We start from the raw sequence: 144,179 nt of genomic DNA on the forward strand, positions 1-144,179 counted from the left end.
TGTCACTTGAGTCAATCAGATTTCTCCAAGTGACAACCTAACAGATAGCAAAGTTCTGAATTAACAGTGCCTTTGAAAATGTATATATATTTTTAAGTTAATAATATTTTTTCCTCTTCTCTTTTCCTCCAAAATCGCATCTTAGACTAAGACCCCTGGAAACAGATTCGGAGGCACAGTTTATGCCTATAAGAGATCTGGGAGATCTGCGTATAAGGAAGTGAGGAAAGCACATTAGGAAGAGGGAGAAGCTGACCCGCAATGTGGTTGCAACCAGGATATCAGCTGATCTCATATGGAACTAGAGTGAGAGTTGTCTCCAACCAAAGCTACATGGCCAGGGCTTTGTATGCCTGCTTCGGCCAGTTTTTAGCTGAGAATCACTTTCTAGGTGGGAGAGAAACACGGGGTGGAGCTGTTCTCAGCAACTCAGTGAAATTCCTATAAAAGATACACCTGTGAACCATCAGAAATCAGTATTTCTAACAACAGAAGAGTGAGTGCCTTTGACTGGGAAGAGTATCCACTACAGCGCATTCCTTGGGCCACTGACAACCACTTGCTTCTATTAGTAATTTTGCCCCATTTGGGGTAGCTTCTTTAAGATCTGTTGTTACAGTTGATCTTGAAGCCATAACTGATACTTAGTCATCCCCCTTCTCTATCTGTGCCTAAGTCCCTTTCCTTCAGCTAACACCTCCCTTAGTCCGGGCAGAATTTTTGGTGGGGTGACCCTAATCTTTGAGTAGTCTGAGCCCCTAGTTACCATGTCCCTCTCAGATGATGGCTATTCTAGCAATGAGATTCTTAACCCTGGTAGCCTAAGAATGTGGATATTCCCTGACATCCTGTTATTGTAAAATGGTTACAAATTTCACTGGTTGTAAACTTGGATGCATACTGGTAAAGGGGCCCCGCTGGTTGCTATAACATATCTAATACTAGAAAGAAACTAGGAAAATTATAAAAATAAGGCCCTGGAATTATGTGGATACTCCTGAACTGTGTTAATTTGTTGAAGAGAGATAATGAAGGCTATCTATGATTAATCAACAATTCAAGAAAAAAAAATGAGAAGTACTTAAAAAAAAAAAAAATGTCAGCACCATCCTTACCCAACTTTATCAACTGACTCCAGGCATAGAAACATCCTTTGGTCCTCAATCTTTTTAGAAGACACTATCCCTCTGGAACTTAGTTTCTTCAGATTTTAATGCATCCAAAGCTCTCCAATGACTTTATTTTTTTTCTTTATTTTACTTTATTTTTTTAATTTTATTTTAATTCCATTAATTAATATATAGTGTATTATTAGTTTCAGAGGTAGAGTTTAGTGATTCATCAGTTGCATATAATACCCAGTGCTCATTACATCATATGCCCTCCTTAATGCCCATCACCGTTACCCCATCCTCCCATTCCCCTCCCCTCCAGCAACCCTCAGTTTGTTTCCTAGAGTTAAGAGTTTCTTTTGGTTTAAAGAAAAACATGATTTTTTTTGTCTATCCAGGATTTCTTGTTATTACCACAATTTGGTCATTTTAAAAATATTTCTACACTTACTCTGAAATTCTTTTCCCTTCGAGAGATGAAACTTCATTCCCCTTCATTTGAATGTTGGCTGGTTTCAGGACGCACTTTTGAATAAAATATGGCAAAAGTGTTAGCACGTACCCAAAGACTGCAGCTTCTAGCTTGGGGAAGATATTCTCTCTAGCTCATTCTCTTGATCAGATCAGTTGCTTTGTGAGAATTGGTTTCCATGGTTTAAGAATGTTCAGGGACTCTGTGTAGAGGCCCACATATTCAGAAACTGCAGACTCAATAGCTGCACTAATGCACTTTCTTGGAAATGAACCTTCTACACTGAAGCCTTAGATGAGTGCAGGCCCAAGGGACTTGTCTACAAGATCATGAGATACCTGGGTCAGAACTACTGAGCTAAACCACTCTTAGATTCCTGAGCCACACAAAGTGTGTGGGATAATAATGTTTTAAGCTGCTAAGATTGGGAGTAACCTGTCATACAGCAAAAGATAACTAATGCAACAGAACCGAAAACCATTCAAAGCCTTCTACATCCTAGAAGGTTAGAGTACATCCTAACTCACTCTAAGCCATTCATTAGAGAATTTCACACACCTACGTGGATCGTTCTCAAATTTATATCACTAGTCCAGAAATCTCAGACAAGCTTTCATACGTTGTAATGTTTTCCGTTCGTCCTATCTTCCCACTTCATTGTCTTCCTCTCTATAACCTTATTTATGTCAGAGGGGTTGGTGGTAGCTTAATGTCCTGAATGTATCTCTATCATTGCATTTAGCACTTTGTATAATTTCTAATATTTCTTTCCAAACTACTAGACAGTGAGATGCCTGAAGGTAGGAAGAGTGTTCATCTTTGCATCCCCTTGGGCCTAGCACATATGGGTCCTCAACACATTGCTATTAGTTAATGAATGGATAATTAATTAATAGGCATGATAGACCCAGTCACAAACTGTCTAAGGCAACTGTGAATTGCAAAATGTGGCTTAACAGTAATTATAGTCACCAAGCATGGAAAAATATGATAAACATTAATTGCATTTTTCATTTAGACTGGTGTTGATTGAGCTTCATCTAGAATCCTTCATCAGTATTTATGAAACATCTCCCATAGGAAAAGGATCTTCAATGAAATAACTAAATCTAATATATGCCATCTAATAAAGAAAAGATGAAGGGAGGATTAAGATCATGTCTGAAATGCCAGATGAGTATCTGTATCTGATTTACTGATTAACTTAGGCCAGAACTAATTTTCATCATCATGGTATTTGCTGAGACTCTAGACACAGGAGGTCTGTGGATGCCCCGTAACTAGTGCACTAATGCTTCTCAAGTTCATGAACCATGTCCCTTCAACCTTGACACTAGTTTGAATAGAGCAAGGCCACAATATATTTTCAGTTTCTAATCCCTTGTTATCAATTGTTCAAGTACTTTGGCATTAAAAGGAGGGGGAATGCCACTCCTTTATCCCCTGCTGGTTATACCTCTCCTAAAGTCATAATCCTTGTGACAAAAATCGATTGAAGAGGGCATTGCTCTGATGAGGCTCTTTAACCTCAATCCTTTTACATACTGTTTGTAATCTGCACAGCCATACAATTATTCAGCTTCCCTTTCTTTTTATGGCATCTCTTTTCACACTTGCAAAGCTCCCCAAACTTATAATTCAGCTTCACTGGCATAAAGACAAAAAACCCTCCCAACTGTGCTTTAAAATCATGCCACTGTTGGCCTTAATCTCCTTCTAAAGCCCTCAAATATAAATTAGGTCTGTATTCATTGTGTCCCAAAGAGCTTTCTTTTCTGAAACCAGCTCTCGCTGCCGCGGAGTCTCCCCAGCAGTTCACAATGGCCATCTGGTTGGTTTGCATTCCCAGATGGGCTCAGTCAGCACAGATTCCAGGGTCTAGGAAAAAGGATAGGAAAGAGACATTTGGTAGATGACTAAATTTAAAATTTACAGTATTGAGACAGTCTGCATTTCCTTTTCTCTCAGCTTCACCAACACCTGCAAAAGTTATTTGTGCCTAATAGGAGCTGCCATCTTGGTTAACAAACTTTATAACAGTTTATGATTTCCTGATAAAAGAACACTTTGAGACATCAAGAAATTATATTAAATGTGACAGTTTCCTTGACTTAAAAAAAAAAATCTGTTACAAAAATATAAACAGATGCTTGAATTATTGTGAAATAGTAAGTTTGAACAATGTGCTCTGTCCTACAATAGAAAAGTGGACGAATTAAAAGATATGTTGTGCATTCTATTAAATAATAGTAGAAAATGCTTATCTAGGGGTTAAAACATGCCAGGCAAATGTCCTGAGTAATTTACATATGTGAGCTCATTTAATCTTCATAATAATCATGTGAAGTATTCACTATTGTTTAAAAACAGAGAAGCATAAAGAAGGGAAATAATTTGTGCAAAGTGACACAGATATTGACAGAACTAGGATTTAAACTGATGGTCTAGCTGCAAAGTCCATGGTCCACTCTTGACTATCATCAATCTCCTCCACATTTTATCCTATATTCTTGATCAGACTACCTAGGTAGGTCCACATTCCAACACTTGACCTCTGTAAAGTTATTTCCCCTCCAGCTAATTGTCACAACTGGCAAGCAGTGCAAGTACTTCTGATGTACAAACAGGGGCAAACCCGCCATTTGGTGATCTTCACTATCCGCCATGTTAGAGGAACCCAGAACTTTGTTGCTGATATTAACTGCTCTTAGGCTGAGGGATCAAGGTGGTTGGTCCGTTCGGCCCATGCAGCCCTGAGGTTAAGCAAATAATTACTCACTGTCCCACAGTAACATAATCCAGTTTCTGCTGCACTGGGTTCCTGGTTGCACCAAAAGCTTTCTCAAACTTTCAACACCACAGACCACAAATCTGTATCTAAGAACATATGTGTTTTAAATCAATTCAGAGTCAATAATTTCGTGTCCATCCCATTTAGTACACCATTTGGAGACTTGATAAAGTATGCAAGTTAACTATGTTTTCATCAAAATACAAAAACACAGTTTAATTTCCGATATTAAATCCTCTGCCCTCATTAAGTCAGATCAGGAAAACAATGCATGATACGTTCAGGGCTATCATTTAATGCCTTCTACACATCAGGCGATCAAGAATTTAACCAAGAAACCCTATTTTTACCTCTATCAGATAAAGGTGCAAAATGGTGGGCTTTCTAAGGAGGCTATAACTCATAAGAAAAAAAGTCAAAATATGTGACTGGGCTACACTTGCAGGGGTGACCAGCAACAGGGAGAATCATGCTTCAAAAGAGGCTGTGCCATGACCATGACCATGGTAATTAAATTAGAAGGTGGAACTTTACAAGGAAGTGAAGTCTGGGAATTTGGAGATGGTTTGAGCTACTAAATATAGTTATGCAGAGTTTAAGTCTAATTTGCCTGGATTTCATAGAAGAAGGAAGCAACAAGAAACATCTGGGTTACAATGGGAAACAAGTTAGGCTCTCTTTCCTACCATGATGCTAAAATCTTCCCAGGAACATCGCAGGCCTTTTAATCTCCCTAAAGTTTCCATGGTTCTCTTGCAAACAAGCACTATAAACAAAGGATAGAAATTTCCACAGTATTTTTGGGCTCCCTAAACATTAACAAGAGAAGTTACAAGATATAAAATTCTTGATCTTTTAAGGAATACCCATAAATCTTTTAATGTAAATCTGTATTTGATATCCAGCCAGAATTAAACCACACTAATAATCTCAAAGAAATATGCATTTTAGCATTTATATTATTGTTTATCCTACATATCAGTATGAATGTAAATATTAATTTTCAACCACTCAAATTACTATATAAAACCTAAACAAGTAACAATAAAATGTTTTAAATGAGAATTTGGGAAGAAATTTGATTTAAAAAAGAAAAGAAAGAAATTTAAAGGTTGTACTGCCTATGGAATATCCTCTTTTTATGTTGGCAACCTTTATGTTGGCACTTTAGCAACAGCCTCCTAAGTGGACTCTTTCCCTCTCTGCATTCATGTTGAGCCCAGAAATGTGAATTATGATACATCACTGTTCCAAGCCATCAGTAGTCTCTCATTGACTACAATATTAAATAGAAACACAACATTTTATTATGGATCACATGATAATAAAATGGTCATAATTGGAATTTTGCCAAGCCAGAGTTTCCATGCTGGCTGTTTTAACTTGCATAAGTGTTCTTTTTTTCTTTTCCATTAAGATAAACAATAAATAATAGTAACTTGGCAGTGAAATGACATTAATGATAATTTTCCCCAAGGAGAGTAAATGCATAGGTAATAAGAACTGATACTCACTGTTATAAAACTTGGCCAGGACTATTTTACAAAATTTTCTTGGCAGTATAAAGAGATCCCAAGTTGGAAAGCAATAAGAATTCTTGATTTTGAAATATTGACCAGATATTGAGGTTACAATTTTTTGCAATGACTATATTCAGGAGTTTTGTCTAACACTTTTTTTTTTTTTCAGTTTAAAATGTTTCATACATAGTCCTTATAATCTTGGAAATAGAAGAAAAATTATAATATAGAACCAAAAATAGGAGTGAATTAGAAGGAAGGAGAGATAAAATGGGTAAAAAAGTAGAAAATCATGGCATCAAGATGAAAAAATGGGTAAAATGGCATGTCTGAGGATCGTGGCTGTTTTAAAAATCTCAGCAAAAGTACATTTTTAATTGAAATTTAGAGAAAATTGTAGATTGATTTGCTATTGTAAAAAATAATGTGTAGCCTTTACCCAGTTTCCTCCAAAGGTAACATTTTGAATCACATTATTGATATTGATTATAATCTACCAATCTTAGTCAGACTTTCTCAATTTTACTTATTCATTCATGTGTGTGTGTATTTGGTTCTATATATTATTTCACATATGTAGATTAATGTATCTACCACCAACAGTCAAGAAACTGAACAATTCCATCATCAAGGTGTTCTTCCTGATTTACTATTAGAATCGTACCTACCTACTCCCCACTATTCTTATTCCCTGGCAACCACTGAGCCCTCCATTTCTGAACTTTGTCATTTCAAAAATGTTATATAATCGGAATTACAAAGTATGTAACATTTCAGGGTCGCTTTTTTCACTCAGCATAGTTCTCTGGAGAGTCATCCAAGTTGTTGCATATATGTATCAATACTCTATTCCTTTTTATTGCTGAGTATTCTATTTCTTCTAAGTTGTCTAATTTTTTAGCATACAGTTGTTCATAGTATCCCCTTGTTAATTTATTAAAGGCTACAGGATCTGTAGTGATATCTCATATTTCATTCCTTAGTTGGATGATTTTTTGCTTTCTGACTTTTTATTTTTATTAATGTTATTGATTCTTTAAAAAGAACAATCTTTTTGTTTCATTAACTTTATTATTTTACTATTTTCAATTTCATTGATCTATGCTCTTTATTATTTTCTTCCTTCTGCTTGCTTTGGACTTATTTTAGTTTTCTTTTTCTGATTTCTTGAGGTAAGAACTTAGGTTATTGATCTGAAAACTTTCCTCATTTATAATACAAATGCTACTACAGAAGTTTTTCTTTTAGCACTGCTTTAGCTACATCCTATGTATTTTGATAAATTATGTTTTTGTTTTCATTAAGTTCTATATATTTCTTACATTTTCTTTTTTTAAAACATTTTAAGGATTTTATTTATTTATTTGAGAGAGAGAGAGAGAGAGCATGAGAGGGGAGAGAGGCAGAGGGAGAGAGAGAGAAGCAGACTTCCCACTAAGCAAGAGTCCCACGGTGGGCTCGATTCAGGACTGGATCCCAGGGCCTCGAGATCGTGACCTGAGCTGAAATCATGAGTCAGCTGCTTAACTGACTAAGCCACCCAGGAGCCCCTTTTTTACGTTTTCTTATACTTATGGATTATTTAAAAGTGCTGTTAATTTTTATGTGTTTAGAGAATTTCCTGTTTTTATCCTGTTACTGATCTAGTTAGATTACATTCTGCTCAAAGAGCATTTCTACATTATTTCATTTTTTAAAAATGTGTTGAAGCTTTTTTTGTGGCGCACATTATTTTAGTGAATGTTCCATGAGTGATTGGGAAAAATATATATATGTATATATAAAATATATAATACATATAATAAAAATATATATTTATATATAATATAAAATATATAATATATATGCATTAGATCCTGTTGGTTGACTGTTCCCATCTTCATCTTTTCTTGATTTTTTTGTCTAGTATTTATATCAGTAGCTGAGAAGGGGACTTTAACACCCCCAATGATAACTGTAAATTTGGATATTTCTCCTTTCAGTTTTATCAATTTTGTTTTATGTATTTTGAGGCCCTGTTATTTTGTGCATACACATTTGGGATTATTATGTCTTCCTGATGGACTAATGTTTTTACCATTATATATTGTCCCTTTTTTGATAATAATTTCCTTGCTCTGAGATCTACTTTAATATTAACATAACCAATCCTATTTTTTTATTTTATTAATGTTGGCATAGTGTATCTTTTTCCACCATTTTATTCTCAACTGACTTTTGTCACTGAATTTGAAGTGAGTTTTATGTAAACAGCATATAGTTGGGTCATTCTTTCTTTTAATTCATTCATGTTGGTCTCTGTTTTTTGATTGGTGTATTTAGACCATTTACATTTTAGGTAGTTATTGATATGTGACTTAATTTGACACAAATGTGGCTTAAAACAGTCTGCTGATAGTAACATTTTACCACTTTGAGTGAAATGTGGAAACCTCATTTCCTTTTAGGTAGATCTTCAGTCTCTCCATCTTTAAACATCATTGTTTAGAGTAACAGATGGGATTATAATTTTGTTTTACTCATCAAACATGATTTATAAAATTTATGAAATAAAGGATGTCCATTGTATGTATCCATAATTTTACACTTTCTTTTGTTTTTTCTTCTTTATTAATGCTCCAAGATTCTTTTATTATTTCTTTCTGTTTGAAATTTTAAGAGTAGGTCTGATACAGACAAATCCCCTTAGTTTCCCTTCATCTTTGATTATCTTTATTTCTTCTAGTTCCTGAAGAAATGTTTCACTGGATATAAAATTCACGACTTAAAAACGATCCAACTCCTATTGGCCTCCATGTTTTCAGATGAAAAATTCATTGTTGTATAAATTGGATTTTTTCCAATAAGTAAGTGTTCTTTTTCTTTGACTGTTTTCAAGAATTTTTCTTTTGTTTTTGTTTTCAAAAATAAATAATTTTGGGAAAGGAGGTGTGTCTTATTTAAGGTTTGCTCAGTTTTTTGAATCTGTAGATTTGTATCTATCCAAAATGTGGGATTTTTTTAGACATTATTTCTTCAAATATTCTTTCAGCTTCATTCCCTTTCTTCTCTTCTGGGAATCCAATGATACAAATATTGGATCTTTTGTTATAGTCTCACAGATCCACATCTCTGTTTAACCTTTTTTCAGTGTATTCTATTTCTGTTTCTCAGATTGGGTATATTATATTTATTTTTCTTCAAGATCACTGATTTATATCCTCTGTCCCTTTGATCTACTGTTGAACCTATCCAGCAAGGGTTTTTAAAATTATTATAATTATTATATTTTTCAATCTTATATTTTCCATTTGGTTCTCTTTTACAATTTCTATTTCTTTGTTGAAATTTTTTATTTTTTCATTTGTTTCAAAAGAATGTGTAATTTATCAATAAAGCATTTTTATAAATGCTGCTTTAGAATCTTTGCCATATAATTTGAGCATCTGATTCATCTCAGTTTTGTCATCAGTTAACATCTTTCCTAATTCAAGTTGTGATTTTCTTGTTTCTTAGTATGATAGGTGATTTTCAGTTATATCATGGAAACTTAATCTCTTATGTTAGGTGATTCTAGGTCTTACTTAAGTATTTTATTTTAGGAGACTATCACCCTGTTTAGGTTTACCACACAGTTCTTGACCTACTCTTACATGCTTTGGTTCCAATGTCAGTTTAATTTTCAGAGTTTTTGTGGTGTATTTTGGTCTGCTTGATTTTTCAGACACTACTGAGACTCCCACTTATCTCTTTCTGGTGCTCTTGGCGGTGGTGGAAGGAGTTTTCTTGGGACCCAAAATGGATGAAAAATATAGTGGGGTTCCCTCTTACTTGTGTTCCTGGTGGCCTTGGTATGTCTGGACAGGGAAAGGCATCTCATGCCCATGGAGTCAAAGAGGCTTCTGAGGTCAGGCTACTTGCTGTGAGTGAGTCCTTCTTGCCTGTTCTGCCCACCTGCCCCGTGTCTGTGCATGGAGAAGAGTCTCATGCTCTTGAAGACAAAGAAGATCTATCACCAGCTACTTGTTTTGACTAGGTCTTTCCTGTCCATTCTGCCCACATGCTTTAGTACCTCTGTGTGAAAGATGTCCAGGGGAATAAAGTGGCTACCTAGGCTAGACCATTTGCTGTATCTGTGTTTTTATTGCCAATTCTTCCCACTGCCTCAGTATCTCTTGTTGGAGAAAGGAGTCTCAGGACCACTTATTGGTGGGGGAGCTCTCCATCAATCACCTTTGCAGGTGGTGTTCAGCTCACCTGATGCTGTCAGAGGGACTCCCTTTAGATATGGAAGAATAATGAGTCTATCTGGGTGGCTTTGGTTGCCAAGTTGGAGTCAGAAAACACTAGGTCTGAGTGACCTTCTCTGTTGGGAAGGCAAATGCATTGCCACTATGTGTTTCTTCTGGTCTTGAAGTTTCAAACCAGTTTGTCTTTTTCTTGCCACATTTTAGAATTCTTCTTGAGTTGTCCCCTGAACCATGTCCAAGACTAATAGTTGGACTTAGTGGGGAGAAATAGGTCCAATGTCATCTTGTCTGGACTATAAGTGCAACAGTACATTTAAAAAACAATTTTCCATATTATCTGTAATATTTTGCCTTTTTCTCACTTCCAATTTGCCCCCCACACACAAAATAAATCAACGAACATAATCTGCAATCTTTATGACTATTGATATATTTTTCATTAATTTTTAACATAACATTGATTCTTGTGTAGATATGAAAAATATAGAAATTCCACATAGAAATATAAAATTCTGGCCTATATAAAATAGGTGAAATTATTCACACACATATAGAAATCATTTATCTATGGAAATACTATTTTTAAAAGCTTAATATAGCAAATTACAATCTTAAAATGTGTATTAATCATACCTCTAAATGTATTACATATCATTTAAATGACATTGTATGATTTTAAAATCTTGGAGGACACAGATACTATATTCATTATTGAATGGCAAAAAAACATGAAAGTCTAATATCTTTAAAGGGGAGTCTATCTTTAAACAGAATTTAAGGAAAGGATTAATTGCTAACCTTTAAATTGGTGGGAAAAGATTTTTAGAATTATTCATTTTTAATTCCTTTAGACACTCTTACATTGAGTGACTTTATGCAAGACTGAGTCCTAAGCAAAATTAGATATATGACTTTCTGAGGCAGTCATATTCAAACAATTCTAGCCTTAAAATAGGATTTATCAAATAATACTACTTAAAATTTTTAACATGTCATTTTGTGTCTGTGGGCTATAGAATATACATTTTTCACACTGATTTTTTTATAAAAGACTGTTATTTTTCTGAGGGCTCACAATCAACACTCCATCGCTTAAACAGTCCATGTATCCAGTGAATCAGATATGTTACCTGATATATTTTCAAATTTAAGTCTTCTTTGACATTTTAATATTTTAATTAGGAATTTTGTTTCTTTAGATAAGAAAGCTGTCGTTGTGAAATTGTGCATTTCAGCTCATTTGAAAGTAGCATTGTATCCGAGCTTTGGGAATAATGACTAAGGACAACAATGTTGAAAAATACATTGAGATAGGACAAAGTGTCATTTAGAAAAATTTAAGTAAAATGAAAGCAAAAGAGAGTGGTAGATTTAAAATACATCCACAAATTCTTTGATATGCTTCTCTTCAAGCGGTAGAGTTTAATTCCTTTCCCTTTGAGTGTGGGCTGGATTGGTGACTTGCTTTTATCAAAAAGACTATGAAAAAGTGATGGTGCATGATTTTCAAGATTAGATAATTAAAGAATTTGCAATTTCTCTTTACTCTCATTTGAATTAGTGGCCCTGGTGAAAGCTAGATGCCATGTCATGAGGACACTCAAGGAATTTTACGTAAAGGTCCAGGTGGCAGAACTGAAACCTCCTACAAAAAAACCCATCAAGGTTTTGAGACCTTCTGCTAAAAGTCATGTAACTGAGCCATTCTGGAAGTGAATCCTACAGCCCTGGTTAAATTTTCAGATGATAGTAGCCCCAGCCAAAAACTTGACTTGACTCTGACCCAGAACCATGAAGCTTAGCCATCTTCAAGTCTTTGACCCCTAGAAACTATGAGAGAATAAATGCTTATTGTTTTCAGTTCCTAAGTTTCAAAATAATTTGTAAAATAGGAATAGGTAACTATTAGAAATAGCTTCCCTTGGGGCACCTGGGTGGTTCAGTCGTTTAAGCACCTAACTGCGGCTCAGGTCATGATCTCAGGGTCCTGGGATCGAGCCCCACGTCAGGCTCCCTGCTTAGCGGGGAGTCTGCTTCTCCCTCTCCCTCTGCCCCTCCCCCTGCTCATGTGCTCTCTCTCTCACTCTTGCTCTCTTTAAGTAAATAAATACAATATTAAAAAAGAAAAAAAAGAAATAGCTACCTTTACAGACCTTGACAAAAGGATCATATCCTTCAATGTCCAGAAATAAACATGGCCTGACATGTGCTAATCTTTGAAAACATTCTGGGGAAACACATAACTGTTTCCTTCTAACAAACCCATTTCTTCTTACCAATTTCACCTAACCAATATTCTTACGGTAACCCTTTACTCTATTGGATTTCTCTCCCATTGAAATTGGCATATTAGAATAAAAGATCTGGTACATTTTTGTTTAGGCAGACTTAAGTCAACTTCTCGTATTCCATTTTATGGTTTTCAATGAAGAGATTCTGCAGCAGCATTGTCTGTTCCTCAGAAATCAGACCATTAGATTTTTATTCAAAATAAGTACTTTTTTATTCCCATACCTCTGAATATTCTCGTTCTGATCTTAACATGAAATTGCATGTACCTGCAGTCTTCTTACATAAATTATTTTAGTATCACATTAAAATGGAGAATGATGTGTATTTAAAATTCTGTTTGAATGTATCAGCTCATTCACCTTTTAATACAAATTCTTCAGTGAAAATTAATGTGAAATTATCTGCAGCAAGGAAACCCGCTGAGGTCACTGGTAAGCAAAACTGTAAGGCAAATAATGACTTCCTAACTTAGACAGTCTTAGGAGTGTCATAATTCTGTCAATGGTCAAATTATCTTCTCTGAAATCCCACTGTTATGTGCAAGGAACTCCCAAACAGAATGCCCAAAGAGTAATATTAACAACCCTGGTCAAATCCAGTTTCTATATTTTTTCCATCTAACCCTTCATATGTCTTTGCATTCTTACAAAGTGGCAAAATTGTTGTACTGTCTTAGACAGATAGTTCTCCTTGAAGGGGAAATAAACTCTATGTCTCTATTCTAAACTGGACACATATTTCTCCCACTAATTATTTCATTGCTGTGTTTTGGCTTGGCCAACTACTGTGTATTTCATGATGGCTTTTTCTAGAATAAATTGTTTAAACTCCAAAGTTAGAAGATATTTTTCTTTAAAAAGAACTGAAAACTGCTCTTCACTAAAATGGCATGGGAAAGGATAAGTCATTCCAAATATCCAAGTTATTGGTAGAACACTTTGACAGTTGCATATAATGGCTATGTTTAACTAACTTTCCAAATTTTATAATATTCTAAGTGTGATCCAAATGAAAAAATGAAATGAATGTGCAAATCACATTACATGTCTTTAAGAACAATACAGCAACTCAAAGACTGCATTAAGATAAGAATTAATAATTCAGAGTATTTCATCAGAAAAAGTCTGCAAGTTGATTTGAATATTACTTTAACGTTAAATTGGAGTAAGGTACAACCAGAATGCCATGTATAAAGACTCAATGACAGTTATGAACTGCTAAAATGAAGTATTGTGGCATTTTAAAATTAAGATTAACAATTTGCCATCACACCAATCACTCTTGACACTTAAGGCTGAACTGCTTCTCTTATATTACCAAATTATGACAATACCAGCTCCTGTGTTATACTGAGAGGGACATTTCAAAAGGTTGACAACTGATCCTCAGGAATCTGAAAGGAAATATCAAGTAGGTGTTACTTATCCACATGTGAGGCTTCCAGGAAGACCGGGGAAATTTGTAAGGCTCAATATTGCTGGAAATTCACTTAATGCATTCTGTCCTTCTCCCTAGTGTCTACAGAGGAATGATTTAGGGATACCGGCTGCCATGTCTTGATTTAGAACTAAGATCTTAATCACAATAAAACCCCTGCCTTGGCAGACCTTTCCTGTTATCTTCATAAAGACCTCGGCAATAACAGCTACTTGCCTCCTCACAATTCTCACAGAACCACCTTATGGTTTTTCTGGGCATCCATTCTCTTTTTGGAATTTGCACTTAGACCAATTGGAGATAAGATCTGGTGCTTTGGGGAGCAGGTGCTAACAGATCCAACAAAAAGCGGAGCTGTGGAGGGCTGGAGAGCAGTGCAGGTTGAAGCAATCAATTTTATTGCAGGACACTTTTCCTCCTGCTACTAACAGCTGCTCGGAGGATAGTGGGGAAGCTACCCTGCTGAGAGATTTAAGTCAGAGGATGGAAAATCCACCTCATTTCCAGGCTGAAAGGTCCCACATTAAAAGACCATAAAGCTAAAGTCATTTAAATAGTAGCTCCAGGGGCATATTAACTTTGCCTTCTTATAAAATGTCTGTTAATATAGATCTCAAAGACAAGTTCCTGGTCACTTGAACATTCAACACAACATAGCAGCCTTTTTAACTTCGTTTCCCGCCTCAGACATTTGTGTTTGCACGCACATGCGCGCACACACAAACACATACACGCGCGCGCGTTGATTAAATGAGGGAAAAGAGCACGCCATCACTTTCTGTGCATGTGGAAGCCACCGTCTCCAAAAAGCTAAGACTGGCCATTTGAAACCTCGGCAAAGCATTTCAAGTAGTGAGAGGGATATGTCATCATTTATGTGGGGGAAAAAAATAATTTATTGCCACACATCGTGCTACAAGCTTCATGAGGTTTTGAAATTTCTGGATTGTGGATTTGGAATCTTTCTGTCGTGGAGGAATGCCTTAGAGGAACGGATTTGGAATATAAATTGGCCTTCGAGAAGTCCAGTGAGTTAGACGGCTGGATGCATGTCAACTTGTTAAGTGCGCCACCGTCTTGGTGGAGAGACACCCGAACAGCGGGACGGCCTGCTCCTGCTGCTGTCAGCCGGATGTTCCCTTGGGAGAGGCAGCTTATGGGTGCCACACTAGAACCGTAAACTACTTGGGGAAAGTGGAGAGAGTGGGATTTAGAAATGTCTGGCAGCTCAAGGATCTGGTTTGAATGCCAAGTAGCAGCTGAGACAACTGTGTAATAGCTTCACATTCCCAAAGGAGAAAAAAGAAAGACAGCTAGGTTCTTGTCGACTGTTTTGAGAATAGATAATGCCAACGCTTCTCAACAAGATCATTATTTTTGCGTTTTAGAAGTAATGTATAAGTATGTTTCACACCCAGGGCAAATTAAAACACTGAATTTATAATCAGGGTGCCTGTCTAAATGGAATTATATAAATCTGGCTGTGCAATGTGCTAGCTATTAATTTTATATCCTAAAGAGAGCATGATGAATAAAATATTTGGATTACTATAGTCAATTATTGTAATATTTTGTGCAGTGTAGACATTGGTATAGGCAAATTTTATGCAAGATTTTTAAAGTATTCCCACAATATAAAAATACCAGCATCATTTTATTTTAAGTAATCATTGTTTTCGGTAAATTATTTAGGTCAGCAACATTAGATATTTAAGTAGAAAACTGGAAGACCAATAATATAATTCATCAGGTGCTTGAAATATAGCATTAAATGATCATTATAAGCAATAAGATGCTGCAACATAACATTTACTGATATCTCAAAATTAAGAAAAGTGAAAGTTGGCAATTTTGTAAAAATCAACTACTGATAGAAATGTAAATGATGTCTGGAGTGGAATTTTTCTAAATTTTTTTTAAATTTTTTAAGTTGTTTTGTTGTGACATAACTGATTTGTCTAGGTAGGATTTGAACAGTTTGCCTAGATGAGATCTTAGTAATCTCATTTTGAAGAAAATCAAGATATTTATTTTAATACATACTCTACTTTCCAGCTTTGAAACTGTAATCAGAACTTGCAGCAGATGTTCCTTCAGTTCTAAGAACATGAATCAGCTTTTGCCAAAACCAGAGCATCCTATTTAGGGAAACTCCTCTTGGAAAAAAAAAAAATCTGATGTGATGTCTTGGGTGCAAACGAGAGTCAAAAGAACTTGCCAGAGCCTGGGCCTGGGGGGTTGTGCCCTGAAGGTGAGTCAGCATTCATTCTTCCACTCTGGCCATATGCTCTTGTCCTGATTTCCTTTTGTACCTGCCCATCTCTGATTCCTATAGCTCATCAGGAAAGCAGCAGCTGTTCGATCGTCTTCCTGAAGATGTTTAAACCTTAAGCCTGAAACTTCACAGAAAAGGAAATACTAATTTGTAAACATCATCACCCTTCCATCCGTTTATGAATGAATTATGGGGAATACCAAAAGTGATTTGTAAATACGCCAGCATACAGAAGTGTTCCCTATTTCATACCTTTTGCTCTATCTTAAGGGAGAACAGGGTCCAGATGCTTATGTAATTCCCACCTTAACCCCACACATTTTGAAAATTACCAAGGGTGAGGGTAGAAAGGAAAAATACTTGGGTAAGTATGATGCTTACCATATGTACCAGATTTCAAGTATCTTTCATCAAGAATTAAAATATTCCAGATATTTCTACATTTTTTGCCTCAAAAGTGCCTATTCCATTCTGACACTTACACCTGGAAAGCCATGTTTATGCTATTCTGTCTCTCCATTACTTTGGAAAATAGAGCCCTGACAGAGTTGGGAAAAAACCTGTGACTCTGAGACATACTGTGGAGTCTCTTCTTATCAAATTAGCACAGTTAGACACAAATGTATTATTTTGGACACAGTACTTAGTATTACTAATTTTATTTTATTTAGCTCAATGATAAAGGTCATATGGACAATGATGCCTGATCATTGTCAGTCTACATCCCTCAAGCATACAGACTCACTGAAGTTTAAAGATCCATGTTTTTCACAAGGGAAAATTGCAAACCAACCAGCAAACAGGACATTTTTCCATAAATGAAGGTCATCTTAAATGATCTTATGTACAATGACAAAGAAATATTCAGTAAAAGACCACATTTGTGACATAACTTCAAGGTTCCTAAAACTCACGTAATCCCCCAAAGTATGTATCCTGCCGTACAAACAACTTCCATTATTTTTGCTTCTATTATTAAATATATGCATTTTCAGAGGGTCCTTGTGTAAGGGAAATACACTATCCAGAATGTGTAGCAGTTTATCATCTTGGCCCTCATGATCTCATTGGTACAACTAGATTTTTTTTTTAGATTTCCACCAGAGATTAGGAACTATAACAGGATAAGTTTTTGAGAGGAGTGTGTGCAGTTTGGTAAAGTCCTAAATGCAATGCACATTGTAAAATGAGATATGTAGGAGTGCCTGGGTGGCTCAGTTGGTTAAGCGACTGCCTTCGGCTCAGGTCATGATCCTGAAGTCCCGTGATGGAGTCCCGCATTGGGCTCCCTGCTCAGCAGGGAGTCTGCTTCTCCCTCTGACCCTCCCCCGCATGCTCTCTCTCTCTCTCAAATAAATAAATAAATAATCTTTAAAAAAAGAAAAATAAAATAAAATGAGATATGTAATTGAGGTAGTAGAGGGAGATCCCTTGGGCAGCCAGAAGCATGAGCTCATGAGGACACTGGATTTCTATTAGAGGTTATTCAGGAAAAGGACAAAGCTCTACATCAGTATTTTCAGCTGCATTGTGTCCCCTCCAAAGTCATATGTTGAAGCCCTAACCCGCAGTACCTCAGAATGTGACTGTATTTGGAGATAGGGCCTTTGAAGATGTAATTAAGATAAAATGAGATCATATGGGTGGGCCCTAATTTAATATGACTGATGTCCTTATGAAAAGAGGAGGTTAAGACACAGACAGACCAGAGGAATACACCATCTACAAACCAAGGAGAAAGACTTCAGAAGAAGCAGCCCTGCAGACATTGATCTCAGGTTTCTACCCTCCAGAATTGTGAGAGAAAAAAAATGTCTGTTGTGCAAGCCACCCAGTCTTTGTGTTAGCAACCCTGGCAAACTAATAGGGTCTTTTATTATTTATTTTTTTCAGCATGTGGGCCAGAATGGGAAGCCACCCTTAGGCCTAATAGCATATTACACATAGTTTAAAATTTCAAACATAATTTAATGCAATTCAACAAGATCAAAGAAGTAGCATTCAAAAAACACAATAGGATTGAAGTCAAGAAAAAGAAGGAAATGACAAAATAGGAAGAAAGACTCCAAAAGACCAAGTCAGAAAAATTGTGAATGGGATGGCTTAAGCCAGGAAAAATGAGACAAGGGGAAAAACATATTAAGAAACAGATAGTATGTAGTATGTGGTCCCTAGTGGTGATATTGAATTGGCATTGCCAATAGCATGGAGAGTATAAAATGAAGTAAGACATGATGTTTTGATGTCCTGAGTAATGAACTCTTGGGCAAGGTATCCAAATTATAACTACAAATATTATATTTTAGTTTAAAAATACTATTATTAAGCAAAATTAAAAAAGAAAAGCTTGGAGTTTTGGTTGAAAGGCCATTTGGAATCAATGAATGAACTGAATTATATAATATGTTTTTAAAACATACAACTACATTATGTACTTATCCTTAACCGTTTATCAAACTAGGCTGACAAGAGAGCAAGTGAAAAAACAATTCAAATATAAAAGCATAGTCTATAGCATCCTTTATTATACTATATGCTAAATTCCATGCCAGTAAGCGATTTACTGAAAATGGGCCTTTTTTTCCTATTTTTTCTGTTATTACTTGCACTATTTATGTTCATCATAACTAAAGAAAGAACTAACAAGTTGTGGTAGTTAAGCCTACCTGAGGAATTAACCATTCCATAAGACATGACAGTAGACATGAACACCAGTGTGGAAGGCATAATAAAGAGTATGGGGGTAAATAGTGTTTGGGGGTTAATTTAAAATGAAACAGGGTTTAAAAGGTAACAAAATGTAGCTAAAGTAGTTTTCTAATAAATCCATTGCTTAGGTATTACTGAGCACAAAATATATAAAAGTAGTCAGACAACCCTGGGGGCACCGGGATGGCTCAATCGGTTCATCGTCAGACTCTTGATTTTGGTTCAGGTCATGATCTCAGGGTTGTGAGATCAGTCCCACATTGGGCTCCATGCTGAGCGTGGAGTCTGCTTAATATTCTCTCTCCCTCTCCCTCTACCCCACAACAGCGCCCCCCAACTCCGCTCACACATGTGCATGTTCTTTTTCTCTCTAAAACAAAAAAAAAGAAAGAAAGAAAAACAAATGGTAGAACTAGTGCTGAATGTTTTAAATAAACATTATTCCAGACCATCAATATGTCTTAGGAAGATGCTATAGTGGAACCAAAAACTTAATCAGAGAAAGTGATTATGATACTGATGTTCTCCAGGAAAATAAAGGTGATGCAAATAATGTAGCTGTAATAGTATGATTATGAATTTGAATGAATATCTTGAGATTGCTAATACACTCTATTTCTTTATATTAGGATCTCATTGTTTAGAAGCTTATTATATGCCTGGCAGTATATTACATGTCTCCCAAAGATGGTCTTCAACCCTCAGACCAACACCATAATGCAGATACTATTATCCTCTTCGCTACAAACTGGAGGACAGAGAAAAGATTGTCAATATTGAAAACATTATATATATTTTCTTCTTCCTGCAAACCATTGTTGATTTACCAGCTCCACCTTACAGAGAGCTGCAGGTCTAACTCTCTTTGGAAAATATTTCAGAGTTTTAAAGGTTGTCTCACTTTCCATAAGTAAGAAAATATAATTTTAAATCCCTCTGTTTTGTTCACTATGTAACTCTATAAAGCATAAGCCACTATTGTTTGTGCCTGTAAATTTCATTCGGAGCCTAACTTCTAAGTAATAATAAGCACAGCTCAACAAAGGCCTAGCACAAAAGTCATTCTTGGCGTATATGAATGATCCGTTATGGAAATACTGAAGCATCTCTTAAAATTATGTTCTTGCCAGTAAGAATTATGTTTCTTACTCTCAAGCTTGATTTTTTTTTTAAATTGAGATTATTGAGGAAATAAATGTCTTCATTCTTTTTAAAAAGTACTTTATAGCTTAAAGAAGTTACCTATATAATAAATCTTTAAAAAAAAGTTACCTAAATAGCACACTAGATTACATTCTTAGAAATATTCCTTGAGCATTTTAATAATATATTTTGAAATCTCTCATCCAAATGTTACCTTTACAATATTCCTGCCAAGGGGGATTTCTTGGCTATGCTTGATTCTTTTATATTTATCTGATAACTTATTTGGGCTAACACACCCTTTATTAAAATTCCACAATGGACTGAAAAAAGAGAATTTCTCAAAGTGCCTCACCGAACTAGAGAATGTCTGAAAACAGAGAATCAATAGCCATAAAATCTAATGCATAATGAAAAAAATGATTTTCTACTAAGTCACCATTGCCAAATTCACCTGCAGCATTCTACAATTTTGTTTTTATCTGTAGAATGCTTCTCAGTGTCTTCTTAGGAAAATTTATGTTACTGTTATTTTCACAGTTTAAATGTGTTTTCCTGCACCCTTCCTAATGCAATCTAGAATTAATCAAATGCATGATGAAAAGAATGAGGGAAATAATAGTAAGATGGCTTCATTTCATCTCCATGATTTCAGCTTACCAGGGGTGACCGAACAGAGAAATGATGACTTCCAATGACAGGTCACATGAAAGTGTTAAGATAACAAGAACCTCATTTGCTTGAAGCTGCCAAAAGTCGGTAAGCTGGCCAAAATGTTAAATAATAACTGCATGATGAATGTGTCCCACTTTGGGCCTAACCATAAGATGCTGTTAAATATTTAAATGGAGAACATGCATATAAGTAGATATATATGTCAAATTTAAAGATTCATACCCAAAATATTTTGATTAAGTGTTAAAAGGTTTTATTCATTAGGATGTTGTAATATAATTTCATAAAATTTTACTACATTTTGGTCTACTCATGTCTTTGGAAACAACCCAATTGAAATTCTGTGAAAAATCTATTTACAAATGATCAAATAAAAGAGACTTACTAATCTCAACAATTTATTATTCCACAATGTTAATATATCATACAAAAACTACAATAAGAAAAAATTCTCAACTTTTAGATTGAAAAAGAAAGACAGAAGTTAAATATTTCCTTTTCCATCAAAGTGCTATGAACTTGAAAGGATTTGCAAAGTGGAAACAGGTGTAGTCAACGGTTGGGAGTATTTTTAAAATTGTTTGACACATCATAATAGTGTGATCCAAAACTGAAACTTGACAGTACTATAAGCATTGGAAGATCATAAATCACTTTAGACAGCACACGACAGTCTTAGTTTTTGCACACTGAAAGTATTTTGTGATACTTTGTATTTTTAATATAAGAAAACATTAATATTTTTAACACAAGAGAGCTCTTTATTAACTTTATTAATATGAAAAATTTGGTATTATTTTGCCTCCTAATGTATAATAATATTACAATTACTTAAACACACAATAATTGTGATATTGTGTATTAGGAAACATAATAATACCAAGTCTAAAGAATAAGATGAAAATTTCACTTTCTTCCCATATCCTCAATACATTATATATAATTCCATAGTGTTTGTAAAGCAGTTAAATATTTTTTCTGCTTTGGCATATTTTAATAAAGGCTGCACATTTATGAATGATGACTTCAAGTGGACTTCATACATACGTATGCATTTTATAATTGATTTAATTGATGCATAATTAAAATTACAAAAAAAATTAGAAGACTTAAAACAAAAACTTTCATACTAATTTTGGTTTTGTAAGAATTTACAATTTCATGTAAATGATAATAATTTCATATTTTACAATAGCATTTTTTCAATGTTCCCAATTTTTTTCATAGAAACAATTTCAAAACAACTTTATCACCATAATCTCATAGTAACACTGTGAGTCTAAAGTAATCCAGGTCAGAAAAATGGCACACAGGATGCTGGCTCCCTCTCCTGCCCCCTGCATCACTCTCAGAGTGATGTTCCCACTCCAACTACAAAGTGTCAAAAGTTAAGTCATGCGGATTTCTTAAGATTGCCTCATAGTGACTCAAAAGCAACTTGTTATTGCCTTTCAGTATGTTAAGAAGCAAGAATAGAGTAAACCTATTTTATATCAAAAATGGATATTTTAACATGAGCCCAAAATGTTTAATTATTAAATTTAATTAAGCAATTTGCTTCAGGTTAGCCCAAAGGGTGTCTTTGAAAACTTGACTGTTGACATACACATATCCAATTCTCAAAGAAATAATAAACAATTTAACATTAAAAAAAAATACTTTTGTCAATGCTCATCTGTTCAAGTTTTTACCCCCTCTGGTCCCAAGAGATTTCTGCTGTTTTTCCACTTAATTCCTTCATCTCTTTTTAATTCCTACTTCTACTAGAAATTTTTAACATTGAACTATGCTTTTTTAACGCTTAATGATACTAACAATCTATGCTAGGACTTGATTTTTTTTTTCCTGTTCTCCAAGGAGTCCCTTTCTGTTGTGAAGTTTTCAAAATCTGAATACATTTCATGGATTGAAAACATCCAAACAGTCTCTAGCAGGAAAATATATACCCCACAGTCCTTTAAAAATGCGGACAATAACAGCTGGGATTTATAATAACAAATGAAGGGAAAGATGAAGGAAATATACAAATCATAAGCTCCAAGAAACACATAAATCTTTATGACGTTTTATCATAACTCAGACAGAACGTTATCCTTTCAAAACCTGCCAGATCACGCCAGACATTATACCCGGTTTAAAACTCAGGTGCTTTGAAGTTATCTTTGAAGATCTCTCGGTTTTGGAGTTTTGGTCACTCCTCAGATCACAGCAATGTCTGCATTAGTTCTATGCAGTCCTATTGTTTCCCTATGTCAACCATTGTGTCTTCGTCCCTTTAATACAAAAATACATGGTTCTGTTATCTATAATAGATAATATGAAAGTGTTATTTCCTGCATGAAAATGTTAAATTTATAAAAGATAATAGAGTAAACTGAACTTGGTAGATTGCAAAGAGAAAACTTTTTTTCCCCCAAACTACTGTCCCCTTCAAATTCACTCTGTCTACTTAATTTTTCTTGCCTGCAGATGAAATTTGGGCCAGAATGTATACCTTTTCTCATTCAAAAATTATTTCAAATGTCTAAGTGCCTAACACAGTTATAGATGCTTAGACACACCGGTGACCAACACCAAAGTTTCCTAAAGAGCTTATATTCTAGTTGAAGAAAGGCATCAAAAGTAATTCTATGGAAAAAATTAAAATAATCAAGCATGGTAAAGGGAGTTGAAAGATCCGGTTTGGGGAAGTGAGGAGCAGTAGGGGAGATGTGGGAGGAGGTCAGAATTTAGTATTAATTGTGGTGATCAGGTAGGGCTCATTGAAATGGTGAGATTTAGACAAGGTGACAAGTTTAGCCAAACTGATATCTGGTAGAAGAACATTCCAGAAGAGATAGAGCAAAAACCTTAAACTAAGAATATATCCAGTATGCTCACATAACATCAAGGAAACCAATGTGCTGAAGCTGACTAAGCATGTGTGCAAATGGTAGAAGTCAGAGAGGTGGGGTGGGTGACAGAACATGAGAGACCATATTGGCCATTTTCTGGGCTTCGGCTTTTAACCTGAGTGAAATGGAGATATGACAGAGTTTGACTTATATTTTACAGGGAAAACTCAGTATACAGGCAAGAGATGAGGATAATTCAGACCAGGGAGGTAACAGTGGAGGATATCTTCTGAAGACAGAGCTACCACCATGTCTTAACAGATTTGATACAGAATGTGAGAGAAAGAAAGGAGGTAATTATTGCTCCAGGGGAGCTGGTACATGAGGAAGAATGGAAGTGAAGCAGATGTCCAGAGGACAGATTATTTGGAATATTAAAAGTTTTATACACGCTACATTTGTGATGTCTATTAGACAGTCTAGTAGAGATGTTGAGTAGGCAATTGGACATATGAGTTTGTAGCTTAGGAGCACAATTTGGGCAAGAGGTATAAAAAATTGGGGAGTCATCAGCATATGTTTTTAAAGTTACAAGGCTAGATGAGATCACCATAAATCTTTAGCTAAAAAAGAGAAGTCTACAAGCTAAGCTCTAGGCCAATGTGAATGGGTCAGTTAAAAGAGAATGAATTGACAAAGGCAACAGAACAACCAGTAAGCTGGGAAGAAAACCAATCAAGTGCAGTGATTTGGAAATAAAATTTTAAAAGGTAGTGTAGAGGAAGAGAGGGATCAACTATACCAGTGCTGCCAATAGGTTGTTATCGTGTTAGAATTCAGATATATAGCCAGAATTACATTTTTGTTCTGAAAACCAGTGATCAAATTACCAACCAGCATCACTTTTAAATAAAAGGTCTATCAAAAATTACAGAGTTGCTTTTAACATCTCTCTGCTGTCTGTTGAAACTCTTGATTTTAGTAAAGATGTTATTATTCCATACATGAGATGTATCTGAATTGGATTTCAGCACCAAAATTTCCATGATAGTGGTGGTTACTGAACCTGAATCTACAATTTTTGGCATCCTCCAATTGCTTTTTGCTCTTGAATAGAAGGAATTTTGGAGTAAAAAAAATCCTTAGCTCATTCTTCTTTCTCTGAAACTTTATAGACTGTTTCAACATATGTTCAATACCATATTTATGGCTCTGCCTGACTCAGAAAACTGATTGTATTTAATCCTCTTATTATTACCTTTGGGAATAATACAGAAGTGCATACTTTGAAATTTTTTCCTTAATATTGAAGCTTAAAAGACCATAACAAAACTATAACACAATAAAGGATGTCTGCCAAATGCCAATCAATCATTTTCCAAAGGGGTCTTTTGGGGAAATTACAGATAAAATCTTTCGTAAGTGCTTTCTACACATTAATGCTGGAGTTTCTCAAGAAAAATCTAAAGGCATTCTTAGACTTTTTGGAGCATAAATTCACACTTGGTATCACTTTTCACTGACTCTCTCAAACCTGAAGCATCCTAAACCCAGGGTGCCCAGACAATATCTTGCCTTATTAGTAAAGATTACATAACTAGATTTTACAATAGTGCCTCTAAGTTTTATTTTAAAAGATTTCTCAATTAAACCTAATCATTTAAAAATCCTTTTAAAAAAAGCAAAAGTTTTTCAAACCATGACTTTTATTATAAAATCATTTTAATTTTTAGCAAAATATGATTTCTTTATAAAAGGAATGGATTTAATACAAAAAAGTAGCATTTCCATTTTAATAAGAAATACCAATATAAATTATTACATATATGATACTATCCAGGATGCCCAGAACACACAACTCAATCAATTTTCAAACAATCTTCTGATTTTAGATACAATTATGTTCATTTTATGAATAAGCAATTATGTTGCCCAAGTCAAATCTAATAGGTTTAAGTGAATACTGCCCCTTAGAAAGCCCCTGTGATACTTGTTGTTCTAGGATATGAGTGTCAATCCTGGACCTGATATCTATGGTTTCTATCATCTTTACAGATTCACTTAGCCACTCAAGAATCTTAATTCCTTCACCTGTTAAATAATAACATTATTCCATGTAAATTGTCTTTATTTTTAAGTGCATTATAGTTGAAAAAAATGTATAATGTAAAATGTAAAACTATATTGTAAAAAAAAAAAAAAATCCAAACACCTCTAAAGTCTACTCTGGCAGACATTGCTAGTTATATTAGTCAGGATTCTCCAAAGTAACAGAACCAATAGGATGTATATATAGATAGATTTATTTTAAGGAATTGGCTCATGTAATTGTAAAACTTGGCAGGTCCAAAATCTGCAGGGCAGTTTGGCAGCCTGCAGATCCAGGGAAGAGTTAATGTTGTTGTCTAGAATCCAAAGGCATTCCAGAAGTAGAATTTCTTCTTCTTCTGAGAACTTCAGTTTTTACTCTTAAGATCTTCAACTGATTGGAAGAGACTCACCCATATTATGGGAGGTAACTGTCTTTACTCAAGTCTACTGTTTTAAATGTTAATCATATCTAAAAAAAATACCCTCACAGACATCTAGAATGGTGTTTGACCAAACAACCAGGCATTATAGCTTAGCCAAGTTGACACATAAAATTAACCATTAGAGTCTACCCTTTGTCATTTAGGCACCCATATGCATCTCTTTAAATATACTTATTCTCAAAATAAAGACAATAAGAAGGCCATATTTCCACCTTCCATTCTCCCGTGTACATCTGAAAATACACAAATACTTTCCCAGAAGAGTATGTGAAGTCCTTAGGTGATGTTCACTCTTCTCCTTGATGACCTATAATTTAATTATTATGATGTAAACTTAATACATGCTATGTTTTATGAAAAGAGGATAAGAAAGGGAAGAAAACAAAGATATTGCCACACACACATATTCTTAACAAAATAAGGAGGTAATACCCATAACAATTATTGTCCTTGTCTCTGTAACTGGTCACATGGCCATAGCTGGCATTTATAACTACCTTCTTCAGTAATCTATTTCTTTTGCAATCAGCAGGTGCCTCAGTTGGTCATGGATCTTTACCAGGTAGAATTACCCAAATTTCCATTCCTGAGGGTCTGGTCCACTATTAGTCCTGCCTGAACTGATTTGTAGTTTTCCATTGACTCTAATCACAAGGCATGGTAGTACTAAGAGATGCCCTAAGGAATCTCCTGTATTCCAGAGATACTCCTCCTTATCCCCATAGTAGAGTAGTAGTCCAATTTCCTCTTTGATAATCAGAATCAATCATACAGCCATTATAGTAAATATCTCCTTTACTTGTTGATTCAAAGGCATCAGAAGCTCAAAGTGGTTAGGTAACAGTTCTAACTTGAGTTTAGTGAAACATTTCTGTGTCTCTTGGTGGAGGCATTTCTCCCTTTGGAATTAAGACTTCTTAACCAGTAGGATATAAAGATATGTGGACAAGGAGCAAAAGTTTTACTATCAGATCATTAGAGGTAATAATGAGTGGTGCTACTCCCATTTCTACCCCTTAATTTCTGGATCCATGAATCCTGCTTGTGGAAGAAACAGCACCACATGTTGAACACTGATTTAGGTATGTGCAAATGCCCGAGAGCCTTGCCACAGCCCTGTGAGGTGTTGCCACCTAGCTAGAACGGCAACTGAATCTTCACAAGACTATTCCACCACTCTATCAAGCCAGCTGCTTCACACAGGCAGATCTTGGTAAGACCAGTAAATTCCAGGAGAATGGGCCCATTTGCTGTGAAGTGAGTTCCTTGATCAGAATCGACACCATGTGGACTACCATGAGAGTAAATAAGGCATTCTCTGGGTCCACAAACTGTAGTTTTGGCAAAAGCATTGCGTTTAGGGAAGACAAATCTGTATCTAGAGTGTCTATTCCAGTAAGAACAAAATGCTGACCTTCCATGATGGAAGTGCTCCAATGTAATCAACCTGCCCCCAGGTAGCTGGCTGATTATTCCAGAGAATGTCTCCATAACAGAAATTCAATGTTGGTCTCTGCTGCTGGCACTCTGGATTCTCAACAGTGGCTGTAGCCAAGTTGGCCCTCATGAGTAGAAGTTCATATTACTGAGCCATACATAACCTGCCACCATGGCCACTTTGTTCATGAGCTCATTGGTCACTGACAAGTGTGGCTAGGAAAAGAAGCGAACTGGTATCCACAGAATGGGTCATCCTATCCACTTGATTATTGAACTCTCCTTCTACTGACGTCATTCTTTGGTAAGCATTCACATGGGACACAAATACTTTCACATTTTTCACCCATTCTGAGAAGCCTATCCACATACCTCTTCCCTAATCTCTTTCTTATTAATTTTCCAATCATTTTCCTTCCAAGTCCCTAACTATCTAGTCAAACAATTGGCAACTGGCCATGAATTGGTATATAATTGCACATTTAGCTATTTCTCCTTCCACAAAAATGAATAACCAGATACAGTATTGAAGTTCTGCCCACTGAGAAGATCTCCCTTTACCACTTCAGGGATGTCCCAGGGAAGGGCTATAGTGCTGTGGCTATCCACTTCCAGATGGTGTCTGCCCATCATACAGACCCATCTCTAAACCAGGCCCAAATTTTCTCTTTCTCTGTCAATTTATCATAAAGAACTTCCTATGAAGTCATAGCTGCAGGTTGTGAGAAATAAGGCAATGTAACAGGAAGGAGTGGGGACTGTGGGCATTTGGGCCATTTCTTAATTGAACGTACTTGATCCTCCAGACCTGTTTGCACCCAATTTCATATGCACTACTTGCATTTGATGGTGATGTGCACACCCAACTTCATGGCTTGGTGGGTCAGACAGCATCCAGTTCATGATGATAACTTAGTGTCTCATTGTTAGCATTCAGTCTCTACTAAGGCCTAATAGCAAACCAAAACCTGTTTCTCAAAAGGAGAATAATTATCCACAGAAGATGACAAGGTTTTCCTCTAAAATCTGAAGGTTTTAAGCTGTTATTCATCTATAGGGGCCTGCAAAGGCTCCAAATGAAATCCTATTAACTGACCCAAAAGCACCATTGGATCCATGGCCCAAGTGACAGAACAGCTAGCATGGCAGACTGAACCTGTCACAGAGCCTTCTCTTGCTCTGGACCCCAATCAAAAGAGCAGTTTTTTGGTCACTTGGTAAATGGGCTCGAATAACATACCCAAATGAGAAAAATATGTTGCCTCCAAAATCCAAAGAGACCCATTACATTTTATGTATATTTTTGGGTTGTTGGAGAGGCCAGATGAAGCAATTTATCCTTCACTTTAAAATGGATATCTTGACATGGCACACACCACCTGATCCCTAGATATTTCACTGATGTAGAAGGCCCCAGAAGTTTTGTCAGATTTATTTCTCACCCTCTGATATGCAATGTCTTACCAATAAGTCTAGGGCATTTGTTGCTTTTTGCTCATGGCACTCCATGGCATGATGTCATAAACATAACTACTGGTGGGATATCTTGTGGAAGGGAAAGGTGATCAAGCTTCCTGCAAACTAAATTATGACATAGAGCTAGAGAGCTGATATATCCCTAAGGTAGGATAGTGAATGTGTATTGTTGCCTCTGCCAGCTGAAATCAAACCATTCTGCTGGTCTTTACAAACATGGATGAAGAAACATAATTTGCCAGGTCAATACACATAGGTACTAGGGAATGTGTTAATTTGCTCAAGCAATGAAACTATGCCTGGTACAGCAGCTGCAACTGGAGTTACCAGCTGGTTATGCTTACAACAATCCACTGTCATTCTTTAAAATTCATGTTTTCTGCACAGCCAAATAAGCAAGCTGAATGGGAATGTAGTGGAATCACCAGCCGCCCTGCGTCTTTCAAGTCATTGATGGCAGCTGCAATCTCGGCAATCCCTCCAGAAATTAGGTATTGTTTTTGATTTCCTATTTTCCTAGAGGGGCAGTTTTCCTATGTAAAGGCTTCCACTTTGCCTTTCTCACCTTAATAGCCCTCATTCCATAGATCAAGAAACCAATGTAGGGATTTTGCCCATTGTTAAGTATGTCTATTCTAATTATGTATTCCAGAACTGGAGAAATAATCACAGGATTAGCTAAGGGACCCATTGGACCCACTGAAATGGATCTGAGCTAAAACAAAACAAAACAAACAAACAATAACAACAACAACAACAAAAAATGAACTCCTAAAGCTTCTACTCCACCTGGTAGGTCACAGTGGCATTTTGGGTCTCCAAATGGGTCTCACCCCAGTTCAGAGCCAGTGTTTAGGAATCCCTGAAAAGTCTGATTATTTCTTTTTCCCCAATGTCCAGTCACCCAGTAAAAGGGTGTAGATCCCTTTGGGAAAGACTAGGAGAAAGAGTAATGGTATAAATTTTGGGTGGTGTAGCTGAGTCCTTACTCAAGAGGACTCAGCTTCCTTTTCATTCATGGGGTTCTGGGTCTATAAACTGGCTTGAGTCTTAGAATTGTTTGAGGGACCATGACTCTCTTGTTTTTATTATTCAAGCTTTTATGATTCAAGACTTTTATTTACTAGGCCTATAACTCTTTTGTGTATACAAACCAAGGAAGAATTTAGTAGATTTCACATCTATTTCACTTCTAGGAACACCATGATGCCATAAATCTTTACCAGTCAGACTATTCTGATTACTGGTTTGACTTTGTTGTCCATTATGATAACCACACCCACCTTGCCTTTGGTGATCAAGGGTTGCCTCTTGGCTCTTGCCACCCCAAGATCCAACAAGCCCCATTGCATTTAGGTTTCCCAATTCATATAATTTCTGACCTACAGAGAATAGTGACCACAGAGCTCTTCAAAGATGCTTGTCACATCACAAATTTATTTCTCACAGTAGTGATGACAGGTGTGTTCTCTAGATGCACCTAGGGTGGGTGAGCAGGTCTTACATGATAACACCATTCGTACATTCTCATCTCTCTAAACCTTTTGATTACTTCCTCTACTATATACCAAGGTACTTCTGGTATTTCAACTTATTTAATATAGGTCACCTTTTCATCCATATTTCAGCCAAACAACCAAACAAACTGTTAGAGCCTTATCTAACCCTCTGAGCTGCAATGTTAAATCCGGAATCTCTGCTTATTGATATATATCAATAAATTAAGCCTGATCCAACTTTATGTTCCTTCTACCATTATTCAAAGCCCTTAATAGCCATTCTCACATGTACTTCCTGGATTTCTGTCTGTATAAATTGGAAACGTCGGATGGTTTTTGAGATCACCTCCTCATGGTCCCACTTTGTACCTCAACTTTCAGTGCCTGCTGGGAAGTGAGTTTAGTCTAGAAGAAAAGGAGTGGGTCCTGAGGAGAATCTGCAGTGTTTTGCAGGGAAACTGCTTCACAGGAGGCCATTATGGGTTCTTCAGGCATATCAGCATTAATCTCCTCAGGTGGGGGTAGGACAGCTGAATCTATGGACAAAAAATACTAGAAGTATTAGAGGTTCACTGTCCCCAGTCTCATCAGGATCTTCCTATATGGCCCCATTCTAGCCTTCAGAATTCTATTCCTTCTCAATCAATGCCCTCACTTTACCAGTAGATATTCTGTGAGGTTTGGAATCAGTTTGTGTTGTAATTCAGCCAGTAGCAGGATGAGACTCTGGGTCTGGCTTTCAGCAATCTCTGTGGCTACAGGATATAAAGGTTTCTGTCAGGGCAGACATAGAATCTTTCAGGTTACTTACTGGTACTCAGACTGGGAATTCAAATCCTTGAACTCATCATTTTCTTTCCTCACTTTTTCCAGCACAATTAGGAACAAACAGCCAATTTCATTATACTTGTTAGTTTGACAAAAATGTTGTAAGGTATCAGGTACACGGTCAGCCTAAAACTTGCCTTCTATAAGCCTTTGATTGGGAGTATCCAAGATGATATTTTGCATATCTTTATTGCCACATCATACCATGAATTATCATTTACTACTGGAAATATAGTCATTAGTGCTTTTATAACTAATCAGATTAGAGACTCAATTCCAGAAAAGTCAGAATCAATTCGGAAAACTATCCTTAAGATTTGGTTCTTCTAAATCACTCTCAGTGGTTTTTCAGAATTCTCAGAATTTTTCAGAGAAATGCAATCAATAAGCTGTATAGATAGATAAAGAAAGAGAGATTTATTTTAAGAAGTTGGCTCACATGATTGTGGGGACTGGGAAGTCTAAAATCTGCAGGGCAGGCCAGCAACTAAAAACCCAGGTAAGAGTTGATGTTGCTAGCAGTCTTGAGTTTGGAAAATTTGTTCCTCTCAGGAGAACTCAGTCTTTTCTCTTAAGGCCTTCAGGTGATTGAATGAGGCCCACTCACACTGTGGAAGATAATCTGCTTTACTCAAAACCTACTGATTTAAATGTTACCCACATCTAAAATATACCTTCATAACAACATCAACACTTGTGTTTGACCAAACGACTGGGCACCATAACCTAGCCAAGTTGAAACATAAAATTCACCCTCATACTACCCAATGTCTATTTTTCTTTCTTTTTTTGTAACCAACAGAAACTAGATTTTGTTTAGAACAGCTATAAACAATTACATCTCTCAACCTGTCTTTCACTTCTGACCAGTGAAATTTCAGCAGAAATCTTTAAGTATGGATTCCAGAAAAACTCTTTAAAAATGTGAGACCAAGGGGTGACTGGGTGGCTCAGCTGGTTAAGCATCTGCCTTCGGCTCAGATCGTGATCCCAGGGTCCTGGGATCGAGGTCCACATCGGGCTCTCTGCTCAGCAGGGAATCTGCTTCTCCCTCTCCCTCTTCCTGCAACTCCACCTGCTTGTGCTCTCTCACTCTCTCTCATAAATAAATAAATAAACAAATAAAAAATAAATATATAAAGTGAGACTAAGTTGGCACATCATTTTGTCATTTCCCTTGCCCTTCTTCTTGCCAAGACTACAGAATATGTGAGGGCTGGGAGACAGTGGGGGAGAAGAAGTCATCTTCTGAAATATAAGATGACAATGTTGACAAGAATGCCTCACACAAAACATGGCAGAGCAGAAAAATAGAAGTTTGGATCCTTGACGTCAGAGTGGAACCACTTTCCTTAGACTGTTAACTTCTGGGCTTCTTTCATGTGAAAAAAATTAAATCCCTATTTGATGAGTCTCTGAAATAAGATCTCCTAATGTATTACCAATCTATGCTAGACACTTAACTATTTCATTTACAGCCTTAATAGTTTAACTTTTAATATTGGGCAGGTAAGTTTTTTTCTTTGAAAAAATGCATAATTACCTTATAGTCAGGGTTTTCTTTAATATCAAGAAATATATTGTAGCTTAGATGCAGATGATGTTAATATTTTCCTCAAATGTTTGTTATGAGGATTAGTTATAATAATATAAACTTGCTTTTGTAAAAGAAATATCATTTAAACAGTTATTAACAATTTTAAACATATATAAAGAAAACAGATTAATTGATATCTGTTTCATGTTCCCCACTATATGACTGAACCAGGACTAGGGCTCAGATATTCTGATACTCAACTAGTTTCTTAAGAATTATAGTCCATCGGAATCTTGTATTTCTTAGGTAGATGATAACCAGATAGATCACAAAAACAAGAGAGAAGAAGAAAGAAAGAAGGAAAGAGAGAGACAAAGATATTGAAGAAATTTTTAATATATACTTTACTCAAACAAAAATTTAGGAAAGAGATAGAAAAGATTCTCCCTAAGCTAAAAATTTTCTTAAAAAATTATTTTCAAAGCAAGAAGTAAGATAATCTTTGAAACCCTAGAGGTTTTTGTTTTAGCAAAAGCAATATGACTCCTATAACTTGGAATATAGATCTGAAGCTCTAGCTCTGGGAGACATTTGTTGCCAACAGTGTCCAAGAAGTATCACTTTGTGTGAGGTATTAAACTAAATGTCATGAAAAGGTTAGTTCTTAGAATATTAGAAGAATGAGGATTCTAGACTATGAGAAGATATTTCATCTGGTTGCTTTATTCCCAGGAATCTGAGATTCTACAATATTAGAAAAATGTCATAGGCTCTACATCCCCTGGCACTTTTCTCATAAATACAAGAGACTTTAACTCCCATGTAAAGCCATAGCTCTCTTAAACATGACAATTAGGTAACAAGGTCATACCTGACATACAGCAGTCATCTTTGAGCAAAAGGGAATAGAAAAAATTCCCTGGAAGAAAGATGAGAAGTCAGAACAAACTTTTGCATCCACGAGAAGGTCGTACTAAATCCAAGTTAAATTAACAATAACATTTCTCTTCATAAGTTGAGCAAATGTACGAAATAAAGTACCAATCCCTCTTCTGCACTCTAAGGACCGGCCAGGGCTTCTAGAATTCAAATGAAGAGGTATAGAGACAGAGCAGCTAGTGTGAGCCTTTTAAAATAAAAGATCATGCCGTATGTCTGCTCAAACCTTTGCTATGATTTCTTATTCTACTCAGAGTAAAATCAAAAACGTATACAATTTTAACAGGGTATTTACTCCCCATCTCTATTATCACACTGACAACACTTCTGGGATCAGCTAATTACTGCTATGAAACAAACCATCCTGGGATCGAGCCCCGCATCGAGCTCCCTGCTCGGCAGGAAGCCTGCTTCTCCCTCTCCCACTCCCCCTGCTTGTGTTCCCTCTCTCGCTGTGTCTCTCTTTGTCAAATAAATAAATAAAATCTTTTAAAAATTAAAAAAATAAAAAAATAAAAAATAAATTGCCTTTAGACACCACTTGATTAGTTCTCATGAACCTGCTGGTCAGCTGTGCGGTGTCAAATGTCAGCTGTGGGTTCCCCAGGGCTGTCTGGTCCAGGATGATCCCAGGCAGATGCCAGATGCCTCTGCACCACTCCTCGGGGCTTTTCACCCTCCCTAGGCTGTCCCAGCCTTCTTCTGTCATGGTGGCAGGGTTCCAAGAGAAAGGAAAAGCCTTTTACTAGCTCCCTTGAATCCAATTTGCTGCCATCCCATTGCTAAAAGCAAGTCACGTGGCCAAACCCAGAGTCAGTCTTGAGAAGGAGTCAGTCTGGAGAATCACTATCAAAGTGTACGGGGAAAGGAAGGCATCAAATATTGGGGCCATCGGTGAAAACCATTCACACTTTTTTTACATTTTTTGCTACCCTTCCTTTTGCTCAGACCATCCCAACCATACCGGCTTTCACACGGTTCTGTGAACACAACAGACCCCTTCCTGCATGAGGATCTTAACTTAGCTGTTTCTTCTTCCAGAACTGCTCTTCACCGGATATTAGCTTGGCTAACTCCCTCACTTCTTTCAAGTCTCTGTTCTAACTGCTCCTCAATGAGCCCTATCTGCCCACTCTATTTAATAAAGCAATCCACCGGGGCGCCTGGGTGGCTCAGTCGTTAAGCGTCTGCCTTCGGCTCAGGTCATGATCCCAGGGTCCTGGGATCGAGCCCCGCATCGGGCTCCCTGCTCAGAGGGAAGCCTGCTTCTCCCTCTCCCACTCCCCCTGCTTGTGTTCCCTCTCTGGCTGTGTCTCTCTCTGTCAAATAAATAAACAAAATCTTTTTAAAAAAATAAATAAATAAAGCAATCCACCACAAACGCCCCCTTACTTGTTCTTTTTCCTTCTCCATAACATGGAAGAATTTCTAATATAATGTTATGCATGTATATTTTTTGTTTCTTATATGTCATGGGGTTTTTTGGCTTCTTGTCTATCATTCTTTTCAGTGAAATGTAAGCTGTGATCTTCGCCTATTTTGTTTAATGATGCATCTTAAGACACTTGTTAAGTGAATTTAATTTAAAATACTTGTTAAATGAATTAGATAATCAGATTTCTGCTTCTGTCACTTAAATATAAGAAATATGAGCTTTGTGTACATCACGAAGTGCACAACAATCAGGAAATGAATACAACATAATAAATAATAAATATATAATAAATATAAAGGTTCTGTTCAGAAACTTCAAAATCTCTCGAAACAGGTAGCCTCAGTATGGGAGCAAGTCACAGGAGGTGCAAGCCCAGGAGGTGAAAACCAAAAAAAAAGATCATTTCATCCAACTTCCTTATTCTACTAATGAGGACAATTAGGCTCAAGGGCGTTAAGTGTATTGAAGAATGTTTAAAAGTCAGCTGGTGGTAAAACTAGGATTAGAACCAAATTTTCTCATTACAAACACTCTATCCTTTCTACTTTCTCAAATTAACAAAATCACTGCTCAAACAAAATTTATAATGATCAAATAAAAGTGTGATAAAAGAAATTTCCAACGTTTTGGGGCACTTAAAAATGTAGGGCTTTGCAAATTAAGCTTGCAGCTCCTAATTTCACCAAATGGAAATCCAATAGTCTGATATATACTTGTTTCTCAAAAAAAAGCATAGATGACTGCGGTTTAGCTTGTCTGAATGTAAAACTGTAATAGAAAAGAGAGATGTCTTCCTGAATCTAAATTTACAATCTTATTGAACTAAATTATTGGCTTCTGCCGGTCTGTGGGAATTTCATTTGCAGAATTGAAATGAGCATAGTAACAGCTACTACTGAGAAAGGGAAAGATTGTTTCAGCTAGTAATGTGAAGGAAGTAGAAGTCACTATAAGGGAATATCTTTTTAGTCTATTTGCTATTGAATAGTTTCAAAGAACCTTTTTTTTTTTTTTTTTCTATTTAAACAACCAGGGAGTTAATTTACCTAGGAGAAAAGCATCTAGTAATTATGGTTTTGCTTCTACACACTGAATTTTACCAGTGTGAGAATCTGGGTCAGTGTTTTATATCACTGGCTTCTAAGACAAAGTAATGTGATACTCCCTCCTTGCTGCAACTGAAAACCAGGAAGTTAATAATTTTGTAGCAAAGTTTATCATTTCCTTTCCCAGACATTTGGCTCTTTTGGTCTTGTGATTCTTCCCCCATTTCAATGTTATAGCTAATTGAGATGCATTTCTGAGGAAGACTGAACGAATCTTCCCTGGTGAAAATATTATATATTTATAGCTATTAATGTCCTTATATTTAATTCCCACTTCACTGACAATAAATCAGTTATTAGGTTTCCTATACAAATTGGCAACACGAAGTTCATAAAACTAATCATTTAAAGGTCAATGTTTATATAGTTAAAGAAAAATAGAATCGAGGCAACCAGTTTAATTCTCTGCTTTGCACCAATTAAGAAAATGTTCTTCTACTCAGCAACCACTATAAGTCTATTCTGTAAAATAAAATTAGAATTTCAGCACCATCTGCAAATTCTCTCACATTGAAAGTTAATTACATTATCGTTAAACTGATTTGTTAAAGCTCAAAATGTTGTGTTATAGTAAGAAGACATGAAGAATCTTTCAGACTCTGGTATCAGACTGTTCTCATTTTCAAACAAAACTTTGCCTCATGTATTCAATATAATTTGGTTAACTAACTGAAGTGGTAGTTTTCTTTATTCCCATTATTGTACAAAAATGTTAAATTGTCTCCTTGAGAGTAAAGAAATACTTTATGTATTATGTAGAAAAGAGGGCAGATGCAATGACTCACCAAATCTCCGAAAATCTGAACATGGTTTTATTCTCAGCCCTATGGCAAGTTTCTACTTGACACCAAGCATCTCACTGGACAATCAATAAGGTCCTAGAAAGAGGGTAGATGCAAAAAAAAAATTGCAGAAGATTGCAGTGACTTCTCCAGAAAGAAAAATATCTCTAACATCTTTGGATCATTCCCAAATTATGCATATAACAATGCTAGAATTTCTTAAAACTTTGAAAACTTGATGGTCCCTCCCTGCCCAACCCCAATCATATTTTCTCCTGGGACCAGCAATGAAAAGATTTATGTTTAATATTAAAAATCTTCCCAAATTTGCATACCAGCTTTCTAAATTATTTAACTTCTTAGTTCTTAAAGAAAGAGAGAAATCCCTTTTTCCACTTAATAAATTATTATAAAAAGTAAATACAATAATAACATATGTCAGCATAACCAAATCAACTTTCAGTTTAACCTCTAAAATTTAAAAGAAGCTTTATCAGCATGAGAAAATATTGTAGGTTCTGATTATGTGTTTTCTGTATCTCCCTATTTCTATGGTTTGGATTTGAAAATGGTAAGATGGTCCATTGCAGACTAGAAACATAGAACATATTTCCATTCCAAAAGGACAGTAACCAAAAGTATATCTTTAAAAAATAGAAGTCTACCTGGGTCATCTGCTCAAACTTGCCTTGTAGCATTTCATACAAAATTCAATTTATTCTCTAAATTCAGTAACAGCCTCACAAAAGAATAAACTATAAAAATAGGCAATACCCCTGCCCTATAGGATCTCAATATGTCTTGCTGCCAAATAAGAGAAAGTACTTACAGAGAGAGCAGAAATGCATAACCAAAGTGGGAAATAAACTTTAAAGTATGAATTTCTCCACAAATGAGTAGCAAGAACCAGAGGGAGAAAGAAAATCAACTCAATTGTTTCAGTGAGGAACTACCAAACTGAGAAGCAGTAATTTTCAGAACAATAAGCCCAACAATGTCATAAAGAAGGTGATCTGATACTTGGGATCTTTAGGACTATAAGGAGATGAGCAAATATTTAAGGATGTCCACACTGATTTTTTTTATTTTAATTTTTTTAAAAAGGAAGTTTTATGGTCTGCAACATAGAAAATAACAATCACCAAGTTATATTTTCCATTTTGGGGGGCTTGATGGTGCTCTCAGTAATGGTAAACTAAGACTGTCTGCTTGGAATTAATGATTAGAAAATCTCATCTTACAGTTTCGTTGTTAACTTTAGATAACAATTGCAATAGCTAACATTTATTAAATGTTTATAATGGAGTAAGTGGGTGCTATTCTAAGTACTTTGATTTTTTTAGCTTATGTAAAACCTCACAACATAAATTATCTTACCTGTTTTATAGATGAGATAATAAAGGCACAGAGAATTTACATGATTTACCCCAAATTACATAGCTAGTAATATTAGAACTAATATCTGAATCCACTTCAGCTGACCCCCAGGCCCCCCTACTTACACAGAGATCACTATGTCTTAGAAAGCCTAATGAAGTCAAAGGAACTTGGACAGTAGCAACAGAAGCCTAAAACAGATTTTATAACTTTATAGTCAGTTCCATTTTTTGGTGGGGGATCTTGCATATTACTTTTTCCTCTATTATATTTTAAGCTCAGAAAACAATTCTATCTTGCAAAGATAGGACAAATATTCATTTTAACCAACACTATAAATGACACTACAAAATAAGCCAACATCTTTCTTTGTGCTGATCATTTTCCTTGTCTGTACTTTGAGGGGTCCAAGTACACAGTTACCTTGAAGACGACTGCAATCGTTCGGCCATGGACTTGGGAAAGACTTGCAGACTAGAAACATAGAACATATGTTCTAGTTAAGAGCTCTACCCACCTTCACATTCCCCATCTCTTTGCAGGGTACACATCAGTTAGATAAGATGTCTTAGAAGTACAAGTCACTTGGCTGAATAGATTGCCTATTTCCCTGTCATACCACCCTAATGCCATGACCTCTCAACATAGAAGTAGGACAAGAAAATTGCACTCTGCGAAGCACTGAAGCTAGCCTAACTGGATGCCCAATACCTGCCTAAATTTAGAAGATGGGCAGCCTCTGAAGCCCAGCTTATATCTCTCTGTCACCATGTGTTGCTAACAAATCACTCAGTCCCAACAACAGGTAAAAAGCTGAACACAGTGAAGAATCAAGAACTCTTCTTGGATCCATAAAGGAGCTGAGGACACAGAGAAAACCCCTGTTCCCCAGATTGGAGAGACAAACAAAGGTACATGGGGAGTCACAGCTTACTGGAGCTGAGTGAAACTGCCTGGGGAACCAGTGCTGGAGGAGGAAAACTTGAACTGTAATTGACAAATTGCTAGAGGCTTAGTGCAGACAAGTCTAAGAGTTAAAAAATCCATGGAGACCCAGTCATGTGGTGTCCCCATGCTTTTGTGAGTCTTACCTCCAGGAGCACAACCAGGTTCTCACAGTAAATATCAGAGAAAAATCCCCTCTTCCTTCTGGCAATGGTTGGGGGGAAAAGAACTGTTTTGAAATACACCAGAGCATTTGTTTCTTAACAAGTCCTGCCTTCGGGGGGAAACCAGTTAACCAGAGTCTCACAGGCTGGGGTTTTATCAGAACCTAACTGACCTGCGGTGGGAGAAATACCCAACTCCAGCCCACCCTACCCATCTTGTCCCACCAAGAGAGGGGGAGGAAAAAAAAACCAAAATCTAATTTGTAAACTTCACAGTCCAGAGGCATAGCCTCTGGGAAAAAAAAAAAAAAAAACAATTTGTAAACTTCACAGTCCAGAGGCATAGCCTCACTAAAAGTCATGATCTTTCCCTCATTTTGTGATACTTTTTCAATCCTGATAAATATGATAAATCTATTACAAAGCTACCGTGGAAAAGAGGAAAAGATCTTTTGTATTAGTGTGTGAGTGTGTGCATTGTGTTTATGTCTCTGGGTGGGGGAGTTGTGAAGTGAGGGAAAAACATTAGAATAAAGCTATTTAGAAGAACATGTATTTAGCTAAGAAGGAAATGAAAAGTGATACTAAATCTAACACTCAAGTAGATAAAGCTTTGACCATCTTCACAGGAAATAAATGAATAGTGCTAATAGCTGGATTCAATTTATAAGGTACTAAACGGATATTATGGGAGGAAGGGAGATAATTAATCTTCAGCTAGAACAATGAAAGATCAGCTGCAGTGTTATCTCAGTGCCACATTCCAAGACATTGGAGGTGGTTTGCCTTCCAATGTATTAATCAAAGACTATCCAGAATTAGGATGTTTAATTATTTGCAAGGATTCTTTGTATTTTTATCTCTGCATAAAGCCACTGATTACTGTACATAAAAAGTTTTCCCCTTAACAGCAATATTAATAACCCCTGAGTATAGAAATAAAGATATTTGACTTCAAAATTTAACAAAGCTATAGTTTTTGTGATTATTTGATAGAGTAGAAATTTGATTTCAGATTTAATAAAGCTTTAGTTTCTGGTGATTCTTTGAGTATTTGGTCTATATATGTATATTTTTTAAAGATTTTATTTATTTGGCAGAGAGAGAGACAGCGAGAGAGGGAACACAAGCAGGGGGAGTGGGAGAGGGAGAAGCAGGCTTCCTGCGGAGCAGGGAGCCTGACGTGGGGCTCGAACCCAGGACCCTGGGACCATGACCTGAGCCGAAGGCAGACGCTTAACGACTGAGCCACCCAGGCGCCCCAGGTCTATATTTTTTAAACCTTAGAACTGATAACAGTGTTATTCTACTTTCAGATGATTCAAATAAAAAAATTAAAGTCATAAAAAAATTAAAGTCATGATTGTTAAACACAGGAAAAACTGTCCAAATATTAATTCTGTTTTTGCAGATTACTTCAAAAATGCGTAACATTGGTAATGAGGAAAGTTTTGTGCAATCTATGCCTCATTACAAATGCATAAAATAAAATGGGAGAGTAGAAAGTCACAGCACCAATTCAAGCACATTCTTTACCTTACAGTATTTAACAAGTTTATTCTTAAAAGTTTTGTGAATAAGCCTCTATCATTATCAAAGTGATATAATCATCAAAATGACATTGTTTGGCTACTTTTCCAATAAACAAGTTTTGAAACAGGGATGTCATTTTTTTTCTGCTCTTCTTACACATAAACCTTCCCCTCTAGTTTGAAAAGACTGTCTCCCACTGTTTGCTATTACCTTGACTCTGCCCCCTAGTACATTTTGCAAGTATATCACATTTGCCTTTCAAATGTCTCTAACTCCAATCCTTTCTTATATTTATTTTACAATAGTCAAAAGGTTCTCAGCATATGCAGATTGATGGTGCCATAACTCCATGTATAAACCTTCAAGGTTTTCTTACCCTAGAGATGCAGCCCAACCTTCTTAGTATAGAAGTTACAGCTCACCCTTAGTTTGGACCTACTTACCTATGCAGTGATATCTCCTATCCCATTCTTTCATCTCCATTTCAGCCAAACTACCAAATGTTTCTTGAGATACTCTGTAGATGTTTGCCAGTACTATACTTTTTTCTTCATAGAATTCCTTTCCCCACCCAACAGCATTACCCATGGAAAACTCACACTATCCCTTCAAGACACACGTTCTTTACCGGATTCCTACTACTCACAGTCAGTCCCTTAACTGAAGTACCACCACTTGCATTATAGTTACTTTATGTGCCTTCTCTCTAACTTTTGTATGTCTAAAAGTAACAAGTGGCATATAGGACATTGTAGGTGCTCAATAAACATATGCTGCCTTAATCAATGGACTCTCCCCTATTAGTAGATCAGCATGCCCCAACTTGTAAGCTGAGTTACTGGTGACCCTTCACTTTTGTACTAACATGCCCACCTCTAGCAGGCTTGGTTTTGCCATTCTCCCCATGACAGATTCTATTCTAATCCATATGTTTATTAGAATAAAAGTAAGTAGAGTAATATTTTGGTAGGAATATAAAAAGAAAAAAAATCGTTACTTTTAAGAACTGGTTGGTAGAAAACAATTCTCCATAAATCTAGCATTTCTGCATATCTTACAAAAACAAAGGCTTTTTCTGCCCTTTGGTTCCAAACAACCTTTACAAGTATGTTTACATGGAAAACAGCCTTGGACAATAGTGTCTCCCTCCAAAGAAGAATGCAGGTTTGTTAAATGTCCAGTATAAAAAAAAAGATAATACCTTTCTCTAAGGCAATGATTGTTCAGAATTGCTTGTAGCTCATTATAAAAGATTCAGGTTCCCTAAGCTCAGCGTTTCTCAGCTGTAACATATTAAAATCAGCCAAGAAAAGAAGTGCATAGGGCAGAGCCCAGGAAATTTCCAAAATATGGAGCTTCCAGTTGTCCTATCCCAAGGAGTCTTAATGTTTGTTACTTCCTCAAACTTGCTTTGTGATAATGTGCATGGTATATTATAAACCAGGGAAGTTTACTTGATGCTTGTTGTTCAGACTTTTTATTGAGGCTTGATCACATAAACCTGATTGACCACCAACATGGCTGACCACAGTCTCCAGCCCCTCAGGTGATTGACTGAGACCTCATGACCCAAAGACCCCACCTTAAATCATACTACATCTCAAAACCTGCCAGTAAACAAAGATATTTTTAGCAGGCAGAACATTACAAGGGCTCGGATATTACCTCTCAGGGACCAAAGATAAAGGCTCTACCTCTCTTTTCAGACCATAATCAATCAGACAATAGTATGCTTTTTATTTCAAAAACCATAGAAAAATTTGTTGAGGGTCAAAATATTCAATGGTCCATGTAGATGGACTTTCCACACTCCCTGACATCTGCAAATATCTGGTATCACTTAGTTTTAGAATTATCTTCTCAAAAATAATGAAGAACATTTCCTATCTTTAGCTTTCATACTCTTTCCTTGTCTACAGCTTAATAAGGTAGTTTGGTCACTGAGTATGGTCATCTCAGAAAGAAATAATCCTCCCTCAGCCACTTCCTGGGTGACAATGATGAACAAGGTGTGGGGGTAGCATACAGACATCTTTTGAAAATGTGAGATTCTGCTCTAACTATTCTTGACCATAATGCTATTTTCTTTTTCCTAAGGGCAATCCTTGGCTAGCTTGGTTGTCACACCTTGACTGCTAAGCCAAAACGGGACATAGGAGATTCAAACCAAATTCAGGTCCAGCCACCTGGATCTCTTCTTGCTTGATATGGTCTTATATCATAAGGATAATGACCATTTGGCTGTCCACTGCTTATTGAATCCTCCTACAGTAGCCCATACAGGACAAAGTATAGGACATAGTAGGTATCTGTAAGTCTTATAGAAATGGCCTTGCTGCTCTTGCAAATGATCCTTTGTCTGAAAGGGTTTGGTGTGAGTAGGAGATGACTGGAAAAGGGGTGAGGTTCTAGCTATTGAAATGGAAACACTGATTTTATGAACATGAAGGAAGCACCAATCCTGGTGCCTGGGGAGAGAACATCTTAGATATCAAAAAGAATAAGGAAAGGAGGAAAATTAATCATAATTTTCTTTCAGAACCTTCTGTGGAAACTTTCACATGAAAGAAAATATCTCAGTATGACTCTTCAAAACTTTATTTTATTTACTTGACTTTATTTACTTAAAGTCAACTGAATCTTAGGTCACCTATCCATCCCCTTCCAGATGAGTCTGTCCATGTCTCTTAACTTTCTCAAGATGTCTACCTGAAAGAGCACCGGATGGCCCTTACTCCCAAAATACATCTGGATGTCTTCCCCACCCCAATTTTTAATCATTTAGTTGGGCAGAGGAAAGCCAACCAGCTGGTACTGTGGAAAAACTGGTAGTCCTTCTTAAAAAAAAAAAAAGAATAGACTCAATTATTTAAACCGAATTTTGAACTCTCAAGGCAATAATCCAGCCAGGTGGACTACACTGGAAGCACTTTCAACTTGTGCCCCCTCACTGATGCAGGTTCTATTTGGTCACCATCAATTATAAGCAACACTTTCTTTCCAAGGGCATCTTCAGAATTACATTTTCAGGTGGAAGCTAGGCACTAACATGTCTTTCTCCCAAAAAACATGTTGGCTTGCACCTTAGTAAGGGTGATAAGAGACCTTCCGTGTTTAAGGAAATACCCCCTCTGCCCTAGAAGGCATCCAGCTCGGTCAGAACTCACTGACTAGGGTTGATATGAATGAGACAACTGCCCTATATTTCTTTCTTGCAAGACAATGTAGAGGCTGGGCAATCTTGAAAACAGTTTTGTGCGCCTGGCTTAATTCCTTAAGCCAGGTGGAAAGGTCAATATGGAAACTTAAAGGAGAAACCATCTGGCTTTCTACAAGACACCCTAATGGTTCATGGAGGTATGGCACGATTGAGGTAAATAGTGCATGTCAGCCCCATCCTTCTGCTTGGAATCTTGCTGGGAATGCCTTAATTAAATGCTATTTGAGACAAACTAAGTAGATTTGGTCCCAGCCCCTATCAGTTAGATGAACTAGAATGTTGCAATCTTAGAAATGAATACCATAGCAAAGATGATTCAGACACAAAAAGATACAATTATTTGGAGACCATTCCCCATGGATATCTCACATTTCTGCACATTTTTGTGAGCAAGGACACTACGACTAAGTACACTTTTTTCTGGACTGTTTTTAAGGATGTCTGTATAGCAGATAGAAATAGTGCGTTTCCCTCCAAGAGAGAGTAAACAAACCCGCTTGTCTCCTACAAGGCAAAGGTCAAACAGGTCTGCTTGCAGCTCCTTATAAAATATTGGGGTTTCTTAAACTTGGGGTTTCTTGGCTGTGATGGAAATCTACTACATACACAGCATTCACTTGAGCCCTTCTGCATCTCCCTACACATGAAACTCATAATGCTTGCTGCAATGGGGGAACAAGCCCTTTGTCTCTGACACAGAAGTCTCATGTTCTCCACCAGAATTCAAAAAAATGGCAGCAGACTAACTCATTAGCTCTCTAGTAAGGTATAATTTCTGACCCTTTAAAATTCTTGATAGTGGTCAGAACTTTCAAAATAAACTTATGTACCTAGCATGAGAGATGGGGGTGGGAGGGAGTCCAGAATGAGGAAAAAAACTGCATATAATTTCCATAGTTGTTCTTTGTTAATTTGTGCATTTTTTTTTCCCCTCATGGACAAATTTCCCCCTCTCAGTTAAGCAGAGACATATACAAAAACATAGTTCTCACTACCTAACCTCAAACTGAAATATATATATATATTTCTTTACTTAATTTGCAAATTAATATAAATAGGCTTGCCTTCATTTCATACATACAATTTGGGAAATCCATATTTTTGAATCAAAATATCAAGATACTAAAGAAGAGAGGAGCAATTGTTAAGGAAAATACTTTTCGGAAGTTATTAAAGTGGGATTGTAACTCTTAGTCTATTGCTTTGCCAACTGTACAAAATATGTGTCTATAATGAACAATTCATACAATTCCAGAAATACTAGCAAAGGAAATACTGCAAGCAGCATCCAGTCCCATGGCAGTTACACTGAACCTCTGGAGTGCTGTAGATTTTTGCATTATGTACAAACATGTGATCGTTTCAATTGGTCCATCTATATATATGCCTGCTCTGAGTTATGAATATGCCAGTATATGAGTACTTAAAAGCTGTTATGTTTTAAGATCATCTACGAAATTATTTTTAAAATTTTTGTGATCTGGATCTTTTCTACAATTATTACCAGTTGAAAACGTACTTCATCCTTTCTGGAATGGAAACGGGAATATATACTCTGGGACATTTGAGTATGAAGGCCCAAAGGGACATAGGCCTTGGGAACAGCTGGGTTTTGGGGCCTGATTTCTTGTAAATATTAAATCTAATTTTTCCCAATTACAGCCGGCACATATGGATGTAATACTAGTACAGCATCTCATTCAAGAATATCAGTATAGTTAAGGTATTTGGGTTCATTTAAAGTTTATGGTCAGAACAACCTAAGGCCAAGGGTTCAAACTTCCAGTGTCTGCTAATTGGCAAAAATCCAAGTGAGATAATTCAGTTGGTTGCTATTTTTGTCTCAAATGAGTTTTATAACTGATTCTTATTGTTACATACTAGGGTCAGAAATACTCCACAAATAATGTTTAAAGAATATTTTCGAACACAGAAATAAGCTACCCTTGTATACATTCTTATGAAAATGCTGCATGTTATTTTAATTAAATTGTGATGTTGTAAAATTATTTCACTTCTTATACACCTGCTAAAGGAATATTATAATATTTAAAATCAGACTTTTTAAGTCTCACGTCAGTCATAAATTTCTAAGGGATTATTTTGTCAGAACCTTATAATTGAAGGTTCTTATTAAATAGGGACTTTTTTCCATATGATTTATGAATTTTAAAGTATAAATTTTATACATCACTAGTGTTATTTTTTGCAATAGATTCTGTGAGGTAAAAGCTCCACTTCACTTGATTAATGGATATCTGTTTATGAAGTCAGTAGTTCAATAGCGCCATTGTTTTTAACCAGATGATAGGTAAGTCTATTGGGTGGTTTGAAAAAAAGGATGGAAGGATAAGAGGGAGGGAGGAAGGGAAGGAAGGAAGAAAGAGAGGAGAGAGAAAGAAAGTGAGTTTAAGGAAATAAAAAAATGCTATAAGCAGTCATCCACCAAGTAGGGCATATATTTTAATATTTACCCTTTTAGTTGACTAAATGATAACTTGTATTAACTGTGAACATAACCTGCCTTCTAGCAGAAAGCAATTACTTCAACAAAAATGTTTGTTTAATTATGTCCGCATTTCTGAATAGCACAGAAGTTCAAGTGTGTAGGTAATAAAGGGAAAAGGCTTTCCCAAACAAGAACATGGGGAAGGCTTGAATATGTTCCAGTGAACTATGTCCGTGGAACCTGGGCACTTGATTCAAATTCCCTGCTAATATTAAAAACTAAGTTATAGTAGTTATGATCCTGATTTGGACATTCAGACATGCAAGAAAGAAAATAATCTGCTCCCTCCTTGAAAGAAAACATTTCTTCTTCTCTTTTATGTCAGAGTAATTCTGTACCCCTTTTATGGCTCTTATCACACCCTGCCTTCATTTTAGTTATTTACGATATCTCCCCTCTCTCTGTACACTCCTCGGGCACCTGATTCACCCTTATATTGTTATAGTGCTTAGCGTAGCCTTTGCACAGAAATGTTTGGGATATGAAGGAATAGAAAAAAGAATGACTCCTTTATACAGTTGACCCTGTGTGGGTGGAGCCAAGATTGTTGTAGCCTCAGCAACAACTCAGCGTAGTTCAGAACTTATTCTTCCCTTACATCTGGGCATAATTCTGATTGTCCTCATCAGTCACAACAGTTGACTAAGAGCTTCAGGGTAATAGCTAAGAGAATGGGCCCCAGAGCCAGACTGCTCTGAACCCAAACCCTGCTTTGCCCCATTCCTATCTGTGTAATGTTTTGCAAGTTACCATAGTTCTCCAGGCCTCAGCCAAACTCCACTATAGGATCGTTGTGAGATTTAAATGAGTTAATCCACATAAGGTACTTAAACATCGTCTGAAACATGGAACACATTGCCATGTGTTAGCCATCATCATCAGTATTAATTTAGAATTGCAATACTAAGCACAGACCTATCGGGCACAGAGTTGAGAACTACCCTCAGGCTTTCTCTCTATTCACCAAAGGAGATACATTTTCCTCAGAATATAGGAAAGACTCAATTTCTTTTCCTTAATTTGAACTTGACTGGGGTATAATTGACAAAATTGTAAGATATTTAAGGTGGGCATTGTGGCAATCTGATCAACATTATGAAAGGGTTCTACTCTCTCCTCAAATTCCAGGTATACAGTGTTGTCACCCTTAGTCACCATGTTTTACTTTCCATCCTCAAAACTCAATTTCATGTGCCCTAAAAGCACCCTGAGGTTTTATTTTACTTTTCTCAAGCAAAATTTGTTACCTAAATTTCCTAAAGCTGACCAGTCAGATATCAGCTCCAAAATATCCCTCTGACAACCATATTTCTTCTGCCTGGGCCTTTCAGACATGCAAGAAAGAAAATAATTTGCCCCCTCCTTGAAAGAAAGCATTTCTTCTTCTCTTTTATGTCAGAGTAATTCTGTACCCCTTTTATGGCTCTTTATAACTTCTTGATTAGTTAGGATATAACTTCTTGATTAGTAACCACTATCTCTATTTAATGAGAAAAGTACATTTCTTACAACTTTCCGTAACATATCTCACTCTGTGAAGTCAATCAGAGCTGGTTTCAGGTTTGAAAATAGCATTCATCATTCTTCTCCCAGCATGAATTGAAGCATATACTTTCCTTCGAGATGCAAACTTGAAAAGACTGTGATTCACTGCATTTGATTAAGTAAATCTTCTTCATAAATACATTCCTGGCAATGGAAATATAATGGATATTTATCCTTTATCTTGTGTTTTGATCTTTAATGGATCATAATAGTAATAATAATAATAATTAATAATAATAATAAATCCATTTTCTGATGGCCATGATAGGCATGTTACACTTGGCAGCTTGACCAGATTTTCATTCTTGACACACACTGTCAGAGAAGCCAGAAAAAAGCTCAGTTTTAAGAAAGTGAGAGACTGATCTATGATGTATTCAAGAAATAAATAGCTCTACTACATTAATAGAATTCTAATATACCTCACCCAGGCTTACATGGAACTTGTAATGACAGTATATTTAAGAGAAATTAACTCAAGATATGTAAATTGATTGAGTGTTGAACCGTGCCACAGTTATTAGAACTAATTTGCCCCATCTGAATCTTACATTGACTTTTATACTGTTTTAATAAGAATCCATTATGAGGCTCATTTTAGGGAAAGGGATTCTATTAAGCAAAAGTAACCACATATGCATCCAAGCAAATGCCAAGTAGAACAAGTAATAGATTTTAAATGGAAGTTAAAATTCATAAATGTAATGAGTGATAATAATAAATCATAATTTGTATAATTCTTTTTATTAACAAAGCCCCTTCAAATATCCTATCTCATTCAGTCTTCATAAAATTCTTTGGTAAAGAAAGATATTTATCTGTAGTTTAGGTCTGACACCCTATGGATTTCTATTGCTGTTTGACAATAATATCTTATGAGTTGGGATTTTATCAAGGCAATATTCAAGAATAAACCAATGGAATTGAATTAGTCATGTTTAAATGTTCTAGGAAAGTCAGTGGAGCTAAAGAACATTACATTACCTTATTTCTTATCCTCCCAAAAAACATGACTAATTTGCATGAGAGACCAGGTGGTCAATTTGCATAGATAAGACCCTAGAAAATGTGTGCTACATTATGAAGTTTGGGGGCCGGGGGAAGGGAAGGCTGGCAGAATAATGCAGGGCGTGCTTTTTTTTTTTTTTATCTTCGGTTTGTTAACTCAGGCAAAGTCTGACTGGATTAGCAGGGACCAAAAATCTCTTTGTTCATTTTCTAAAACCTTGGCCATTTTTCAAACTAAAAATATCATGTTTATATTTTAGGCACACTTAATAAAGTAAATAATAATAGAATAAAATAATAAAAAAATAATAGAAAGTTGAATTGAGAAATGTAGCATGGCTAAAGATAGTTTCAACTCATCTAAATTTCATTTTCTTGATAGAGCATTACTTACTTTATCCTTCTATTTAAAACATATTATTATATTAAAATGTATTAGTTATAGAAACAATACTGATTATACGCATTTTATTCAACTTTTGGTTACTAGTAATAAATCTGAAAATACTTCAAGCTTCTTAAAATAAAGCTAATACAGTTGTTTCCCCCTTCTTAAAGCTGACATTAGGAAATGGAATGTTAACTCTTCTATTTTTGGGTAGCAGAGGGTGGTTTGTGCACTCTTCTCGTATCAAATTTGCTAGCTACAGGGGAAAGAACAAGTGCCATCATTTGTTGGTTTTACTCTGATAAGGGAGAGAATAGTACCTCCACTACTACAAAACACCTCCCTTTCCCACTTAAAATGACACTTGGTAAGAATGGGAAGCACTAGTGGAGATCAAAGTTATCTCAGTAATTAACCTTTAAGAAAGAGAAATCCCTGGTTATCCATGAAAGGAGTGGAGAGGAAGGATGATATCTAAATCCCTCTAAATATAGAATAAAATAAATTTTCATTTATCCCCCTGATAACACAAGAGATGGGTGCAGGTTCCCTGGAGGGAAAGAAAAACAGCCACATCAACTTAAAATGGAAAAAAGCTTCAGATGTGAATCTTCCAGAAAAAAATTCCCAGTCACAGAGCAGGGTCAATGAGTGGCTATTCAAGGAATGTCTAATGTTCAACTCTCAAGTTGTTTCCTTTTTAGATTTGTAAGTAACCACCATCATTCCTAACTATCTACTTAAAATCTTACACATAGGAAAAAAAAAAAAAAAGACTTGTGTTAGTTGTGCACTGAAGAATGGAGACATACAGAAAGAATAAAGAGACAATTCAACCTAATCAAGCAAAAGACAGGAGCAAGAATAAGAGTGTTTCTTCTTTTTTACAAGGGAAATCCTTGGAAATCCTGTGAACATATTGGAATTCCCAGAATTTCCTGGGATTGAAGTTCAAGTTTTATTTATTTATTTTTGTTTCCAATATATATTAGAAGAGAGAGAAAGTCGGATGGCTGGAAAATAGTTCACTACATATGTAACTTTTATTCATGTAAACACTATTTATGCCAGGTTCATTTAATGTGCTGTGGTATTTAATAAACTGGTAACATAAGATCTTTCCTATTGCTAATTTATTTCCTTATTTGTGTATCCTGAAGAGGGGGCAGCCCGTTGTCCTAGAAAGAGTAGACAATGGCTGGCCCATCAGCAGACAGCAAACAGCTTGGTTATAACCCTGTCATGGAATTTCCTGGAGATCAGGGACTTTGTCATCTATGATGCTATATCCGCAGTACCTTGTAAATATTTGATGAATGAAAATTTGTACTTCTGTCTGGCTCATTATTTAACATTTTTCACACAAAATGTGTTAGTGTTAGTAGTTAGTGTTAGTAGTGCCTTTAAAAATGAAAGTATAACACCCAAAAAACAAGTAACCCAGTTAAGACATGGGCAGAAGACATGAATAGACACTTTTCCAAAGAAGACATCCAGATGGGTAGCAGACATATGAAAAGATGTTCAACGTCACTCATCATCAGGAAAATACAAACCAAAACCATGATGAGGTACTGTCTCACACCTGTCAGGATGGCTAAAATTAACAACACAAGAAAAACAAAAGGTGTTGGCAAGAATGCAAAGTAAGGGGAACCCTCTTGCACTGTCAGTGGGAATGCAAGCTGGTGGAGCCACTGTGGAGAAGAGTATGGCATTTCCTCAAAATGTTAAAAATAGAACTACCTGGGGCGCCTGGGTGGCTCAGTCATTAAGCGTCTGCCTTTGGCTCAGGTCATGGTCCCAGGGTCCTAGGATCGAGCCCCGCATTGGGCTCCCTGCTCCGCGGGAAGCCTGCTTCTCCCTCTCCCACTCTCCTGCTTGTGTTCCCTCTCTCACTGTCTCTCTCTGTCTCTCTCTCTGTCAAATAAATAAATAAATAAAATCTTTTAAAAAAAAAAATAGAACTACCTTACGACCCAGTAATTGCTCTACTAGGCATTTACCCAAAGGATACAGAAATACAGATTTGAAGGGGTACATGTACCCTCCTGTTTATAGTAGCATTATCAACAATGGCCAAACTATGGAGAGAGTCCAAATGTCCATCAACTGATGAATGGATAAAGAAGATGTGGTATAAATACACACACACACACACACACACACACAATGGAATATTACTCAGCCATCAAAAAGAATCTTGGCATTTTGCTATTTGCAATGATGGGCATGGAGCTAGAGTGTATTATGCTAAGTGAAATAAGTCAGTCAGAGAAAGACAAATACCATGTGATCTCACTCATATGTGGAATTTAAGAAAGAAAACAGATGAACATATGAAAGGGGGAAAAGAAAAAAGGAGAGAGGGAAACAAGCCATAAGAGACTCTTAACAATAGAAAACAAACTGAGAGTTAATGGAGGGATGTGGGTGGGGGGTGAGCTAGATGGTTGATGGATATTAAGGAGGACACTTGTTGTGATGAGCACTGGGCATTTTATGTAAGTGATGAATCACTAAATTCTACTCCAGAAACCAATATTACACTGTTACGTTAACTATCTAAAATTGAAATTTAAAAAAATGAAGGTATACATAAAGACTGATTTACTCAAAGATTTAAAACTAATAAATCCTGAAAACCTAACTGAAAATGGGACTCTTTACATAAGAGTTTGAAGTAGTTTCAGTTCTGATAGGCAGTTATAGAGAACAGCAATTTTGACTTTTCTTTTTAATTACTTGTATCTATAACTGTAAAGCTTTGTTGTTGTTTTTTCCCTATGAATCATTCTCCAGATAATGTCATTTTGAGCACTAATTGCATCTGATGAAAGTAGAATTGGTACTGCTTGGGAGTTTAAGAATAATTTTGATGGAATCGTTATTTCACTGTGAATATAATATCATTATTTTTCCTATATACACATACAATTATTCTTCCAATGCCACAGATTTGAACATTTGATTGAAAGATAAATTCTTTTTTTAAAAAATGTTAAGAATAAATTTCTTTCCTGTCCATGCAAATAAAGAGTCCCAATATATACATCAATCTGTGTAGTGATTTCTATTCACTCATGCCTACTTGCCTCTCTGCATTTTAAGGAAAAGTATTTTAAGCTTCTTGCTGATGCTACTTCTTCTGTTATAATCTGAAAAAAACAAAATCACATGATTTATGGGTTTTAGCCTAAGGGATACATATTTTAGCCCTAGAGTCCAACTCATTAACAAATTTGACTTTTCTAGACACCTTTACCTGATCGAATGCTACTATTGCATTCTGTCCCTGCGAAGAACATCTCTGATGTTACCCAGCTACTGTTTTACCATGCTCTCTAGTTTCACTTTTCTGTCTCATGCCATTCTCTCTCTCTCTCTCTCTCCGGTTACTTTGCTTTGACAGGTTGGCATTGCATTCTTTATTCATCATGTTTCTATAATTAGAATTCTGATAATAGGAGGAGAAAATAGCATGGGCAGAGGTATAGTTTTTGAATCTCTCCAATCTCCTAATAACAGCAGAACAATGGTGTGAGAAGAAGCTGCTGAGAATGGAATAAATCTGCAGAGGCAATAGAAACAAAGACAAGGAACACTGAAATTCAAGTTGGGGAGGGGAATAAAGTCAGGAAATCTCAGAAAGCAAATCACCATATTTTCAGCACTATAAAAATTTTTTTGAAATTAAAAAAAAGGAGAGGGAGCTCTGGAAAGCTAGAACTATGCTAAATCACATCTTTTTTTAAGATAAAATGATTGTGTTATTCTTATTTAATAAAAATAAAGACTAAAGAAAACATACCTTCATATGAGAAACACAACATAGATATAATACATTACTTTTACCAATTGAGTACTATAGTAAAGATGGGCTTCTGTGAATATGGTGAATCAGGGCCAAGTTAACATGAAGCATGATATGTCTCAATGCTTATGCCAGTTCTGACTTTGAACCACGTCATAACAAAAAAGAGCACAAAGGTGGAATCCTGTATAAGGCAATTTGACTTAGAATGGCCCTCGAAGCTTAGAAATAGCAATTGTGAGTAATTAAAAAGACTTCACTCAAACCACTTAGATTTAAAACGTAGGCTTAAAATCAAGAAAATTTATTTTTTAAGTGCATTCAAGTAAATCAGTAAAGCAAATCTTTTTGAAAGATAAAGAAAACTGTTTTTTTTTTTAAAAAAAAGAGCAACTCTAGGGGTAAGGGTGAGGGCTTGAGCAAAATGGTTGAAACAGAGGAGAGACGGGCTTCCAGTTACCAAATGACTATGTTATGGGAATAACAGACACAGCGTAAGGAATAGAGAGAATGACATGGTAATAGTGATGTGTGGGGACAGTTGGTAGCTACACTTGTGGGGAACATAGCCTAACATATAGACTTGTCGAATCACTATTTTGTACACCCAAAGCTAATGTAACAGTGTGTCAACTATATTCAAATAAAAAAAATTACAAAAAAAATTTAAAGTATACCTAACCAAATTGGTTCAGAGTTTCAGGGTTGGGGAACACATCCAGGTGCTGGGAGTGTGGCATGCCCAGCAAAGGGCATGGAAGCTCCACACCCTATCCCCACTTTTTACCCTATTCATCTCTTTCACCTGGCTGTTCCTACATTGTATCTTTTATTAAAAGAATAATAATAATCCAGTAAGTTAAAAAAAAGGCAACACAAAAGGGTCATAGTGAATTCTATACAAAGTTATTATAAGAAAAAAGAGAGAGAAAAAATAAGGAGCAGAGTAAAACCCCCACAATGAAAATAATGTAAACTATAATACTAATAATAACAAATGTAAACTTTAATGCACTACTTCAAGAACAGCTAAAAAACTAAAACAATTATACAAGACCTAAAATAACATAAATCTGAATTACAAAAGAGAAGAAATGAAGTAGAACTTTGGAAAGAATTAAAAATAAAACAATCATTCGGAAACACAGACCAAACTAGAAAGAATACAAGAGCCATGAACATAGTACATAATGTCTTAGTATAAATAGAAGATCAAAGGAAATGAAGAGATAAATAGGATTAAGAGAATGTGATGATTATAGAAGACAGATAAGATCTAACAGATGCCAGAAAATCCTGAAGAAAACAAAGCAAGGGTACAGGACAAATACAAAAAACTACATTCTAAGAAAACTTTCCAGAGACTTAAATAAAAATATATTTGTAACTACATATTGAAAGAGTATGCCTCATCCCTGAGACTACCAAACACTAAGGTATATTCAGATATATTCTACTACAATTACTGGGCTTTACAGAAAAAAAAAAATCTTCAAGTATTAAGGTAAAAAGATCAAGTGATGAATAGCCAGCTAACAAAAGAAGGACAATTAAGGGGCGCCTGGGTGGCTCAGTTGGTTGAGCGACTGCCTTCTGCTCAGGTCATGATCCTGGAGTCCCGGGATCGAGTCCCGCATTGGGCTCCCTGCTCAGCGGGGGGTCTGCTTCTCCCTCTGACCCTCTTCCCTCTCGTGCTCTCTGTCTCTCATTCTCTCTCTCTCAAATAAATAAATAAAATCTTTAAAAAAAAAAAAAGAAGGACAATTAAGGACAATTGGGTTATTATCAAACTGATGCTATGCTTTATGGCAGAAGAAATGGAGTAACATTTTTGTTAGTCAAGTGAAGAAAATGTGAACTAAGGAATGTATATCCAGCAAAACTGAATTTCCAGATAAGTTTATCTGATAATCAATGTGCAAAAATTCAAGGAAAGATGTTCCTTTGATCTCTTTCTGAAGCATCTACTACAGAACAGTTTCAAAGAGCCAAAATGACTATTTGAAAGAGACCCTGCCATAAGGACTGAAGGTGAACATTAAGTATACAATTGCATGGACAGCTAAGTCTAACTAGTTAGGAGATAAAGTGCAATATGTAGTAGCTGTGATCTCTGACAATGTAGATATATTACGACTGCAAAAAAAAAAAAAAAACAGGAAAATGAGGGTAACATGCAAAAGATATTTTTTAACTGTTTTCAGTCACTTTTTTTTCCCATAGTATTAATATTAGTGTTGCAACTCTAAGTGAATTATATAAATGTTGGGTAAAACAACTGAGTAATTCAAATTGTATCATCCTCTGAGCCCTGAAGATTAATAATACTGAAAAAAAAATGAAAGAAAGAAGAAAATGAAAGTAAAGAAAAAGAAAGGAAAATTTTAAAAATTGTTCACCTTTGGAAGATCAGAAACAAAGGAACGATTTTTTTAAGAAAATGAGTATAACTTACCATTGGGAAACCCTTTGGAGAAGTTTCATTTTCCTTCCTCACCCTAGGCTTACTCTATTTGCTAGAGGACATGGACTAAAACTGCATCTTATTTAGTTCTCATAACAGTCATGTAAAATAATTATTATCTCCATGTTACAGAGACAAAAGTAAAGCTCCAAGACACTAAATTATTTGCATAAAACCTCATAGCTAATAAACTGGGCTGTGGTTCAAATTAAGTCCTTTTGAGTCCAAGTCCAACGTCCATTCTGTTATGATACATGTGCACACAAGCACAAACAAAATACAAGAGAAAAGAGGGGCTCCAGGGTGGCTCAGTCAGTTGAGTGGCCGGCTCTTGGTTTGTGCTTACGTGGTGATCTCAGGGTCCTGAGATCAGTCCCGCATTGGGCTCCATGCTCAGTGCAGAGTCTGCTTGAGATTTTTCTCCCTCAGCCCCTCCCCTCCCCTACCACTCGCTCATGTGCACGTGCGCCGGCCCTCTCTCTCTCTCTAAAATAAAATAAATAAAATCTTTAAAAATAACACACAAGGCAAAAGACTATTTTCCCAGTATTTCCAATAATTTCCACTGACTAGCATTGTTTTTAATTTGTATTAAGTTGTAAAATACAGGGGGGAAAGTTCGCTTGTCTTCCTACCTCAATGCATCTATGAAATTTTGCATACGTCTACATCCATACAGTATTGAGTATCTTCAGCATCCCAGTAGGCTCCCTCCTGACCCCTCACAGTCAATACCTTCCCCCAAACTAACTTAACTTGTATCCCAAAAGCTCTGTTTTCACTATTCTTAAACTTTACAAAAACGGGATTCTATAGTAAGTTCCATTCTGCGTCTGGCTCATTTTGCTCAACCTCGTGTCTCTGAGATTTCCCCGTATACTTGCGTCTGTATGGTTGTATTCATGCAGCTACTCTATTTTTTTCTTCTCTTTTGATGTATTTACTCTACTGTGAGTAAATATCCACAATGCATTTTTATTTATTTTTATGTTGATTGAGATCAAATTGTTTTAGTGTGAGGTTATCATAAATAAACCTGTAATAAACATTGCTTTGCATATATTTTGATGACCATAAGCACTCATTTTTCTTGGGGATGACCTCATATCATAGTATAGGGATATACTTAGCTGTAGGTGAGGTTAGTCTCATTATAACCTAAACAATTCTGGGTTTGGCCCAAATAACCACAACTTCTTAAAGGCATTTGACTTGTTTCCCATTGCAGGAAATCTTCAAACTCCTTCAAGGCAAATAAGAAAGGCCCTTGTTGCACTTTTTGCTGACATCTTTTCCAGCCTGATCTATTGTCAGGACTGATATTAAACTTGACTCCCTAGAGACATAGAACAGCTTGAAATTACCTATTCTGACGCTACCACACTCACATCTTTGCTAATGCCGAAACTTCTGCCTAGGGAGTTCTTCCCCTCAATATTAATTTTGTTTCATCCTATTTATCCCTAAAGATGTGTTTATATTTCTACCACTCCACCAGACTGTGAGTTCTTTCAGAACATTCTCTCATTCATCTTTATGTTCCTAATCCCCAGCATTATATCTGAAAAGCACTTAAAGAAGTGAACACATGAATTCAGGAAACATCCAATCTCAAAGAACTGGAAGAAAAGACATCTTTGTTGTACCATCTTCCCTCCCCTAGTTGTGTCCCTCGTAGTGCAAAATTGCATCTCTGAAGATATAATAGAAAATTAAATATAGTAAATTTAAATATCTTAAATCTCTAAGATTAATGCAGAGGGTCTACATTTTCAAAGATTATGGTCACTAATTTTGAACTCAAATGCAAAATTTTAAAAATTACTTTGTACAACTTGTCCATGATCTTAATAATTTCAAGATGATGTTCCAAATGGAACTTCCACAACAAAGAATAAAAATATTATATTTTTACCCATTTAAGCATTAGGATTTCTGTACATACATATAAATTGATCTGGAACTAGACTGTACATCTGGCAACATTTTGTAGACTGGATTAGAACCTCATGAAAAATCAAAATGCATTACAGATTTACTGTAGAATTGTAGCTTAATTGTATTCCTCATACCCTATAATAAGCATGCATTAAGATTAGATTATCTTCAAAGGCATATGGTCAACCAAATGTGCAAAGAAATACAAGGTTTCAGAGTAAAACATTAGCAATGTATATGCAAGTAAAAATGTTGTGTGTAACTATACCAAAGTAGACATATGCTTTAAATAGTTGCCACTTCTCCTCATCACAGAACCATTTCAGTTTTAAGGAAGAGGTACAGCTCGGGTCATGATCCCAGGGTCCTGGGATGGAGCCCCGCGTCGGGCTCCTTGCTCTGAGGGGAGCCTGCTTCTCCCTCACCCTCTGCTGCCCCCCTGCTTGTGCTCTCTCTCTCTCTCTCTGTGTGTGTTAAATAAGTAAGTAAAATCTTAAAAAAAAAAAATTTTTTTTAAGCCAAAAAGAACAATTCCTGATGCATTAGATCTCTTGTACTTTGCATGGCAATTTTCACTTTGAAGTTCCAAGAGAAAACCTTCTCTCTCCTTCTCTCTGAAAGGTTTATAGAAGATGTTTTATTTTTTTATTGGTTTCAATTGTTGTTACAAGGGGAAAAAAAAAGAAGAACCTGATGTCTGGGCAACATGCTACACTAGCTGATGTTGATCAAACAATTCCATATGCTGATCCAAGTGTAGAAGGTGAAAACCTCTGCCATCATTAACTGTGATTGAATTCTTTCCAGGAATCAGATATTATAACATTATCTGTTTTTCATCTTTTATTTAATATACTTCCTGTAAAGTGTGAAATATTAGAAGAAATTCATATAGACTTTATTTTTGCAATGACTTAAAAAGGGGGATTCAGTTGTGGGAGGTTACCGGGAAAAGCACACTAAATAAGTGTGAGGTTATTGTGCAGATTTAAATTGTTGCCTTCAGCATTGATAAAAGTTTCTAGAAATGTGGTCAACCCCTTTTTCCTGGTACAGCAAGGGAGATATCCTTATGAATGGAGATTTTCCTTACACATGTAAGTAAGTCTTACAAAATCGTAACTTCTTCTACTCAGTTTTCAGATCATCTCCTGTGTCTGCTGTTTCTTAAAAATAATCCCCTTGGGGCACCTGGGTGGCTCAGTCAGTTAAGCATCCCACTCTTGGTTTCGGCTCAGATCATGATCTTCCATTGGTGAGATCGAGCCCCATCTTAAGCTCCACACTTAAAGGGGAGTCAGCTTCAGATTCCCTCTCTCCTTCTCCCTCTCCCTGCCCCTCTGCCTCTCCCCTGGTTCACTCTTGCACACATGCTCTTTCTTTTTCTCTAAAATAAATAAGTAAAATCTTTTTAAAAAAATAATCACCTTAAAACAATCCTTAGTCCAAAGAAGCACATTTTGGAAAGGCAAATTCTCCTTCCTTTCAAATGCCAACAAATTTTTGAGATTTTGGATTTTATAAAGAAAACAGACAGGACTGAACTTCTCCCAAGAATATATGATCAATCCTTGGGTGTCTCTTAGAATAACCTTACTTTAACCAATTGCAACTGAAAACTCTAGGGGTTGAAAATTCTGGGATCATATAAGCTACAAAGAATATGGAAGTAATTAAATTCAGGAAATGATAAGGAAAATGACAACAGAATAACTGCAGGACAGAAAAAGCTCACAAGGGTTTTAAAGAAAGAGACCATGGATATGTAAATATCCTAAACATCATCAATGTCAATGACAAACTCCCTCCTTGGGCGAATACTTCCAGTAGAAGGGAATTGGGCTGTTTCTTGGGGACATTCAAACCTTGATCTGAGGTTCTGCACATATTAGAAAACTGTATGGAAGAGCTTCATAGGTAGGCAGAAGGAGAAAAGGAATAGTTTGCCGCTGCTAACTCCAGTCCTTGTTTTCTCAAACCTTACCGCTTCCCTTAACCAGTGTTTGAAGAAGAAAAGGGAAAGGAAATAAAGGGGAGGGAAGGGAGGGGAAGGAAGCTGGAGGAGAGGGGGGAAGGTAGGGGAAGAGAGAAGTAGGGAGAGAGAGAAAATGAAAGGACAGTGGACAGAAAAACTGTCAGAAGGTTCCTACTGAATTTCTCCTGAAAAACTACAGAAATTACAAGAAAGAATGCATCAGAGGAACAAAAAAACTAACAAGCACTACCAAAACCTGCAAGAAACTATAGAGGAGACTACAGATTGTCATTGTGGTCAGGAAAATGTTCATATTTTGCCCTGTCCTTTCTCCTGTGTTGACTTAGAAAAATCATCACTTGCTGCTTGGGCACAGAAGCCACCAACATCCACAGAGTAATCTCAGAATGCTGCAAAAGCCTTCTTGGGGTAAGAAATGGATTCAAACAGATCTAGGGTGGCCTTCTGCCCTCCAACATTCATTCCGTTAATGCCTTCCTATGCCTACCACTAGTGGTTTACAAACTAAGGCAACAGTCTTCTCCCTTTCTTTCCAAGAATTTAAAAGTGAGTCCCTGACCAAAGGAGTAGTCAGATGATAAGCAAGTGGTCTCATCATCAGTGGTCCTCATCTGATGATGATAAGCAAGAGTGAACAACAGTAGTTCTGTAGTGCCTGAAATTCTCTACTGTGAACTTCATGCCCTTCCATATCCCCAAATTTACCAGGAGAGAAACAAACTAAAATGTAGTCCTTAGTGTTCTCCAATACCCATTACCAGGCAAAGCAGCTGATAATTTCATAGGATAATGTGCTTATAAGACAAAAGAATAAGTACAACCACTATAAAAGAAAAACCATGACTTGAATATACATGAATTAAAGCTGAACAGAAAAATAGAAAAATGAAAGTATAATAAAGTATAAGTAAAATATAAAGTATAATAAATACAGTTAAATATATGAAGATGCTAACAATATCAAATAAGAGCAAGAAACTGAAGAACTAATCAAATTTTAAGTCTAAGAATAATAATAGTTGAAAGAAGAAAAGAGATATTGAATAAACAGCACAATGAACACAGTTTAAGAACAAATTAATGAGCAGGAAATCAGCCTCAGGCCATCTTCCAGAAATAACAAGAAAAACTACAATCTAAAATGATATATGGCATAAAATTCAAAAAGAGAGATATAGAGATTTCTATTGCCAACATCCAGAGAGTTGGAATCCCTGAAATAAAGGAAATTTTTATAAAGGAAGAAAAAATGAAGATAAAGTTCCTAGAGTTAAAGAAACATGGAAGACCCCAGATTGAGAGTTCTCAGAGAAACAAAGAAAGCAAATAATAAAAAACTTCACTTCTAAACACATTATTATGATAATCAAGAATACAAAAGACAAGGGAAGAATCCCAAAGCTTCCCAAGAGGAAACTCAAAATCATCTATACAAGGATAGGAATAAGTTGACCTCAGACTTCCCTGCAGCAATACTTCATGTTTTAATGTATTCAAAGGAAACAATTGTACTGTGAGAATTTTATATCCAGCCATATTACCAATTAAGTATTAGGGAATGATTAAAAAAAAAAAACTTCTCAGGCATACCAAGCCTCAGATATTTTGCCACGTTAAAGCCACCATAAAAACAAACCTGAAGAAAGTATTGAAATAAGAAGAAAAATAAAGGTGGTTATTTAAAAAATTATACATTCAACATCATCAAACACCATGATAACGTTTGTAATCTAGAAAGCTAGAAACAAATAAAAAAAAAGAGAAAATACATTGTAACCAAAAAAAAAAAAAAATTCTAATAAATATCATCACTGTCGTAGGTGATTATCCTGTAGGACAATCAATGAGATCAGTAGCCCAAACTCCTAGAAGTAAGAAAGAAGTTGACCTAGGTTTATTGATATAAAATCAAACTGCAAACTTCAATAACATCTCTTTATACAAACAGTAACAATTAGAAAATATAATAAAAATGATATACTATCTACACATTAAACATTTCTAGGAATTATTCCAAATTGATAAACTCAAGACTTTATGGAGGAAATTTTAAAGCTCTAATGTAGATCATAGATGAGCTGAATAAATGGAGAGACAGAGCATGTTCTTGGGTAAGACAACTTAAAGTATAAAGATGTCAGTTCTCCCCTATAAATTCAGTGCAACCTTAATCCACTAGGGTTTTTGAGCAATTTGATATATATACTCTAAAATTTATATGGGGAAATAAAAGCGTCCACAAATAGCAAAGTCTATCTAAAAAAGAGGAGAAACAAGGGAAAATTTAACATATCAGGTATTAGTTCATACTATGTAGCCTTATTAAAATATCTCTATATAAATAGATATAAATATAAATGCACATGCATACATACTGCGATGAAAGTATGTTATGGGCACAAGCACAGACAATGGTCCAAAGAAAGAAAATAGTTCAAACACTTACCATCTATGTATTATAAAGAACTTTATATATACTATATGTATTATATTATAAAGGTGGCAGCACAACCAATGGGCAAATGGCCAATTGTTTAATAGATGGAGTTGGAAAAAATGGCACTAGAGTAGCTGAAGTGAGATGAATGATGTAGGCACTATAATGTAATATTAGGCTACTATTAACCTTCCAGCAATACATTAGGAGAATCATCTGCTTCCAGACCACATTTGACCATGGAGAACTGAAACCAGGGAAAGCAAAACCACGGATAAAGGACTACTGTAAATGGAGAAAAATATCATTGGAGCTCTTTGTCTTTTCAGGCTGCTATAACAAATCTTCGACAGGGGGGCACTTATAAACAACAGAAATTTATTTCATAACAGCTCTGGAGGCCAAGAAGTCTAAAATTGAGTGACTGGTGAGGTCTCACATCCCAATTCATAGATGGCCATGTTCTCAATGTGTCCTCACACAGTGGAAGGGGCAAAAGAGCTATCCGGTGTCTCTTTTATCTTTTTTTCCAAGTTTTTATTTAAATTCAAGTTAGTTAACATATAGTGTAGTATTGGTTTCAGGAGTAGAATTTAGTGATTCATCATGTACGACACCCAGTGCTCATCTCAACAAGTGTCCTCCTTAATGCCCATCACCCATTTAGCCCATCCCCCATTCATCTTCCCCCAGCAACCCTCAGTTTGTTCTCTAAAGTTAAGAATCTCTCAGGGCACCTATATGGCTCAGTCAGTTAAGTGTCCAACTCTTAATCTCAGCTCAGATTCTGATCTCAGTTTTGTGAGTTCAAGCCCAGAGTTGGGCTCCAGCCTACTTAAAAAAAAAAAAAAAGTCTCTTATCATTTACCTCTCTGTTTTTATCTTCTTTTATTTTTCCTTCCCTTCCCCTATTTTCATCTGTTTTGTTTCTTAAATTCCACATGAGTGAAATCATATGGTATTAGTTTTTCTCTGACTTATTTCGCTTAGCATAATACACTCTAGCTCCATCCACATCGTTGCAAATGGAAAGATTTGATTCTTTTTGATGTCTGAGTAATATTCCAATGTGTGTGTGTGTGTGTGTGTGTGTACCCCTTCTTTATCCATTCATCAGTTGTTGGACACTTGGGCTCATTCCATAGTTTGGCTATTATTGATAATGTTGCCATAAACATCAGGGTGCATGCACCTCTTTGAATCTGTGTTTTTGTATCCTTTGAGTAAATACCTAGTAGTGCAATTGCTGGTTTGTAGGATAGTTCTATTTTTAACTTTCTGAGGAACCTCCATGCTGTTTTCCAGAGTGTCTTCACCAGTTTGCATTCTCACTAACAGTGTAAGAGGGTTCCCCTTTCTCCACATCCTGGCCAACATCTGTTGTTTCCTCTGTTGTTAATTTTAACCATTCTGACAGGTGTGAGGTGATACCTCATCACGGTTTTGATTTGTATTCCCCTGGTAATGAGTGATGTTGATCATCTTTTCATGTGCCTATTAGCCATCTGGATATCTTCTTTGGAAAAATGTCTATTTATGCCTTCTGCACATTTCTTAACTAGGTTATTTGTTTTTGGGATGTTGAGTTTGATAAGTTCTTAATAGATTTTGGATACTAACCCTTTTCAGATAATTCATTTGCAAATATCTTCTCCCATTCTGAAAGTTGCCTTTTAGTTTTGTTAATTATTTCCTTGGCTGTGCAGAAGCTTTTTATCTTGATTAAGTCCCAATAATTCATTTTTACTTTTATTTCTCTTGCCTCTGGTGATGTGTCTAAAAAGAGGTTGCTAAAGCTGAGATCAAAGAGGTTACTTCCTGCTTTCTTCTCTAGGATTTTGATGGTTTCCTGCCTCTCATTTAGGTCTTTCATCCATTTTGAATTTGTTTTGTGTATGGTATAAAAAAGTGGTCCAGTTTCATTCTTCTGCATGTTGCTGTCCAGTTTTCTCAACACCATCTCTTGAAGATACTGTCTTTTTTTTCCCATTGGATATTCTTCCCTACTTTGTCAAAGATTAATTGACCATATAGTTGCGGGTCCATTTCTGGGTTCTCTATTCTGTCCCATTGATCTATGTGTCTTTTTTTGTGCCAGTACCATACCATCTTGAATACAGCTTTGTAATATAGCTTGAAGTCTGGAACTTCAATATTCTCTTCAAGCAAAGCCTTCTGCTTTGCTTTTTTTTTTTTTTTTTTTTTTCCCAACATTACTTTGGCTATTCAGGGTCTTTTTCGATTCTATACAAATTTTGGAATTGTTTGTTCTAGCTCTGTGAAAAATGCTGGTGTTATTTTGATCAGGATTGCATTAAATGTGTAGATTGCTTTGGGTAGTATAGACATTTTAACAATATTTGCTCTTCTAATCCATGAGCATGGAAAGTTTTTCCATTTCTTTGTGTCTTCTTCAATTTCTTTCATAAGTGTTCTATATTTTCAGTATACAGATTTTTTACCTCTTTGGTTAGGTTTATTCCTTAAGGTTTTTAGTGCAATCGTAAATGGGATTGATTCTTTGATTTTTATTTCTACTGCTTCATTATTGGTATATAGAAATGCAACAGATTTCTATACTTCAATTTTATACCCTGCAACTTTGCTGAATTCATGTATCAGTTCTAGCAACTTCTTGGTGGAGTCTTCAGGGTTTTCTACATAGAGTATCATGGCATCTGTGAAGAGTTTGACTTCTTCCTTGCCAATTTGGATCCTTTTATTTCTTTTTGTTGTCTCATTGCTGAGGCTCGGATTTCCAGTATTATGTTTAATAATGGTGGTGAGAGCGCGTATCCTTGCCTTGTTCCTGACCTTAGGGGATAAGCTCTCAGTTTTCCCCATTGAGGATGATTTTAGCTGTGGGCCTTTCTTATATGGCCTTTATGATGTTGAGGTATGTTCTTTCTATCCCTACTTTCTTGAGGGTTTTTATCAGGAAAGATGCTGTATTTTGTCAAATGCTTTTCCTGTATCTATTGAGAGGATCATATGGTTCTTATCCTTTCTTTTATTAGTGTAGTGTATCATGTTGATTGATTTGTCGATCTTGAACCACCCCTGAAGCCCAGGCATAAATCCCACTTGATCATGGTGAATAATCCTTTTAATGTACTGTTGGATTTGATTAGTTAGTATCATGTTGAGAATTTTTACATCCATGTTCATCAGGGATATTGGTGGGGTTATCTGTCTGGTTTTGGAATCAAGGCAATCCTGGCTTCACAGAATGAGTTTGGAAGTTTTCCTTCCATTTCTATTTTTTAGAACAGTCTCAAAAGAATAAGCATTAATTCTTCTTTAAATGTCTGGTAGAATTCCCTTGGGAAGCCATTCGGCCCTGGACTCTTGTTTGTTGGGAGACTTTTGATTACTGACTCAATTTATTTGCTGGTATGACTCTGTTCAAATTTTCTATTTCTTTCTGTTTCAGTTTTGGTAGTTTATATATTTCTAGGAATTTATCCATTTCTTGCAGATTGCCTAATTTGTTGATATATAATTGCTCATAATATTCTCTTATAGTTATATTTCTGCAATGTTGATTGTGATCTCTCCTCTTCATGACTTTATTTTTTGTGTCCTTTCTCTTTTCTTTTTGACAAGTCCAGATAGGGATTTATTAATCTTGTTAATTCTTTTAAAGAACCAGCTCTGTGGTATGATCTCAGTCTTTTTGTACTGGTTGAGGCCTGATTTGTGACCCCGTCTGTGATGTATTCTGGAGAATGTTCCATGTGCACTCTAAAAGAATGTGTATTATGCTGCGTTAGGATGAAATGCTCTGAATATATCTGTCAAGTCCATCTGATCCAGTGTGTCATTCAAAGCCATTGTTTCCTTGTTGATCTTTTGCTTAGATGATCTGTCAATTGCTGTGAGTGGGGTGTTAAAATCTCTTACTATTATTGTATTATTATCAGTCAGATTCTTTAAGTTTGTTATTAAATGATTTATATATTTGGCTGCTCCCAAGTTGGCGGCATAAATACAACTGTTAGATCTTCTTGTTGGATGGACCCCTTTATTATGATATAGTGCCCTTCTTCATCTCTTTTTTTTTTTTTTTTGCCCTTCTTCATCTCTTATTACAATCTTTGGTTTAAATCTAGTTTGTCTGATATAATTATGGCTACTCCAGCTTTCTTTTGATGTCCATTAACATGATAGATGGTTCTCGACCTCCTCACTTTCAATCTGGAGGTGACTTTGGGTCTAAAATGAGTCTCTTGTAAGCAGCATATTGATGGATCTTGTTTTTTTCTTTTTTTGTTTTTTAACCTATTCGGATACCCTATGTCCTTTGATTGAAGAATTTAGTGCATTTATATTCAGAGTAATCATTGATATTATGAATTTAATGCCATTGGATTACCTATGAAGTCGCTGTTCCTGTAGATTGTCTCTATTCCTTCCTAGTCTTTGTTGCTTTTGGTCTCTCTTTCCCTCTCAAAGTGTCCCCTTTAATATTTCTTGCTGAGCTGGTTTAGTGTTCATGAACTCTTTTAGTTTTTGCTTGTCTTGAAAACTCTTTATTTCTCCTTCTATTCCAAATGGCAGCCTTGCTGAATAGAATATTCTTGGCTGCATATTTTTCCCATTTAGCATGTTGAATATATCACACCAGTTTTCTGGCCTGCCAAGTTTCTGTGGACAGGTCTGCTGCCAACCTATGTGTCTACCCTTGTAGGTTAAGGACCTTTTGCCCCTCGCTGCTTTCAGACTTCTCTCTTTATTTTGTATTTCGCAAGTTTCACTATGATATGTTTGGTGACCTTTTTTGTTGATTTTGAGGAGAGTTCTCTGTGCCTTTTGGACTTGAATGTCTGTTTACTTTCTCAGATTAGGAAAGTACTCAGTATAATTTGTTCAAATAAACCTTCTGCCCCATTTCCCCTGGTTTTCTTCTTCTGGGACTCCTATGATATGGATATTATTACACTTTATGGAATCGTTAAGTTCCTTATGTCTATATTCATAATCTAATAGTGTTCTTTCCCTCTTCTTTTCAGCTTCATTATTTTCCATAATTTTATCTTCTCTATCACCTATTCATTCCTCTGCTTTTCCCATCCTCATTGTGTTTACATCCAGTTGGTTTTGCATCTCAGTTATAGCATTTTTTATTTGGGCCTGACTAGTTTTTAGGTCTTTTATCTCTGTAGTAAGGGTTTCTCTGATGTCTTCTTAGCTTTTTTTCAAGCTCAGCTAGTATTCTTATGACTGTTGTTCTAAATTTTTATTCAGATATATTGCTCATATATGTTTTGAGTAAATCCTGGCTGTGGTTTCTTCTTGATCTTTCTTTTGGGGAGAATTCCTCTATCTTGTCATTTGCCTAAGTTTCTGTTTTTTTTGTGTGTGTATCTCCTGCTCCTGAGAGTAACACTATATTAAGAAGGGGTCATACACTGTCCAGTGCTTCAGGAAGTGTTCTGATGTGTACTGTGTGCACTCTTCTGTTGTGTTTTGGCTGCTCTTTCCCATGGTCAATCCTTTGCAGAGTTCTTCCTTGCTTGCAATGGGGAGTGTTTGGACCTTTAACTAGGTGTGTTTTGATTTGTTTGTTAAAATAAGCCTGGAAAGGGGCGCCTGGGTGGCTCAGTCGTTAAGCGTCTGCCTTCGGCTCAGGTCATGGTCCCAGGGTGCTGGGATCGAGCCTCGCATCGGGCTCCCTGCTTGGCGGGAAGCCTGCTTCTCCCTCTCCCACTCCCCCTGCTTGTGTTCCCTCTCTCGCTGTGTCTCTCTCTGTCAAGGAAATAAATAAAATCTTTAAAAAAAAAAAAAAAAGCCTGGAAAAAAAAAAATCCTGATCCAAGAAACAGAAAAGGAAAAGGAACAAAGCAAAGCAAAACAAACAGACAAACAAAAAACTTTAATTCTGATTCCAAAGAAAAAGAAAAAAAAAAAAGAAGAAGAAACCTGATCCAAAAAAAGAAAGGAAACAAAAAACAACAAATAAGCAAAAAGCTATAAGACTGATTACCACCATCACCCCCCCCCCAAAAGAAAACCCTGGTCCTATTTCCACCAGACCTGAAGCTGATGATTGGAGCACTCTATGATTAGTAGACTTGATGCATGTGGGGGACCTGTGCTGGGCATCTCAGGGAGAGGCCCACTGTGCTGATTCATAGTCAGACTTACCCTATTAAAGATGCCCCTACGGGGCACAGTGGGGTGGAGTTTGGTGTAAGCAGCTCCAGCCTCCACTGGGGGCACTGTGTTGTCCACTGAAGTCCCACGTGCTAGTGGGCAGGGGAAGATGATGTCACCCCATCCTCTCATCCCTAGGGAGGGGAGCTGAGCCTGCTGCTATTTAGGATGCCTTCACAGAAAAGCAAACAATGTCCCCTCTTATGTCCCAGGTTTCCTTCAGATCCCCGTCCTCAACCTGCTTGTGCCCAGGCTGTTGGCACACCTGATGCCGTAGTTCTCCTGTGTTTTATCTCTGGCTAGTGACTGGGATTCAAAACTCCAAATCTTAAAGGACCCGACAAGGTGCGAACCTGCTCCCTTCCCCAGGAGGACAGTCTCACAGCACTGCCCTGGTGCTGTTTTGTCCCAGAAATTCAGTTGCACAGCTGTGCAGGTTCTTGGAGTTTATGGAGTTTATGATGAAGCAAAAAGCTTCAAAGCAAAAAACCAGGTTATCTGCCCTTTGCACGTGCTTCTGTCCCTTGCTGATGAACAGCCGCTCTATGGTACCCAGTGGGTCTTTTGTCCTTGGAGAGGCATATATCCTCTTCCAAATGTGCTCCAGGAATGGAAACGTTCTCTTCCAGTGCAACCCAGGGCATCCCTACACTATACAGTCCGCTCTCCACTGTCTGCTCCCACACCTCTGCCCTCCTTCTCCCCAGGAGTCGCCACTGCCCAACTCGCTTGACTCTGGCAAATGGTGCAGACTTCTAAACCCTCAGAATTTGAGCTCCACTGTTTGTAAAACTTGCAATAGTCAGTTCCTCTCTATTCTCCAGTCATTGGTTTTGGGGGAGTGTTTTTCTTGCGTGAACCTGATGCACTGCTCGCTCTCTCCCTCTCTCTTTCTCTCTCTGTTCTCTCTCAGCAAAAAGGGCTCCCTCCTCTCTGCACCTCGTATCTGCCATGTTCTCTCCCTCTAATTGTGCAGATTGTTCTCTTAATCCTCAGATTGATTTCCTACATGATCAAAATGACTTGATGTTCTAGCTGTGTTCGGGGGACGAGACAAGCCCAGGGCCCCCTGCTATTCTGCCATATTAACTCTGGTGTCTCTTTTAAAAGCCATTAATCCCATTCATAAGGGCTCAACCTCATAACCTAATCACCTCACAAAGACCAGACATCTAATACCATCACACTGGGGGTTAGAATTTCAACACAAGATTTTGGAACATTCAGTTTATAGCAATCTCCATTCTACATCAGATACAAATGTAGACTCAAATATATTAAAGACTTAGATATGTAATGTGAAAATCATAGCTAATGATAGGTAACATGGAAGAATAACTTGGGGACCTGTTGGTCAGACATGTCTTCTTAAACCTAAAACCACATACAAAAATTAGACCAAATAATTACATTGAATGTGAGGATTTTGCTCAAGGAAGAACCTCAGAAATGAAGATCAGAGTAAAATGAAGGACTGGAAGAAGTTTTCATTGTCTAAAACTATCAAGGTTCTGATACACAGACTATGCTGAGAAAATCAAAAAGGAAAACAAAAGGGTGCCTTGGTGGCTTAGTCCGTTATGTGTCTGACTCTTGATCTCAGCTCAGGTTTTGACCTCAGGGTCGTGAGTTTTATATGAGAAAATATATAAATCCCAACTGAAAATGGGGCAAAGTATATGTTCCAGGAATTTACAGATAAGGTAGTCTAAAAGGCCAGCTAACATATGAGGAGATGTTCGAACTCATTAGTAATTCCTTAGAGTGCCCATTAAAACAATGAGATATTATTTTACAACCAAAAATTAGCATATGAGGTAACACTAAATGTCTGCAGGCTTGTGGAAACATGAGAATCCTCAGGAACTGCAGGTAGGAATGGGGACTGGTACAGAGAGCAATGTGGTAATACTGATTTAAATTAATGATGTGTATCACCTAACGATGTGTAACCTGGCAACTCTGTTTGTATGTATACATCAAAGAGCTCCTCACATAGATCCATAGAGATATGTAGTAATCATGTCTCAATGCTACATTGTAACTAGACCAAAATCAGACTTTACAATCTATCCTGTTGTTTCTTTAAATGTGCATAATGCATATTAAGAATCTGCAGTGGGGAAATCCATTTGAAAAATAATCTCCTGATCATCTTTCTGTGCCTGGCATTCTGGCCCTTATTAATCACCTCCCATAAATCTGGTCTTTGACACCACAGACAAATACAACTTTATTAGCTGCAAATCTATTTGGCGGTTTCTAAATGGCTTTCTCAAATTGCACTGCTCTCACAGTGCAATGGAGTCCTTTCATGTTGATTAAAATATTTGAGGGATACAAACAACAACAACAGAGTCACAGGAAATCCAGTCATTCCTTTCATCTTCCCAGTGGGAGCCAGTCAGTGTAACTTGACTTTCTTCAAACAAAACTCCCCTTTTTGTGGCTGAAGAAAGGCTTTGGCAAACACTTCTCCTTTGATATGATATGCACTTGACAAAAATCACAGAGCAAATCAAGCCATTGCTTTGAAGAAAATGCTTATTAGAAACCTGAAGCTCTTAAGTGCACCAGGACTTAATACTGTTGCCAGCCACAGGAGGCCAAACGGGGCTGGGGCATCCATGTGAAGTCAAGTCCAAAGGTATTGACTTCAGGGCTGCAGCTGCCATCTCATTCCTTAGTTTAATTGCGAGTATACCTTGAAGAATTGTTTAGTTTTCAAGTCTATTCTGGAATGTCAGTTCTATATTTCAATCCACTGAAGCGTGCATTTCATTATTTAGCTGGAAAGGAATGTGCAAAAATCCTTGTTCTATACCCTTTGCTTAATGTCCCAGAGCCTCCGGTAACATGCCAATTTCTCTTTCAAGTAGAAACTCAGCTTTGGAGGAAAGAATGCTGGAGGATCCAGAGTCAACCTAGAATTCTAACGGGAAGAGGCAGGGTTGGAAATCCTCATACACTTTCAGGATCCCACAGGAAACAGATGGCTGATTCAAATTAGGATAGTTTGAGGGGAGTTTAATAAAAAGTGTTACAAGTGTATGGAGAGAAGTGAAAAACCCAGAAGGAAAAAAAAAAAAAGGAAAACCCAGAAGGGATGAAGCAATACCCCTGCCCCCCGCTTTTTTTGTGTGTTCAGTTAGCCAGCATCATTAGTTTTTCATGTAGTGTTCAATGATTCATTAGTTGCCTATAACACCCAGTGCTCATCACCACACGTGCCCTCCTTAATACCTATCACCCGGCGACCCCATCCCCCCACTCCCTCCCTTCTGAAATCCTCAGTTTGTTTCCTGGAGTCCATAGTCTCTCGTGGTTTGTCTCCCTCTCTTATTTCTTCCCCTTCAGTTTTCCCTCCCTTCCCCTGTGGTCCTCCACGCTATTCCTTATGTCCCACATATGAGTGAAACCATATGATAATTGTCTTTTTCTGCTTGACTTATTTTACCTTAGCATAATCCCCTCCAGTTCCATCCATGTCGATGCAAATGGTTACCCTTGGCCTTTTAAAAGGTGGACAGTTAGCAACCTTAAGGCTGTAGGAGAGTCAGTAGTGACCAAAACCCAGAAACAGACAGCCACCCTCAATGACCCAAGAAGGAGAATAAATTTCCAAACTCACCCTCCTCCCTACTTCTTATCTCTTATTCAATTTCCCCAGTGTCCTCACCTAACCAGGGGACAGAAGGAAAGGGATCCAGGGGCATAGTCTCTACAAGTTAGCTTCCCAGGACCAGAAAAAGATGTCTGTGGATCTGCAGGGCACACAGAAGACAGCCAACAAATATGAATCATGGCTTCCTCTGAAGTCATCCCTAAAGGTAAATGGCACTTGCTAAGAGAACCAGCAAAACATCAGACACCTTCTCTAAGCTTTGACCTCAGGTGAAAACTCCCAGTTTTTTGTTTTTTGTTTTTTTGTTTTTTGGTTTTTTTGCGATAAAGCCCTTTCATTTTCCAAAATGCAAATGTGGAAGTTAAGTCAAATTTCTAATTTAGTTAAAAAACATATCAAATAGATTCTTGTAATGACTTATATCCCCTCAAATATACAATGATGTCAAAATACAGATGGTACACTTCATTGAAATAACTATAACAAAAATACATAAAAATATATGCAGAGATTAACTTGTAAAGATTCCCTGAAATAGCATATTGCTATCATAGTTTTAACAAAATGTTTTCTTCTCTGATTCAAGAAGTCATCACTGAAGAGAAAGTGTAGATAGAAAACATTTTTCCCAGTAGCTCAGCTCCTGCTAATCTCTAGACATTTCTGCTTTGGTCTCTCCCTGACACTTCAAGTCCATCATGTCCAGACACAAATTCCCTCTTCCCACCCCAAGACTACTAACTTCCTGAATGATGGTATGCGAGTGCGCGTGCACATGCGCGTGCACTGTGTGTGTGTGTATACATATACAACACTGAGCTTTTTACTACATGGTAAATGTTTAATGGATATGTTTATTAATTATTGGATAAATATACTCTTTAACATCTACTTTAAGAGAAAAATGAAATTTTGCATGAAAAATCTAAATAAGCAGAGCCAAGGAGGTACAAACTCCTTTGCTACCATTAGGTGATCAGGACTTTGCCAGGCTGAGCAATGATTTACAAATGAGCTCACTTTCCTTAGTGAAGTAAATGTGGGATATGATCCAAGAATCTTTATCAATTAAATTAAAATAATAGTCTGTAAAGGAAGTGAATGAATGCATTATTAACCTGTCACAATCACTAAATCTCCCAGAGGTAAGCTGCAATAATTAAGAGAGAGTAAAACTGGCACACACGGGAAGACTCCAGTGTGAAGGATAGTGTGGAAAGAACAGGTGTTCCATACCAAATCTGGGACCCATTATCTGTACGACCACAGACAGTCCAAAGTGCACGGGATATAAATGAAACAAGATGAGTCTTGAGTCAACGGCTGCTGAGTAGGTGTAGATGCCAGCACCATCCAATAAAAACATAATGGAAGTGATAGATGCCATATATGTAACTTCAAATTTTCTAATGGCCATCGTTTAAAGGGTAAAAGGAAATAAGTGGAATGCATTTTAGAAGTGTATTGGATTGGGCGCCTGGGTAGCTCAATTGGTTGAGCGGCTGCCTTCGGCTTAGGTCATGATCCCGGAGTTCTGGGATCGAGTCCTGCATCGGGCTCCCGGCTCGGTGGGGAGCCTGCTTCTCCCTCTGACCCTATCCCCTCTCATGCTGTTTCTCTCTCTCTCTCTCTCAAATAAATAAATAAATAAAATCTTTAAAAATATATATATATATATTGGATTTAACTCAATATGGCCAGAATATTATTATTCCAACGTGTGTCACTAGGAAGCTTTGAAGTGCTCTTTAGCCACATGTAGCTAGTTTTCTGTAATTAAACAATTAAAAGAAAAAATCAAAAAGCCTGTCCTTACCTCTCTCTGGGACTCTTTGCCATCTCTTTGTTGAAGGAGATAGACTGGTCATTACATCATTTCCAAGGTTCCTTCTAATTCTCTGGTTTTTACTTCCTTTTCTAAAGTATTCTCATTCTGATTTTTCACTACTCCATAGGAAAATGTCTTTTAAAAAATTCCTTTATGCTCACAGAGATATGACCTGAAAATTACCATTGTCTATCTAAGGAATATTTGGGGATAAATGGCCATTTATTTACAAAATAGTTTTTCTTCTGCTCCAAGTCCAAGCAGTAATATATGAGCTCTGTTCACATTTACCACTGTTTTGCTCATTCAGTTTTTCCTTTCATATAATAAGATTTACCACTTGACCAGGTGAGAGATGGATATTGGGAAGCGGCAGATTAATAACACAAATATAAATCATAATCTATATTCAAAAAGTAGTTTTGAAGGAATAGAAATTAATTTATCTTGGGCATTTCTCACATCATTTGTAAAAATTTAGTCCTAGTAATTTCATGGATTTATCGCATTTGTCCATTTGGTTTTCTTTTTGTATTGTGTTTTATAGTTGTGTTTACAGAGCCTCAGCTTCATACCATTCAAAATAAGGTAAAAGTTAAAATAAAAATTCCTGTAAATAATTGATTGTGTGTAAAAATATCCATCTTTATGACTGACTAAACTGTTTAATTTTAATTTAATTGTTTTGATGGCCTGCAGCCCCACTCTGTTCTCTCAGCCCAATATTTAGGTCAAGCTCACCAGTAAATATGCTCCTGGTATCATTTTGAAGAAAGACTATCACTGTGTCTTTCTTTTATTAATCTCAACTAGAAGGAAATTGCATATTTAACCAATTTTAGGAGATCTTGATATATGAAAAAATATACCAAATATGGTGTACATTCTATATATGCAAGATTGCTTGCAATATTAAAAAGTTTAACTACCAAAAAAGATCCCTGCAATTTTTTTTTTGATAGGAAACTACTTTTGGTACACATACATGATAATTAAATTTTGAAAATCAATTTTCATTCAATTATTTAAGGACTGATTTCCTAAAACAAATTTGTTTATATCAATCTATTTCCACAAAAGAAACACAACTAATGCCTATAGAAAGATCTATTGAGTTAAATGGTGTATATCTGTTGAGACTTTTCTCCCCAGTGATAGTACAAGCCTGGGATAGACACAGAATTACATCCAGTCCTTAGAATGTGAAGTGAGATGTTTTTGTACCCAGTACTCTATTTACCTCTTCCAGTTGTTAGTTTAAAATATGGTTGTTCTTTTTTTGTAGCTTTAATAACATGCTTTATAGGTGAGTGAGAGTTCAGTGTATATGCAGTAATCCTATAAAACAATGAAATTCATAGCTTGAAATCAGACACATGCATATTTTCTTTTTTTTTTTTTTAAAGATTTTATTTATTTATTTGACAGAGAGAGACAGCGAGAGAGGGAACACAAGTAGGGGGAGTGGGAGAGGGAGAAGCAGGCTTCCCGCTGAGCAGGGAGCCCAATGTGGGGCTCAATCCCAGGACCCTGGGATCATGACCTGAGCCAAAGGCAGCCGCTTAACCGACTGAGCCACCCAGGGGCCCCACACGCATATTTTCTATATGTTCCTTCACTACTACTCCCATGGGAGAAAAATTAATTATGGAGACTTTTTTGGACAAACAAAAGAATCATTACCATAAATCAATTGTTTCTCTATGGTTTTCTTCATTTAATCAGCTTGTCTGGTCTTTATTACCTGTGAGGTTCCAGCCATCTCATTCTACGACATTCATGAAAACAAAGATCCATTTCCTTTAATGGGACTAAAGAATCTATTGGCATTAACAGGAACAGAAGTCTTTATGCAGTTATGGGAATAAAGGTTGGTTCTCAGTTATGGGAAGAAAGGATTGTTCTCCTGATTTGGCAGTTCTTAAACATAGCATGAAGGAGAAAGGGTAAGAAAAGAGTGACTAGAACAGGAAGAGAATTGTATTACTAATAATACTCTAAGCACACATTTCTACTTACCTGATGATCAAAATATTTAAAGATGCAAATTTAATTTAATTAATTCAAGAAGCAAATTTTCTTTCCTCTAATTTATCCTCAAGGGCCTCAACGTTTTATCACACCAACTCAGCATCTGTGGCTCCTAGAAGAAAGTTTTCCTACAGAATATTTTTTAAAAACGGAAGCCATTACTTTTGTAATTATTGGGGCGGGGGGGCATGGGGAGGAGTGGTCTAGGGGGGCAATAAACCTCTTTCAGGCCAAAAAAAAAAAAAACGGAAGCCAAGGGCCCCTGGGCTGACCTCTTGTCACGTGGCCGCCTAGAGAGCACCCACGTCGGCATAAATAACCCAGAAAGCAGCCCGAAAACTGGCAGAACAGACTCTCCGCAGCCCAGCACAGACAAGCAGCCACAGCGAAGCAGATCCATCCCCTCCGATCACTCTTGGCAAGATCCCGTCAAAGCAGTGCCACAAGCCTGGCAGTGTGTGCGCGGCCCAGACAAGGGTCAGCACCACTCCAAAGTGAGTCCTGCCCCAGGGAGAGGGGAAGATAAGCACACACCCGTCTGACTGTGACCCCAGCAGTGGGCTGAGGGCAGGCAGCTGGTCTGACTGCAGGCCCCTGCTCTGACTGCAGGCCCCAGCCACGAACAGAAGCTTCTCCGGGGACGGCACAGGGACAGGGCCTGCAGTTTGGTGCTCCTGCATCTCCGGCAAACGCCTGGTCTGACTCAACTCCAGCCCAAGGCAGCCCCAGAGCAGCCCACTAACACCATGGGCACCAGACTCTGCCCACAACAGGCAGGGAGCCATTGCAGACAACAGGACTGAAGGCAAACACATCCCAGCCACAAGGGGAGGACACCCCTGGGGCAACACACATAGGAGACACCCCCGGAAGCACCAGGTTCTGGGGAACAGACATTGCACTGCAGGACCTCTTCATAAAGCCACTACTTTCAAGTGCAGGAGACGGAGCTGACTTTCCTAACACAGAGAAACAGACAGCGCAAGAGACAGAATGAGGAGACAGAGGAATATGTCCCAAATCAAAGAACAGGACAAAATCAGAGTAGGAGACCTAAGCAAAATGGAGATAAGTAATATGTCTGATAGTGAATTTAAAGTAACGCTCATAAAGATGCTCGCTAGAATTGAGGAAGGACTGCAGGACCTCCATGAGACCCTCCACCGAGAGCTAGCAGACGTAAAAAAGAACCAATTAGAGCTATTGGACTCACTAAATGGAAATAAAAATAGAGCATCTGGAATAAATAGCAAGCAAGAGGAAGTAGAAGAAAGGATCAGCCACCTGGGGGACAGAGTCATGGAAAGCAATCAAGCCGAGCAGATGACAGGGGGGAAAAATATGCAAAATGAAAATAGACCCAGGGAACTCAGCAACACTGTCAGGCATAACAGTCGCATGATAGGGATCCCAGAAGGAGAAGAGCAAGGAAAGGGCGCAGAAGATTTGTCTGAAGAAATAATAGCTGAAAACTTCCTGAATCTGGGGAAGGAAAGAGAAATCCAGATCCAGGAGGCACAGAGAGCCCCCAACACAACCAACCCAAAGAGGTCTGCGCCAAGACACAAAGTAAATAAGATGGCCAAAAGCAGTGATAAAGAGAGAATTTTAAAAGCAGCAAGAGAAAGGAAAGCAGGTACATACAAGGGAAACCCCATATGGCTATCAGTGGGTTTTTCAGCAGAAACTCTACAGGCCAGAAGGAAACAGCATGATAAATTCCAACTGCTAAAAGGAAAAAATCTACAGCCAAGAATACTCTATCCAGCAAGGCTTTCATTTAGAATAGAGGGAGAGATCAAGTTTCCCAGAAAAACAAAAATTAAGAGCAAAACCAGCCATGTCCCTGTCACACACGATGCCATCGGCCTGTGGGTCCCAAATTCACGGTCCACCCGCCCTCCTGCCCAAGTCAGCGTGCACGGCCTGCCACCTGCTAAATGCCAAGTCAACATGCCTTCACCTCAGATTGCCAAGGGCTCAAATTGACACTGTTCCCCTCAAATTTCAGCCCCTGTGTCCAAGTTTGTGCACAAAAGTGGGAATAATTATAACAGCAGAATGAAGCAACCCAAACATCTATTTCTGTGGAATATAAAATGGATAAAAGGAGTGTGCTAGGCTGAGAACATCTCCAAAAAGCACATGGACAATACATACAGCATGATTCTGGTTAGTAAAAAACAAAAAAAAAAAACTGGGAAGAATAAAACAAGATGAAACCGGAGAGGGAGAAAAACCGTAAGAGACTTCTTAAGCATAGGAAAGAAACTGAGGCTTGCTGGAGGGGAGGTGGGGGGGGGGATGGGGTGACTAGGTGGTGGGCATGAAGGAGGAGGGCACGTGATGGAATGAGCACTGGGTGTTGTATGCAACTGATGAATCACTGAACTCTACCTCTAAAACTAATAATACACTATATTGTTAATTAATTGAACTTAAAAAAAAAAAAAAAAAAAAACGGAAGCCAAGGGGAAGACTGAAAAACCATGACAGTGACATGGCGCTTTATGCTCTAACAAATCAGCTGCCCCAACACTGGATCAACTTCAGGCCTCATGTGTCCCGATAGTAACCATCTGCAAAGTCAAAGATTTTCCAGATAAAATGCCAACTTTTCTGCAAGAGAGTCCAGACTTTCCAGCAATATTGACTTATATCACTAATAATAATGAGTGTCAGGAAAAAGTGACCAGATGTGGTAAATTTAGATGTCATACCTACAGGGAACATCCAGTTGTTCTAGTAGGAAGAGTAGGATACAAAATGAGGAGAGCCCTTCAAGACCCAATTTTAAGTGTGATCCATTATGGCCCCAAAACTTATGATTAGAAATATATTCAAGGTACTTCACAAAATGGACTCACTACCTCTTAAATAGTTTTTCCCACTTTCCCCTACACATGTTCTTTCCAGACATAAGTTTTCCTCATTGATGCCAAGAAATATCTGAGCATTTCTCCCCAGCACATCCTCTGCTTTCCATTCCAGGGAATGAAATGTCCCAGTATTTCAAAACCAAAGGCAAAATCCAATTTTCTGAAGCCAATTGTGACAGATCTAATCTAAATGAAACTACTCACATATCTAAATTCCCATGATCTCTTCCACTTATTGGAAACTTAAGTGTTTCCCTTAAAGTTCAATTTGTTTTATATGCGATTTCTAGTTTCCACCCATAACTGTATAGTCATCCTTTTAAGGCACTGGCATCTGCTTAATTCACCTTTGTGCTCCTCTCAACACCTAGTACATCGCCAGGTCCCCACCTGGCATTTAATAAAAGTTAAATGGATTTTATAAATGGAGAAAGGAAAGTGGTGAGAATTAGTATAATTCTCTATATTGATATTGTTCATTGGTGAAAAATCTGAAACTAAAATGTAGAATTCCCCCTTGTGAAGTTAGTGCTCTTTCCAGTAACTAATGCTATTTTCCAACACCACACAACTTTTCATACACACTTTTCAATTCTAGTCCCCACTTAGAAAAATGAGATAGTCGATGCTGCCGTTGATAACAGATGCGATTTATTTTTGGTGTGATATAAATAAGACTTCTAACCTGTTACAGCAGAATGAAGGAGGAAGAATAATTGACCATGCAAGATAACTATTCATCTATAACCATTTCATTACTGCAACAGCATTAGAGGATAATGAACAAGGAGTGATTCAGAGTAGGTGGCAATAGCTAGGCAGTAATACAGTCAAGAAGAAATAACAGCAATATCAAAAGAACAAGAAGAAATAATTGGTATAGCAACCGGTCACTCAACAAATATGTAATAAGGATCTACTCCATACCAGTTAATGCGATATACAATCACGAAATAGAAATGTCGACCTCTCTCTCCAGTATCTCTAGTAGGAAAGATGAAATTGCATAAATAAATGTATAAATAATAATAAATAAAATGGATAAATCATAAAGGATATTTAAAGAGCTTTGCTTGGGAGTGGGAGTGGAGAGCTAGCCATACAGGCAGCTTGTTCTCACTGTGTTGCCTAATTTAATACAGCACCCAGCTCTCTGTGGGCACTTAATGACTACCAGTTGGCAAATGGATAAATGGTTGGGGAAAAGAGATGAGTGTGTTATCTCCTGGTTGCCCAGCAAACTGATGTGGCTTGTGTGGGAACCTCCTCCACTGTGACAGCTACACAGTGACTCCTAGTGGTCACAAGTTGAACCTTATCTTTGATCATAGTATAACAAGCATGTAATTTAGTATAGTATAATATATACACCCACATTTATTATATGAGTTAGTATAATAACTAAAGCCACCACCCTTATTAACAAATTTTGGTACTCATTCTTCTTAAGAGTGAAAAGTATTCTGTAAAGCACAATGATGCGTGCTAGATGAACAATAAGTTCCTTTCCGATTCTGAAAGCCAGATTCAATTATTTTAAACTAACTTTCTAATAGGGTCAGTGTGGTGTTAAACTTAGCATGAAGCAGAACAAATAGAAAAGATTTTCATTATGAGAAATAAGCACTGTTGTTTCCAAGCTAATGGAAATGCCCTCCTCAGGGAAAGACATGGAATATTTCTTTGAGTTTTGTCTAAAAATTAGAGGCATTTTTCTTGACTCAGAACAACTATTAGCTTGATAAGAATTCCAAATTGTCCCAGTTTTTTATAAAATATATACGTTCTCCTTTTTTATAAAGAACAAGAACAATGGTTCGTTATATTTTTGCGTATCACTACAAAGGTATTTCCACTGCTGTTTAATATTTCTCTACCAATAAAAATAACTATGCAGTAGGTCATTCTAGTATATTAGTATTTACTGAGTTCTATTCAGGTCAGCTGAAAAACCACAATCAGTGCCAACTATATGTAAAGCCTTGTGCTAAGTACTGGAAAAATAAAGATAGGTAAGACATAGCCCCTGCCTACGAAGAAATTAAGGTAGAGGAAGGAACAAAGACCTCACTATCACCCAGAAGCCAGAGGAAATGTGAAAAAAAATCGAACCTGGCGGTTAGATAAGGCATCATCATCATAACGACTTATAACGTCATTCTCACATGGTTCCCCCATGTCAAAGCCCAAATCCAGTCACTCCGTGAGCATTTGTCATCTTCCGTCCCATTCATAAAGGTTTTGGGAAGACCCTGACCTATGATTCTGCTGTTGTCAGCCATCCTCTTGCTCCTGCATATTAAATTAGATGAAGGCTCTGAATTCACATCAGAAGAGAAAGGAGACAGCTAGGGGAAAGGAAGAGTTAAGCTATATACTGAAATCCTTTGAGAAATGTCCTGTCAAGAGTGTAGCTAGAAAATCCAAGCTGCAAGGCGCTGTATATTACCGTGTAAGTGTCCAAAGACATTCTCCTATCCCCAAGTGAAAAAGCACTGCATGAAATCAAATCATAACACCGTCCTAAAACTGGACACCTAAGTGATATATATGGACATCTGTTCATGTAGACTGACCCCTAGCGGTAGAAAGTGATTGTTGCAGGGAGAACAGTCGAAAATTAGACTCCCTTAAAAAAAAAGAGCTCACTCCTCTTCAAAATGTAGTGATACAGAGTTTCATAAACATGGACATTCTAGGTGAGATATTTGGCCTTACTGTCCTCTATAAAAACTAAATAAACATAATCTACAAAATTTATAATGAAGGAGAAGACAGTTTGAGAACTGACCTATCTTGAATCATTGAGACTATTTTCTTTATGATGACATACATGTTATTCTATGTCACCCCTAGTATTGTCACCACATGTGTGTCTCTATGACACAATATTCTCAAAGTCTTCCTATTTGGTTGCAAATGACTTATCACAAAGATTCTTTTCAATTTTCTAATCTTATTTCAATGAATTTGGACACACCACAAAACAACCTCACCTATAGTTATGTTCAAAAAGTAATTTGTAATTTCTAAGTAATAAAAAACTAAAACATATATCATTAATATGTTAACTAAATAAAAATGTAAAATAATTTGACAGAACCAGTTAAAGTGAAGAACAACTTATTTCATATATTATAAAATTATGTGCTCTTTTTAATAATGAAACAAAAAATTACATATTAAAGTCAAAATTATATTTAGGTTTAAGGAAAGATGAGAAAAAGATAAGTAAATGGTTTTGTGCTTCTAAAACTAGAAGTGAATGGCCTTTTCTCCACCATCCGTGTTGAACATAGATTAACTTAGATAATTCTTGTTATAATTAAGGAGTTTGGAAACAAAAGCCACCCACAGAGGCCAACTAAGAAGTCTTGTGTGTATTTTCTTTTTCTTCTAGATGTTCTTTCTTCCATTTTTTTCTATTGGCATCCCATGGGAAAACTGCAAGAACCTTTTTCTTTCTGGGTCTCAGAGAGAACTATTTCTATTTTTTGCTTTTCTACCATCCCTACTAGATAAGTCTATGAATCGCCTGTGAGGAGGCAGGATGGGGTAGTGACCCAAAGCATGAGTGCCTAAAGACATACTTGTGTATTCCATCTTCTTTTAAAAATGGTTCTTGATAGCCTCATATTAGGGAAAAAAAAAACCATTATGGTTAATGACAATTTATAGGCCATCTGGAAATTGTTCCACCATGAGAAACATAGACTACCATGTACTGCGGTACATGTAAATACTATAGAAACCATAAATTGTTAACTATATGAAGTACATACCACTGAAAATTAAATTTTTAAAAAATGAGACAAATGTATGCAAACTATTCTAAAATAGTGAAGTTAACCTGAAATGAATAAATTTGGGAATTCTTAAAGTCAACCCATCAAGAAACTCCTAAATGTTGTGGCTTCTTCTAAACTGTTGATGTCCCGGCCGAGTAATATATCTTTAAATTTTCCCTCCTTCTCCACAACCAAAAACGCAGTAACTAAAGAAAACTAACAGACAAACAGAAAGAGACAGAGTTTTTCTAAAGAAAATAAGGAATTTGGTCAACAGCATGGAGACCAAGCCAACAAATGCTTGTTTATAGCACTCCACATCCTTTCCATTAGAACAACCCAGAACATTTTAGAAACTCAAGCTGTAAGGTTTAGCAGTTCTGAACCTACATTTTATAATTTCATGTAATTAGAGATCCAATACTAGTAATTCTAGATAGAATGACCCAAATTGTATCAGAAGTTTGGGAATTAGTTTCAGATGAATATATATTTTCAGAAAACAATTTATGACAGACTACAATCTCCAGGTCATTTTGCACTAAATTAAAATTCATATTCAGATTTTTGTATGCAGTCTGTGTTCTTCTTAAGTAACTCTTATCGTCAAATATGCTTTAAAATCTATCTTACTGGGGCACCTGGATAGCTCAGTCGGTTAAGCATCTGCCTTCAGCTCAGGTCATGCTCCCAGGGTTCTGGGATAGAGCCCCGCATTGGGCTCCCCGCTCAATGGGGAGTCTGCTTCTACCTCTCCCTCTGCCCCTCCCTCTGCTCGTGCTCTCTCCCCCCTTCTCAAATAAATAAATAATATCTTTTTAAAAAATCTATCTTACTACAATGCCATGCAAACATTTTCTAAGTTTTTTCAAATTATTGTCAGCAACTCCTCCCCTGAACAGTAGGAGCCAACATGCAAGGTGTGGAACTCAGCAACTAAAGCCTCTTCTTTATATTTGAAACTGCTTAGTGACAGTCATGTCTGTTTATCAAAGAAATTTTTTCTCACACTCTCTGCTCTTTACCTCTTACATCAATGTTTTGAGAAGTTCTCAGCACACAAATCTCTACAAATAAATCTGTAATTCAGTTGCAAACACACTAAAGCTTGAGATCATCAATCAAAGAAAAGACACACAAAAGCAAGCACAAATTCCCAAGTCAGCACAAAAGTAAAATCTTCACATGCAACAAAGGAGTGGAGAACTAAAAAGAAGAGAGACTCTAACTCCAATGTCCCAATTGTTGATCCCACTTCAATCTTCCTTTTTTGTTGTATTAAAAAAAAAAATGTTCTTCCCTTGTATGCAAGTCATGTCAACGATCTATCACAACAAACAGATCCAGATGGAAAAACCAAAATTGTTCTCCAATTCACACTACAGAATGGACAAAAGGGCTTAGGTTTAATATCCACTACTACATAAATAAGTCTCTTAGGTACCTTGCATTCTCCAGTTTAAAAAAAAATCTTTAATTTAACATGTGGAAGATTCGGCCACATTGGGCTGTTATTTGTAATAGGTCTTGCCCTTTCTCTCTCCTACAATACTCCATAGAGTGATGAGCAAATGCATTCCCCTTACAGTTAAAGAGTTTAGAAATTAAAACTATCTACCCAGAGGTAGATAAGTAAAATCTCACTTTATGAAAGCTTTCCAGATGTCTTTACATCCGCCTCTTTCCCTGGAGGCGAAGAAGAACCAATGAGAGAAACCCTGATACTTTAAATAATTCTCTTTCTGTCTGGCAGTTTTTCCTAGACAAGTCAGGGTCTGTGTATGATACTGCTCATAGCTGTTTTGGCAGCCTGGTGTTCACCGTTGCATGCATACTGTGAGGATTCAAACATTTTGTTTCTTCTAAGCTCAACAACTACCACTGAATGTAAACTTAGTTGCTTCGACATGGGAAATCATAACAGGCGGAGAAATTTCAATTAAACAAACCATGGTCTTTTCCAAACACTCCCTAGGGCCAGATCCTCAGGATCAGTCAAACATAAATGTCATATCAATCGCTCTAAATACATCACTAACACATGCAAAAAATCTAAAGTAGTCATCTTTTTTTTTCCAAGCTGAATGACCTGTCAATAATAATACCTTATTGTTGCTTAAACTCTGTATCCAAGGATTTCAATATGTTTGATCTACCCTCTGCCACTCAAGTCTTAGGTAGGATATAGGCAGAGTTCATATTGTGTAAATTTAGGCAACAGCACTTAGAAATCAAGTAGCAACCAAGAAGAGTGAGGCAAGAGTGAATGGAGTACTGCACAACAGAATGAGAAAGTGAATGTGATGTATAAAGCAGAGAAGAGAAGCAAACTGGGCAAGAGCCAGCACACTTGACCAAGCAGAAGGGGCCGATGGAAGCCAATTGCAGGTGTCCTTTTCCACTGGCAAACAGGAAAGCTGTGTTCCCATTGCTCAGTTGGGTACTCAGATGACCTCAATAGTATTGGAAGCTTTGGGGCATGAAGACAAGCAATAAATTTAAATCCAACCTTTATTTCCTCTTCACTAATACCCAGCATGGTGTCTTCCTTAAAGCATAGAATAAATCTATGTTTTAATTTCACTTGGAATTCATTGGTGACTCTTGAGTGCAAAAATAATAGTAGTAAACACAATTTATCCAATTTTAAAGCAAGATGGGCTATAGGAACGTACTTTCCTCAATCCTCCTATTCGCAAAAAGAAAACTGAGATCCAAATGGGTGACATGACTAGCTCCAGACTATATAAAGAATAAGAGACAGAATTAAGACTAGAACCTAGATCCACTGGTCTTATGTTCTTTCTACTACTCCTCATGGTCACTCCTGCCTCTATGAGTTTATTATTTCCTCCATTGTGATATCAGGCATGAAGAATCAAGGAATAATTAAAAGTGAAACATTTAGTAAGAAGAAAATACCAATAAACATTCTGAATTTCTGGGTACACTGGAGAAATTCATTCCAATATTTAGGGAATGTTGCTAGCTAATACCCACCACTCTTTATTGTACAACATTATTCATTCCTCCCGATTCTTAAATTTAGACAAGTAAAATATTCCACAGACATGAGATTTGTTATTTGAAACAAAACTTTCTAGGTTATGCTAATTTTATGTCTTTTAACTCCTCTATATCATGTAAGAAACTTGAGACTGTATCCAAATGTTTCCCCTTTCCAAAGTACAAGTTTCTTCTCTTTCTTTCTTTCTTTTTCTTTTTTTTCTTTCTTTCTTTTTTTAATGTAAGACCTTTGTTAACAGGTGCTTGCATTTGGTTGACTTTTTTGGGGAAAAAAAAAAGTTGTAAATTTTTATTACAAATTAAAAGTGATGTTCTTAAAAAAAAAAAAGAAAGAAAGAAAAAGACAGAAAGAAAGAAAAAAAACTGCAACTTGACCAGACATGAAACAACTTAAAAAGTCAGCCCCACCCTGCTCAGCATCTGGAGCTGAAGAATTTTCGCTGGTGGATGCTGCTTTTGTCTCTTCGCCATCTCGTGGTTTGGGGTTTTCTGGGCATCTGCTTCGGTAAGTGAAGAGGTGTTGGTTCTGACGATGAGGCAGCTGCTAAAGCCTTTGTACTATTTCATGTCCTTGGTCTCGTCGCCCTGATTTTCCCTGTCTTCTTCGTTGCCTTTGTCTATAGGCTAATGAGTGAGGAGGGCCCCTGCAGGACCCTGGTCTATGACCTCAGTAGTAGTCTGTGTCGCTGACCTGCCTTGCTCGGCTGCACCCTGCTGTCCGCACCGTGCACCACTTCTCCCTGCAACAGGGGGGCTGGAGCACCGTGGTGGGGCCCACGGGGCCTCAGTGCAGGGGAAGGGGACACGGTGGCCCGCGGTGGGGGCAGGGCAGCGCTGTTGGACCTGGCCTGCCGCAGCTCGCTCCAGGCCCTCACTCTCCCACTCTTCGCCCTTCTCGCCATTCTGCTGGTGACTGGTGCAGGTAACTGGGTCTATTGCGTCCGCATGCCCTGCGAGGGGCCAGTATCTATCCTGGTTTGGGTCTGCTGCGCATTTACTGCCCCGCCCTAGCACTCCACCTGCAGCATTTGCTGCTCCCGCCGCCTTTGCTCCAAGAAGGTCAAGTCCTACACTGCCAAGGCATTTCCTGAGGTTCTTCTTTATGGTAGTCTACTCTACAAATGCATCTTCCTTGATGTCATTCCTGCTGATGAAACCATATCCGTTTCTTACATGGAACGTTTTACGGTTCCCAAAACCATCCTCGAGGTAACCCTGTCGTTCCCGCCTCAGTTCCCGGCACCGCAACACATAGCGCGGGTTTGGGCGTCCCAGCGTTGAGGCAGGGCGGCGGGGCTGCTGGGTCTCCGCCTCGCTGACCCTGACCGTGGGCGCGGTGACAGGGTGGCCCCGCTCCTCCCTCCTGGGTGTGAGGGTAACGGCCTGCAGCCTGCGAGACAGTGGGGCTGCTCTCTGCTGTCTGCCCTCTGTTCCTGCTGCGGCCGCCAATGGAACTCTGCAACAAGGTTCTTAAACGGCCATCACATTGGAGCAATGGCCTAAAAATAATGCCTCGTTTTGTTCTTCAGAATTTGCACTAAGTTGGAGGTAAACTATGACTTCTGAAAGGAACAGAGGTGGGTTTTAACGAATAAGGACTGTCAGCTCTGGAAACATATTGTGTTATAAACAAGGGCCATCTCATTATTAATTTGTTTACTCGATAGTGGAAAGCCTTTAGGGTAAATTAGTTTTTTGTAACATTGAGATGGAACCCAATTCTGATAAGACTTATTCTATAATTTCTGTCTTCTGTTCAACCTTTATTAAAACCTTAGGTAAAATAAGATTTCTAACGAAAACTGTGTCTGGTCTTTGCAATGTATATTGAATTTAAAATCACAATCAGTACTCGAGCCTTCTAGGTACGATATGTAAATTTTATTTTTCAAGAAAACTTGGAGTGGTTGTTCCAACATAATGAATCAAATGCAAATTTTTCTGCTGAGAATACATATGTGAGTTCTAGAGATATTATAGTTTCCCTGAGGCACATTTATTATAGTTTTTGAGGCCTAGAAATTTGCAGTGTCTTACATTATAGGGGAAGAGGAGACATAACTGGTTTTATTTCTTACTACTGTGTAAAATAATGAGCTCTGTGTAAACACACAGTATCTTTCTAATAGCATATTTTCTCTTACTGATGATGTATTTTGCAAACAAAGGCTTTAAGGATAATAGGTTCTCCAGACTGAGAACGGAAAGCAGGCTTGATGTCTGACTTGAAAGTGGCTATGATAAAAGGTCAACAGACATCATCAATATCTGATGATTTCTCATCAGTGCCTCACAAGGCAATTTCAATCCAACAAATATATTGACAGCGTACTCCGTAGTGAGTCAAACCTAATTCAGGTTATTATCAGTTTCTGTTCATATACTCTAATAAACAAATTCCAAAATGGCCCTATTGTGGAGATGCCTGGTCTAGACAGAGGAAGGAACAGTCATGGTAACTAAATCTGACTTCCCACACCAAAATAGGGAAAACAATATAGGCTCTTCCATTTTTAAAGGGTCCTACAGAGCAAATTTGGTTGACTGCCAAAATGCAGGATTATATTATGCTAGTTGGCCAAAAAGTAAAAGATTTTGTTTTGGATTTTTGGTTTCATGTGTTCTTTTGGATGTTTGGAAATTACTCACGATGACTGCTTGTGAAAAAAAAAAAACAAAACTGAAGTTTCTTTCTTCTTAAAGATTTTGCCATGTTCTATATTTTTAAGACAAACTCCATTAAAACATCAGCAAAAATCTTGCTGTTTCCCTTGAAAAAACATAAAGAGCTAATGAGCAGTTTCTCTTGTGTGCTCAAGGAGCTTAAAACAAGAATGAGTTTCACAAATGGAAAGGAGAGTGAATGAGAAGAAAGGAACAAAAGTGAAATCCAAGAAAGCCTACTCACCCATCTCATGTCAAGTTCTCATTAAGTGAACAATTCATGAAAAAAAATTGCCATCTTACATATTTTAAAGTGTTTACAGTGAAAATGAATGTCTCTGACATAGGAGTCTATCCTCTGAATAACAAGCGATAGCTTGGAAAACATGTGAATGGCCAATAAAATTCTGGGTATGATGTTCTAATTTTTTAAACAAATCATAAAAGAAATCAATAATGTTTTTTCTTGCTTTAACATTAATCCAAGGCCTTTGGAAGCTCCAAATATAGGGCAAATAAACAAATTGAATGTAACAAAAATACATTATTTTTCATTGTTTCCAAGAAATTTTCTTGAATTTCACACTCTCACACTATACTACACAGGACAACATTTGATTGAGTGGAGTTATAATATTGGAAATGATCATTAACCCAAATCTTAGCCACTGATCAATAAGCCAGATGTGGAATTGTCTCAGTGTGAGATGTCAGAGAAGACTATCACATGCTCAAATTTTTTAAATATCTGTTGATAACCAATCCTGTGCAAGCCTTTGACTTACATATAAAGTATTTAAAGATCAAAGCTCTATATAAAGTGTTTAGAAATCGAAAAGAGAAGTTTTGACCTTGAGGAGTTTACAATTTAATGTGAGGGGTGTGCATAACCATTAGGAAAACCATACACTCTGAGACAGAAACAGTTATTACCAGTCCTAGAAGAGGACTTCAAGAGAAGATCTTGAGGGGATTGGTTACAGGAATTGGGATAAAATTGGCCCAATGTGGAGGAAACAGAGGCAAAATCTGCATCCCTGGAATGGAACCAGCTTTCAGAGACTCCACATAAATAGACAGCGAACATAATAGATGGCAAGTGTGGGCAGTAGTAGAATGGACAGACACAATAATAGTGTGTGTCATGAGCTGAGACATCAAAAAATCTGTTCAAAGATTACATGGAGAAAAGGAAGAGAATTTGTCTGATTTCAGTACCCTTCATACCCTTCATTGGAAACCATTGCCAGAAACAGGTAGACAAGAAGTCCCCAGTATCCTGTCTCCCAGAGACTTCATGCCCTGAGGACAGAGGTGAGAATAGGAAATACAAAAAGTAGGAAGCAGCTGTTCCCACTTGTAGAATCTGAAAGAGCGTCAAGAGGAAGGTTTTTTTTTTTTAACTGAGACTTGATTCAGAGTTTCAGACAGGTAATAATTTTGAGAAGAACGTGCAAGTGCCCATAAAAATCAGGTGTGTCAGAAATATATTGTGAGAACAGAGGGTCCGTTGCTGCACAGACACATCAGCTGGGGAGCTGGAAGCCAAGGACGCTGCGAGACTTGCAGGGTACACGGAGCTGTCAGGTGCGGGGGCGGCCGTGCGGTTGGGAGATTTACTGTTACAAACAAAGTAGTAAATTGATTGAGCAAATAACTGTGTGTGTGTGTGTGTGTGCGGACATGTGCCTGTGGAGAAGGAGAAGGAGAAACAGATACAGAGGAAAAAGGGAGCAGGTTTCTCACCATCAGAGAAGGATTTACAAACACAGAGAAGAGAAAGAATCTTCAGAAGAGTTTAAATAAGAGATATTAGGGGGCACCTGGGTGGCTCAGTCAGTTAAGCATCCAACTCTTGATTTTGGCTCAGGTCGTGATGTCAGGGTGCTGGGATCAAGCCCATGTCCAGTTCCGCAATGGGTGTGGAGCCTGCTTAAGATTCTCTCTCTCCCTCTGCTTCTCCCCCCACCATGCGCACTTGCTCTTTTTCTCTCTCTCTCTCAAAACAAAAAATAAATAAGAGATATTAGTATGAACTCTTTTTTTTTTTTACAATGCTCAGATACATAAAGAGTATACAGAGATGTGTATGTACAAGGGTAGGAATATACATACATGTATTTCCTAGTTCTGTTTTCTGAGAGGTACTTGAAGCAACGTCATCCCAAAAGCTATGAACACGTTAAGTACCCAGATCTTGGTTTCTGAATACCATCCTTCACTAAAAAGAAATCAGAGTGTTTTGGGAAAATGGCTGATTCCAAGGCTGGGGTGAGGCAAAAACAAGCCTGAGACATCTTACTGTGCCAAATCGTAAGAAAATGCAAAAAGACATGAATTAGCTTGAAAGGACCAAATCTATGACAATTTCCATCAAAGTAAATAACAAGAGTAATGGATGACTAACTCATTGAGTAAAATAGGAATTTGTAAGTCCACATATAATAAACTAAAAAATATAAAACAAAAAGTCCATATAATCTAAACAAATGATAAATAAATGAATAAATGAATAAAAAGGAAAAGTTCTCTCTTACAATGGAATGACCACTAACAAATGAAGACAATTAGAGTATCACCCATTTGACAACCATTATAGACTGGTGGCTAATTCCAGAGAAAGTCATCAATGGATGCTAAGGCTGGTCAGTGGTTTAATAAGTAACAAGAAAGTAATGTAATAGCAGAATTTCTCCTAAGAGAAAACAAAACAAAACAAAATTTAAAGGGGAAAATAGAGATGCCTGGTATACCCTGACTTGACCAGGTGATGAAATTAACATCACCAGTGGTAGGACAACTCTATTTATATGCCTACATTATCATGAATTGAGAAGAGCACAGCATCATTTCTGGGTTATTACTTTCCAGAATGCATGGCCTGAGCATGGTTAGGAGAAAGCATTATTTGGACTCATGTTGAGATTATCAAAGTCCTAAGAGACAAGGAAACATTGAGGAATTGTTCAGTCTGAACAAAATTGAAAGGACATGACCACTAAATGAAACATAGGTTTCTGGATCACAAAGGGAAAAGCAGCATTGTTGGAAACATCGGTGGAATTTAAATGCTGTCTGTGAATTGGGTCTGTGTATTGTGTCATTGTTGATTTCCTGATTTGGAGGTCAGTGTGGGGGTACTATAAGAGAGTGTCCTTGTTTTGGAGAGGTAGACACTGGAATATTTAGGGGTAATGGGGCATCACAATTGCAACTTGCTCTCCAATGGTTAGACAAATGACAATGGGTATATACATATAGCAAGGAAGGCCGATAGATCACAGACTGAATCTGGGAAAATAGGATGAGGGAGTTCTTTGTACTATTCTTGCAATGTTTCTATAGGTTTGAAATAACTTGAAATAACTTCAAAAGAAACATGACTTTATATTTTGTGATTCAATTTCATTTCTATGTTGAGCCACATTTTGCTGAAATGACAGAAAATAAATCACAGTAAATTCTAGGTTTTTCCTTCTCCAGGATGTGTGTAACTGGTGAGGAAGGATGGGAAGGCAAATATGGTGCCAGGGCCATGGAGGAGTCTGACTCCTAGTCTGAGTCATCTCACCAGGCTTGTCTGGACTGAGGAGTCCTTCACCCCACCTGGCTCTCTCGGCTGCTTCCACAGTTGCTACCTCTGGAGGTCTGCCCTTATTGTCTACACATGCCATTCATGTCCTGTGGTTGCCCTTCCCTCTCTTCACTAGTGGACAAGAATATCTTTTCTACTTCCGAGCTGTGCCAAGTGACCTCTGTGAGACTAGGCCTTACTTGACCCTTCCCTCTTCAGCGTCTACTCTTGTCACTTCCCACACATATCTGCTCATGTCATCTTCGGTCACCCAGCCCTGGTTCCAGGGAAATAATTTTTTCTGAGGGGAGAGAGAAGGTTCAGCCTGGACTCTACGTGTACTTCTGAGGAAGTAACTGTAGTAAAACTCTTTAATGGATTCAGATTTGGGGAGAGACATTTTCTCTTCTATTTTCAGCACTGAATTATTTTTCATTCATTATGGTAAACACAAAGTCAAGTATCTACTTGTGTAAGGCAGGAGAGTGAAGGATGTAAGTGGAGAACTTTAGGTTAGTTAATATGTTGGAATTGGACTTAACCAGGTGATAATAATTCTAGGAGCTCACTTTGAGAACCACTGGCCTAACCTAACATTTTCCAGAAATCAATTTTCTGGGTTTATTGGTAAATTACAGGAAGTTCATGGTTTTGGAGATTGACTAGATCCAGGCCTTAACTCCTGGCATTGCTTCTTTCCAGCTATGTTAACCTAATCAAGTCACCTTCCAATAATCTCTTACTTTTACCAAATTTACCAAAATGTAGTTACATAATATAGTACTATTTTCCTAAGGAATTGAATGTCAATGTTGTAATGGATGGAATGTTTGTGTCCCCCAAAATGTATTTGTTGAAATTCTGCCCCCCACTGTGATTTTATTAGGAGATGGGGCCTGTGAGAGGTAATTAGGGTGGAGCCCTTGTGAATAAAATTAGTGACTTTATAAAAAGACACGAGAGAGCTTGCTTCCCCTGTCTCTGCTCTTTCCATCCCATGAGGATACAATGAGAAGTCAGCAGTCTGAAACCTGGAAGAGGATTCTCACCAGAAGCCAACCATGCTGGCACTCTAATCTCATTCTTCCAGACTTTACAACTGTGAGAAATACATTTCTCTTGTTGATATAAGCCACCCAGTCGATGGCACTTTGTTAAAACAGTCTGAATAAACTAGGTCAAATGCCATGTTGAATAAATGAACTGAAGGGTTTTATTTTTCATAGTTTCATCATAACAATGTAGTGTGCTTACTTCATGATTTTTCATGATTAGAAAAATAATAAAAGAAATCTCTAACTTACTCTTATATAGATTGAAGCCATAAATGAAACGTTTATTGGGGGGAAGGTCCATTGCTTCAGGGGACGATGAACTGTGTGAAGGCTGTGAGGAGCAGAGGGGCCGTCTGTTCAGGTACCTGGGTAGAGTGCCCTGCACAACATCCACATCATTTTCAAATGCAGACATACTGAAACCCAGCCTCAAACCACACCGCTGAGCTGTGGGTACTAGACACACCTCACAGCAGTCAGCATATTTCCCTTCAAGGGAAGGGTCTTGTGAGTCACAAGTCTAGCTAGAGCTTCCTTCCTGAAAAAGCAAGAGACTGCAGAAAAAAAATCAATCCAATGAAATAGCCAATTTTAATAAAACCTCTAGAGTATTATGATATATGCCTCAGTGCATCAGTCAGTTCAGGGTTCTCCAAAGAAATAGAACCAATTAAGGGCACCTGGTGGCTCAATCAGTTAAGCTTCTGCCTTTGGCTCAGGTCATGATCCCAGGGCCCTGGGGTCAAGCCCAGCATCAGTGGGGAGCTTGCTTCTCCCTTTCCCCCTGCCCCTCCTGTCCTCACTTGTGCATGCTCTCTGTCTCTCTCAAATAAATAAAATCTTAAAAAAAATAGAACCAATTATACATTTATTATATAGAGATAGAGTCAGAGAGACAGAGATGGAGATATAGGGAAAAGGGGACACAGACAGACAGAGGGATTTAGTTTAAGGAATTCACTTATGTGATTGTGAGGACTGTTAAGTCAAAATCTAAGGCAGGCAAGTAGGCTGAGAACTCAGGCAAGAGTCCTATGTCACAATCTTAAGGCAAAATTCATTCTTCCCTAGGAAACCTAAATTTCTGCTCTTAAGAACTGATTGGAGAAGCCCATCCACATTCCCAATGGTGATCTCCTTTCCTAAAGGCAGCTGACTATAAATGTTAATCATTATCTGCAAAATACCTTTATAGCGACATCCAGACTAGTGTTTGAACAAAAAACTGGGCATCATAGTATAGCCAAGTTGACACATAAAGTGAATCATCACACTTGGTATCTTTTAAAATTTTTTGAATTCTCAAAAAACTATTTTTGAAAAAAGCATGTGAAAACACGAAGTTGGTGATACAGAAAATTACTATCCTATGTTTGCACTTCAGAAGCATACAACACATGTACATGCCAGACTCTAAAACATATCGAAATTATGCTCAGAAGTTTATGAATTGTTGATAAAACCTGTTCGAATACATGTATGACTGAGGTTTACCCAATTCTGAACTCTGATCCTAGAAGACTAAAAGGGAGGAGGCAATATTTTAAAAAGTAAGTTAGTTTGGAAAATGATGAGAGGTAACAAAGGAGATAGCAAGAGAGATGAAAAAGAAGGAAAAGATAAAACAGAGGCTTAAAAACAAAGGGAAAGGACTTTTATTTAAACTTGTACAAATAATGGCTCCGGCTATATTTGAAACAATTGGCCAGGGTGACATAGCTAATTAGAGAGAATTCCACTACAGTATCATGGACAATTAGAATGTGTCCAGACCCACTGTTTAAAAAGATACCAACTTCATAGGCAATAATGGAAATAGACCTCATTTGGAGTGCCTGGGTGGCATAGTCGGTTAGGTTTCAGCTCAGGTTGTGCTCTCCAGGTTGTGGGATCAAGCCCCGTGTCAGGTTCCGCACACTCAGCCCAGAGTCTGCTTGGATTTCTCTCTCTCCCTCTGCTTCTGCTGCTCCCCTCCACATGCTCTTTCTCTCTCTAAAATAAATAAACAAATCTTAAGAAAAAGAAAGAAGAAAGAAAGAAGAAAGAAAGAAAGAAAGAAAGAAAGAAAGAAAGAAAGAAAGAAAGAAAGAAAGAAACCTAATTTAAAAAAAATCACAGGGAACAGCATAATCTAAAAGATCCTATGTACAGAACAATAAGGGATCTAAACAAAACATAAATTCAAGGCACCAATACAAGTCTTTTCACCTTGCAAACCTGCCTCTCTTCTCTCAGCCCTTGTTCTTCCTCTAACCCTGTTTATCTCCTTTATACATGACTTACACTTAATGAAGTTGGAAAGAAATCATGCAATGAGCATTTGAGGGGGAAAAGGCGGGAAGGTTCAGATTAATTCACCATGAAGATCAGCCACTTTTTGTCCACAGCCTTATCACTTTCCATTCTTGCATATGGAAAAACATCTTCAGTATGTTTTCCACAAATTAATTGGTTTGGCTTAATCCCAGCACAGCACTTGTTCCTTTTAAGTAGGTTAAAGTACTTGAAATTTTAAGCTTTTACAGAATAATTTAAATATTTGACTTGTGGAAATGGCCTTCTTTACAAGTTCATATAATTACATTTTACTAGCAAAAAAAGTGGGGGGAAAAATGTTCCTTGAGTTTTCTCCTCAGAATTTAACTTTAAAAGCCAGGATCTAAAGTAAAAAAAAAAAAAGAAAGAAAGAAAGAAAATCCTTACAAATTGGTAATTATTCAAAGAAAAGTTGCAAATGGAAGAGGAAAATAAAGTATCAGGCATAAATCAAAGCGCAGCTGATGACCTCCATGGTTTGTCTTCCTGATCCGGTGGTTATGTGACAGAGTACAGATGTGACTCAGCCCTTCAGAGTTTAAAATCATGTGTAATTGTTTAATCAATTATTTTCTTATAACATCGGTAGATTGTAATAAAGATAACTCTGTCTTGGATGATAACATTGCTCAAAATATGTTTGTCATCTGATTTACATAATTTCCTTTAGTTTGTCCCTGTAAAATAGGCTGGACAGGTAGACAATATTAACCTAATTTTATAAACAGGACACTAAGATTTAGTAAATTAATCACCTTGACTTAGAAACTTCACAGGTGTCAAGGTGAGACCAAGATTTTGGCTCCTGACTGAAAAATGTTGCTCTTTGCCATACCCTGGGTGCCTTTTGTTTTATGTTGAGCTAATATTCCTGAGGACATTATGCTACAGGATAACCAGACAAAGACAAATGCTATGTGAAGTCTCTGACATGAGGAATCTGAAACAAGACAAAACACAACCATGAAAGCAGAGAGTAAAACTGGTTACCAGGGGGTGGAGAGAATGAGAGAGATGTTTAAGGATACATACTTGCAATCAGTAGGTAATTGTGTCCTGGAGACCTAATGCACAGCCCAGTGATTACAGACAACAAAACTGTATTACAGACATTAAACTTGCTAAGATTAGACTTTAATTTTTCCCAACATTAGATGAAATGACAGTTATGTGATGTAATAGAGGTGTTAGCTAATGCTACACTGGCCATCCTCTTGCAATATAAATGCATCAAATCAATATGTTGTACACCTTAAACTTAGAAAATGTACGTCAAATATATCTCAATATTATTAAAGAATTAGAAAGGGCTCACTATGTGTCAGATGCTCTAAATTTAATGAATTCATATAATTCTCATATCTGTTCCATGAGGGAGATTATATTTTACAGACTGGAGCCCACAGTCACTCAGCTTGCTAATGTCAGAGCTGAGCTTTGCAAAACCTCTAAAGGGAGATCAGGGCTACCCAGTTAGGTGTATAGGCTCATTCTTCTAGCATTTTCTGAAAAAGCATGGAATCAGTAGAAATTGTAGCACAAGCAGAGAGATGTGAGGAGAAGAGACTAACATTGATTGTCCACATTTTTGGACTAGATGTGGGGCTTTACATTTATTCACTTGACTCATTCAGTACTTAGCCCCCCAAAATATTGTACTATTCTATTTATTCATCACAAGTACTCTATAGGACAGGCACTATTCCATTTGACAAATGAGAAAACTGAGACACAGGGCTGGTAAATAATTGGCCTCGTTTCAGAGCCAGGATTGAACACTAGTGAAATCCCACCCCAAAGTTGTAATATTTTCACTTCGGCATTCCTGCCCAACAATCCATTTAACTCGGTTGAGTAAATGCAGATATGATGGTGTCTGGCAATCCTTGGGCTATAAATAACTCACAGATAGCTCTGACCATCGCAGCCAAATTTGAGGTAGGCGTCAAGGCACTTCATAGCACTTTTTGAACAGTCGGCTTTTACTGAGTTTTTTCCCCTGGCCTGGTGTACGACATTAATGCAGATTTTCACCCAATGCTTCTTAGTCTTTCTTATCCAACAGTTATTCCCTTTGCAGTACTTTGGTAGATTTTCTTGTGTGTCTAACGCAGATGAACTTGTGCTGGCCATTTCTCACTTAGCGTCTCTCCCCCTGCCTGGCGAGATCCCCTTGTATAACAGTCAGACCTGTAGCATCCCCTTTGATGCCGGCACCTGTCACTGAAAAGGCCTTCGATAAACGTAGATTGAGTGCATGTAGAGTAATCCGGAAAATGTCAAATTAGTATTACAGTGACTTCGCCAGACTATCGATTCTTCTTGTTAAACTAATATTGATTCTTCTTGTAAAATTTATATTTATCATCAAGGGATCAAGGTTCATGTAAGAAGTAGGTTTTCAATTATTGCACAAAGCAATTAAATATCCAGACCTGTGATGAATCAGGCTTACAAGTGATCTTAAAATGTGAAATATTGGGGTGTTTCCTGATTGCCAGAACTAGAGTATTTCTACTGGGAGTCCACTGTCGCATTTGTTACACCCAGAATAAAATCACTTGCTTAGCTTCCATGTATCATGTATCAAGGAAATCATTTTGATGCAGGAGCCATTCAGTTTCCATGTCTTGCGCCCTTTTCGGTTGTTCACTCAAAGCTCTCTATAGGCATAGATCACCCTAATGACTAAATAAGATGTTATATTGACAGCAAAATAAAACAAGTAAAGCCTGCTGTAAGAAACAAGTAGGTCTGCAACAATGTTTCTTCAATAATATCCTTAAGGTTTCCTTTTCTGTATCTCAACCCTACGCCTCCCTCCACCTCTACCAATAATAAAGCAGGTAAAGACAGAAAAACAAAAGCCCCTCAAAAATATTAATGCTAAATCGTAACACACCTAACAACAAAATATTTTCCTATCTCTAATGAATGAGTGGAGAGATAAGGAAAATTCCCAGTCTGCTAGTGATCAGAGTCTGAGGCTAGCCTAATATAAACTAATGTGTATGTTAAGTCTATAGTAATATAATGATCAGCATGCTTTGCCAACTTTAGAGTCTTGGACTTTTAACTAAAGCAGTTACTGTAAGATGATTTCATTTTTTTTTTTTTTTGACACTAAATTCTCAGGAAATTGAACTACACAAAAAGGATAAATCAATGTATTAAATAAAAATAAAGGGGTAGTTTAAATTTATAAGAATTGTTTTTAAAAATTCTGAGGAGCACCTCGGTGGCTCAGTCATTAAGCGTCTGCCTTTGGCTCGGGTCATGGTCCCAGGGTCCTGGGATCGAGCCCCGCATTGGGCTCCCTGCTCAGCGGGAAGCCTGCTTCTCCCTCTCCTGCTCCCCCTGCTTGTGTTCCCTCTCTTGCTGTGTCTCTCTCTGTCAAATAAATAAATAAAATCTAAATAAATAAATAAATAAATAAATAAATAAATAAATAAATAAATAAATAAATAAATAAATAAATAAAAATTCTGAGTTGTTTAGAGCTAGTGGTTTTGTAGTGGTCAACAAGGATTGTTACGGAAGCTGGATTGGATCGCCAGGCGGAAGAACCAAGCGGCACTCGGAGATCTTGGAGGATAGGAGGTTTATTTAATGCCGCGGGCTCAGAGGAGAGTGGTCTCCAAAGGTCTGAGCCCCGAGCACAAAGGGGGAAGTTTACACACTTCTACTTCCGCATACTTGGCACTTTTGGTGCGTGCACGAAGCGGGGCAAAGAAGGACCTGGAAGAGTCCCGGGGCAGGGGCTGGGACTCTTGCTGGCTCGGTGAGCCATCTTTAAGACACAGATTTCCCTTATCAGGATGAGTACTTAAATTAAACACACACACACACACACACACACACTTCTTAAACCTAAATTCTCTTAAAAGTAATTTGCTTAGGAAGAAAGCAAACTGCGGAGACTGAGAGTCTTGAGCCCAAAGAGGATGAGAGAGGATCAGTGAGGCAAGGAAGGGCTGCAAAGTCCAGCCTTCTCTATCTTCACATGGTGGTGGCAGCAGAAGAAAAGGGTTAGAGTCTAAGAGGCAGTAGCCATCGTTAGTGGAGGTAACTAAATGGTCTTAGTGGGAGAGGGGAAAGGAACAGTAAAAGAATAAATATGTATTTAATGAGTCTACTATGATCAAGACCCCATTTCAGAATGCTTAAAGCACTGCCACCGTAGGGTGCAGAAGAACAGAGGTTGAGTAACACTGATCAACCCCATTCCTTTATTCTATAGATGAAGACCCTTCACCATCCTGGAAAGATAATTCTCCAAAGAGCAAAGCCACTTAGTGGCTTATATTGGCATTAAAACCCAGGTCTCTTGGTCCCCATATTTTACCTACTATACCATAATGTTTCAGAGAATAGTTTTCTTAACGTTCTTACATTGAATGAATTTTGTGAAACTGGATTATTTCAACTTTCTGTTGCTAAATAACTTTTAAATGCTAGTGTGTTTTGTTAGTCATTGTGCTAAACTGATCAGGAGCAAAAAAGGAAAAAAGAAAAGAAAAAACAGAAAACCATGTCATGAAAAATGTAGCTCTTCTAGACAATGCTTACTAACTGGAGATAGCATACTTTACTTTAAAGTACCTGTAGACTTTTTATTGTTAAATTTAGAAGAATCACAAATACAAATCTTTGCCCTTATCTGAAACATTTTCTCGTTGGAGTAAAATTTTCTTGTGATCTTTTTGATCATATATCATCTGTCTCTAGCATTTCCAAGACAGCGCCTTTGCTGTATCAAATGTGACATAATCAGATTTTCACTAATTTGACCAATTTCAGCTTGGTTTTAATGAATAAATACCAGCTTTCTGGGCAAGGAATGATGATTGGAAGAATGAGTATTCCTTGGAGAAGAAATAACCCAAGCAAAGTACCAAGTTATGGATGCGGTGAATTGGAGTGAGGATTCATGGAAGTCTTGGAAGGCTCATACAATGGCCCCAGTGAAAGATGATCTGTAGAGAACAGTGAGAGTTGGGTAGATCAGAGAGATTCAAGAAATTTCTTGTCAAAGCACCTACCTGACTTAGGGATGAACTGGATGTGCGTAGTGAGAGAAAACGGAGAGCTATGGAGCATGACATCAAATTTCTAGCATGGAAAGCTGAGTGGCTAGTGATGCCTTAACTGAAATGTGAAAAGACTAGAAAAAGAAGCAGATTTGGATATTTAGACTATAGTTCTTGAGTGAATCCACATGTGTTTGTTTGGTTCAGCTGAAGTTTTAGATTTAAGGGTCCTTTGCATGTTGATGGTTTTGGTAGGCAGACTTCTAAGATGGCCCCCAATGATTCCTATCTGCTGGAATTCATATGCTGTGTAATCCTTCCCCTTGAGAGTGAACTGAACCAAGGATTTGCTCCTAACCACTATACTATTGCAAAGGTGATAGGATGGCACTTCCATAATTAGGTTAGAAAAAGTTCGACTTCCACTTGGCTAACAGATTTCTTCTCTTACTGGATTTGATGAAGCACTGAGGACAGCCTGCAGCCATTGGCTGGTGAGGAACTGAGGCCTTTTGTCCAACAACTCTTAAAGAACTGAATCCTGCCAGCAACCATGAGTATGAGCTTCAAAGAGGATTCTTCCCTAGGAAGCCTCAGGTGAGACTCCAACCCTGGCTAACACCTTGGTTGCATTCTTACAGGAGACCACAAAGCCAAAGACCCAACTAAACTAGAGCCAGATTTCTGACCCACAAAAATTATGAGATAGTAAATGTGGTGTGCTATTTTAAGCCACTAAGTTCTGAGGTAATTTGTTTCATAGCAATAGATAACTAATACAATGGTAGTTACAATCATGGGGACAAATGAGATTTAAAATAAAAAGAGTTGTCCCAAGACAAATCTTTGAAGGAAATCAAGAATATCTTTGGGCTTCTGCTCTCTCTTCATTACCATTGCTGAGTTTCCAGATTCTCAGTTCTTTTATCTGTCATCTATCCCTTTGTCAAAATGAAAATCAATCTGGCAAATTTATTCCCAGTAAAGTGTTTTTCATCATAATGTGCTAATTGAGAGTGCAGAATATTTGTATTTTAAGAGAGAAATCAAGGAGAACTACTCAAAGGCTAAAATATCTGGCACAGATATTTGTGAGTGAGAACTTGGCCCTACCCACACAGCCCCCTAAGTCATTCCACATGGGTGACTTCTTGCTATTCCTGAGTTTAAATATGAACTTTTATCTGCCCATGGAAATACTTAAATATAATTTTGTTTGATTCCAGTTTTAACATTGTGATTTAAGATTCTCAAGGGTGAGCAGAGTTTAAATTCATATCAAAACAAGGCCTTGAGTGAAGTACTTGCATGAGGTATCTTTTACTTTCCAGATTGATTTGGAAATTCAATGTTGACCCTGCCCAAGTGTTCATAGCAATATCAAGTGGCTTTTGCATTCTATCCAAAGGCAGGATGGCATAAATGAACCAGCAGAGCAAATGCTTTTTTTTTTTTTCTGATAAATTTTATTTGGTTTCCTGAAGTGTTTAATTACAATTCTTAGGTAGAATATCATATAGCATATTTTTTTCATAGTATACATTTGGGGACAGACTTCCCTGGAAATTTTTATTTCTCTGAAAGTAAATCAAAACATATTTCACTACTATGACTCTGTTTAGGGGAATATAAGCCCTAGAAAAGGGTCTGAATTGAAAAAGTGAGGAGAAATATGGTTTCCCCACTAATGCTAGCCCCTTTAGCAATGATACATACCAAGAAATATATGTGATACATATTTGATTATCTGCTAAATGACTATGCAGTAAAAGGAAATCAAAAGGAAAATCCAAATTGCCTAAAGGCATAAGACTTCATGGAGTAATAATTTCTCTACCACAATGTTAAGAATTTGCCACATTTTTATAAAAAAAAATATAAAATATTAGGGCACAAACTCTACAGAATAGTTTATAAAAACATCATTCACAAATCTATGACTTTTCCACCAGAGAGGCCCAAATAGTCATGAGTGGCACAACATTTATGCTTCCATGAATGTACCTACCAAAGAAGCAAAACCCTAACAGCTTTCAGGATTCTCTCTCAGGCCTTCAAAATTTGGATTTTTAGTTACTGGACCACAGAGGTTGTGATTCATAGTCTGAGAAGGGGTTCTAGGCCCGTGTGTTCTAGAATACCTTTTATGTGATTTTGTGCACATCCAAGGTTGAAGGACTACAAGTTCTTAGAATGTTTGAATGCAACTCTTTCTACTCCAGAAAATGCGTCTCAGTACTGAAGAGAGCAAACACCACAGGAGGTGTGAGAGGGTTACACATATGCAGATATTCAAACAACTTCTCTGTGAATTTATTCTGTGACGCTTGAATTTTCTCAACAAATCATGGACCAATGAAAAAGGTTAGAGTGTGGAGAAAGAGTAAAGACGTCATAAGGAAAATGTTGTTGGGGAAAACTATTTTCACTCACCCTAATGGAAGAGTGTCTTTCTCCTCATCTCAAGCCTTTCAAGGGGTAACAGGTTTCAAGAGAACCACTCTGACCGCTTTGAAATGTGTTCTCTGTAGTTGAGCCACACAGACAAATGATATATCATGCCTGAAATAGTTAAGCAGATGGTGGATAGGCTTAACTGCCAGACAATGTAGGGATGCAGAGAGAGTCTAACAACTGCCTTTAGACAGAATCAGCAGACTGCTGCTATGTGACCAGTGAGCTGCTCTCTCAGAGGTGGGCAGGGCAAAAAGGTCAGCTTGGGGTCACCTTGGGTACTATCCCATACAGCTCTTCTAGGGGCAAAAAGACCCCAGCCAAATAAGGCTGGATGTGGTAAGCTGGAAGCTGGCTTGAGTCTTGATGACTCTTCAGAAGAGAGATCAGTGGTTCATCTGCTGATGTCAAGGGAACCAAAGGAGGGCACAGGAACCCCCAAAAGTCCATGAAAGGACACTAGGAAGAGAAGAATCATCTGCTAGACCCAGAAAGCACAGTTGGCCAGGTAATGATGGTACAATTTCAAGTCAAAATTCTCCAACTCCCTCACTTCCATTTCTTATTTCTTATTTCTCCTTTCTGTGAACCTAAAAATCAGCAGCTAGCCAAACGGAGGGAGCTAACAAGTGAGGAGCGAAGGGTGATGTTATGGTTCAGGCTTGGAGAAAGGAAGGAAGGAAAAACCAGGCGTGGCCCCTTTCTACTGCAGACTTCCATATCTAAGGCTGGGAAAGTAAATCAAGTTCACAGCTTTTATTAATATAGGACCAGACATCCTATTTATCAATTTGAGACAATGTTCAACACATCGTCCATTAACTTTTTAATGGAAGACCTATTATATAAGAATGAAAGAAAAGTCATGGTGCCTATATCTATTTTCATCCCTGAAGGAATATCCTCACTGAATACATTTTGAATGGGCAGTGGGAGTAAAAAATAAGGTTGCCTCTTAACTATGTCATATGATATACTTATTGTTAAATTATATTTATTAACTTAACAGAGTGATATGATTACAGAAGAATAAAATGACCATGGAATTTCACCTAGAAATTCATACAGATATTCATATAGATAAGTATTCGGGATGACTTGTTAAAAAAAATAATGTCTGGATTGAAGACCATTTATGGAGCATTTTAATTTTCTATCCACTGAGACAGAACACTTTTTAATTTTCACCTATAATTTGTACTTACAGCCATCTCAATGCCTGTGGCTAATGAATCTGTAGTTGTTCGATAGAATTTACCCTGTGGTACTTAGATTATTTATTTAGTGTTCGTATATTTTCTTGAACTGGAAAGAATTTTAAGATGACTTTATAAGAGACTTTTATAATAAAACAGTAAAATCAAAATAGAAATGTGGGTTCAGTCCAGGGAAATATAAAGAGAAATTCAACCTGATAGAAAAGAAAAGCTCTGTGTATGTATATATATATATATATAGAGAGAGAGAGAGAGAGAGAGAGAGAGAGCCCATAACCACATACAGATGGTTAAGAGGCAAACCATTTATATTTCTTGTTCAGCTTCCTGGAGACCAAGGCCCAAGAAAAACTCACTGTATAATCTTCATTATCAGAAGTGTCATACCATACCTTCATGAATACTATGTTTTCCTAAGACTACTCTCAAAAAAAAAAAAAAATTCTCATTAAGTAGTCTCGTTAAGTGAGATCTATAAGTAATAAGTAAGAGATACCAATAGAAGTGACATAGAGACAAAGGCACCGGTAGCCCAGCTTTTTACCAAATCTCTGGCATCAAAATTTGCATTGTTCTTAGATAATGAATGAAAAAAAAAATATTGGTATATGTATTAGATTCCGGGGGCTGCTGTAACAAATGACCACCATCCTGATGACCAAAAATAACAAAAATGTATTCTCTCACACATCTGGAGACCAGAAGGCCAAAATCAGTTTCACTGAGCTGAAATCAGGTGTTCTTGGGGTCCTCCATCTTCCAAAAGATCTAGGGGAGAATCCATTCCTTGCTTCTTCCAGCTTTTGGTGAATGCCCATATTCCTCAGCTTGTGGCCACATCACTCTGCCTTCATTGTCACACTGCATTATTCTCTTCTGTGTAAAATCTCTATCTGCCTCCCTCTTACAAAGATACATGTGATTTAGGGCCCACCTTGATAACCTAAAATAATCTCCCAATCTCTATACCCTTAATTTAATCACATCTACAAAGACCTTTTTTTTCCTAATGTAAAGTAACATGCACAGGTCCCAGTGACTGTTTTGGGGGATCATTTTTGAGTCTACTACAACACATAAACAACAATAGATACATTACATAACATGCGGAATAAGATTTTGTATACACTCCTATACTTTGGATAAGAAACTGGCATTCAAAATCCAGAAATCATGTTGGATTTCAATAACATCTTCATTAATGTAATTAATTCTCACATCATTGCTAAAAGTAGAATTTTTAGGTCTCAGCAGTGAAAATAAAGTAGATTTCTGGAAGCGAAAAGATACTGGTGAAATGGTCTGTGTAAATGTGGGACCAGGTTATTATAAAATTCCATTACTCACAAATGCCTCTACTAAGAGTTCTACGTAAGGAAGGTAAATTTATTGCTATCCCTTTAGGATAGTAAAATCCAAAATAGCTCAATGTGGGCCTTAGCTCACCACAGAATTTTAATGCTAGACAGGATCTCAGCCCATCATCCTTACTTTTGAGATAAGGAAAGTGAGACTCAGCCAAATGCCTGCTCTTAGTTCCCAGAGCTCATAAGTGGCAGGGATCAGGACTAATACTTCCTCACTCCTGGTCCATGCTCTTTCCTTTGAGCTATGCAACTCTCTTTTCTGTTTGGTCATTTGCTGAAATAAAAGCTGGTTTTTACCATTCTTCTATGCAGGTGTCTTTGATCCTTAAAATTAAAGCACATTAATTCGAATTTAAGTCTTTATTTCTAGATTGAATAACATAAATACTCCTGTTGACCCCCTAGAAACAAAAGTCTGATCTGTAAAAGAGGGAATTTAGGAGGGCGGCCCTTAATAGTCAACCACTATTAGGTTAATTCAAAGGAGTTGGTTTAGTTAAGATTCAGCATAAACGAAAGGAGACAAAACCTGCAAATGCACTCAGTCCAGAAACATCTACAAGAAGCAGTGAGCAGGACTTAATCTGTAACAGCTGGGGAGGCTTCTATTTACAAATTAATTTAAGATGCAGAAATATTCTCTCTCACACCTAGTAAGTTGGTTTGTGCTTTTCTAAAAACTCACTGGCTATATATTATTTCTCATGAAGAGAGGCTTGATAAAAGGGCACAATGTCATGCTGATATCCTTTGTTAATCATTTGCTTTCAAGTTTACCAGGCAAGTTTAGCAAGGAGACAGTTGATTACATGACCTGCTCCTGTGTCTCTAACTGATGCCAGGAAGCTATTTGACAAATCCAGCTTTAAAAACCTGAGTGGGTGAGTGATTTTGAACAGATTTTGTTCCTGTAGTTGTTCATTACATAAAATACAGGCGACATTACAACATGGTCCAGATTTTTTCTCAGAGTATTACATATCGTGTTTAGATAGTTAGAACTCCCCGCTATTGTTTACTCATGTCAATATAAATTACTCTCTTCAAATGAACTCAGGTCACGTAAACTCTGGCTTCCCAGAACCAGAGCATGCTTTATTTTGGAGAGATGTGAATTTCACCTTATTCCTTGAAAATTGAAAAGTCAAATAACAAACAACTTTAGTGTTTGCAATCAATACCTGGTTCAGTAACTCCCTGAGATTGCTTGACTCCAGTGTGAGTTGCAGTGTTGGGAGTATTAAGGACCTGAAATCTTCTTTTGCTATCAACTCCAAAACCAAGATGAGCTGGAGTAGGGAGTTGCCTTTATTACAGGGGTCTGAAGAGGATCTCTGGTTTGTTTTATTTATTTTAAAGCCACAAGCCAATTCAAGGATGATGAATGGTGTCAGTTTGACAGCACCAAAGACTGAAATTCTTCATTTCTTCCAAGGTTTAGCAGGGCAATGACTACTGTTTCTTTTACAGTTTACCAGGTGAAGTGCATTAACCCTTACCTGGATAAGCGGATTCTAAAACTGTGGTATTGGGATCGTGATCTATTCTGACAATCCTTTTCTCCTGATAGCCCTTGTAAGTGTGAGGGTAGAGGTATAAAAAGAGATTCTTTTTACTTTTTAAGAGATTTTTTTTTTTTCAGTTGGAACTGAATAAAGCCTTCTGATTGAATTTATTCAGGTCAGCACAGTGATTGAAGGATAGGGCTGGTATGAATCTGACCCCAACAATGACTGTTCCACAGGCCCAATCTCAGATGGGGTTCAGATTTATTGACCTGAATTTGTCCAGATTGAAAGGAAGTCTCGGGGAAAGTTGACGCTTACATAATCTACCTTTCTACTTTAACAGAAACTTCCTCTGCTCTTTGATTGGCACCAATAGTGGTAATATGCGGGAATGGATATTTCTTGGTTGCTGAGGGACATCTGCGGAACAAGGAGAGAAAAAACTATCTTTCAGCTGGTCATTGCCATCCAGGTAATAATGACTTTTGATTGTTAATATACAATCTGGCTTCAAACGAGAATCATTTTGCCTGATTTGTTTTTCACTTATTCTTTCCCACAAGTAACTAGTTTACAGCATTTAAATATTTTCATTAAAATGATTATAGAAATGCAATGAAAGGATGAAAGACGTTATTTCATTATTTCTTATGCATTCTTTTCTTCAACTTTTTAAACATAATATATATATTTTATTTTTTTAATTTTTTATTGTTATGTTAATCACCATACATTACATCATTAGTTTTTGATATAGTGTTCCATGATTCATTGTTTGCGTATAACACCCAGTGCTCCATGCAGAACGTGCCCTCTTTAATACCCATCACCAGGCTAACCCATCCTCCCACCCTCCTCCCCTCTAGAACCCTCAGTTTGTTTTTCAGAGTCCATCGTCTCTCATGGTTCATCTCCCCCTCCGAGTCCCCCCGCTTCATTCTTCCCTCCTGCTATCTTCTTTTTTTTTTCTTAACATATATTGCATTATTTGTTTCAGAGGTGCAGATCTGTGATTCAACAGTCTTGCACAATTCACAGTGCTCACCAGAGCACATACCCTCTCCAATGTCTATCACCCAGCCACCCCATCCCTCCCACCCCCCCACTCCAGTAACTCTCATTTTGTTTCCTGAGATTAAGAATTCCTCAGCATAATATATATATTTTAAAAGAAGGTTACTAATAGAGACTGAAGCTGAGTCTATATAAATAATACTAAGAAGGTTTGAAGAACAATTATACCAATAAAATTTTGTTGAAATAATGACGCTGATTGAATTCATGGAATAACCACAATATAACGGTTGTTGCTAAAAGCTTTTGACATAATAATGAAAATACAGCTTGTTTCAAGGTATTTATAATCATCCTGCAGAAACAATAATACACTGGAAAAAAAAAAAAAAAAAACGGTTACAATGTGAAACAAACCTGAGTGTTACCATCAAATACTGCATGTCTTATGAAAATTAACCTCCTTTTATAGTGAATCGTTTTTAATACATAATTGTTAAATAAGGTGGCATGGACTTCAAATATTGCTGGAATTCAACTAAAGAAGAAATCAAATGAAGTATAGAGTATGTGAATTGTGAACTAGATTTGGGGAAAAAAGTATATTTTAAAAATAGGATGAAAAAATAATAAATAAATAAGAATAGGATTGGAGGAGGACATTGCCAATTAAAAAAATGCTATCAGATGGTCCAAGCATGGATTATATTGGAACAATGAGGCCTTCTCATTTCTCTAGTGGATGGAACACACTTTGAAATGACTTTAATGAATACCATTTTTCCCTTCATGCAAAACTTTCAAGAAGTGAAAAACTGAGTGATTGTTAAGATAATTTCAACCCATGTCAAAAAATAAAGTGAATTTTAACAAACTAAGTTGGAGGGGGAAAAAGAAAAAGACAAAACACAATTCCTTCTCTTAGAGGATTGAATTTTTGTGTTAAGATTTGCTGCTCACAGCATGACAGATTTTTTTTTAAATCTCTTTCTTGATTTAAAATGATGAAAGCTGAGTGAGAAATTTGCTTGAATTCATTAGACTAATATAACACTTCAGAGTTTACAAGTATAATCACTCACATTACTTATTTTATCCTAGACTGGAGAGAGGATGGCTGGTTCCAGTGTCACTACCATCGAGTGCTGTGACTTTGGCCTTTTATTTGTCTATTTCAAACTTCTTTTGAAGTTTAGTTTTCTTTTCTGTTATATGAAATGATGATAGCCCATCGAGTTGTAAATCCTTTAAAAACATGTGCTTGCTACAGAATCGGCACCCAAGCATTAGTCTCCTACGCAGACTGAGCATGGTCACCATTTAAATGATGGCAAAATCTGGAAAAAGTCCAGTACCTTGTCAAAGGCTTCACAAATGGACGACATAGACATAACAGTAGTCTTCAGATTTACCATCTTGCACTTTTTCTGCTGTGTGGTATAGCTTCGAATAATTTTTCATATGCTCATATTGATGGATGTGAGTCTCTAGATACATTTTTACCTCTATCTAACAAAGTCAACCTCACTTATGTATTTAAGTGGTATGTGTATCACTGTTAGGCCTCTTAAACAATGTATCCATGGGTTATGTGTCTCTGTGCTATTGTTGCTCAAAATCACAGATTAAATTTGGAGCACCTGGGTGGGGGGAAGGGCAATATTTTATATAAAAATAAGAAAACCACATATAAACCATACGTAATAATTCTATTTTTAATATAAAACAAAAAGTGTGCTTGCAGTTTTAGACCATACGTTTATATGTTTATATGATCATATGTTTATGTGAACATGTTTTCTGCTATGCATAATGGGTTGAAAGGAAGGTTTGATGAGCAATGAAATATCATGTTCAAGATCACAAAGGCATTTGTGTTCACAGAAAGTTACATTTTGCAGAATATAGGCTAGAAGTTGGTGTGGTATCTAACCCTCTCTTTATACTGTAATTTCTATATACTCTTATATCTACTCTTCCCCATTTCTCCTTCTCCATTTTGAATGAAGGAGTACTAAGTATAGCATGACCAAAGGCAACCTAAGGGAGGGGCGTAGAGGGAAGCAAGCCCAATAGGAAAATATGCATAGTGGTTTCCGTACTCTAAGGGACATGATTTTACTTAAGGTAAAATTAAAATTCTTAATTATAGGGGCGCCTGGGTGGCTCAGTTGGTTAAGCGACTGCCTTCGGCTCAGGTCATGATCCTGGAGTCCCTGGATCAAGTCCCGCATCGGGCTCCCTGCTCAGCAGGGAGTCTGCTTCTCCCTCTGATCCTCCCCCATCTCGTGCTCTCTCTCTCTGTCTCATTCTCTCTCTCAAATAAATAAATAAAATCTTTAAAAAAATAAAAAATAAATAAAAATAAAATTCTTAATTATATTAAATATTCTCATATCAGTGGCCTGTGTGTGGGATAAGTAAATTTTAAACTCAATCTTCTATACTGCTCTTCGTGGTGCTGGAGCTGGAGGTCTGTAAACTCATTTCTGCTTTATCTAGCTGGATCCCTGTTGGACTTTGCCAGTAGGGAGTGCTAGAGGGAGGGAGGCTGGAAAGCTAGAGGATGAAAAAAGACTTGCTGCTTTGTCTGCTTCCTGTTCTTGTCCCAGTGGACCCAGCAACACACCTTCTCCCTGCCAGTGACACTCGTTCGGTAAGCACAGTTAATTCCTATTTGCAGTTTTTCCAACATTCCCACTGTCTTGCGTTAAATCACTGATTTAGGCATTATTTCTTTTAAAATCATTTCCTAGTGCCTTGGTTATTATCACAAACAACAGTGACAGATGTTTGCTTGCTTTTATTTTTTTTTTCTCCAACTTGATCTCTGCCAGAAATCTCCAGATAAATCATACTATCTCTCATCTCTCCCCCAAGAATTCTAGATGGGTTGGGTAATCTCCTTTTGTGATTACTGGAAAGAGAATATTCAAATAATTAAAATAAAATTTGTCTCAACACTACAAGCCATGAGACCATGAGGTCTTATTTCAAACCCTGTTTCAATGTGTCCATATAAAATATTACTGAATGAAGTAATTAATTTGAGCTTGCAATTAAAAAAATTCTCTTGAGGGTTTCTATGGGATTAGAAACTATTTTTTTCATTTCCTTCACAGATGCAGCATAAAATGTACCAGAAAACTAAACCACTATACTTCTCACATCTGTTTTTCCTACTTTATATATCAAAAGTCTTCATTTTTTTCTTTTTCTTTTTTTTTTTCTCTTCTCTGTGTAATGCTCAAAAGGGCCTTGTGAAGCAAGTATTCTCAGTTTCCGACCATTTCATAGGAAATAAATACCCACAAGATGATTTTTAAAATATTTTTAAAGCTTTCATTTTGAAGATTTTTAATCTTCCAGAAAACTAGAAAGAGTTATATAATAATTTCTTATATACCCAATGTGATGGTTAATGTTATGTGTCTACTTGGCTGGGCCACAGTGCCCAGATATTTAGCCAATGTTATTTTGGATGTTTCTGAGAAGGTGTTTTTAGATGAGATTAACATTTAAATCGGTGGACTTTGAGTAAAGCAGATTGCCCTTTAAAATGTGGATGAGCCTCATCTAACCAGTTGAAGACCTAAATAGAACAAAAGACTGATCTCTTCTGAGCAGGAGGGAATTCTGCCGGCAGACAGTCCTCCCACTTCAACTCCAACAGTGGCTTTTCTCTGGTTTTCAGCCTGCTGACTCACCCTACGGATTTGGGACTTGCCAGCCTTCATAATCATGGAAACAAATTCCTTATTAACTATATATAATTTAGAATAACTATACTCACACACACATATATACCACACACACACCACACACACACATCTTATTAGTTCTATTTCTCTGGAGAACCCTAAAAAATACACCCATTATCACCATTAACAATTAGCAGTTTCTATATTTTCTTAATCTATTTTGTTTGTAATTATTTAAAGTAGATTCAGACATCATGACATTTTGTCCCTAAATTGTTCAGTACATTACCTCAGTAATCTCTGAAAGTAATATTTTCCCAAGAGAATGTCATTATCACACTTAACAAACTTAATAATTCTTTATATCAGTTAATACTTACTCCATCTTGAAATTCTCCCAATGGTCTAAAAAATATCTTGTTCAATCAAGAAGCCAATTAAAAACCAAACATTGTGTTGGGGTATGATGAGACATAATACTTTATAGGTGATAGTGTGTAGTTCATAATAAGAAGCACATAATGTCTGCATTATTAGTGGTGCTAACTTTAAACTCTGGTTCAAGAGAATAACAGCCTGATCTCTCCTGTGTAAAGTTACATCTTTTGCTTTCTGTTACCTGTAGGTAATCTTTGTGACTATATTTTGACACCCCATGAAGATCTGTAGCCATCTTTCATCTAGTGATTTTATCATCCATTAATGATCCTTACCTGAATCAAGTATTTTATTAGAGGTTGCAAAAAAATGTTAGCAGAACATCCAGTGATAATTTATTGTAGGATTACAGGAAAGCCCGTTCTATCTTCCATCTCCTAATTTGTTCAACTCTGAAGACTCCAGCATAGGATTTTTGGTTGTCATGGTTGCACTCAGTAAAATCAAGTAAAAGAGAATTGCTCTGGATGGAAGAGAGCCTACTTTATGGTCTGGTTTGCATAAGATGAGGAGAGTCTAAAAGACTAGTAATGCAAATATGGATCTTTGGAAGTCCCAACCCCCATATCACTTTAAAAAATTAGTTGGGATATATTATATGAAATTTTCTGTTAGAATGAGGAACAGATAATAGATGAATTTTATGCTCGGCAGTGCAAACCAAGGAGTTATTAACTTGGAATTTTTCCCCCAGATTTACTGAAGTATAATCGACAAATAATAGAATTTTTTTATAAAGACCTAATCAAATGACATTTAGTATATGCAACCTGCTCATTTAACACTATGTTTACCTATTGCTGTGTATTTTTATATGGTTTTTGGCAATTCTTAACCTTTTTTCTTCCCAGTTTTTTCTCATACTCACTTTGAATCACAGGTTCTAGAACTCTGAGTCTCACCTCTTCGGTATTCGATTTTCACCTTTTTCCTACCACTGTATAGCTTCTGCATATATCAGTTTTCCTTCAGCTTTACTAAGTCTGTGGCAAAGGAACACCCACTGAGGATAAATGGAAAAGATATTAAATTTAAGGGCTATGGGAATTTAGAAATTAACATTCTGATAGGAACAAGAAGATGCTGAGACAATCCTGGAAAAAAGCCAGTTCTCCCTAAGTTTGTGGTCTGTTCTAGTAAATTGTAGACATTTAATTAAGATCCCAATAGACTTTGAACTCAGAATACTTATTCAAACTCATTGTGAACCCTTTGAGGTTGACTTATTGCTAATATTTTTCCATTTTAGGGTGAGATTTCCCACTGACACTAACCAACACAACCTTAATGTGGATAAGTGGAATAGGAAGTTCAAGATCACTGAACTCTTGTAAAATGGCCTATTTATTGTTTTTACTTAATTCCTCAGACATGCTTTGTGGCTTTTTTTATTATTACTATTAGATTTTTAAGTTCTCTTTTCTATCCAGTGGCCCTAATCTTCCTAGGAAAATCTTGAACAACAGGGACAGCTGTTAAAAGAATGAGCTCACTAATTAGTTTCACATTGGAACGATAAATAGTGTAACAAGTAACTTACCTTATTGTTTATTTCTTAAGGGATAGTGTAGAAAATGTCCACTCATGACTTAATTGCAATAAAATAAATAGGGTTCGATCTGTATGCTTTGGTTGACAAATTTTCCAAGCGTAGAACAGTGCCAAATTAAAATAAGAACCTGTCTTCACAAGCTTGGTTGTTATTTATCTATCTAGTTATTCATCTTTTTCGTCTGAGAAAAATTCAGTGGTGAACAAATTATTCTCTTAAATCCAGGTGACATGCAACAGTCCGCTCCTTAAAGTATTCCAGCATTTGGTCTGCATGCCATTTTATCCTGGAAGTAATATATGAAACAGTATCTACTGAGACATGATAGGTTTCTGTAGATTCTAAATAAGGATCTGTACACTGAATCTAATTGTTCTATTTCAGTAATGGAGTTTACTCATTTTCCCTATTTTAAAAGTGACATGTTGCTTTCTTTAAATGTAGATGTCATTTTTTTCTTTGCATCTCAATTTTTCCTTTTCCTTCCTTCACTGAAGAACTTACTGGTCTGTTATGAACTGAATGTTGGTGTCCTCTCAAAATTCGTATATGGAAACCCTACCCTCCCGACACACACACACCCAGTATGATGGTAGTAGGACATAGGGCCTTTGGAAGGTAATTAGGATTAGATGAGATCTAATGAGTGGGATTAGTGTCCTTATAGGAGTTAACCAGAGAGCTTACCCCTCTCTGCTCTCTGCTCTGTGAAGATACAGCAAGAAGACAGCAGTCTACACCAGGAAGTAGGTTCTCACCAGACACTGGATTTTCAGGCACCGTAATCTTGGACTTCTGAGCCTCCAGATGAGAAAAAAAACAGATGTTATTTAATCCAGCCAGTCAAGGATAATTTGTTAGAACAGCCAGAACTAAAATTGTCTAAACTAAATAATCACACATCATACAAAAATAAAACTGTGTTTGAAAAATAATGCTGGTCACCTCCAATATTGCATATAAAACCACTCCACTTCATTTTACATTTTTACTTCTTACTCAAAAGATAGAGTGTTCTGCAATTCACAAATACGTCTTCTTTTTGGACAAACTTAAAATTGAATGCCTATTGGAGTTATTATGTGGTTCAACACAACTTTGCTTCTCATTTTTGCCTGGCACCAAAGTGGAGACAAACCCACAGCCAGTTCCTGGAGGGGACGAAACATGCCAACATTCATTTCTCTATGACCAGCACAAGCTACCTGGCATCCAACCCGGAAATCCTCAAGAACACCCAACTTTTTAGGCCTGCCTTCCTATGTTATGTCACTTCAATCAGAAAAAATTGAGGAAGAAAGTGAGATTAAGGGAAGCAGTAAGGAAGGGAGTGGTTGGGGAAAAAAGGAAAAAGACAATAGGTAGGAAGCATTTATAGTGGATTTCTGATTTTCTTTGCAATGTTCTCTAATGAAGTTCTGGAACAAAAGACCATTGTAACATGATGTACAATTGGTAAACTAGGCAAAAATAAGGAGTTTTACAGAGGGCATTATTAAAGTCCTCAAGCCAAATAAATAAAAACCAAGTAAAAATAAAATATTTTTATTGAATTTATTATTTTATTAAATGCATTACTAAATTCTAACAAATACTTGAGATACTAATTTCAAGCAGTCAAATAATTTTGACACGTTAACATGAGAAAACGTGTCGTATGTTCAGCCCCACCTGTAACACTTCGCTATAGAATAATTCAGGGGCTTTCCTTTGCTTTAAAATATTTTCCAAAGCAGTTTATCATACTGCCCTGTTTTCCTCCTGTTTCTTACATACAACCACTTTGCAGTTAAAAATAAGTTTTAAAAAGTTGTCTGTGGGGCGCCTGGGTGGCTCAGTTGGTTAAGCGACTGCCTTCGGCTCAGGTCATGATCCCGGGGTCCTGGGATCGAGTCCCGCATCGGGCTCCCTGCTCGGCAGGGGGTCTGCCTCTCCCTCTGACCCTCTTCCCTCTCGTGCTCTCTGTCTCTCATTCTCTCTCTCAAATAAATAAATAAAATCTTTTAAAAAAAAAAGTTGTCTGTGATAGACTCTTGCCTTTCTTTATAAGTAGGTAGATTAGATTAAATATAAACGGTATCCAATAAACCTGCAAATTGCTGAGTCACGCACAAACTCCTGTTGGCGTCTGCCCGTGTCTTTTGGTGATTCTGAAATAAAAAACTATTTCTGATGGGGAACTTTGCTATGTAAGAGAACTACGGGAGAAGATGGGATTAGTGGTAAACCAAAATGAAGATTCCAACTGATACCCCTCAAAGCCTGTTAACTGTATATTGTGTGGCAAAGCGTATTTTCCAAGAATGGCCACAGCAGTATTTCTTGTTCTGCAGAGCATTTTCAGATCCTTGTCATTTCCTCATCAAGAAGTAGAGGCTGGGGGCGCCTGGGTGGCTCAGCCGTTAAGCGTCTGCCTTCGGCTCAGGTCATGATCCCGGGGTCCTGGGATCCAGCCCCGCATCGGGCTCCCTGCTCAGCGGGAGGCCTGCTTCTCCCTCTCCCACTCCCGCTGCTTGTATCTCCTCTCTCGCTGTCAAATAAATAAATAAAATCTTTAAAAAAAAAAAAAAAGAAGAAGAAGTAGAGGCTGTTTTTCCTCCGCTTGACACGGAGTGGGACTTTATGAGTGAAATGTACCTCAAGTGATGCCGTGTGACTTTGAGGCTGGGTGGTCAGCCATGGTGTGGCTTCTGCTTGGCTCCTTTTCAGTCTCTCAGGACAGTCCCCTTTAGAACCTGACCGCTACATGGAGCTTTGTAGGTGTTCAGCTGACAGCTCCCGCTAAAATCCTAGACGGCTGCCACACGGGTTCTAGCTACACATGTGAGTAAGTGACTCCAGCGGCCAGGCTGCTGGCTGCCCCCGCTGGCCCTGAATGGAGCGGAGACAAGCTAGCCTGCTGAGCCTTGGCCAGTGGAAAACCTGTCAGCAAAATCAACGTTGTTTTGTTTGTAAGCCCCTCAGTGTTGTGGGTTTGTTATTGTTATGGACTGGACTGTGTCTCCCCACCCCCACCCCAATCCATAACTTTAAGCTCTCACTCCTAATATGACTATATTTGAAAGTAGGGCCTTTAAGGAAATAATTAAGGTTAAATGAGGTCATACAGGTGGTACTTTAACTCAATGGGACTGGTGTCCTTATAAGAAGAGGGAGAGACACCAGAGCTAGCGTGCGCTCGCTCTCTCTCTCTCTCTCTCTCTCTCCACTGATACACAAAGAAAAGACTGTGTAGACACAGTGAGAAAGTGAACTTCTGTAAGACAGGAGGAAAGGCTTCACAAGAAACTGATGTTGGCACCTTGATCTTGGACATCTAGCCTCCAGAACTGTGGGGAAATGAATTTCTGTTGTCTAAACCACCTTCTCTGTGGTATTTTGTTCTGGCAATCTGAGCAGACTAATACAGATTTGGGTAGTACGAAAAATATCTAAAAATGGGACAGACACAGAATGAAGGAAGGGGCAGAATGAAGGAAGGCTGTTGGAGTTCAAGTATTCTATGGGATGGGATGAGAGAACTCTCCAGCTTTGGACATGCATTATCCTTCAAGAAAAGCGAACAATGACTCTGAAGGCAATTCAGAGGCCATCGGGAATGCCACTCCCACCCCAGGCCCAGGGGGGCAAGGCTGTTTCGTCAATGCTTGCAGAGGGTGAGGCCACCTCCTCAGTGTCTGTGGGCCAGGATGCTGCTGCCCAGGGCGCAGGGGCGAGCCCAGCCGCAGAGCTGAAGGGGTGGGGCTGCCACCTTGGGACTGAGGAGTGACACCTCCACCCGGTGGGCTCAGAGGGCGGAGCCTTGAGCCAAAGAGGATCTTTCTCAAGCTTTAGGACCTAGTAGAATTTTTACCCACTTGGGACTTGTGACTCCTTTTGTATTTCCATTTTCTCCCTTTTGGAATGGAAATGTCTGTCCTCTGCCTGTCCCATCGCTGTGCTTTGGAAGCACATAACTTGTCTAGTTGCACAGGTTCTCAGCTGGTGAGGAATTTTGATTCAGGGAAAATCATACCTCAACTCTCACCCATACCCAATTTATTTATTTTTTTTATTTTTTATTTTTTAAAGATTTTATTTATTTTTTAGAGAGCGAGCGAGAGAGAAACAGCATGAGAGGGGAGAGGGTCAGAGGGAGAAGCAGGCTCCCCGCTGAGCAGGGAGCCTGATGCGGGGCTCAATCCCAGGACCCTGGGATCATGACCTGAGCCGAAGGCAGACGCTCAACCATCTGAGCCACCCAGGCGCCCACCCATACCCAATTTAGATGAGACTTTGGAATGGATGGTGGAATGGCTTATGATGTAGGGAGGGCTTTGGGGATGGGATGAATTTTGCACATGAGAGGGACATGAATTGGGGGGATGAGAGGGTAGAATGTTAATAACTGCACTGTGTTCCTCTCAAATTCACATGTTGAGGCGCTAATTCCCAGTGGGACTGTATTTAGAGATAGGGCATTTACAGAGGTAATTAAGATTAAATGAGGTCATAAGGGTGGGATCTCATCCCAGTATCCAGTATTCTTATCAGAAGGTGTCCTTATAAGAAGAGGAAGAAGAACATGCTCACACTGAGGAAAGGCTCTGTGAGGACACAGAAGAAGCTGAGTGTTAAAATCTTCAACTATAATTGCACATTTGTCTATTCATCCTTTTATTTCTACCAGTTTGGGGTTTCATAATTTGAAGCTCTGTCATTAGCAGCAAACATATTTGGAATTCATGTATTCTCTTGATGAAATGACCCTGTAATCATTATGCAATAGCTTTCTGTTTCCCTGCAAATAGTCAATGTTCTGAGGTTTACTTATCTTGATATTAATATAATCACACCCACATCCTTATGATTAATGTTTACCTTGTTCATTTTTTTCCATCATGTAACTTTTAACATAGCTGTTTTTATGTTTATAGTAAGTTTCTTGTAGGCAACATATAAATGGGTTTGTTTTTTCATCCTAACAATTCTTTTTTTTTTTTTTTAAGATTTTATTTATTTATTTTAGGGAGAGAGAGAGAGAGAGGGAGGGAGGGAGCAAGCAGGGGGAGAAGCAGAGAGGGAGGGGGAAAGAATTTCAAGCAGACTCTGCTGAGCACAGAGCCTGATGCGGGGCTCCATCTTATGACTCTGAGATCATGACCTAAGCTGAAACCAAGAGTCAGATGCTCAACTGACTGAGCCACCCAGGTGCCGCCCCCTGACAACTCTATCTTTAATAAAGATATAAAATATCTTTAAATATAAATATATATATAAATATATATATAAATATAAATATAAAATATAAATCTTATACTACTCACACACATAATATAGATTACTTGCGTATTGTTCTGAATGTTGGCTTTGCAAGTAAGTATAACAAATACAAAGTTAATTGTAAAGTAAATTTATACAAATAAAATCTCACTTATCTGTTGCATAGTATGGAATTCTGAATAAGGTATTTTTGAAGGCAAAAAAGACTCTGACACCAAAATGATCTTCAAGGCACAGATGATCTTGTGTTGATCGATTATTAGCTTTTGGTCAAGTGGATTAGTTTTGACTGATCTGAACTGAGGTGTAGATGCCCAAATAAACTTTCATTTCTGTACAGATGTGGGTCACTGTTTATCACTTATATTAATAGTACCACAGTACAATTGCAGAAGTAATTCTGCCACCCTCTGGTAATTCTACCATGATCATATGCCTTTGAAACTTTGAGTTTTGCGAAAATGAAAAATCAAAGGAAAGGAGAACTGTTTTCTCATAAACTTTGCACTCTGCTTCTCTCCAGAAGTAGGTATTGACTTTGCCACCTTATCAATCTAAGCTTCCATTCTAACACCTAGAATATGAAAATAATATCATTTTCTCCAAAAGAATTTAGAAAGTATGGTCACAAGAGAATAAGTGATATTTCCAAAGATTTCCATTAATTTTGTGTCTCTGAATGCAAATCTTTTCTTTATATTACCTCCCTCTCCTGAAAATTCATCCATATTATAGATAAGACATTCTTCTCTCTTCTCTTTTGCTTAGTAAATTTAACTGAAGAAAAGCAAAATGCTGATATTATCCAGAGACTAGCCAAATTGCCCTTAAAGGAAGATATCTATGAATCACTTGTTGGACTATAAAAGGTGTTGATAAAAATACAAATGATAACAAATTGTTGTAATAAAAACCATTTATTTTAAGAATTCTACCCTATCTTTCAAGTAGGTATTAGCTAGAAAAGAACAGGTAGAAGGAAAATATTGCATGGAAATAACAAAAATTCACTTGCTTTTAATTGAATGGATGTGACTCAAATTTGAACTCCTGTGTTTGCCCTGAAAAACCCCCTTATTTAGTTATTTATTAAAAATGTAGAACTTTAATGGAAGATTTCAGTATACCAAATCATAGGCTAACTCCACAGAGAAAATAAACACCATTTTTCTCAAATCCTGTAAAGGAGAAAATGATAAAATTCTGTTACATTTATCAGAAATTTCTCTGTGATAATTATGAGTCTAGAGAAATCAGACCAACTCTATAAAATCTAGATATGTCTATTAAATAATTATGTATTTTACATTGAATATGTTTTGCTATATAACAATAAAGAAAAAGAAATACTAAAAAGTTGAGAAGTAAAACCTTCACTACTTTAGAAACTTAATCTCATTTCTTATAATCTCTAAAATTAAATAATCTAAACTTTAAAAATGTAGATGGCAAATCACTTACACGTATCTACTTTTTTTTTTTTTTTTTAAGAGAGAGAGAACGAGGGGCGCCTGGGTGGCTCAGTCGTTTGGGCGTCTGCCTTCGGCTCGGGTCATGGTCCCCGCGTCCTGGGATGGAACCCCGCATGGAGCTCTGCATCAGGCTCCATGCTCAGCGGGGAGCCTGCTTCTCCCTCTCCCTCTGCCTGCCTGTCTGCCTACTTGTGATCTCTCTCTCTGTCTCTCTGTCAAATAAGTAAGTAAAATCTTAAAAAAAAAAAAAAAAAAGAGAGAGAGAGAGAGAGAGAGAACAAGCGCAAGCAGGGGAGGGGAGTTGGGAGAGGAAGAGAGAGAATCCTAAGCAGGCTCCATGCTCAGCATGAAGCCCAATGCGGAGCTTGATTTCACAACCCTGAGATCATGACCTGAGCCAAAATCAAGAGTTGGACGCTTAACCAACTGAGCCACCCAGGCGCCCCAACCATATCTACATTTTTTTTTTTAATCAGCATGCATAAAAAGCTGAACCTAAATGTGTAGAAGTAAAGAGCTGAAAAAATGTTAACACTTAGCGATCATTTTAAATGGATCTGGATGAGTTCTTAATTTACATAATCAATTATATAGTTTTTAACACAACTAAGCTGCTACATATTTTTTTAAAGATTTTATTTATCTATTTGAGAGAGAGAGAGAGCACAAGTAAGGGGAGGGGCAGAGGGAGAGCCAAAGGGAGAAGCAAACTCCCTGCTGAGCGTGGATTCCCGACCTGAGCCAAAGGCAGCCACTTAACCCACTGAGACATCCAGGCGCCCCTAAGCTGCTATGTGTTTATTTGAACTTTAAAAAAATAGCATTTTGAAATTTGAAGAGACCTTAGAGATTATCTAGTCTAACTGTATTCCTTTAGAATGGAGAAGATTTAAGTCAAGAAAAGATGAAACACTTACTCCAAATCTCCCTGCTAGTTAGTTTACCAAAGTGGAATTAGAACTCACATCTAATAACAGAATAATAACAGCAGGAAGTTAGAATAGTAAATTACATTACAGTTAGGAAATCACTTCTGAGTAAATATCATTTTATCTAATGCCCTTTCTATCACACCAACTGTTTTTATCCCTCAATTTCGTTTCTACTGTTTATTCTATGTAATTTTATTATTTTTCTTAGGAATAACAAACTATTTCACTTTTCTTTTACCTGAAATAGAACAGCTCATCTTCTTAAAATGAATGCCATTCTTCTATCCTCAGCAAGGTGATTTCTTATATGTCAATTAGTAACATTCAGATTTACTGACCCTGACAAATGAGAAGAGCAAGTTTTTAATTCATATTTTCTACCATTGAAATGCTTCTTGACTAACAAATGATTTCCTATGCTCATTTGGCCTAAGCTGAGATTCAACCATTCATCTATATGAAATCCCTAAATGTGTATAGTTATTTTTTCCCCTTAAGTATTATCAGTTGGGTATGAAATGATCTCTGAAATGTGTTCTAACATACTACAATAGCAGAAAATAGAAGGCTAAACCACTTTATTCTATTTTATGGTGAATTGTTCACTATTCTGCTTTCTTAAGCATTTTCTTCTAAGCTTCTATTATATAAAATGTTGATGGTCATATCTTGAGAGAAAAGAGAGACTTGCAAATAGGATTGAAACTGTAATGACTGTCTCTAATAGGGATTAGAGCTTTTAAGAAAAAGAAATCTTATTTTGAATAACAGACGGAATTTGTTGATACTCAAACCCATCATTTTAACATTTGGGGGAAGTACCAAAGATAGATATGCTGAAAATAGAAAAAATAGCACATTATTAAGAAGCACATTATTAAAATTTTTTATGACATTTGTTTCTAACTATAAGGTGCCACAAATTATATTAGACTGTGCCCCAAAATAGGATCAAACTGCAAATAAATTTGAATTTATGTATATAGACATAAAATGTGGATATAAAGACTCCCTCTACTTGATTTATATTTATGTTTGTCTGTTTATTTACTTCCTCTTCACATTAAAACTGTGATCTTTAAGGTTTCTGTATTTATAAGATAAGCAGAATAATTTAATTCCATATCTCAGGTTTGATTTATTTCACTTCCCTTTTGGGGAAATGGGCTAATTCCCATGGATTATCCAGCATTATATATGGTTTCATTATCTTTGTCTATTCAGATAGTATTCGATTGCCAACTTGATGGTGACTATAAGACACAAGCTAGCAAAAAAAGCATTCTTCATTTTGATACCAAGAAGTCATTAGGATTAACAAGTTAATGTTTATCAAATTACCCTAAACACTCAAGTGCATGTTTTTGCATTAGTACAAAGGATTATCTGGTAAACCAGATTAACAGAAGTGAACAGTATGGTAAAACAAGAATCATCTGCTTTAAGGAGTGAAGTAATTATATATAATTAATGGAAAGGAATAATAATTAGTGAATACATAATACTTACACAATAATCAGTTAACACTTTAAAAATAATTAACTTTCCTAATGACCATTTTCAACAAAATTAATGTATTTTGCATGAGTAGCTGGTGACGAGTAAAATACTAATAGCTCCTCATTACAGCACTGCCAGAGGGGATAGAAAGAATTGGTGAGGGCAAACCTTCATGTTTTTCATTACTCCCCATGATTCTTTTCCTGAAGAATAATAATTCTCCTTCAGAAAATTTAGCACTGGTAGGATTTAAGTGATAAAAAATATACAAATACATTTATATCATATGTATATGTGACTTAATATGTGTATTTATAATTACTGCATTTAAATGCATTTGTTTCAGGGAAAGTACTTTTTAAACTATGATGGCTTGACTTTTCCTATCCTTATATTTAGTCAGCACCAATGTGAGTATGTTTTCCCCTTTAGACCTATTTCAATCTTTCCATTCCACAGGCTCCCATCATTACATGTCTGATCTCCTCTAGGTATCTTGCTTCTGTTTTTAACTCCTACATTTCATTCTATGCATAGTCAGAAATCTATTTTTTCCCCTAAAGCATGGTTTACAACCAGATTCTAGCCCATTCAAAGAATTTCAATGGTTCCCCATTGCCTACAAGATTAAACCCCAATACTAAGGCCCAACACTTACTCTGATCAAAATCCAACCCAGCTTCTTCCCCAAATCCTACTTCACTCTTCTGTTTCTGCTTTTTAAATAGTTCTTGAGTGAATTAAATGGCTACCCTTATTTTCCTAAAGTTAATAATTCAGATAATCAATGGTAAGATGATCAAAATTCAAAGTACTCCAACTTGCCAGCTATTATAATGATCTTTCAAACAAACGATACTGAACTTTCTCATTAAGATTAGGATTCAGGAAAATAATAACCAGTCATCACCAGAAAAAGAACTAAGTCCTGGTCAAGGAAACAATGAAATAAAACTTCCCATTGTGAATACACCTTCTTCCTAGTGCTCTACAGTTATTGCCAACTCTTCTAGGACATAAGTATATGCTGTAGGAATTTACTGTCTTTTTTCCATCCTTGGCTTTTTAACATTTGCCTCAGTATCTAACCAATTGGGCAGCCCAGGGTTTGCCCATCTCAAACACCTACATGCTGCTCTTGGCAAAACATCCGCTGGGAGCCTTTTTGAAACATGACAGCTGAACTACAGGGGGAAAAAAGATAGGCAAGAGACTAACTTAGCCCACAATATTGTTTAAAGGCTAGCAGGGGGCATCACTGTAATGAGAAGGAAATCACATTAAGAAGAGATGGGTTTCCTAAAAAGGCAAAAAAAGACACAAAGACATAGGGAATTCAACATCACGTGGTGTTAGATTCAAAGAAATCTTTAGAGGTTATTTAGTCCAAACACCTTATCTTGGTAACAAGGACCAAAGATAGGGAGTGACTGATATTGTATTCTCTAGTCAGTGAGTGTGATATAATTTAAAAATGAGTGTTCTGATTGATAGCTGGTCCACAATTTTCCCGCTATCTATGCTCTAGATCAGGGGTCTCCAAAGTGGAGTGCACATACCCCAGAAGGTAAATAAACCAAACCATTGTACTGAGTACAGAAAATGTTACCATTTCTGATTATATTTACTTTTTACATTTAAAAGAGAAAAAGAGATAGGTAATTAAGCTTCACAAGATTTTATATATACAGATCGACACTAGTCCCCACATTATGGTGATATACATGTAGATGTACATGTCATGTCACCTACAGTATTCAGCCATCCTGAGAAGAGTGAGGCATCTACAATTAGGAAAAAATGGGGTGCAAGTTCCTTCACTTCCACATTTGCTTCATCTTACTGATACATGTTACAGTCTACATTTATGCTGTACCAGAAAGTGGACTTATAGATTACGTTCCCCAGTTTTAATCAACAAGTGAATTTACACATTGTATTCTCTAGGTTCAACTAAATTCAACCTCCATACAATGGGCAAGTGGCTGCAATTACATTATTGCTAATTCTAATATGACAGCTTCACTAGCCACATTACAAAGTAAAATCAATGAAAGTCTAATCAGATCTGAGAAGATATCAACAAAAATATCAAAATTATCAAGACAATGACAAAAAGTATGAACATATATATACTGTCAGTAATGGGAACTCTTACCCTAAATGTATATTACGCATTGAGATATCGGTTAATGATAGTGATATTTGTATAATAAATAAACAAATAAGTGACTGGTATAACCAAAAATATTTTGAGACCACTGCTTTAGTTAAAGAACCAGATATCAAATAACAATAGATGGGCCAAAAACTGGAGACAACCCATATGTCCATCAACAGAAGAATGGATAAGCAAATTGTGGTATACTGACACAATGGAGTAGTACTCTGCAATAGAAAAGAAGGAATTATGGATATAATCAGCAACATGAATAAATACTCAAAACACTATGCTGAGAGCAAGAAGCTAGACCAAAAAGAATAAAAGAACATACTAAGTGATTTCATTTGTATGAAGTTCAAGTTGAAATTCTATGGTGGCAAAAATTAAGACAGTGTTGCTGTGGGATGGAAACCAAGCAGAATGGGGCATGAGAGGACTTTCTAAGATGATAAAAATGTCCTATGTCTGGCTTGGGGTGTTAGTTACACCCCAGGTGTATGTATGTACCACGTATATACATTTATCAAAATTCAGCAAATGGTACATATGAAGTCTGTATATTTCACTGTGTATAATGTTTGCCTCAAAAAAAAAAAAAAATTCCAAAAACACGTTTAAATGGATAACATCAGGTGGAACATGACCTTTGATCTGAAGCTCCCATGTTCTAGCTCTTATATATGATATGGTAATTTTCATTAACATATCTGTCTCTCCTCCTTATTGGAGCAGATGCTGTGACTTATTTATTCCTGCTTTATCCTGCCACACACAGAATATCACAGCACTGTCTCAAGGTAGGTGTTGTTGAACAGATTAACAAAAGAGATACTCATTTTTTATTTACAAGTTATTTATTATTCTTTTAATTAATGAGCAGTTCTCCACATGAATTCCACGAGGAAGCTTCTCATTGTTCCTGGAACAATGGTAAATAAATTTTTCCAAGTTCCTGAAGGCAGTCTTACCTTTAAATCAGTCAGCTTTGGGCCCCAATGCCAGATGGGCTTCTTACTACTTGTGGGGTCTTAAGTAAACCAGTTAACCTCTCTGGGCCCATTTTCTCATTGATATATATAAATGATGATAATAAGACCCAACACAAAAGGTGTCAAGGGTAGAAGTTAAGTAGAAAAGCACTATCACATATGACACATACAGTATGAGTTAGCTCTATTCCCACATCCTAGAAACAACATGAGTGTGTTTCTCCTGGAGTCATCAAAATAATACAGCCTACTGTTTCTCTCAACCTTTAAACATGTATGCAGATGGCCGGAGAGGTTCAATAATTAACCTCTGTTCCTACATGGTTTCGAGTTGCCAAGCTATCTCTCCCCAGTCCCCTGTTTTTAATTTGGTGTGACAGGCTAAGTGGAAATGGTAAGCTCCACAACTTTTGTGGCTTGTGTGTCAAAACCCTCTTTTAAACCCACTAGAAACTTTCTCCCAGAGCACACCACAACTCTTTTAGGATGTGACAACTGAATTCAACAGCTCCTTGTAGAATTCAGTTTTATGAGCCTGCTGAATTATCCAAGGAGCTTCTTTCCTTCTATTTACTGTTTTACTGCCAACTTCACCCCAAAATGTAGTGTATCAGTTGTTTCCTGCTAACTGCCTCATAAGGTATCTCATTAAAAAAACAAAAACTTGTGGGAGGAAAGCCAGCAGTTTATATTTGTTCTATTCTCTATGAATACCTCATAAAAAAAAAAAAAAAAAAGAATAGGCAATAAAACTGAACTCTACACTTCGAGAAGCTTTCTCTAGATTACAACCCAGGAGCTAGCATTTGAAATTCACAAGCCTCTGACAAGTCCTGGTTTCTGTACTTGAAGCATTTCACAGCTAAGCCTACAGATTGTGGTTATAATAAGCCCTGAAATCTTAACTTTATGAAACAATACCTACCAGCTCCTTCATATATGCAAGACACTCAAATTTAATGTGTGTGATTTCAAGGAAGAAAGGTATGAAACTGGAAACTAGTCTCTTGATAGGACGTTTAGATTTTAGCACTGTAACACAGAACAATTTTTTTCTGAATCCTTCCATTCCCACCACATTTTCTAACTAATTTAAATAAGAAAGCAGCTGATTTAATTAAGTTAGCTAATGTAAATAAGAGAGTACATCTTTACTTAACAGAATGATACTTTTACTGGACATGCTGGGGAGAGATCCATGTAACCTCAGATAACTGCCAAAGCTCACAGTATCCTCCTGAGGAAAGTGGCCAGAACTGGTTCTTTCTTGAATACGATGCTTTCAAAAGTATATTGAGTAAAATCAACCTCAGTGCTTTGGTCACAACTGACTGCAACAATAATCGGTGCACGAGTCAAAGACAACCACATTGGAGCAGGTCAAAAGTGAGGTCAACCATCTCTAAAAAGCTTTGCCCTGAAAGTCTACCCAAGAAACTTGCCCATACTGAAAGATGATAAAACAAGCCAATCAAATCTTCATCTTTAGAAATAACAAATGTTAAATGAAAAGATGTCTCATATTCCTATTTGATCCTTGGTAGTACTGTTATGGTTTCAGTTCTCCAAAGGGGGTAGTATTCTCTTAGAAGAACTTTCAACCCAGTATTTCTATATAAGTTTAATAAGCTCCCTTTGCCAAAAGTAATTCCTATGTGCCTCTTTCCTACAGTATTAAAGAATCTGACTAATATAACAATACCAGAACTGGGAATAATGTATTTATTTTTATGTGTATTAACAGAGTAATACAATAAAACAAAGCCTATCATTGACATCATAGATCATATTTCTTACTTGCAGCTTTCCTAACCACTGGGAACATATTTAAAGGGAATATAATTTGGAGGAACAAAAGGAATTAATTTAGCCAAGCAGTTGACTGTGAAAGTTGTATTATTGAGAGAAGAATACTAATTGCAAATAAATAAGTGGACTAGTTCATTGTACTAAATTCCCATTTTCCTTAGGCTGTGCCTAGGTTAAAAGTATAGCTTCTGTTTTAAAATAAAAGGTTGGCAAATACCAAGTATATAATGAAAATTCTCCCCAGTTTATAACACAAACCAACTCCAATCATCACTGACTTCCCTCCAACAAAAGCAGCTAACCAAAAACAAGGTCAGTGCAAAGGCTACCCAGCCAAAAATTTTAAAAAACACCAAATTATAGCCAAACATACAAAATAAATTCTTAGACTATAGTTTGGATGTTATCAATACCTCACTGGATAGTAATTAGATACAGAGGGGTTTTTATTTTAGCATGGTTAATCATTATTTCTCTCATAATTTTGCCTTCTCAATAATATAAACCCTGGTGCAGTTTGCACAAATTTTGCCTGTTTTCCATAATATATACTCTCCTATTTATAATGCAAATCTAATTATAATCAGTCATAAAAAGGTAAATGATATTTTGCTACTCGTAATTGGTTTTAGTAGCAACAAGGTTATTATCACTCATTTCTGTTAAGGGCATTCTATCTTCATATATGCCAGTTATGAGTGAAACTAAGTATTTTTCCATATTTTAGTCTATTTGTTTTAAGATTTTATTTATTTGAGAGAGAGAGAGAGCACAAGTTCTGATTTAAGCTCTCATTTTTTTGCAATAATTTGAAGGCATTAATGTGCTTCACTACTCCAACCATTATATTCCATCTTCTATATATCTGGTCCTGAAATGCTTTATGACACCTCTTTTTTTCTACTTTTCTTGTATGGTGACCCCCAACCAGACTTCTTTGGTGACTTCCCTCCCCCACTTCTCTAGTGACTTCCCTCTCCATCTCCAATCACTGTCCTACTGTGTCCTCCTTTCTCTTTGATCTTATTTTAACCCTAACCCAAAAATTTTGTGTATTGTTTGTTAGGTTTTGGTTTGGAGAGGTTGAATTGGTTTCACGAGGATGGTCTATTCAAATAGTTAGTTGAAATAATTAGTCTTTGGTGGCAAAGAGGAGCCAAATTTATCAGGAGAGAGCTGAGAAGCAGGCCAGGGTCAAAATCTTGGTTTCTGAAAAGAATATTGAGTTTAAATAGCTATCAGTTTTACTTGAGGTTAACAACATAAATTAAACTATTTGAAGGCACTTGCCTAGAATCTGGCATAGTATTAGATTGTAAATTCAAAAGCACATTTGTAAAAAACTTGGCCTTCTTTTCTCAAAATGGCAGAGCAAATATAGTTTGGGTAGTGAATATAATTATTCTTCATCTACCTACCACTTGTTGTTGGAGGGTAATTTAATTCAATCAGACCCATCCAACGTTTACTAGTGTTCTAAAGTGTTGGTCATCCATGCTAGATATTGTTAAAGATAGAATAATCATTTCAATATTAAAAAAAATGTTCTCTGCACAAAAGGAGACAAAAGAAAGCCTGCAACTTAACCCTAGATACTAAGCATTCCAGTGACTTTGCAAATTTAAATTAAACGATCATTTCATTAAGAAGCACTGGATTTTAAACCTAGGCAATGAAAGTTATTCTAAATACGAATAATACAAGTAGCTCCTTGTAGTTCTTAGTGGGGAGACATACAAAGAGAAATCTAACTTCAAAGTACACAGAGTGCAATGGACGTACCGATGGTACCGATTAGTCCTTGTTCTCCACACAAATCATCTACAGAAGAGGCTATCTTTTGAAACTCGAAGGCCATGAAAGAAGATAAAGCTAAAACTTAAAGAGTTTGCCCCTGAAATTCAGAGTTCAAGATGCATCAGAATTTCATTATTCAAATGCAACCTTTCAGTAACATCAGATGAGATTCGATTTTTGGCTCAGAAGCTCAGGCTATGGTGATGGAAAATCTGGAGGGTCACTCCCAGGTCTGATAACATTGAAATCTGTTATTTGATTTGTTGGTTCATACACATGATTTATGAAACAATCTCTAGGTCAGTAGTTCTAGAATTCATATACCCTTAGAGCAGAAAGGAACCATAAGAAATCACCCGCAAATAAATGACTTAGTGATGGGTGTTTAAAAAAAAGACAACCGGCCCAAAATGGAGTCACTTGTGCTAAGCCTTCACGTCAGCAAAGCAAGACCTAATTGCAGTTTCAGCCTCTCCCAGGAATGTAACCTTTAACCAGTTTAGAATTACTTGATCAGCATAGTGAGGTAATCCACTCAATAGACCTCCTCTGTCCCCCATAGGAAGAAGACTTTGAAACAATCCACTCTTTACTAGAGATTTTCTTTTCCTGACTCGTTCTGTCTATAAAAGCCTTTTGTTTTGTACAGCTCTTCAGAGCTCCTTTCTATCTGCTAGATGGGATGCTGTCCAATTCATGAATCATTGAATAAAACCAATAAGATCTTTAAAATTTAGTTGAATTTTGTCTTTTAACATGGGAAGGTGAATCCTGTGACTAGTTAGGGGAGAGAGAGCATTAAAACCAGTTTTTCTGCCTCTTGGAGCAGTGATTTATTCCACTAACGCAAATACAGAGGAAAAAAAGCTTCTGTCCACTTGATAGTTTCATTTTCCTTCTATCTTTTGGTCCTTACACTCTGACCCTGCTTTCCATAAATCTCTAGGCTCTGCTGAGGTGTGATTTTTCAACATTTTCTGCTGTAATTGCTATTTATTTAAGCAAAAGAATAATTCTAATTGGCTCTTTTTTTGGCTTGCATCTCATCAGAAAATGTGAAATTTCAGCCCTGAGCTATTCTTTCAAATAATAAATAGTTTATTTTTATTTGAACTAAAATTACATTTTGTAAGCATGTTCCAAATTATCGTTCCAAAACACTTTAGAAACTCAAAATGCTGTATGAGGCCAAAAGGAAATTCTTTTTGATATAAGAGGCCTTATCTAAAAGAGCAAGGGATTTGACTACTAATTCAATAACATTTTACATCAACTCAATTCTAAATACCAAAAATATGCTCTTATAATTTTAAGTGGAATGCATAACTCTCTTTAATAAATCAATCAATTATTTTATGTGCTGGCAAGAAAACAATAATATAAACCAAGACAATTATTTCAGTCACCAGCAATAACTCATTAAAATAGAGCTGAGTGAAAAAATAGCCAACACACAAGAAAAACAAAGGAAATACAACAGTGTGAAGTCTAAGGTTTATGTAAGAGTTTTTTATCCATATAAAAGAAAAAGGTGAATATGGACTTCAGGGGCCAAAAATCATCCAAGTAAATTTTGACTAAAACATGAGGGGTGGACTAACAAGAAACAAGAAAGAAAGAGATACCAGAATATTTCTAAGATTCTTATTCTCTCTTTGATACATGTATGTGTATCTGTGTGTCTGCTTAATGTTGTCATTTCTATGAAGGAGTAAGAAATCAACAAGGAAAAAATTGCACCAAAAACACTTCTCCTTAGCCAAATTTTAGGAAATAAATTTACAGGATCTGGAAATTGAGGGGAAGAATGCACAAACAGAATGGTAGCTGGATTAAAAGAGACCCCATCAGCCTTTTTGATCATCTCCAGTAATGACTAATATCAGTCACGGCTGGACCTGCAAAGTTTCCAACCCTGCTGGGTAACCATCTGAGTATTGAACTAAATGACCCTCCATGATTCTCAAATACTGTAGTAGATCAATTGCATTTTAACATTTGCACAGCTGGTTATTTGGTTAAATGTGGGCAATTCCCCAAGTCCTCATTTGATTTTGGAATGTATCTGTTCACTTAAAGCACACTTTAATGTGCTGCCTCTGATAGTGTATTTGTCCCCGGGGAATTCGTTCAGCGAGCCTGGGCTCCCACAAACCAAACATCCCTCCTGGAGAGACAGTACAAGGCTTTCTGAATTCATTGGTCACAGCCCTAAATACACACTATCTGATAATGGTTATTTTAAAACAAAGAAGCTATTAAGATTAGCTAAAGAATCAAAAGCTCAAAAAAAAAAAAAAGAAAGAAAGAAAATAAAAAGGGCCCAGTGACAAAATTAATCCCCAGATGATTTACAATCCAATGAAGAATCGATCAATGTTACTGAGTTTTAGTACAGTTAAAGTGCAACTCTCTCAAGCTTTGGGTCACAAAATACCAGAAAAATTGCCCACAGACTCTAAAAATTTAGTAGACCAGATTATGAGACTCGTGAATAATAAATTCTAATTACGGCATTTTAAGTTTATCAGAGGGCTTTTAAGTCTTTTCATGTTCAAAATGTAGATTATTTATACATATTATGTGGGGATTTCTTCCTACCATCCAGTGAGGAACACAGAAGCAATCTGTTCTCCCTCCCTCAGAAGGGAAAGAGGTGAGATTATGGGATCGATGTAATCCTCCAAGCCCTCCATTGCTGCTCCCAGCAGGCTTTGCTGCTGCCCTATAACAGCCCGTCCCCCTGGTCCCAGGTCTCAGAGTCTTTCCCCTAAAGCAACGGTTACGGTTACAGATTCTTCTTCTTCAGTCACTTCAGCTTCAGGACTTCTGCTTGGAGAAAAATACTTGGTTATTACATTTGTTCAGTTCCTTCTCAGGAAAGAACTACTCAGATGACATTTCTACCCAACCTCCCTTAGTATCTCTATCTATAGAGGAGAATGATTTAAAAATCTATCTCAGAAGGTTTTGTGAGAAATAAAAGAGCAAATGCATGTAAAGTATATGGTACAAGACCTGGCAGTTAGAACATGTGTGGATGTTAGCTCTTATTGTCAACACCCTACAAAAAGACAAAAGGGACTTTCAAAAATCTTAAAAGGAATTTGTAGCTTAATATTTAAGGCAGAAAGAGGGAAACGAAAAGTGAAAGAAGAGGTAGAAAAATACCAAAGTTGGGGTCCCTGGGTGGCTCATTTGGTTAAGCGTCTGCCTTCCGCTCCAGTCATGATCCCAGGGTTCTGGGATCGAGTCTTGCATTGGGCTCCCTGCTCAGGGGGGAGCTTGCTTCTCCCTCTGCTCCTCCCCCTGCTTGTGTGCGCTCTCTCTCTCTCTCTTTCTCTCTCTCAAATAAATAAATAAAATCTAAAAAAAAAAATACCAAAGGCAAAAGACACTTTAATTCACTTCACTTTAATTCATGGAGCTACATCTGCTTTGAGCTCAACCTAGATGCTAAAAGGATGAAAGCAGAGTTGTTCTTCATTCCATTCGGTTTGTTTTTCCTTTACAGAACATTCCACTTACTTCATACAGAGGCTACAGAAACATCAATTTTGGAACATAATGGAAATTGTGAATGCTATGATATTTTTATTTATGTCTTGGGCACCTAAAATAGCACGTACAAGGAAGGAGTGGGAGGTGGTAATCAAGAGTGGGCTTTTTCTTTTTTAAGATTTTATTAATTTATTTGAGAGAGAGAGAGAGCGTGCACGCAAGAGAGAACACAAGCAAGGGAAGCAGCAGAGGGAGAGGGAGAAGGAGGTTCCTGGCTGAGCAGGGAGCCTGACATGGGACTCCATCCCAGACCTGGTATCATGACCTGAGCCAAAGGCAGATGCTTAACAGACTGAGCCACCCAGGCGCCCCAAGAGTGAGCTTTCGGTAGTGAAAAACCTTACAGGTTTGACAAAGCTATACCTACAATATCTCCAAAAAAACAATCTGAAACAGATAGAAATATGTGCATCCATGAATCTTTTGTATTTTTAGAAGCTTCAGAATTCATTATTTCTTTTAAAAGTAAATGAGAATGAGCACATACATGGTTGCATGAGTATGAAATTAAGAAAAATGAAAGTCAAAAAAGCCCTTTCTAGAATCGCTCAGGTGTGAGCATTGCCATTTACCCCTTTGTAGACAGATTTAATTATTTTTGTCTTTACAGATTTCTAAGAAGTTCTCAAAAGTAAAGTTTTGTTTCTTGTGCAAAGAAGTGAGGAAGGATCAGACGGCAGAGAAGCAGGAACTGACCCCAAAGGGTTAATGAGGGTAGAAGCAATGGAAGGGGGAGACAGGGGCTAGGTAGCTGGTACAGCTGGGGATTGTTAATAGCAATCAAGGGCCACTATAAACAAATCAGCAGGAAATAGAGAGACTCCACATTTTCCTGGCTTGGTAGCAGAAGCCATCTGGACAGAGGGAATTTGGCTTAAAACTCTCATAAGGGAACTTGGCTTTTTCTTTTTTAACCATTCCAGCATAGTAGGTCACTGAAGTAAATAAACTGAACCTGCTTATGCTATAACAGATTAAATTACTATCACAAAATATAAAATCCACAACAGATTATGACTAACTAGCACAACAACATAGGAAGAATTTTACAGCTCGGGAAAAGTGGGTATAGCTTTAAGAGTAGCCAGGGAAACTGAAAGAAAGGAGAGAAAAAGAAGAAAAAGTTATTGGTTTAGAATATATATATAAATTATATTCTCCAGAGTTTAAAAAAGGAGTCATTTGTTTAAAAGCATCCAAGTCAGCAGAACTGGTCCCCATGATCAAGTCTGCTTGAAAGCATCACATAGGCAGTCCTTGGTCAGGGAGCTGCTAATGAGGATAGAAGTAAAAAAACAACCTGGAGAAACAGAGCCTGAAAGGCTTTTTATCAAAAAAAAAAAAAAAAAAAAAGAATGATCACAATAGAGAAGAACAGCAAACAACCAAATGTTTTTTCCAAGACCTTTCTTTCTGTCCGTACACTTATAAATCTCCATCATCTCTGCCCCAGTTTCAAATGTTGACTACACCCAGACCAGACTCCAAATCTCCACTGTTGCCTTGTTGCTTTGGTGTTGTTAGCTTAGCATTTGCTTTACTGCTCTGTGGTTGCCTTTGTTTCTATCTATAAGTTGCACATTTCACTGTCAAGGGGACAGACAGGAGGCAAGGGGAGTCTCCAGCTATGAATCAGCAAGGTTAATTAGCTCTCTCTCCTGACTTCCTCTCTCTTTTTCAACTGTCTGTTTATAGAGCTGACTCTTTCAAATATTCTATCCAGCCAAAACTTTGACTTCAGAACTTAGATAAAGAATTGATGTGGACTCAGGACCATACATTTAGTCCATGACCTGGTGTTTTCTTCTTTTGGCTATGAAAAACTGGATGTTAAGCAGTTGCTAGGAAATACATTCATTATTGCTATCTGTTGGGTAATTTAATCCTAAGGGATACCTTGAAGATATCTAACCCCATGGAGGTGAGTTTAAACAGCCCAAAAAGGTTTACTGCATCTGCTATTAGGCCTGCATAGACAGAGGCCCACTCAGGGTAGGATCTCTGTCCTATCATGCAGCAGCTGTACATACAGTAACTAGGAGAGGTTTACACCTCTCTGAGATTCAGTTTTCTCATTTGCAAAATGGAGAAAATAGTCCCCAGTTCACAGTGTTGCTGGAGGATTTAGCATTTGAATGCATGCAAAGTGCTCACCATGGTGCCAGGCACAAAGAAGGGGCTTTTTAAAAAATAGACCAACTCTTATTACTTTTTCTAGGAACTGTTTTTGAAAAATTTTATGACCTCCCTCCATTTGAGGCAGACTCATTTAACTCATACCCAATGGTGAAATTACAAATATTTTGCTATGAATAGTTTTACCTCTCCTTTGTCATTTTTTTTTTTTTGTCAGGTGCATTATGTGCACACAATTCCCACCAAATAAAGGCAGAAACAATTTCTTGGTTTTTGCTTTTCTCTCCTGGGCAGCAATTATAATTTGCTTGGAACATAGTTTATTGTAAGTCATCAAATACATTTCCCTAAGGTGTCATTGCGCACCACCTATCTAAATATTTTTTCTGCTGATTTACTTATTTATTCTTCAGAATAAAAATAAAGAAAGCCATATGACAAAAAATATAATTTACTTATCCAAGGGTCTTACAAAAAAGCGTGTACAACTTTAATACATTGACCCTCTATTTACAACGGTGATTTCAAATACCGTAGAGTTTTTAACCTAATTCTGTGCTTTCCAAAAACTTAGTTTGAACTTACACACAGAAGGAGGGATTTACATTAAGCATAGACTTACACTTGAAAAAGGAAAAACTCAGTTATATGTCCAAACATCATGGAATCATTCTTTTTGGGTTTCAGTCATTAACAAACACACATAGAGAGCACTTGGATGTGGCCGCACTCTGCCAGGCACTGAGGATATGATGGTGCATAACTGCTTTGCCCTAATGGGGCTTAAATTGTGGCACGGAATTTAGAAAATAAACAAATAATACACATACCGTGTTCGATCGTCATCAGTGGTGAGGAGAAAAAGGTAAAGCAGGCAGGGAGGACGTAAAATGGGAATTCGAGGTTCCACACGTTGACCAGGGTGACTCACTGTGAAGCTGAATTTTGATGAAAACCTGGAAAGCACAAAGGAACTAACTCTACAGTGTCTGAAGGAACAGCATTTGGGGAAGAAGCAGCAAGCAGGTGCCAAGTGCCCGAGGCAGGAGCGTGCTTGGCCTTTTGAGGAAGAGTAAGGACAAGCAGAGCAGACATGGAGAAAACGAAAGGAAGAGAAATGTTAAAAAAGAGCAGAAATCATGAGAGTGTGAGCTTGCAGGGTCTTGCCTTTGTATATTCTTTGAATCACTAATAAATATGGCCTAGAAAATAATCAGAAGTTTTATTATCCTACAAAATACGGACTCAAAAAAAAAAAAAAAAAAAACAATACGGACTCCAGATTAAGGTACTCTAGACAGAATATTTTATAGGAGGAAATATATATATTATAATATATATAATAGAAATGATATAATTCATCATATATATGTAAGGATGGGTAGATATGTATAGATATATAAATAAGGACAATTACTTAACAGACTTTAAGGTTCATTTACTTGGAAGTGACTTTTTGATACTCAAACTCCTTCTTTGCATGTGTATTACTTATAGTGAGTCTTTTCTATACATCATCCTTCTTTTTTTAAAGATTTATTTATTTATTTGAGAGAGAGAGCGCGCGCATGCACGCGCACAAGCGCAGGAGGGGCAGAGGGAGAGAGAGAATCCCAACTGAACTCTGTGCCAAGCTCAGAGCCAAACGGGGGGGGGGGGGGGGTGTTCTTACGACCCTGAGATCATAACCTCAGTCCAAACCAAGAGTCGGAGGCTTAACCGACTGAGCCACCCAGGTGCCCCTCATTCTTCTTTTAATCTGAAGTTAGAGCTACATATTGGAGAAAATAGGACCATTGGATCTTTTTTTTTAACCTTTTGAGATAAATCACAGAGTTAATCACTTGATAATTTACTTTTAGTTTAAAAATATGGCAGAGATTAAATTAGGATGGTCTATAAAACAGAACTGACTTCAAGTATCAGGTAAGCAGCTCTACCCCGTAAAAAGACAGTTTACTCCCCATGGGTAAGGAGCCCAAATCCGTAACACTCAGTGAAGAAGATTCCTTCAGAAACTCCTTGAATTCACTGTAGGAGAAAATTATGAGCAGCAGAGCATTGACATGGGTATAAATGATCTAATTCCTTTACAATTTTAGGACAAAAAAATGCTCAAATGAAGCGTGAGAACTTTCCACCCCGAAGAGACTTAAGTACCGAACCTCCGGTGAAGAGCGAGGCACTGAGGAGCCTCGAGGTCAGGGACATCATTCAGGCACCAGAAGGAGACCCGTGCAATACACGCAGAGGAAAAGCATTACCATCTAAAGGGGGAGACATATATTTCTTAAAAAAAAATGAAAAAATGAATCTTAGAACCAAAATGAAACCAAATGTTTACAGGATCATTTTTATAATTTCAAATATAAATTTGCTGAGATGAAATAGAAATCTTTAGCTAGGATATATGAAACGCATACAACTTATTCCTCTAAGCAATACTGTATTTACTTAATCAGTGAGCAGAGAACATGTTCAGTTTCACTTACATTTGCTTCCAAAATTCTGAAACTAGCACACTATGTCAAAAAAATGGGAAATCCAGGAATGCTGTTGGATCTATGTATTAGCTTTAAAAAGTAGCCTCAGGGGCGCCCGGGTGGCTCAGTCAGTTAAGCTTCTGCCTTCGACTCAGGTCATGATCCTGGGGTCCTGGAATCGAGCTGCAGGTCAGGCTCCCTGCTGGGTGGGGAGTCTGCTTCTCCCTCTGCCCCTCTACCCTGCTCATGCTCTTTCTCACTCTCACTCATGCTGTCTCTCTCTCTCTCTCTCTCTCACATAAATAAATAAAATCTTTTTTTAAAAAGTAGCCTCAAATTTATGACCTTTTCATTTTTGACAGTTATACAGCTTTGTCATGCTTAATATAAACTGGCATTTGATACAAAATAAATTTTGATTCCGTTAGTATATTGCCCCAGTAAAACTAGAGAGGGATATTTTTTACAATTTGGCAAATTATGCCACACTTATTAGGTATTATAACTTGTTTTCAGGTATCTTCACTCACCGCCACCAACAAAAATATGGATAGAGGCCATGAAAACTATTGTGTAGGCCCATCTGCACCATAGAGCATGAGTTTCCTTACAGTTACCTCATGTCTAAACTTAATCTATTTGGGTTTTTTTCCCCTCTGAAGTGGAAGAAATGAGAGTTATCAAAAAGCCACTTCCAAGTAAATTAGCCTTGATGTCTGATAAATAATTGTCCTTAACTGTCTATCCATCCACATCTATATCTACATACATACATACATATACACGATGAATTCTATTACTTCTGTTATTCCTCTATAATTATAAGATTATAATATAACCTAGTACAAATCGATGCTGTTGCACAAAATTCTATACACTTCCTCTCAATACCAAAGCCATAGCTAATCCTCTCCTTTCCGTGCAGCATGACTCACTTCACACCCTTAAAATGGTTTCCCATAACATTCCTGTTGAAAACAAAAACCTTTTTCTCAAATGTTCACTTGAATTCACACTGCCCTCTCTCTTGTTTTCAGTGTCTAACTCTCTTCCACTCTCTCCACATGTTCTCAGCAGCCGCTATGTCAACCCTCAGTCTTCCCAGAATCCCTCTCTCCTCCCGGGAGCTTTCCATAGCATAGAAAGAGGTTGGCACATTCCTGCAACATAAAATCCCCATGATTTCCCTTCTACCCTTTTCTCCAGATTATGTACTCTCTAGCCTTTCACACACGTCATCAGTTTCAAGTGCTTCTCTAATTCATTATTTTTTTAAATAGAGCTAAGGCTTTCACGTTTTACATGTGTTAACATATTTAATCTTCACAACCACTCTATGAGGTAAGTACATTGTTAGTCCCATTTTACATGGGAAGAAACTGAGGCACATAGAAGTTATTTGCCAAATGTCGCCAGTTAGCAAATAGAAGAGCTCGTATGTGAACAGAGACATTATGGCTCCAGAGTTCATGTTCTTACCCAGTTCACTAATCTGCTACTTTGTGTTCGATATTTGTCATTTATTTATATTTTTAAAGCCTACGCCACTGTGTTGTCTGTTCTAGCATACTACAAATTATCGTTACAAAGATGATGTAGCTTAATTCAACCTATATTTGAATTTTTTTAACTTTTATTAATCATCAGGAGCTAATGCGTTCAGAGGACTAACTAACTTGGCCAGTGCCATATGAGATGTTAATACACAAGGAAAAAAGACAAGGAAGAGACAAGAGAAATATGATGAAGCTGTATAAATAATATATTGGCTGAGATTTTCTTTAGGAAATTCATCATCTCCTTTCAAAGTTGTCTACTGCCTCAAACCATTGCTGAAAGATTATATTAATATTCTAGTCCCTTCAAAACTTGCTTTGTCAGCGATATTTGTGGGGTTTTTTTTTTTCCCCTTGGAAACTAAAATACACTTCAAATGTTAAAATTCTGTGGCTGTTTACAGTGTATTTTATATACATTATTTCATTTGACTATATCAGCAATGACTTCTTCCTTTTTCCCGACAAGGAGTAAGTAAAGATGACGTAAATATGAGAACGAATTTCTTAATGAAAACCTTTATTTTTAGCAAATGAAAGCAGTTCCTCATGATATACATACATCTTGGCTTTCCCAAGAACTAAATATCTATCTTAACCGATAAGAAGGTTTATAATACCATTGCAGGACCAGCATTTTTTGTTTCATTTCTGCTAAATAAATTCAAGGCAAATGAATGAGAAGAGTTGGGAGCCAGGATCAATTTGCACACAGAGGTAAGTCAGGTACAATTCTTTCTTAACCATGCTCTTAACATCTTATGGGAACATATGTAGGGCTAAATCACCAAATATTGAAAAACCCTCACATGCACACACACATAAACACATGTAAATATAAAAGAATCATTTTATTAATGTATTAATGTGTAAAGTTCTTTAATGAATTTTTTCATATAGTAACAGCTGATAGAAAATAAGTAGGTGGTCTCTTATCTAAATTATTTACTTCTATTTCAGAGAAAATGTGTTAGGTTTAACAAAACAACTGCTGCTAAGCTAATTATAAGAGTGAATTTACTTTGTATATATTGTGCCTCCTTGGATTCTTATTATTTGGGGGGAAATTTTATACTTTTTATATTGTTTTTATATTTCATACTTTCAAGGGCACTCTTCCACTGAATTCACAATAACAATAACTTAAAGATTTTTACTAGTCAGCAAAGAACCGTAGATGAAGTTAAGAGCCTCATTAAAGAAAAGATCAGTAATGCCATTCTTTATTCTGCAACCAATAGTTTTACAATTAACAGGAAATAGGTCAGTTGTTTCTCCAGTATAGACTTTTTCATAGGAATTCTTGTGATGTGATTGCCAAGAACAGATTTCCACATCTGCTTCGTGGTCATTGAAGAAATGATACATTTTCAAAGTTAACTGATCTATGTCTTCAGAAGCTCTCTTACTTTAATATAATAAAAACAAAACAAAACATATAACCAAGGATTCTAACATGCATAAAGAATGTTTCAAAGTCTAACTTTTACACCCATAACATAAATAAGCACCCGGTGCATTTCTAAATTGAGAAAAAGTTATTATTCTCCCTGAGCAGGAGACTAAACCACTAGCTAGGATTCACACCAAGCTTCATGTCTGTGAGTTTGCCTTTCGCAGAAAGGGAATTATTCAGCACATTTTTACCACCAAACAACACAGAGAGCCCTCAATTATGTTTAAGACAAATCCATATTGTGGAATTGAACAATCACGGCTGTATTAAAATTCTCAACTAACACAAAGATCGTGTTAACATACAAAATCAATCAGATTGATGTTTGAAGTCCACAAAGAAGTCACTGTAGCTATTCTTCAACTATTCCTTTGATTTCTTTTTCTTTTCTTTATCAGACCCTGATACTGGCAAGTTGAATTAAAAACCTGTCATAGGACATCTGTAAATGATTCTGTAACCAATGGCCAGACCCCAAATTTAATTCCGTGTAAAATGATAAATAAAACAGAAAAAGTTCCAAACTTAATTAACATGGTGAACATCAAATAGCTTCAGTGGATATTATATTTAGAAAGGCCCAGCATTTAACAGGCGCATAACGCAAAGGCGGTATTTTTCTTTGCATCACACACACTGGTCATGAATGAGAGCATGCAACAATCGATTTAAAACCTTTCTGAAATTGTGGGTGTGCTTTTTTCCGCACAAACACATCATTGATACTACTACACAGCTCCATTAATGAAGAGGCTAGGCCAGTGCCAGGCTAATGATATGAAGAGAGAGGACAGTTCCTTCCTTGTCACCAAGCAGAAACTGCTCATTTCTCCTTCCTCTGGGCTCAACACAAAAACTTTCACGTCACTCAGATTTCATTTCTTGTTTGAGATATTTTCCAGGAGTTTATTTTGGTTCAAGTGCTTGAGGAATGGTAACATGTTCTGGTCTTTGGTTGGCAATGTAATACCTGCAGAGATCCCTGAGAGCAACTTAGCAAAGACGGCAAATGCCAGCATTTCCTAAGTGGTGAGCTGGCTGCAGCAAAAGCATGCACGCAGTGACAGCAACTAATATTTGCAAGGCAGTAGTGATTAATAATAAAGAGCAAAAAGCCCTGGGACCAAGGGCCTGAGTTCAAGTGCCTGTTCTGCCACCTTCGGTACCTTTTGCCAAATTACTTAACCTCTCTGTACTTCAATTGCCTCAATATGTAAAAGGAGGATAATTATAAAGGTGTTATGAAGATTTAAATGAGTTCCTATATATATAAAACTCTAAAAAATGTTTGCTAGTTATATTGTTATATTTCATAATTTATAGTTACTCAGAGGGCATTTTGATTGTATGACACTGTAACTATTTTCTCTATTCCCAGAAGAAAATGAAACTTCTTTATGCTACTGGTTTCAAACTTGGCTACACACTGGCATCATCCAGGCAATATTTGGAACTATCATAACTGGTATAGGGTACAGCCTAGGCATTAGAATTTTTTAAAAGACTCCTAGGTTATTTTAATGTGCAGCCAAGCTTAAGAACCACTGATCTATGTTCCTTCTTACCTAGATGGAACACCTGTAAAAAAAACACAGCCAGAGTGAGGTTGGAAGTAGATGACTCTAATTCCCAAGGTTCCCTGTGGCCTATGACAATTGTTCTTAATCTTTAGTGTGCATTAGAATTATTGGGAGGACTTATTAAAATAAAGATTGCTAGCCACACCACAGAGTTTCTGAACCAGTAGGACTGGGATAAGGCTCAAGGATTTGCATTTCTAACAGGTTCCCCGTGGAATGCTCACGTTGCTGGTCCAGTGACCAGGAGTAGGGGCAGATAAGCCCATAGTAACCACCATGCTTTTCACATCTGAAGTATGGCCTGTACTAGTCAGGATTCTCCAGAAAATGGAACCAACAGGGATTGCGCACACACACGCATGTGTTTTCTATAGATGCCTTCAACTGACTGGGTAAGACCCACCTGCATTATGGATGGTGCTCTGCTTTACTCAAAGTCCACCAATTTAAATGTTAATAACCAAAAAACACCTTCACAGAAACATCCAGAGTAATGTCTGACCAAATATCTGGGCACCGTGGCCCAGATCAAGTTGACACACAAAATACACCATGCATGTTCTCATCTGTCCACAAGTGTTGAATCCAATATGAAAAAGAAGTAACTTCTCGTCTCCAAATCTCTTTATTATTGCAAGTTACCATGGAAAAAGTTCTAATTCGTCAGATGGCGATAGAAACCATAAGAAAATTGAATGATCCAAAAGTGATTGAGTTTGGCCATAGTCAGTGACAAAATTCTCGGTGTATTTAGTGACCCAACAGGTACAGCTTTCTACATAAAATTTTAGGATGCTTCTGAAAAACAGACACAGGACTCATTCAAGGTACTGAGGCTGACTCTTCTCCTTTCCAGCACTCCTCTGCCAGGTGACAGGGCTGCAGAACTGTCTGAAGCCCTCTAGATTGTCCTGCTCCCTCCATCAAAGCCTATATGTCCTGTGTTCCTATCCCCACATTTCCTAATCTCAGCTGTACATATTATAACAAACTAAGATGCCACGAAGTACAGAGATAATATGATGACACTGACTGATTTTTATGAGGCTTAATAAACCGAACGCCTGCCAACATTATTTTTCCAGAATTGCAAATGGACAGCAAAACTAAGAACATGGAGGAACTTATTTTTCACACTGGGGTCTATTACAAGATTAGCATTAGTGGGAGAGCTTTTTCAAAACATACACCATGTCACTATGCGCGCAGGATATATCAATATGCCCAGTGATGGGTTTGTTCCAGATAATTCAGATAAAACCCCTCTCTCCCCATCAGTAGTTCTCAATCCTAATTATATATTAAATCACCTTGTGAGCTTTTATTATATACAGATGCCAGGGCTCCTCCCTAAACCAATTAAGAAAGAACATCTACATCTAGGATGGCTGGGGAATCGATGTATTTTAACAGCTCCCCCGGTGATTCTAATATGCACCCAAGGTTGAGAACCACTGCCTTACATTAAGAAGCAACTGTAAACAATGAGGTCACAGTTTGTAAGGAAAGCAGACCACACTATTTATCATAAAATAAATAAAACCTTTGTGGTATCAATTTTACAATATATAGTTACAAACTTTATACTTATAGCCAGCTGAAGTTAGAAACAGCCTAGCATGGGAAGAAGCTTTGGGGGAAATTGAAGATCTTCAGCACCTTCTAACCTCTCATTCTCTCAGCTTTATCATTTTTATCCATTGAAAAATTTTACTCACTGAAAATTACCACCGTAAATATGCAACATTCCAGGTACTTAGGCAGAACAATTTTTTAAATAGAATAATGATAAAAAAATAGAGGGATTTTTTTTTCCCTCTTCATTGGGCATTTTGTTTGCTAGACTGATGCCCTTGAA

General features: G+C 37.1%; 1 long non-coding RNA gene across 1 annotated transcript; it reads left to right on the forward strand.

The window, feature by feature from the left end:
• The first annotated feature begins 39,241 nt into the window (after window positions 1-39,241).
• Window positions 39,242-110,090, forward strand: LOC118017349. The gene is made up of 4 exons (XR_004681123.1): window positions 39,242-39,350; window positions 100,839-100,970; window positions 107,263-107,391; window positions 109,035-110,090. It is a non-coding gene; the product is annotated as an uncharacterized LOC118017349 (long non-coding RNA).
• The last annotated feature ends 34,089 nt before the right edge of the window (window positions 110,091-144,179 follow it).

This window comes from Mirounga leonina, unplaced genomic scaffold (assembly GCF_011800145.1).
Source record: "Mirounga leonina isolate KUSES-001 unplaced genomic scaffold, KU_Mleo_1.0 Mir_169, whole genome shotgun sequence".
Classification (NCBI taxonomy): domain Eukaryota; kingdom Metazoa; phylum Chordata; class Mammalia; order Carnivora; family Phocidae; genus Mirounga; species Mirounga leonina.